This window comes from Quercus lobata, chromosome 2 (genome assembly GCF_001633185.2).
Source record: "Quercus lobata isolate SW786 chromosome 2, ValleyOak3.0 Primary Assembly, whole genome shotgun sequence".
Lineage (NCBI taxonomy): Eukaryota > Viridiplantae > Streptophyta > Magnoliopsida > Fagales > Fagaceae > Quercus > Quercus lobata.
In genome coordinates this window covers 100180477-100290373 of record NC_044905.1, presented here as the reverse complement: position 1 = coordinate 100290373, position 109897 = coordinate 100180477, and the positions used below count along the sequence as shown (strand labels likewise).

Genomic DNA, 109897 nt, shown 5'->3' with positions numbered 1-109897 from the left:
TTAGATGCACATTATGCCTAAAATTCATTATCCTTATATTTGGCTTTTTGTTTAGGTTTGACACCTATAACAATGAAGAAAGTACTGCTATGGATCGATGGATGATACTTTTTGCAGGCTACAAAGGAACTTAGTGATCAATGGAATCTCACACGAATTGGAGAGGACGCTGTAGATGTTTGGATGGCAAATGTGAGTCACTATATTTTTAAAATGTTCAGTAAAGGTAAAGGTTATGAACAATGTAAATTTTCCGGAGAAAGATTTATTATTCTATATTTACGCAAGTTTTGTCGCCTTCTTGGAGTGGATCACTCCACCTTGTCTTTCTACTGGAATTTTTTATTCAGATTGTTACAATTTAATTCGAAATTTTATTTGAATTTTCCTATTGTTGTTACTATCATATATTATCATTCCAATTGTTCAATTAGAATCTGAAATTAGAGTCCAATTTTACTATACACGTGTACAATCTAATTATTTTTAATTTTGTTGTCATGTGCAGAAGCCAATGAGATGAAATTAATAACACATTAAACACTCATACTTTGGGAATTGGTAGTACCAATCTAAATCCATTGGACCTGCTTCGTGATAATACAACTATGAAGGATGTATAAAAACACGCACAAACCCCTCTCTCTATAAAAAGAGATTGGAGAGAATTTCTTTTATCAGCCATAGAACTTCAGAGGTTTTTTCTTCACACAAATGCCCATCATGTTACAAAATGACCCATCGTAAAACTACAAAATGAGTACAACTCTGAGGGTTTTTTTTTTTTTTTTAATTTAAATTTTTTTAAGCTGCGAAAATTTCAATCACCAATAGAGATTGAAGATTCAAAAGCTTGAATGGATCTTTTAGATAAACATTGTCACCAAGGTTCATATTTCTGTGTAAAATATATATACTGTTAAGTTTTGTTAATGAAATTTTCTGATTAATAATATGAATTTAGACTTAACTGAGCCTTTTAAACATGAATAAACTTATGATTAATAATATATCCATTCCCGTGCGGTAGCACGGGACTACATACTAGTAGCAATAATGGGAACATAATTTTTGCGCTGCCTTTTTTTCACAATTTCTTAAAGTAAAAAGTGATTAAATCAACATTATTTATACATAAATTCATCACTAATATCATTTTTATAAACCAATCAAAATATGTTAGGTCAATAATTATAAAAAAAAGGGGTGAAAATTTTAGTGTCATTTGTCTTATTGATAGTTTTGCGTGCCATAAATTTATTGACATTTGGCACACATTAAAGTTTATCATTGTCTACAATAAAATGACTTCTATTGCACTTATCCTTATAATTCTTCTTCACAAGTATTACTCATGAGCATTTTTTTAATACAATTTGGTGTTATTTTTGTATGCTATTATAGTATTTGATTATCATTTTATTGTAGACATTATGTGGTTGATTTATGTAATTATTATTTTATACGATAATAACCTTTTGATAGTTAATTTTTGGCAAATAAATCGATTTTTTCACATTATTAAATTTCTAAGCAATTTATTTTTCCAAAAAAAAAAGAAAATGGTAGAACAAACATAGGACTTATAGGTGTAACTAAAAAAAGGGAACAATAAGATTTATAGGTATAGTAAAACAATTATCTTAAACAATTGTGCTAATCGTGTGGTATAATTTTTTTTTTTTTAATTATAATGTGGTTGGCTTGTCATAAAATTAAATGTAAGCTAGAATTTAATTCAGACACATAGTTACATTAGATTTAATTGTACTTGAAAAAGATAATAATGTTTGTAATTTATTTTATTTTATGATACAAGATAAAAATTATACTCTAATCTAATTTAAGTGTATATGCGTGTGAAGTTCTCTCTTGGAGACTTAAACTCTTGCCTTATCGGGACTCCACCTCACAAGAACTTTATACTTGTGCAGTGACCATCACGCTAAGAGTACGTGATGATATGTTTGTACTTTATTGATAAATGCAACAAAGTGTTTGAATTTAATTGAAAATTTTCAATAAATTGCACATAAGATGTTTTACCTAGGTTTTGTACTAAGACTTAGGTGATCTAGTTATGATTTTTTTATATAAATAAATAAATAAATTATAGTTTGTCCTAAAAAAATTTATAGCAAAAATTTTTCACCAATTTTGATAGTGCTTCACGGCTTCACCCTTTTAATGCGCATGAATATAAGTCAAACAATAAAAGATGTTCTCATATAATTAGTAAAGCCTCTTATATATTTTATAAATTAATTAATTAAATAAATATCCAATGAGCCAAAAAAAAAAAAAAAAAACCTAAAAATCTTTTCCATGCACAAAGCAAATGTCATCAAGACATCACTTAAATAGTTTGGATTCATTAGTGTACTGTAGAGCGTGGAGCTTTTTTTTTTCTTTTTTCTTTTTTTTTTATTTAAATTTATTTATAAAATATATATTTTAGAGAAGGGGAAAACAAAACAATCCAAACAGATCTCTAGCTTCATAGATGAGAGTGGATATTCTACAAAGCACGTTATTCTATCACATGTGATTGTATATTAATGTTACACCATGTCTGTTAGCACCATATAGTGCTATGTACACGGCACTTCCACTAGCCTATCACTACATCGATCATTACGCACTAAATGATGACGTAAAAGTAAGAGTCATAGGGGCTGTTTGGTTTTAAAAAAATCATCACTCATCACTCATCACTTAAAATACCTCAATTTCCTAAACCCTACATGCCTGGTACAATGTTTTCAACTTCTGATAACTCAAAAATCCAAACTTTTTGTGGGACCCACTCATCACTTTTTGTGGTGTGAAGTGATCATGTAAGTTCAACACATGAAGGAGCCGTTGGTGTGAAGTGATGGTGTGAAGTCAAAAGTTGGGGCTGGATATGAGAAGTGCTCAGACTGTGGGTCCTTCAATGTGTATTTACAAGAATGTCATCATAACTCAGTTTCCATAACTCAAAAACACTCAGAATTTGTTTTCCGTTTTGCTAACTCATTACTAAAAAATTAGAGAATTGAGTAATGAAAACAAGAGTTGAAAACAAATCCAAACAACACTCTTTGCATTCATCCCACCATTTTTGAGTAATGAATTATAAAAACAGAGTAATGGGTGATGGAAACACCAAAATCCAAACAACCCTTTATAACTTAATTAATCAATATTTTTAATATTATTGTTTCCAATAAAGATATAACGTTCGAATCTCTCCTCCGGTTAAAACTATCGAATTATCAAAAAAAGTATTGATGACTTAGAAAGTCTAATAAATCAAGCATTTTTATTTGAAACATTAAGCACAACACCAATATATTTATTATTAATAGACTTAAGATTTTTTTTATTTTTTATTAATAATGATTGAATTACATTATTTGAAACACAAAATAAGCATTAATAGCATGACATAATCCCAACTTTCTCACGACTTTATATATGGTATTTTCTAAGGTTAACAACTTCTAACTTTATAGGTAGGTTAGAATTTTAACCACTTCACGCATGATAATTGCTCCTATTACTTGGCTAGAAAACTAATCAATTTTTTTATATAGACAAGGTTCGAACCCAAATATTTTATTTGATGAGAAAAAACTTTACTAGTTAAGCTAACTGTAACCCACGAATAATTCATCTCTAACAACTTAAAGTTCATGATAAAGTTATTATCCGACTATTATAGAAAATCCATAATAAACTCAAAATTACGTAACTATAATTATTATTCGTAGAATTGATGGCTTAATTGACTTTAAGACATCTTGTCCAAAAAAACAGGTAGATCATGCAAGAAAGCAGCAAACTATTGTCAGGTTAGAAAGTTTGAAACCCCAAATCCCCGACTTTTCATAATGTTCCAAAAAACCTAGTCACTAGTAGATATCTTAATATATCTAAACAAAGATGATTATATTACCTCTTTGTTATATTACCATTTGTGTGGTTTCTTCAAGTGATTTACAGCTAGATAGTATTTAATCAAACTTAGAAGAACCGAACTTGGGTAACACCGTCAGAGATGAAGTGAATCGTGTTTATTTCAATAACCATGTTCTTAAGAAATCGATTAACAAAACCACCTAAAATTGTCGCTATAAAAAATTTCAGTTCTTTTTGACATATCCTATGGTTTTAAAGATATCTGGGACCAGAAAAAGCTGCACTCGTTGAATGACTGACAATTACATGTATAATTATTAACTCCCTTACTTTCTATAGAAAAATTTTCAGTTGTCCCCACTTCCCATTCGAATGACCAAAAATTGCATGCAGATTAATAGAATTATATGCAGGTAACATATACGTGTACCAGATTTAATGTAAAATTAATGCTAATTTCTTAAAAACTAATGGTATGGTTGGTTAGAAGGGATTTGAATATCTTATTCATTGCATCATTGAAGTCAACTCTTTGACGAAAATGTTAACATTTAGGTAATTATAAGTCTACAATTAAACCCCTCTTGTTTGAAAGGATCAAAACATGCCGAACTTATTTAATTTTTTGTTGAAAGTATGTTAAAATATATTTGTATCTCGAAAAAAATGAAAAAAGTGAGGAAAAAATGAGATTTTAAAAAGTTGTATATAAAAGACAAAAACTAAAATTTAAAACTGATACTAAATAGACTCTTAATAATAAAAAGTTTTGACAAATATATATATAAAATTGTACCTTCTAAAAAGATTTTTCCAAAAATAAATGGATAATAGTTAACGCAAAACTTAGGAGTTCTTTTGTCTTTATAAAGATTATGGACAAACTTGTGAGCAAGGAATGTATTCACTGATGTTCCTCTGCCTTTAATGAGAGCCAACACGGTTTTTGTCCATAAAATTTGGTTTATGGACAAAAACTTTATCTCTCAAAGTTAAAAATTTAATTACAAATATTTGTCTCTGAAAAAAAATTAAATTCATATCAATTTTATCCTTTAGTATATGACTATATGTAATAGGCGTCTGCTAATATTTCAATGTATTAAAATAATTAAATGATATATAAAAAGAAAGACCAAATTTAAAATTTTCAATTATTGCAAGAATATTTTTTGTGAAGAGTAATTAATATAAAAAAGATTACTTCTATAAAAAAAAATTCAAAAATTGTCTATACTTGCAATTTTTTATTTATTTATTCTTACATCTTTTATCAAAACACGTTTGAAAGACCTTATTTCACGTCAACTTTGACAAACTTTCCATATAAATGGGTCGTTTGGTAATATGAGTTAAAAAATATATGAAAATACGTACGATGTTATTTAAAAATTAAAAAAAATATGTTTAAACACTTGCATTAAACAAGTCCAAAATTTTTAAAAATGAAAAGTTTAAACTATAAAAACTAAAAATGGAAAGAGTAAAGTTTCTCTCCAAATTAGTTTGAAGATAAACTTTTTAAACTTCTTATGTATCTTTTTTTTGTGTGAATTTTAAAAATCTAACCGTTGAATTTCATGTTCCTTATATTCTTAACATATATATCAAATTTTGTTCAAAATGGATATTATTTATTTTTTTTTATAAGGGATATTATTTATTATTCGATCAATAAACTTATTTTATATACATAATTTTAGATCATAAAAATTTGAAATTTTAACATTTATTTGATGAGATAGCAATTAATTTTTGATCATCTTAAAATTTTACATGCATGAATAAAAACATACAATCTAACGATTAGATTTTCAAAATTTATATTCAAAGATTTATAAGAAATTTGTAGAGTTCCTTTTCAAACTAATTTGGGAAGAAAGTTCAAACGGAAATGCAATCACCGAACTGTAGAGTCCACCAGACAAATCCCAAATCATCACTGCCATTCACGTCATCATGAATTGACCTCTGCGGCCCACATTCATGCTAAACCTAAAAGCATGAACAATCTTCCCAACTTTCCATGCATGATAATAATAATAAAATATTAGGAAACTCAACTCCGTCCCAGTAAAATTCCTTCCTTCATGTGAAGGATACTTAAAATATTAATGGGATAAGATTCTTCTCACCTAAATTCTTTCAAATTTTGTAGTCCAATATATGACATGTGACATTTATTTGGTTATGTGTAGTAGTTTACATGGGATTTTACAAATTGTTGAATTGTTTTAATTCATTCCCGAATTTTATGATATAAATCTTAAAATTGAGGTGTAACCAATTATAAAATATATTTATTTATTTTGTATTATTGAGTTTACACTAATCAAAATTATTATTCAATCGCTACGTAATATTTTATTATAATATTGATAATAATTTGTATTATACTAATTGATTTAGTACTAGTTTAGCGGATTCTAGTTTGTTAAACTGATGGTTAATTAAAAGAAATAAAGTTTAATTTTTGTCTGTACAAAAAATCGATTAATATTTTGATTTGATAATAAGAACAGAATTATTAAAAATAGATGTCATAAGTTAAAACTTTATTATAAAAAAAAAATTACTTATTTTATTAAGATAAATAAATATTAAGAGAAATATAAATAGGTTTTCAATCACAAATATCAGACACCATAAAAAGATTTAATTACCCCTCGCTTTAACTAAGTTCAAACTTACATAAATGATGGTATAATAATGCATTATGAATCATTCAAACATTATCCAAATTCCCGGTGTGAACTAGGTGAAAAGTTAACTCAAATATATGTGCATTCTAGAACATAAAATCTTGAATAAAAAGTTTCTATTTAAATATATATATATATATATATATATAATAAATAAACTTTCTTTCAGACAAAAAAAAAAAAAAATCACTCTGCTCTGTCTCTCTCTCTAGAGAATCTTAACACACACCTCCAAGTGAACCTGCTCCAGTATAATAAAAAGACACACAGCAGGCAACCCACTCTTCTACTGCAACTCTCGTCTCTTCTACTTTTCTAGATCTCTCTCAATCACCAAAATCATTATCTCCTCTTCTTCACAATGTCTAAATCAAACGACGAAGAAGAAGAAGACTCACTCCCTCCAAACCAAAACACAAAACCTTCATCTTCATTACAAAGACCACCACTTCTCACCAAATCCAAAGCCTTAACCGAACTACGCGCCACCACCACCACCACTGGCCCCGGTGGTGCCGAAACCAATCCACTCTTCTCCACCGTACGACGTATCAACACTCTCACCACCTCCGCCTCCGCTTCTTCTCGGCCGTCAGATCATCCTCTTCGTGTCTCCGTCTCTTCATCCATCGGCCTCGATCAATCCTCCTCCGCCTCTTACTTCTCCTATCCAAATAGAACTCGCGTCCACGTCGAGCCTCGCAGTACGAATCCTAATCCTGACCGTCCGATTGTTGTTGTGGGTGATGTGAAATCTGCAGCGTCGCCTGAGAATCACCAGATTGCGGCTCGGAATGATATAAATAGTAGGGATTCAGATTCTGAAACTGACAAGCTTATGGTGAGTCAGTCGAGTTCGGCGAGTCAGGCGAGTTCGGTGAGTCAACTAGCTGCGAGGAGGACTCGGGAATTTAATCAGTCGTTCATTCTATATTTGGTTAGTTTCTTCTTATTCTTTGTTTTTTTTAATCGGCTTTAGCTTTGTTTGGTTGCTGAGAAAGTGAGGGAAAAAATTTTGTTGCTTTGAAGGTTAGGGAAAAGAAAAGAAAAAAACTGTACTTAGTTTGTCAGTTAGTTAGGTGGTTGGAAATTGGCTTAATGGTGAGAAAGTGAACGAAAAGAGAGGAAAAGAAAAAGTAGGCTTTAAATGTTTTGGAAAAAAATAATCAGTTTTTACAGCGTGTAAATAAAATTTCTATAAATGGAAAAAAAAAAGTCTATTTAGTGAGTCATTAGATATTTAGAATTGGCTTTGTGTGTTTGGTTGCTGAGAAATTGAATGAAAAGAGAGGGGAAGAAAAAGCTGAGCTTTCAATGTTAAGTAAAAAATAAACACTCTTTACAGCGTGTTAATAAAATTTTAGTCTGTCTTATATATATATTAAAAAAAAAGTCTGGTTAGTTAGAATTTGGCTTTGTGTCTGGTTAGTTGCTGTGAAAGTGAAGGAAAAGTCAAGGGAGAGAGAAAATTGAGTTTTGAATGTTACTGAAAAAAAAGAAAATAAAAAAAAGCCCTATATTTAGTTAAAAATTGGCTTTATCTATGTTTGGGCTATTGAGAAAGTGAATGAAAAGAGGGGGGAAAAAGCTCTATTTAGTCATTTAGTTAGTTAATTTGGTTTGTATGTTGAGGTAACTAGCTCAGTTTTTATATAAGTAGAATTTGAACTGGTTTTATTTATGGTCATTCTATGGTACATACATTCTTTTATTAGTTTCTTTTATTTTTCGCTAAAATGCAAAACCCGCCTTCTATATTTTACGAGAATTCATTTCTGTCATTTTAATTTTCAAGTTTATTCAATTAAGGCCTCTCCTTTATTAAATGTTGTGGTTAGTTGTCCAAATTTTTAATTAAAAAATATCCAATTAATGATTGAAAATATTTTCCATAATTTTTTTTTTTAAATTTTAACGGAAGTTGATGGAGAGCCTTAATTGAAAAAACTTGAAACTTAAAGGATTGGAATGAACGGAAGAAAAGTTAGAGGAATGAAATGATTTATGGTGAAATTTAGAGAGAGAGTTTTGCATTTTAACCTTTTTTTTTCCCTAATGGCTTTATGTCGGTTTTGTTGTTGAGAAAGTGAATGAAAAGAGAGAAAATTTTGAGTTTTTTCTTTTTTTTTGGGACAAAAATAAACCTCTATTAGTCAGTCAATCAGGTTGGTTTTTATGTTTAGTTTTGATATAAGCCAAATTTTGAAGTAGTTTTATTTTCTGTCTAGTTTGTGGCTCAAGTTAAAACCAAATATGTGTGTGTGTGTGAAAATAGCAAATTTTATAACCTTATTTTTGGAGGGAATGTGCATTTGAAAAGACCAAATTTCTAAATAGGTTTTATGGGAATATATGTGGTCCAATTTTGGACAAGTTTTACGGGCAGAAATTTTTGCCATACTGAAAACTATTAAAACTAATTTGGTTTTTGGAGAGGTAGAGGAAATGAGAAGTAAAAATACAGATTGAATGTCAAGGTATTTGTCAATTTGGTTAACCAAGAAAATCACCTTAATCATGGTTTTAAAAGAAAAAAATTCTTGCTCACTTTTTTTTTTTTTCCCTGTTTTGCTTTTGGAAAATTATATTGACATACCCTGAGTTTTGGGTAAATAACATTGGCTTCACCCTATTGTTTTGCATTAGAAAAAAATGAATAACCTCCTTTAAAATAAAAAAATATACTACACCAGTCTCTTTTCTGGTGTAATTCAATAAAGGATTGAGGAGCCCCTCCCAATTACTACATAAGGTCAAGAAGTAACTCAATGAACCATAAGCAAGTTTGATTTCTTCCCTTGTTCATATTTCCATTTATATCAGTTACTTATTGGCGTTCTCTAGAGCTGGTGGGAGAAGTTTGGGTTGCCGTTATTGGAGAATTAGATCATTAATGCACCGCCAAAGGGGTTTCCATCATGGTTCTATGGGAAATCTAGCTAACATGGTGTCCGCTTATATCAGTACATATTGTTAAGTCTGAAATTTGCCATTTCTATTTTCAAAAGATAGCCAATGATGTAGATGTGTCAAATTATTTTTTGTATTCTTTGTTTGAGCTTCTCAGAGACAGCAGTTGATGACTTGCTTCTCAAATTTTATTTTTGGGGTTTTTATAATTTTGTTTCTAATTTCTTTTGCAGCTCAGTTTCACTTGTATATTATCTGTACCTTATGCAGCTTATCTACAAAACAGAGTTGCAAAACTTCAGGTTTATATTTTTGACAATTTTTGGACATTCCTTTTACTTTTGTTGGTTAATTTTTATGCACAATTTTAATTTGGTTTTGTTTGCTTGCAGGAAGAGAAAAGTAACCTTTGTTGTCTTTGTGGTGATAAACATATTTGTAATGGTTCAATTCCTCATTTTGGTAATGCTAATAGTAGAACCGTTGCCTTGTATACAGTGGTGTTCACAATCTTTATGCCATTTATGTTTTACAAATATCTGGACCGTCTTCCCCCAATTAAAAGACTTTCGAAGAGTACAAAGATTAGCAAAGAGGAGGTTCCCTTGAAGAAGAGAGTTGCATACATGGTGGATGTGTGTTTCTCTATATATCCTTATGCAAAGCTGCTTGCACTTCTCTTTGCAACTATATTCCTTATAGGATTTGGTGGATTGGCATTGTATGCAGTAAGTGAGAGTAGCCTTACTGAAGCTCTTTGGCTTGCCTGGACTTTCGTAGCTGATGCAGGAAATCATGCAGACAGGGTTGGCACTGGGCCAAGGATTGTTTCTGTCTCCATAAGTGCAGGAGGCATGCTTATATTTGCAATGATTCTTGGGCTTGTTTCTGATGCTATCTCAGAGAAGGTGGATTCACTGCGGAAAGGAAAGAGTGAAGTCATTGAAAGGGACCACATACTTATTCTTGGATGGGGTGAAAAATTGGTAATCTTCTTGAGTGCATTTGAGCTTGATTCACCTCCAGTGTCTAATTTTCATTGGCAATCTTCGAGTGATATCTATATGTTCCTTTAACTTTTGGATATTGTTAAGATTGTAGTGTTGGGGTGATTGGTAAATACTGGTTTAGCTTTGGGAAGTTGTTATGGAACTTTTGAGATGCCATTAATTTTTAGTTATATATTACCAAAAGTTTCATCTTTCAGCAAATAAGTTGTAGAAAGCATGAACTTAACTGTTACTGGAATTTCATATCTAATTATGGTGCTTGAGATCCATTAGAAAAGGAAAATGAGTTGATATGAATAACTGAGTGTTTCCTTTTAAGTGCAAGGTTTCTGTCCAAAATTTGGTTTCAGCATATACAGGGTGCATGTGAAGTTAGATTTGTTGCTAGCACCCCTTTATAACATTTTTAGCATTTCTGGTTCTTAAGTTATTGAATGGTATATCTCTATGCCTGTTGAAAGTGCAAAGTGAACCTCATATGCGGTTGACCCTTTCTGTTGCTGGCTTCTCTAAGCCTGAACATATTTGGTTTTTATGAAATGGGTCAACTGCACAAATCTTGAGGTCAAAGTGTCAAATTTATTGAGAGAAAACAATTCAAAGTTAATTTATGATATGTTGGCTATAGGGTTCACTCTTGAAGCAGCTTGCAATTGCAAACAAGAGTATTGGTGGTGGAGTTGTTGTTGTACTTGCAGAACGAGACAAGGAGGAAATGGAGATAGACATAGGAAAGCTAGAATTTGACTTCATGGGGACATCTGTTATATGCCGAAGTGGCAGTCCTCTTATACTGGCTGACTTAAAGAAGGTATTTTTTGGTATCTAAGATTCCTTCTCCCCCCCTCTTCTTTTTTCCTGATCACAGTAGTTGCTTGCTCTTTTACTGTCTCTCATTGTCTTTTAAAACTATACATCTTTTATTCAGATTTTTTCCCCCTCCATACTCACAGGTCTCAGTTTCAAAGGCACGTGCTATCATTGTATTAGCGTCACATGAAAATGCTGATCAGGTTACTCCCAATTCTCAATGGCCTTAGGCTTTTCGATGATTTATATTGTTTCTTTGAAACAAAATAGCTTATATGTTCATATATTTGTTAGCAGAGTGATGCACGTGCTTTGAGGGTTGTGCTCAGTCTCACTGGAGTGAAAGAAGGTTTAAGGGGTCATGTTGTTGTGGAGATGAGTGACATTGATAATGAGCCCCTGGTGAAGCTTGTTGGAGGGGATCTTATTGAAACAGTAGTTGCACATGATGTAATTGGGCGCTTGATGATACAATGTGCTCTGCAACCTGGCCTTGCACAGGTTACTTACTATGCTACAGTTACATTTCTATCACAAATTTAAAGTTTATTTGAAGTCGGTGACTTTGCCCACCCCGGCTTTCTAACTTCTCTTTGTCGTGTGTGTGTGTGTGTGTGTGTGTGTGTGTTGGGTGCGTAGTTGCACTCCTAGGTCCTTTTAAATGTCACTGTTGTTTGCATCAAACTACTTTCTTGCTTGTGTGACAAATTTTCTTTAGTAAGCTCCACTCTCAGTTTCAAGTTCTTATAAATTTGATGTTGATAGTTCAATTCTTAATTAGAGCCAGACTCAAATGGGGAAAAAAAACCTTAATTAGGGTTAGTGTTAATGATTCCAAAATGAGGGCCTCTGCCTTTCCTTAGTTACCTATAATCCAGCATTCTGCTTTGTGTACTTCAGAATGTTTTCTCAGTTCTCTCTGTTAAATTTCCCTTGAATGCGGTGGTAATTCAAAATCAATTTTAAGTAATTTTTTTCATGTCATTCTTTGGTCAATGATTCTGGTTTGTTATTTTGTGCAGAATGTGTGCACTTTGTGGGCCTCTTGTAGTTGTAGGGGTTGAACATGTAAATCCTTGTCTGCTATTCTGTCAGTGTAGCATCATACTGTATTCTAAACGAGCTTGTAGACCTGTTTGACACATGTTTTTTATTTAAATCAATTTTATTATTCATGTATTTAATTTAAAGTTGAATTGCAGTGTATCTTATTTATGACCAACAATAATAAATAGTTAGTGGTGAAGTTTATGCAAGGTAATAACATTAAGTCTTCAAACAAATTGTTTGTAAATAAAGATGACAAGCAAATGAGAAAAGATCGGTATCAAATTGGTGGATTTTTAGAAAAATCTCAGTTAAATTACTGTCTTAAGTTGAGATGGTCAGGTTATTTTAATTTTCTGTTCTCAGTTAATTAAATTAAAATGTTAAATGACTTTTAAAAATGAAAAAAAAAAAAAATTCTTAGTATGAATTGCAAATTAAATAGGAATGTAGTGGTTGTAATAAAAATTGTAAATAACTGAGCTGTAGTGCTTGTACACTTTATCGATAAATACAATAGAAGGTAAATATGTCCTTAATGAGAGAAAGGAGACGATTCATTGGAAAAGTCAATTAGAGCCAGTTATCATGAGATGCCTAATAGGGCAGTGGTTATCCTAATTAATGAGACTCAGTTAACAATACTAATTATTAGATTGATGAGTACATCAAGCGATTTTGGTTTAAAATTCTTCAGAAAGAAAAGCACACAGAAAACATGGCTATCTTGTGGACATAAGTACTAATGTTTTCCTATTCTGTTTCTAATTATATAAATATTACATTTGTCTTATTGTATGTCATAAAGCCTATGAATTATACAGTCTCTCTTCTACAATTTTAGGTTCCCTTATTTTAATTCTAAATTTAAACTACATTTTTTAATCTATTCAATTCCCCTTCTTTTGGCAGATATGGGAGGATATATTGGGGTTTGAGAATGCTGAATTTTATATCAAAAGGTGGCCTGAGTTGGATGGTCTGCATTTTAAAGATGTTCTTATTTCATTTCCTGATGCAGTTCCCTGTGGAATTAAGGTGGCAGCTGAAGGCGGAAAGATAGACATAAATCCAGATGATGATTATGTTTTGAAAGAAGGGGATGAAGTCCTTGTTATAGCTGAAGATGATGACACTTATGCTCCAGATCACCTTCCAGAGGTTATCTTTCCTTCTTGTTTTCTTTTCTAAATCCATGTAGCATCAAACTGCGTGCATGTGTATTTTTTTTCAAATTGATAGTCACAGCTTAGGAAGTTACAAAACTTTATGTCTGATTAAATTCTTACATTTGGCTTTGTAATTTCATGATGTTTGTTTGGGAAATTGAAAAGATCCAGCAATCATTAGCCTTTCTGTCCAAGTGTTACCACTCTGTTTTAAAGTGGGCAGGTCTGGGATATGAATTGGGGTTGCAGGTTTTTGGGCATCAAGAGGGCCACCCCTTTTGTTTGAGCTGCTATTGGATTTGATATAAAGCTCAGAAGCACAGATGTCCAATGTTTACATGTCATGTAGTATAATCTATTTGTAGTAGATAAATTTTATGTTTGAGTTTCTATTGGTGATGTGTCACTATAATATAAGGATAGAAATTATTGTCAACAAGTTGATCTTTCCATGTTGTGTTTACCTGTAGACATGTTTATTTATAGATTGACAGAAAGTGGGCCATTGATAACCAGATTCAAATGGAATATATGTCATCAGTGATTGTCCAGCATAACCACTGGATGTGATCTCTCTTATATTTTCACCTATAGCTATATGAAAAATAATGATTATGTTTTTATGCTCATCGTGTTCGATGGTTTGTTGTAGAAATTTTTTTTTTCAGTTGTCTTTCCTTATCTCATTTATGCTGTCCTTTTTGCAGGTATGTAGGGGTTTTTTTCCAAAAATACCCGACCCTCCAAAATATCCCGAGAAGATATTGTTTTGCGGCTGGCGCCGTGACATTGATGATATGATTATGGTAACTTTTTTACAAATGCAAAATAAAGTATTGTTTATAATTTAATTCTTAATGTCACCTTAAAAGTGCCGCTTTGTCACATGATTCAATTCATTTTTACTATTACCTCCCTGCTTTTTTAGATAAGTTGTGCATGGTGAACATGGTATAAGAAATCTGAGGTTTTCATACTAATATACAAAAACAGAGACAAGATACCAGTTAAATATTAAAGAAAGAAAAAAATTAAGCAAATTAAAATAGTCATCAAGAAATATGGAAACTGGCTCTGCAATTTTTTAAATTGGAGCTCCAAATTTATCTGTGGTTTGCCATTTTTCAGGTTCTAGAGACATTTTTGGCTTCAGGTTCACAACTGTGGATGTTTAATGAGGTTCCAGAAAAAGAAAGAGAGAAGAAGCTGACTGATGGTGGACTTGATGTATCTAGATTAGAGAACATAAAACTTGTCCATCGTGAGGGGAATGCTGTCATTAGACGGCATTTAGAGAATCTTCCTTTAGAGACATTTGATTCTGTAAGTCTTCTATTCTTTGGTATTCCCTGTGTGTGTGTGTTTTAGCATAACAACCTTGAAAAAAAAAAATTAGAAGACTTAGTGTCTGTTTGGGAATAGCTTATGTAGCTGAAGCTGAAAACATTTTGCCGAAAGTACTATAAAAGGTAGTTGAAATAGTATAATAGGACCCATGAATAGTACCAAAAATAAGCTGAATAGTAAAAAAAGCTGGCTTTTTAAGCCATGCCAAACGCACACTTAAGGTAGAGAAAGATTAAAAATAATATTAGTAGTAGTTATAAGGATATGTCAATTAAGGAAGTAACAAAGGTTACGACTTTGGATAGAATAGAATGGAGGAAAATAATATATGTGGCTGATCTTGACTAATCTTAAGGATCCATAGTCAACCTTAAAAATTTGGGACTAACCGACTAAGGCTTTGTTGCTGTTAAGTCTGGATTGGAAGTGTATGTGTAACATTGGGCTTTGAAGGCGCAAGATCATGATTTGCAGGTTAGGCTTATGGTGAGAGTTCTTGGACTACCATGAGATTGATGGATATCAATGCAATTTGAAAAAAACACTAGGATTCTAATATATGTGTGCTTTTTGGAGATGGCTTCTACTATATTTAATGCAAATTGGTGAATCTTGATGACGTTTGAAAGTTGAAAGAATATAGGGCTTTACTAGACCTAACAGGTAACTGACTTAATTAATGGTTGACAAATTTAGGTGGACAGAATTGCTCTGCAGTTAGGTTGAAAAACATGGAAACAGTAGAAAGTATATATCTCTAGAAACAGAACTAGACACCTCACTTTGCAGGACATTATCATAAGCTGCAAAATGCATGAACTTGGAATTTCAGTGTATGTAGAATCTTTCCCAAAACTTCATCATAGAACCAATCTTCTTTCTAACATGTTGATCTGCTACAAAACGCTTCTGCTAAAATTAAAACCGGTGGCTTCTATTCCGCATCCATACATGCTAACTTATGTAAGCTATTCACAACATCTAAATTAGCATGGTAGTTAATTTACAAAGCAGATTTTTTCCCCTTTTTTGAGTATGAACAAGAAATTCTGGAAATTTCTTTGGTTAATTCTTTAATTGCTTACTAACTCTAAATGGACAGATTTTAATTCTTGCAGATGAATCGCTGGAGGACTCTGTTGTGCAAGCTGATTCACGATCTCTTGCCACTCTTCTTCTTATACGAGATATACAGGTAGCTACAATTGCAGTATTTTGTTTGAGTGTTCATGTGTTTTAAGTTTGTTATTGTCCTTTTTGTTTATAGTTCAACCAAAACTTTTATAACTGCCATACATTGTCATTGTACATTCAGATTTCTCACTTCTGACCAGTGATAAAATCTGCATGTTATCTAATGGATTGCAGTCAAAGCGTCTTCCACACAAAGATACAAAGTCAAATTCTTTACGGTTCTCTGGGTTCTCTCACAGCTCTTGGATCCGTCAAATGCAACAAGCTTCAGACAAATCAATAATTATTAGCGAAATCCTGGATTCTAGGACTAGAAACCTGGTGTCAGTGTCCAGAATCAGTGACTATGTGTTATCAAATGAACTGGTCAGTATGGCACTAGCAATGGTGGCTGAAGACAAGCAAATAAATCGTGTTCTTGAGGAGCTGTTCGCAGAAAAGGTACCTTTCATGCTCCATCCTTCATTTATTTTTTTACTTTTTTCCAGTTTGATGAACACAATAATGTTATTGATAATGGAAAGGAATTCGTCAGCTCACAAATGCCTTCTTTTCTGATAAATTATTTTACCTTTCTAGAGACAGGATAGAAGTGCTAATGAGAACTAATTAGGAAGAGAGAAATATGACCCAGTCCAAATTCATTTGTTGGATTCTATTACAGTGGAAAGAAGAGACTAAGAAATAAGAACATTAGCAGTCTTGCTGTTGACTAAGCCTGTATTCAGTATGTTTAAGCAGGGCAGAGAGTTTGGTTAATCATAATATTAGATGTATACTTCTTTTATAGCTATATTTTGAGTATCAACCTGGAGAGTAATTTGAGAGTAGAACACATTATTAGCTGAGATGGTAATTTGTCTCTCAATCAATGAAATGGATTTTCAGATATAGGCACTGTCAAGTTTGCTAATACTTTCCAAAACTAATGGTGGTCAAACATCCTCCCTTGACACTTGCAATGCAATATCATATGAAGCGCATGAAAAATGTTTCTCATGCTACCTTATGCTAAGGATTTGGAATGTTACCAATGATTTAAAATGTGAAAGTGTTGCGGAGCAGTCACTGCATTCCACATTGTGTATGTGGTACAAGTGATTACAAGAAGTTCCAATTAAGACTAGTCCTTTTAGGGTATTACACAGGTGAAAAGCTAGTTTGTCTTTGGGTTGTGACAAATAGTACAAACTACAAAGTAACATGGTAGCCCCTTTTAGCTCAGGAGAACTGCAATGTGGACTGATCAGAAATTTGAGTGCAGGAGATTTGTAGCACCCCATGACAAAGGATTTGAAATGTGAGTTGCCAATGATTTGAAAATTGGAAGCATTTTGTGGGTGTATGTCAACTGTAAGTCCCACATCAAGTGGGTAATATATCAGTCTGAATAATTTGGAATGATCCTTTTAAGCTATCACGTTGATGTGGCCAGTTGCTACTGCATCCCCAAGTTATGACATCTCCTATTAAGAAATTAGGCTTGCCTAGGAAGAATAGAATATACCATCTACTACAAATTTTAGAAATATGGTAGTGTCTCTAAATTTGTAAATTGATATTATATTGATGTTTATTCAACTCAGCTCTCTCTCTTTAGTTGCTCAACTGGGGAACTTATCCATAATTATTTGTCCCACAAGAATAATCAGATCTTAGGTGGATATATTAATTTTCTCAGTGGGGGATACTGATGCTTAACTTGTCAATCTTTTAATAGCTACAGATCATGCTATCCCTAATGTAAACTATACAAATCTAGAAAATTAGAAATTTGTGCGAATTTGACATGTTTCTATGCAGGGAAGCGAGATGTGTATCACGCCTGCAGAATTCTATTTATTCGACCAGGAAGAACTCTGCTTTTATGATATAATGATTAGAGGTCGTCAAAGGCAGGAAATTGTGATTGGCTACCGCACTGCAAATGCAGAGTGTGCCATAATCAACCCTCCACAGAAGTCAGAACCAAGAAAATGGGCCATTGATGATGTTTTTGTTGTCATCTCATCAGGTGAATGAAATGCATAATAGTTATTTTACACTAACCTATGCTGGCCCAACTGATCCTTGCCCTCTCAGCCATAATATTAGTCAGTAACATTAAGCATTTAGCTGTGAATTCATCTCTGCAAGAAACCTATTTAGTTAATGTTGCAAAAGAATCTGAAGGCTCCTATTGAAGGTGGTGAGGTCTCCATTCACTACAAAGATACATTGATGATGATTTCTTGTTCCCCAAACGTAATTTTTGCAAACACAGGCTTATTGACTTAACTGGATTGGACGATACACACCGGTTAGTTGACAGCAAGGGTGAAGGGTTTACAGTGATTCACAAATATGTTGTAGAGTTATGTTTAAATTTATGTTAGAAAGTTGGTAGATCGAATGAATGGAACAACATTCTGTGGGAAAATTCCCTTGTAAGGCCATTTTTTGTGTAATATTTTTTTTTTTGAGAAACGTGTAATATTATTAGTTATTCCTTATTTATCTGGAATTCCTGAAACTGAATTCTGAGGGCATTTTCTAGTTAACCCCTCAGCTACTAGCACATATTTTTTTTGTACCCCCTTTCGAAGGATTTGTAACATAGCAAGAAATAGGTAGTTATATGATCAATTCATGTAGACATCAAAAAAGCAATATTAGATTCTAACTATTCAATTTGTTTATTTATTTATGCTAATGAAAGATTGTAAGTATATAGTTGAATCCAAATGATGACTTTGCAAGTTCAATCATATCCATTTCAAATGCAATTTATTCCAATAGGATATAAATTGTAAGGAAGGCCAATGTGATGATTTGGAATTGTTTATTTACTGAAACTACAGTAGAAACGGAAGGGAAAAAGATGATTGCCAAAATGCACTGATCTAACATGGTTTCATATTTTACTTCCCCATTTCTTTTTCTTTTTTCTTTATTTTTTTGGTTATATCATGACCATATCCAACCAGTTCTACCAAAGAAATCAGTGACATAAATATTGATGAAATCAACCAGTTTACACTAGAACTGTAACCTTATTACACAACAAAAGCTTGATAAACTCAAACTCAACAAACAAAAGCAAGATTGTTCATTTTTCTCACACTAAAAGCTTTGACATCTTCTCTACACGATATGCACAACAATTTAATAAAATAACTTTCCGAAAATTTGCATCAATCCCTCTTGAGGAATCTCTCACATGGAAATGTTCATCATGTCAACCACTAGGTTCTCCATCATCAGCGCCTCAGCTTCTCCAGAGCACTGCATCTCTAAACTTTTCCCTGCATTTACTTTTAGACGTTAACACAACTCTATAGAAAGCACATGCCTTTAAGACGTGTAATTGTTCTTTACTCCAGGTGTAATTATCTCTGGTATATAATAACGAGTCTCATTAATAAATTTATGGCGTTCAAAAGGTTTTGCTTGGTAAATATCTCAATGATCCTCTATAAATGACTATACGGTACTCACATGTTGTGAGAGAGATGATACATATGTCATATGTATAAGATATGTTATGGTAGAACATGAAATTTGTCACTAGAATTTTTTACTCAGATAAGTAATAGTTGCAAGAAATGGCAGAGAACACCTACCATAAAATGATGATGGGGGAGTACGGTTCCTAGTGGTTTTAGGTAGCTTGAGAGGGCATGATGAAAGTGGAAGAACAGGGAGATTTTGACAATTGCAGATCTCAACCATGTACCCATCAGGGTCGTGGAAGAAAAGCTGATCAACTGTAATTCCACCTTCTTCCACCACTGCTGTAACATACTCAATATTCAGCTCCTCTAGTTTCTGTATAACCAGATTCATGTCTGTGCATTGGAATGAAATGTGGTTGTCTTTTGGATTTATTGCGCTTTTCTTTGTTGGGACATCATGGTCTAACTCCAGCAAATGTATGCCAATTCCATAGTTGAACAACCTAAAGAAAGGCCCATTTTAGTTAAGGAAATGAAATGATTAAAAGAAAAGCAAATTGCTCAACCAAGCACATGAAAAATCTTTGAATTTGGAAATGGAATCAACAATTGATGGACTCACAGTTACGCATGCACCAAAACAAATAGTATTTTTGGATTGATTGTGGGTGCGTCAATTGCAAGTTGGGAAATATATACTAAAAATTACTAATAACTAAATTATAATTGAAATCATATTATTTGAGTTAATTAAATAAAATAAAATTTTAAGTTATAAAAATTAGATTCACGAACTTTGTGTGTGGTTAAAAAATATATAATCTTTTACTAGGAACTTGTCCTAAAAAAAAAAACATAAAGATTAGTAGAGAGTGGAGGAGAGGAAGCTGGGAATTGAACCAGCTTCATGAGATGACAGAAATTATTACAACTGATTATCACTTGAACTTCGACTATTTATTTTATTAATAAATTATAAATAATAATTTGATACTTTTATATCGTAATGGTAAGTTTATATGGTATATTTTTTTGTATACATACATAATATAAACATAATCATATAGTATTACATATACGTAAATTTACTAAAATGCAGTCTCATTTTTAGCTGGCATGTTGGCTATCACATTATTATATTTGAATTTAACTTGTTGAATAATTGAGTCTTAAATTTATATTTAAGTTTGACCTGATTGTTAAATAATTGATCATATAAAACTGTTCCTTGTCCAAACTCAACAATTTGATCCATTTTCAGCCCTATTAGCCAGATGAACAGGGCGGAGCTAGAAATTTTTGTTTGGAGGGCGATTTGTGTTGCTAATTTATTAATCTATACAAACTTTTATACACATACACAAACACATGTATCTATTCACACACAAAAAATTAGTATCTTTCATAATGAATTCTTAATGTTTCATAGAATTAAATTAATCTTTTACCATTTTTTATAGTGAAATCTTTACAATTTTCATTTTCAATATAAGTTACCAAATTGTCTACTGTTATGAGTAAAAAAATTTCAATTAAATTAATGAAATGATCAAAGACATAAATGATCCAAAACTTAAAAAAAATACGAGAACACATTTTATCATAAAAAATGAATTTGAGAAACAATATATTCTCTAGACAAATTGGACAATTTTTTTTTAGAACATTGTTGGACCAACTCAAATAGATGAGAGGGTCCCATTTTTGAGGGCTAATTATTAAAATATTAAATATTTCTATATAGTAAAAAAGAATTCCAAAATTTTTGGGGGGCCATGCTTAACATGTAGCTCCGCCCTTGAATAGGTTGTGAGCCATACACAACACATGGGACCATGCATCACAACTCAGCTAGCTGGCTAGCAAGTGCATCTGGCCATCTGGTTGCATGCATAAACACCAAAAAAGCTTTTCCAAAAGAAAACCATTAAACAACAAAAAGAAATATGGCTGAGTGAAAAGAAGGGCTTACCAAGCTCCTTCAAAGTTGAAGGAGGAAGGGCGTTTGATGAGCACAAATCCCAAGACTTCCTCATAGAACCTTATGGACCTTCTCAGAGACTTGCATACAAATGAGACATGATTCAAAGACAGTAAAGGCATTGTTGATGAAGATGAAGATGAGGATGAAGATGACCATGGCTGTATTTCCCCCATTTCTATAGCTAGATCTCACTGTGTCTCAAATTTTCTCTCACTTGATTATTTTGTAGCTGTGTACTAAAGCCACACAATCATGTCCTATATATAAAGGCATGGACCATGTGTTTGTATGTGTGAAGTGTTGTAAGAGAGAAAGTGAAGTCCAGCCCACCAAACAAAACAAAACAATTCAATAAAATCAGTAAGTAAAGACAATTACTTCTACGGGTCTATTTAGATATTACTTATTATTAAAAATTAAAAATATTGTAGTAAAATAATTTTTAAATGTGTGAATTGTGCTGTAGGATCTATTTTTAATGAAAGTTTTGTTAAAAAAAATGCTTGTGGGTCTCATGAATAGTACATGAGACCCACTACCAGATGCTAGATGCAGTTGAAAATTTTTTTTAGCTATATCCAAACGTTCACTAAATAAGCGTTTGGATAGAGCTTTTTTGCGTCCTGCATCTGTGTAATTTTTTTTTTTTGGAGAAGCATGTTTTTGTCTTTTCCGGTGGATTCGTGCACTGTTCACAGAACCCACAAACCTCTTTTTTTACCAAAACTTTCATTAAAAATGGGTTTCACAGTACTATTAACATATTTAAAAATTATTTTGCTATAGTATTTTCAATGTTCAGCAAAATAAGCGGTATTCAAACACACTTTAAGTGTCCATTTGGGAACAGCTTATTTAGCTTAAATTGAAATTTTTTTGCTAAAAATACTATAAATAAAAAGAAAAGTTAGCTGAAATAGTACAATAGGACCCATAAATAGTATTAAAAAGTGCAGTGAAACCTATAAATAGTAGTAAAAATAGACTAAATAGTAAAATAAGTTAGCAAAAATAATCCATACCTAACTCACCATTTGGAAATAGCTTATTTAGTTAAAACTAAATTTTTTTTACTGTAAGCAATGTAGATAAATGTAAAAGTTAACTGAAATAGTATAGTGAGACCTATAAATAGTACCAAAAAGTGCAGTAGAACTCATAAATAGTAGAAAAATAAGCTAAATAGTGAAATAAGTTAGCAAAAATAATGAATGTCAAATGCACAACTAATAAGTATTATAGTAACAGTTATAGATCTTAAACTAATAATGCCACATTTTCTTTTTTATTCAATGTTTATGTTTAATACTTTTAGTGTTATTATTTTATAAGTCTTCCTCTTTTCTTTTTTCCTTTTTATTCTCTCAAAACCTCGCACATCCATCGAATCAAATTCACATAATCCAAAGTATTGCAATTTTATTGGAGCTTTTACTAATTATAATCACTTATGTAATTTAGTTCAATCTAGCCAAGGGACTTATAACTGAATTGACATCCCTCATATATAAAGTACTTAAGTACTTAATTTAAGGAGGAAAATGTTCGAGTTACAAGATTAAGAGCATATTGTAATGATCTTTAAAAAAATATAACTTAGTTCAATCTAATAAATGACTCAATACATATCTCTCCCATCAAATTCATATAATCTGGAATATCAGGAAAGTTGTGATGTAAACAAATTGTAAAAATATTTCGTTAAAATGTTATTGTTTAAATTAACTCATTCTTTCTCGCTATTATTATGCATGGCGAAGAAGACGAAGAATGGTAGATAGAAAATACCCAAAAAATAAATAAATAACAAATATATGATTGTAGGACCATTAAAATGTGATTATAATATATGATTATAATTCCCACACAAATCACTGTCATCTTTTTATCTATAAAATACGTCGTCTGCACAAATACGTGGCAAGCATATCCACACCGACCAGTTATTTTAAACATGTGATCCACATTGTTTGAGTGTACTCATTCTTAATTAAAACAGTTCTAACATTCACATTAATTTTTCACGTTAGAAGTGAGACATAATTATGAGTATGGACAATGGTGTGATAATTATTTTAGACCTTTTGTTAAGTTTGAACATATCTGATTTCCAAAAAAAAAAAAAAAAACATATATGATTGGTTTTTTATAGTCCAATGTTTTAGACAGAGATGATGTTAATGTTGGATATATAGTAAAAAAAGCGAGGAAATGCAAGGGAAAAAAACACTAGAAAGTTGCATGGTTATTTGGAATTTGAGAGTAATAGTGGGGGTGGGTGGAGGCCTCAATATATTTGAAATTAACAATGATTCACAACACTCTACATCGTGTCGTGGACTAGTAGATTGTCTCCTCCTTTCAAAATGATTCCGTAGTTCAAACTCCTGAGGCTGAATTATCCTAATGTTGGAGGGACTCTTACCTCCAATTCACTGGAGTTGATACGATGTGAATACGATATGAATACACGATTGATTAATTAACAGTGTTGGAGTAATTAACAGCGAGCAAAGCTTAGCTCCAAGACTTCAATGAGTTGGACATGTAGTGATGATAATACATGGTTAAAAGTGTATATATATTACAATCATGATCGATTCAGTGCGCTAGAATATTGAATTCAAGCTAAGTCCATTAAAAGTGTGGCTAACATCTAATGTCTTGTCACGGATCATTAACCCATGTCAATTTTATATTCCATCCAATGCATTGAAGGACTTAACCAAAAAAAAAAACCTTACTATATAAGATATAACACCTATAAAATTTACCTAAATTTTGCTTATAATCATAACAATTAAAATGACATATATATTCTTAACTCGATAGAATTAATAAAAACTTTAAAAACTTGAAAGAATGGTGGAGGGGAAGAATATTTTTTATTTCCTTGAGTTACATAAATGAAAGATGTTACACCCTTTTATAATCCACTGCAATATAATCTATGTTATGTGTGAATTAATCATATTAAATGAGCCAACCAAGGGTCATGTTCACTAGTGGGCGACCCAATTGTCCAAATTCTAATAGTTGGAATATCTGAACCTCTCATCAAAAAATCAGAAAGAAAAATCTAATGGTAGCTTCAAGGAAAATAAATTACAAAAAAATGTGGGTTAATTGCAATACACCGAAAATTTTGAGAATTAATTTACAATCAACATTGAATTCAAGAGTCAGACAATGGAACTCTTATGCCTTGTTTGGATTGAGGGGGGAAGAGGGAAAGTGAAAATGAGTAAAATAGAGTTAGCTAAAAATAGGTTAATTTTGGGTCAAACTACTTTATTTCCCTCATTTTCCCTGATTCCAAATGGACCATTTGGTAAATTTTGACTTAGTGCACTCCACTTAACTAAGTCACTAATTCGTTTATTTTAACTCTGATTTGGATGGCATGTTGAACATTGCAAATCAATTTTGAATTAGAATATGAAATTGTTAATTTCAGAATTTAATAATTTTAGACAATACAAACGACCCATAATTTAGAGTGAATATATTGCTACAATTAACCCATATTTACATCGCATTGCATTATGACAGTATCAAAATAACTAAACTTGAAAAATTTTATCGTAGGAAAAAGTATCAAATGTATATATAGGTTTTTCCTTCTCTATTTTTTTTTTTTTTTTGATAAAAGGTTTTTCCTTCTCTTGAAACATATCTTGGACTGTATTTTGTACAGACTCCAGTATTATTTTAAATCATTTATTATGCATTACCTTCTTCTTGTTCGTATAATTGAATAATTTGTGGTCGGTGGTCCCCTTGGTAGCTAGCTAGGGGGTTTGAGTTCTTTCTAGAATCGATGATATTAATTTCAGATATAAAATATAAAGTAATTTAAAAAATAAAAAACAAAAGATTCCAACTTTTTCTTTCTTTACTATATATTTTTATTATTTTTTAAAACACAATAGAGTTTCACCTTATAGCGTCTATTTTATTTATAAATATGATAATATTATAATTTATGACGTTTGCTTCATAATAATTGTTCATTATTGTTGGATTAAGATATTAATTGATTTTTGGTGGAGGCGGTATTTGAATCTCAAATATCTTATTTAACGATAATAAACTTTACTAATTGAGCTAATCATAAAAAACTTTTTTTTTTTCCCTTACTTGACCTGACAATGTTTTGGTTTTATCTCAATTTTATTTCTTAAAGAAAATAACAAGCTTTAATTTATACGTTTTGAAGTTTGAACACTTCTACTAGTCCACCCCACGTGATTAACTAGTAACTACTGCTTCAACGAATATATAACCCGAAAATACAAAACACTCTTTCCTTGGATAGAGACTTTATGAAAATCAAATGACAATAAGTCGATATATATATATATATATTGTCAACATCTACGCAAAGAAAAAAGAAAAAATTCAACATCTCCACACTGAGATCCACCCACTTCAATGAATACATCCAGCATTTCATTGCAATGATCATACTCAATGGAAATGTTCTAAATATTTAGTGTCTTATATTAATATTAAGCAATTTAAAATTATTATTTAGTGTGATCATATTATATTTCAATATTTAAAACACATATTTAAGAAAAATTCAAAGACAACACACTCTATTCATGTTTGTTTCGTTATTTCTTTATACCTTTCTATAGCAACAATGCTTCTTCTTCTTCTTTTTCTTTTGAAAAAGAAATAAAAGAAAAGAGAACATTTTTGAAGGGTTATGGTTTGAGACTAATTTGTTTCAAACACTAATAATGTGCTATGACTACGTTGCCCTATAATTTTCACACGCAAAACTTACATGTCAAGAACATATAATATCCCACACGTCTTAGCAAACAAGCATTAAAAATTATATACATCACTTCGTAACATTGTTTTTTCTTCATGAGCTCCGCAGAAGCTTATAACATAAGCCGGACTTTTACTTTTAATATTATATAATAAAATGCAAGAATTTGAGATAGTCTTAGTTTTAATCTCTATCACTATTTTAGTGTTTTCCTTCCCTTCAATTCTATTATTTGTGGCAGTTAAATACTAACTTACCTGTGTGATTTTTATATTATAACTAATCCGCATTTGGGATTGATATATATATACACACTTCAAAATTAGAGTTGGTGCATTTAAAAACTACATTAGCCGTCTTTGTTTTTTTTTTTTTTTTTATAATTTTTTTTTATATATATATTTAATATAATGAAATCTCTACAACTTTGTAGATGTAGGTACATTGCCGAATTATGTATATATCTTGTGTGATATGATTATTTTTTTTGTGTGTAATTTTTCTTTATTTTCACATCTCACAAATTTTAAGAATTAAGTTAAATTCCTAACACATATATGTCTCTAACATTATCCAAAATTTAGTAATTAAAGCAAATAAAACCCAAATGAGAGCTTCTCTCATCTCTCTCCTATCACCTCTCTGGTTGACACAATGGTTGTAATTAAGCCATTTCTCTTGATGGGCGCATTTCAAATGACACATGCATGGCTTGTAACTTGTAAGCCATTTCCATTTCAATTATTGCTGGTATATTCTACCTGGTCTCGAGTTTGATTTCGATCATAGCATCGAGTTCATTTCTGATTCGAGAGTATGCCAAATGAAGAAATTCATGACATTCTTTGACACAATATATATATATATATATATATATGTCCACCTATATATAGCCATGCATGATCTATTTACACACCACGTAGATAAAGGTTATTAGGCTTTTTTTTTTTTTTTTTGGTATTTTGAAAACAAGATTATAAGATCACAACAACACACGTGGAGTTGATATTTGAAATTGTGTCACTGCATTTACTCTAAAATTGACATGTAGAAATATCATCAAACACCATGCCAGGTCCACCACGTGATTATAATCAATCTTTCGACCATGACTTATATATAGAGAGAGAGATATCGAAGTCTATCATACATATTATTATTATACATATATATTTGTTTTTTTAGTATAAAACACCGATTACGTTTAGTACATAATAAAATTGAGTATATAAATAGTAGATTTTTGTAAACTTATTACCTAATAAATTGTGAAAAAGATTTTAAAAATATTTTGTATGTTCAATTTGTAGGCAAAGTACTTAAAAAAAATTGTCCGCAAATTTTTTTTTGTAGTTTTCTTTTCTCAATGTTGGTTCTTGATAAGAGTTCCACATCCTACCGTTGTATGGCTGCATGGAACTTGGTTTCATGAGTCCGGTGTTTTTAGTGCATTGGATCTATTGTGATGACGATATATAATAAAAATTAGACACATGTTATCATCATAACAAGTCCAATACCCTAGAGCATTGGATCTTATGCCCTGCATGATGAAAGGAAAGCAAATGAAAATTTTGGCAGTCAGCTTGGACCACTTCTAGCTTAATAGGCCAACTTGAGATTACTTGTGATCATTCTGTAACTTGGGCATGTGTTTGTCAACTATTCTGATGAAATGAAAAGGAAAAATGTATGAAGCACAGTTTCTTGATAAAGTAGTTAGCAAAATAATTGGTGTGTCACCCTATCAGGAGGTGCTATAATTATTAGAAATTTAGAATTCTTAAAACACTTGACTAGTTCTCGGGTAATTATAGTTCTGTGTCTCAAACACAACAGATAAGAGGTACGATAGGTACAATTGTTTGCATCTGTACGTAGTGATCGTAAATAAATTCATATATGACCCGCCTGAAAATAACCCAAAGCTAAGCTTATAGTGACTATTATGAGGATGACTCAAAACCCGTTTGGTAATGTTGTTCAAGTAACATTATTTAAATGTTGTGAAAATATGTGTGTGAATAAAAAAGTATTATAAAAATACGTGTTGTTTAAACGACAAAAATTATTATTTAAACAACCAGGGATGGAACTTCCTTAGGGCTAAGGGGGGTCATGGCACCCCCAGCCTTTGAAAAAAAATCTTATAGCATATATATTTATACAAAAAAATTACATTAAGGTCTAAAATTTATATGCTTGGCCTCCCTCCCCCAAAAAATTGACAAGATGACCCATAAATCTCAAAAATAGATAACAAGAAAAATCTTTTTTTTAAAAAAACACATATCCGGATAAAAAGAAAAATCTTTGGACAAATCAAAAATCTGATCTAAGAAAAAACAATAACAACAAATCAATTACAAATCCTAGCAAAACAAATCACAAAAACCCGATAACTTTTACCTAATTTCTCCCTCTCATTTGAGAGCTCTATGCCTCTCTCAAATGACTCCACCTCATAGACACAGAGATAACTCTTATATTGTTGATCGCTCCATCCACACACCAATTAATCACCAACAACTTGGATCAATTGGTGTCTACTCAACCAGTGGAAAAAATTTATCTATTTTTTTAATGGTAGATTTTTTTTTTTTTTTAAATGTTTTATTAACTTTGGGATACACTTAGCATGCATGCATAAATGGTAATACATGTGTGAAACAATAACAATCTATTGTTTTGTGCCTTACATAAACTACCACCAAAGCATGTGTGAGATTAGTCTATTGGTAATAAATTTTGTGACTTAACTAAATTAATGTAATGACGGGAAAAGTTTTATTATTTACTTAGTTAAAGACTTAAAGTTACCGTCTATTATCATGTAATTGTTTAATAGATCTCTTTTAATTTTTTGTTTTACTATTTTTTCAAACTTGCAATTTTTGAAAGGAAAAATTCTCAACCTTACCAAGACACCAATAATTGTCTTACCCTTTTTTACGCTGAATATTAATGCATGATATTATTAACCATTATTTTAGCTGTTTTATTAATATAATGCTTGACATAGATTTGAACTTTTAACTATAGTTTATTGTTTTTTTCTTTTTTTTAAGAATCTTTTAACTCTATATATATATAGCATTATGAAGTTATTAGTTATAGAATTATGTGAAAGGAGTACATAAATTTTTTTTTTTTTTTTAAATTTATAATGTCAATAGAATAAAGAATCAAACTAATCTTAGTCAAACCTTGAAAATATTAGGACGTGCCAATTGACTTACAAAACTCTTAATTATAAATTGTCATTTGTGATTTTTTTTTTCAAAATAAAAAATACAAATAATTAAAAAAATTAATGCTAATAATGCGTTGTTGTCAACCTCTAGTATTAATATTTCAATTTTTAAAAATCTTTGAACAAAGAGCTTCAACCCCCCTAAGTTTGAATCTTGGTTCTGCCCCTGATAAAATGCTTTTAATATTTGGTAGAAAAATGGTTCTTTTATCACACATGAGCCTCCCGCTCAGTCATAACTCCATGTCATTTGATTGTGAATAGCAAATTGCGACCAAATATTTTGTGGCTGGCTAGCCTCCCAAGTTTCCTAGCAAAAGACTTTTTCTTTGTTATTGACTTACTGCTATGTTGGGTTAAGACTCATAAGCCTTATTGCTCATGGTACGGTACAATTCTATTGATTTGCTTTTTCTATTCTTGCTATTTACTTCTTGATTAAACATTGTAGCGTGTCATTCATGAAAATCAAAATCACGTAGTTTAATATCAAAATCATGTAATTCAATATTCAAATATTGTAATTTCATTTCTTTATCAATGAAAATGATGGGGATGTTACTTTGATCAAGAAAGAAGAAAATAGCAATTAGATCTAATTGCTTTTTCTATTCTTGCTCGTGGTACGGTACAATTCTGTTGACTTGCTTTTCTATTCTTGCTATTTACTTCTTGATCAAACATTGTAGTGTACCATTCATGAAAATCAAAATCACAAAGTTCAATCTCAAAATCACGTAGTTCAATATTCAAATATTGTAATTTCATTTCTTTATCAATGAAAATGATGGGGATGTTACTTTGATCAAGAAAGAAGAAAATAGCAATTAGATCTAATTGCTATTTTCTTCTTTTTTGATCAAAGCTATTTGCTATTTTCTTCTTTCTTGATCAAAGTAACATCCCCATCATTTTCATTGATAAAGAAATGAAATTACAATATTTGAATATTGAACTATGTGATTTTGATATTGAACTACGTGATTTTGATTTTCATGAATGGTACGCTACAATGTTTGAATATTTCACTCATGACTTGGTTTGAGTTACGAATGACTCGTGAAATCCAGCATGTCAGACTCTTCAAATTCCAGCATGTGCTTCTCACGTGACCTGTTTCGCGAGTTGGCATTCACGAGCTAGTCGTGAAATCCTCATTTTCACATAATTTTCACCAAACTCTCACACACAACCCTTACATTAAGGGCCCGTTTAGATACTGCTTATTTTGTTAAAAACTGAAAACACTGTAACAAAATAATTTTTAAATGTGTGAATAATGCCGTGAGACCAATTTTTAATGAAAAAATTGCTAAATAAAGAGGTTTGTGGGTCCTGTGAACAGTACACAAGACCCACTGAACAATGCCATTCCAATGAAAATTTGGATTGTCAAAGAGGTGGTGGTTCCTGTGCAAAGTGCACGGGACCCACTGACAGACACTCCCACGTGAAATGCGCACGTCAATAAAAAATAAAAATAAAAAAAGAAGAAGAGGAAAACGCAAACACAGCACCGTGGACGCCAATCCAAACGTATACTAAGGTTGCGTTTGTTTCGCTTGAAATACATTTCAGGAAATCATTTTACACCCTGCTGTGTGTTTGGTTGCGCATGGAAAATTTAGTCAAACGGAAAATCATTTTCGTTGACTGTAAAATATACCCACTTCAGCCGTAAAATGAATTACACTCTCATTTTACCTTCAAATAAATTCCAGGACTCATAGACAGAGAGGGAGAGGGAGAGGGAGAGAAGAAAGAGCACAGGGGTCCGAAACTCATCTCCCCTTAGCTCCACCCCACGCACCAACGAGAGAGAGGCGCAGCTCCACCCCACACGCAAACGCCGGTCCGAGGTCCCCCACACTTCGACGAGCAGCGCTGCCGTACTCGATCTACTCAACCTCACCTCCGCCCACTTTGAGCTCTACATGTACCCAATCCACCAAGGCAAAACTCTCCCTCACGCCGATGAAGCCCATCTCACCTCCAACATCTCCGATCCGTTGCTCCCTCACGCGGGCGAAACACTTCTGTCAAACCCACCCTCTACAATACCCGATCCACCCAAGACCGATCTCGTTGTCACTGCTGAAGATCGTCGCTGCCACTGAAGACTGATCTCGTTGTTTTTGATTTTGTGAATAAAAGATGTTTTTATTTTGATTTTTGGTTGTGTTAAGTGTATATTTTGAATTTCTCTGTTATAAAATTTGTTTGGGAGTTGAGAAAATGGCTGAGAAAATGTGAAAAATTTGTAGGAAAATAACATTTTTAGAATGTTACCAAACACTGGAAATTGTTTTCTAGACTATTTTCCATTACAGAACCAAACACTCGAATTTCATTTTCCTTACGGGAATTCACTTTCCCTTGCATTCATTTTACACTCGAAATTCAATTTACATTGAAAACGCAACCTAAATCCCACAAAAATACAAGAAAATGATTGAACATAATTACAATCAAATTTGACACGGAATTAAAGCCAACAAAAAATATAGTTGTAAATCACAATTTACAAAACTCTTGATTATAAATTGTCATTTGTGATTTTTTTTTTTTTCAAAATAAAAAATACAAATAATTAAAAAATTAATGCTAATAATGCATTGTTGTCAACCTCTAGTATTGATATTTCAATTTTAAAAATTTTTGAACAAAGAACTTCGACCCTCCTAAGTTTGAATCTTGGTTCATCCCTGTAAACAATACAACCAAACAAGCCCTCAATATCAGTACACTGTATTACATGTACTGAGAAGGCAATTAATTCCTATACTGATATCTTGGCTAACCTTAAAGAACACTGAAAGAGGTTGTTTTTGTTGGGTATACTCTGTACTATAGGACTACAGATCTACCTAGAAACAGAGAAACTATCTTTGGGCATGTACTACTTTAACAGTTGAACTTCTCGTCCTCAATTTAATGCAATCCTTATTTACCAAAGGATTTGTCACATTGAGTATTATGGCTTTGCGTTTACTCTTTTTTGGGTTTTGATAAGAATTGCACTCCAACTATTATACTTGAATATATAAATAACAATGATTTAATTCACACTCTACCACCCTGTCCAAAAATATAACTAAATAAATAAATATGAATTTCACACGCTACCCTAAAAAGGATAGCATGTGAAGAATTTAGGCAATTAGTTTTGACTGTCTTTTTGCCTTTGTTTAGATACAAGCTTATTAGGGCAACTTGAGATTATATTACTAATTATCATCATTTGGCAACATATATTACTTAGCATGCGAATCACATCCATCTAGGATTCTAGACGAAGTGAGTCACATCTATCTGTCAGCTATAGTCTAATGAAAAGAAGGACAAATGTATGAAGCACATGCAATTTGTATGCAAAGTATTGTGTTAATTAAGAGATGATGATCTGGATCAAATGTGTGGATGAATTATTAGGTTTGCTGCTATTAATAATAAGGCAAAATCTTAGGTGTTATATGGATTACCCAATAAATTTAAATATATGATATTGAATCAATTTAATCATGTGTTACTATGATCTATAAGTGGAATTTGTAGTGCCTTGATATTAGAATTCTTTTTCAATTTCCCTTGTGTGTGTACCTCTGTTTGTTTCTCCACAAAAAAAAAAAAAAATAATAATAATAATATGTTTGAACTTAATTAATTAGAGAATTTCAAATACTAAATACAAGTAATTGTTTTTATATAAATAGGATAGAATTTCAATAGCATCACTAGCTTTATAATGATTTCTATTTTTTATTTGCTAGCTTTCGGATCTTTAATTAGATTACAAAAAAATCTTTACTGATTGAATTAATTGAAACCTTTCACTGGGTGAGTAACTTTACCTAAGTTTTAGGTAATAATATGGTTTTACAATTTTTTTTTTTTTCTTTTCCGGGACTTCACGAGAATTTCACAAGCTACAATAAAAAGTAAAAACAAAGAGTACGTAGCATATGAAAATTTTGGGATGTGGCTTGGACTACGTATTTTGTCTTGTTCTAATATGAACTTATTGGTAGCCCTACGTATCACCAATTCACAATATTAGAGGTTTGTTAACTAGCCTGATAAGGAGTAAAAAAAAAACACATATGAACTATGAAGCCCAGAAGATTCGATTGTATTAGTTTCCCACATGGAATTTATTGGCTTTGTACATATTACTATTTTTATTTTTGCTGAATTGTACTAAGTAGGTAACTATTCTTTGGGTCATGGTAATCAATAATTACAGGCACATGCCACACTACTTCAGAGCTAGCTAGCATGTGATGATGGGAAGAACTGTGGGGCAATTTGCTTGGACCAGTGTCTTGTCTTGTTATGATCAGATCTGATTCTAGCGAGGCCAACTTTAGAGGTCTTATCATCTTTTTTATTTTGCTTTGCTGATTACTTATCATCACTTCCACAATGGAAGGGTTGGTCAGTTGGTCTAGCTATCACCAGCAAGTTTTTTGCTTTATAAGGTTTTTTTTTTTCCTTCAAATTTATATAAATAATATAAAAGAAATCAAATTAATGGACAAAAAATCTCTACATTTTATTTTTATTAAGGATCTCTAAACTTAAATATAGAGATCTTGGTATTTTCTAAATCTAAAAACTTCACTTAATGTAGTATCATGTATGTCTATTCTTGTAGTTTACAAAAAACATATGAATTTTTGTGTAATATTCACATGGTCTATTGGCATTTCTCCCCCATTTGTCTGTTAAGAATATTCAGAGATCGAATTCTCATTTTCACTATAAAACAACAACAACATAATAACAATAATAAATTGCTCTTAATTTCTTTGGATTTGAATAAAGTTGTATGTGACAAAGAATTTCATCTCTATTTGATACACATTGTCTGTTAAATTTTGTGTATATTTCCTTATTAAAAATTAGAGGGTAAAACTTTTGAATAACCTAATGCCAAGATCTCTTTTGTTTTTTTCTTTCTTCTTTTTTTAATGAATTTTGTGGTCAAGGCTTATGCCAACTTTATCTGTAAGTTTGTAACCACTTGCATCAAATTTTTGAATGTAAGAAAGTTGGTTACAATTTTCAATTTGTACACTGATTTTTTTTTTCTTTTCTTAATTATTGTTGCTATGCTTCAAATTAATTATTTTTTCCCCACTATAGTGAGTTTATACTTTACCTAAAATTCTCCCCACCATCCTCCTTTGCCCTCTTCATCATATCTGCCCTAATTATTGTATGCCATCCACATCTTCAAATATTTTGAGGTTTATCATCTGAATTCGGCTTTGCTGAATTGCCAATTTCATAATTTAGTTTTAACATCCTTCCAAATTGACTTGGTCAATTTTTATTTTTTGGAAAACTCACCATTGTTTATGTAATTATTATTTTAATATATTTCTAAATTTGGTTTATTGAGAGAGAGACTTTTATAAACACGTCACTATCTTATACATTTGGTACATACATCATTTCTTTCATTATATATATGTAAAATTTTCTCAAATATAGGTAAAAAATTCGACAACAAAAAAATCAAAAGATATGGTTGTAGGTTTGTTCAACAACGTTCATCATAATAATAAAAATAAAATAAAAAGAGCTTTGTTCAACCGTGCTGAGTTGTGCACACATGGGTCCGTTTGGATTGAACTTATTGTTGTTGGAATTAAAAACTAAAAATACTGTAGCAAAATAATTTTTAAATGTGTGAATAGTACCGTGGGACCTATTTTTAATATTTTTAATGCATAAACAGTGATGAACAGTGATTTTTGTCCCTTATACAGTGAATCCATGTAAGATTACTGTTCACACATAGGAAAAAAAAATAAAAAATGCAAACTGATAAAATGTAGACGCGTAGACGCTCACCCCAAACACATACATAGGATAGGATACGAGTAGGACTGATTCAGACAAGGCAAGTGAAAACAATAAAGTCACGTAGGGCCTTTGCTTTTATTTTTAATTTTTTTTGCTGAATTAGGGCCTTTGCTTTTTTTTTTTTCTTTTTTGATGGGTAGGGCCTTTGCTTTTAAGTTGAAGAAATGATGACTTTTGCATTGTTTGGTTGGTAGCAGCTCGTACATTTTACAGTACACAATAGGACTGTTAGAACATTAATAAAGGTGGAAAATTCTAGGACAACGTAATAGTACACAATTTTAACCACTACTCACTAAGTGATGAGTTGTGAATAATAAAAATGTGGACTTATGTAAACTTATTACTACATTTTTATCACTCACAATTTACTACATAGTAAGTTGTGGTCAAAATTGTGTAAAATTATGTGATCCTAACATTCTTCAATCATCACATAAGAATATATGAGATTTTATAATTTTATTTTATTCTAATTTAGGGTTTTTGTAGTTAAATTTAGTTTTCAGGGATGCTTTAGATTAGGGTTTAAATTTTAGGATTAATTGAAGAGTGTCATTACTTGTCCCATACAATAAATAAATAAACATAGTTATTCATACTAGTACAATAAATTTAAGATTTTTTTTTTTTTAAGATTTTAGATTCTTTTATTTAGAGATTTCAGATTTTGTTTTCTAGTTTTTTTTTTTTTTTTTAAATTTCCATTCAGTGGTAAATTGATGCTGTAATGTGTTTATGATTCAAGAGATGATAAGATCGACCTATATGCTATATGTTATGTTTGATTGTTCCATAAGAAATGCAACAACAACAAAAATATGATATCTAGGTAAGAATATTAAATTACAAACTAAATCCTACCAAACTAGAATAATAAACCTATCTAACCCTTATAAAAGACTTTTCTACATTTGACTCCTTTCTTTGTTTATGTTCACATAATAATGTTGGAGGTTAAGGATAATCACATGTTTTGATTGTGATTATTTCTTTTTCTGAGTAAATCTAATTTTGTTATAACCAAAAGAGATACAACAAAAGGGTTTTCGGATCTGTGAACACAAGTAAAAAAGAATTCAAGGATTGCAAATAAGGAGTACGAGGAGCCTTTTTTTTTTATTTTTTATTTTTTTATACAAGATAGAATTTTTACTCTATAGCATTTTTAAAAAGTGTCATTTTGACTATTATGTCGAATTTCATTCATTACTAAAAGATCATTAATTCATATGGAAAATGTGATTTTTTTTTTCAAGAATAATTTCAAATAGAGGGATTGGATTGAGAAGTTAAAAGATGAATAGCAAGCATAGAATCAGTTTCCAAGTAAATAAATATGAAACTCAACTCCCAAGCCATGAGGAGACCATGTCTAACAGGCTAAAACATTCAAAGTATCAACTACTCGTACCAAATTTTAAATATAAAAATTGTATTTCAACCTTAACTATGTTAAAGTACTGCATTTTATTTGTAAAATCCCTCAAAATTAAAATAATGAATTTCATTGGCCTTAAATTCAATACTATTTAATCCCAAAAACATTTAAAGTATCAACTACTCATACCAAATTTTAAAGATAAAAATTGTATTTCAACCTCATATTAAAGTACTATATTGTATTTATAAAATCACTCAAAATTAAAATGGTGAATTTCATTGGCTTTAAATTCAATGCTATTTTTTTTATTCGGATTTTTTTAATTATTATAAATGATATTACTTTCGTTCTATATTATTGGTCCTACTTTTTAAAAAATCAACTTTTTTAAGGGACAATATTTAATGCATTGTCGTTTGATTTTTTTTTTTATTAAAAAAAGTGATATCTTGCGGAGAAGATATGATATGAGGAATCCTTTTTATGAGATGTAACGTGATCCACACAAATATAAATAAATAAAATAAAATAATAAGACGTGGTACATAAATGTTATAGTGGTTAATTCATAAGAAATTTTTGGGATTAGTATCAGGTGCAATTGCATTGAATCCGGTGCAATTGCATTCATACTCATAGCGTCAAGTGCAATACCCAAGGTGCAAGGGCATTGAACCTGATCTCAACCCATATTTTTGTTCACGTGAAGATGAGAATTGAGAATAGACAAGACAAGGCCCTGTCATATTTCATAACAGCCTGGATTCCTCCCAACCGTACTGATCATCAAGTCAAAAGTAGCTCACTAGCTGTAACTCATTCAATCATAGTCCACGCTGCAATAGGATTCTTTACCAAAGTTGGCCCATACACACATGATAAATGTTATTCGGCAGTATTAATTTTACCGATTTATTTTTATTATTGTTATTATTTATAGATTTTATTATACTTTTTAATATTATTCATAAGTTTTATTATACTATTTTAACTATTTTTTTATTTATTTATAGTACTTTCAACAAAAAAATTTTAATTTCAAAAAAAAAAATAGATTCCAAACATACCCTAAACTAACAAAAATTAAGAAATGTGGGAATTCCATTTCTTTTCTTTTTCACTACAAACTAGAAACTAGAAAGTTCTTTCTCCTTTTCTCCCCCACATTGATTTACATGCATAAAAATATTTAATGGGTGCCACCTAAGAGCAACCGCGTGCAAAATTTTTGTCTATTTTGCAAGAAAAAACATATTTTTTATATTTTATAGATCCACTTTTACAAAACACTCATATCAGTTTATCTATTCTATCATCTATTTTATATAAATAATAATATTTCTTTAATTTTTTATTATATCAAACAAACCACTACCCACATGACTCCACTCACCTTTTTTTTTCTTTGTTGTGAGAAGAAGATAGATGAGCAACCTAATGAGGAGAGAGAAATAAAAAATAAAAAAATCATTTGCATATGAACAATAACCATACATATATGCATGGTTATTGTTTATTTGCAAAACAGTTTTGTATATTTATACATTTTTACAAGACTTTGATGTTTTTTGAGTTAAAATAAGATTTTTTTTTTTTTTTTGGTATTTTACAAATTTTAACAACCACTGATGTGATTGTTCTAAGATCACACCCTTATAATTGCTCAACACACAAGTACACCTACCACGTTGGGCCCTGCCCATCTACCACCTTAGCCTATACCCTTTCGCTTGTCTTGTCTAGAAACTTCGAATTAGCAATTATACAATCTCACAAGTCACAAGTCGCAACATTACCACAGCTGATTGATTCATATATAGGGGTTAACAACATGCATTGAAACTATGAACGGCAAAAATCTGTCACCCCACTTTATCCGCCTGTCCCATACATAGTGTTTTAGCTCAGCTCCAAAAAGATGAGTGTGTGATCAGCTTATTTGCAGTAACTTGTTTCTATAGTATTCAAAATTCATAGTTTTTGGTAAGTTTTATGTTAATGCGTAACAAAAAGTTAAAAATTAACTTATTTTCAAAAAGCTAAAAGTTAGATTATTTGGAGAAAGAAATAGAGACAAAAAAAAAACAAATAGGTAAATGCCAATCGTTATGTTTTGCTCACCTTGTGTGTGTCTCTCTTTCATTTTACATATTCTATTTGTACTTTTTCTAATACAAATTCTACTATCACCCCCCAAAACACTTATTTCTCTCTTTCTTAGCACTCTCACAAATGCTCTCCTCTCTTTCATCTCTATCTCATTAGTGCTGAGACTACCTCGTTAAGGATAATAACATACCTTTAACCCACCTCACCCCGACTCATTGCCATCTTTAATTGAAATATTATCACATTGCTTACTCACAAGCGCCAAAACCGTGCCACAATTTTCACAATTGAGCTTTGGGCAACAAGAACATGATTGACACTAACATGGGACAGGACTTGGGAGAGACATAATCCTTGACGTGGATTCTCTGTCTATTAGTAATTACACAATGAGCTAACGATCCCACCTTGAACATCCATACTTGTTTCTGATTACAGAAACCTGCTCACTAAAGAATGATAGGTAGAGGTCAGACACATGCCAGGAAGTCAACTTTTAAGGTGATCAGCTAGCATCAAAGGAGGCAGATAACAAGAGCAATATGTTGAGCCTCCGCCTTTTGTTGTACCTCATATTTTCAGGAATGTCATGCATGAATGCTTGAATTGGTAGACATGTCAGATTTAAGACAATCAGCCAATCATAAAGTGTCACAATTGCCATATTCTAACAAGCCTGAACAAGATCAAAATCAGGGCCAAAATACATAGAATGACCACTAGCAAAGGACGAGCACTAGAAGTCTAGAACCCAATCACAATTAGTTTTAGCACACTTTTTTCCTGGTCATGTTACAACATTCATCAAGTAAAATAGGCATTCAAAATTCCTAATCTGTTGGTGTGTGCATCCTTACAGCTGAAGACACAACAAAATTTTTCTTTTATGAAATTTAACAAACACAGGTTCTGGAATGGTCTCCTACACGGCTGTTTCAGTCACTGAAGTTCTGATACCTCCCACCAGCATTTGATCTCGAGTGAATTTTCTAAAGTAAAGAAAGGAAAATGAAAGAAGGACAGTGTTAAGAGAGTTGGAAAGAGAACAAATCTCTTGCACAATCTTCCTTTCAACATTGTTGTCATGAATATTGTAGGTGTAGCTGACTAGCTGTGTTAGAACTATCTATTACTTCGGTTTTCTACTCACATATTGACTAAATCATCCAAAATTACATGAAGTGCTAACACTGGCAGTGTGGCATTATACTTCTTCATAGAAAGGGAATCAAATATCTAACTAGAATTTAAGAGAAAATGGAAGAATAAGGGGAATAAGGCTCGTGGAGTGGTCTTCCAAAGAGAGAAGAAAGCATCATGTATTGTCTTAAAGGCATAATTCAAAAGGCTCATGCCAGAAAGTTTGAAACACAAATGATGGTATTCATTTAGATAGTTTTTTCACTTACATGTCAACTTAGTGTGGACCTAAAGCCAAAACCAGAACCTACAATACTGAGGATAACTCAGCAATAGCAGTCAGCGCTGGAATTGCCTGAGATTCTTTTAGCCCTTTCCTATCCAGTTCAACCCTATGGCCCTTGCATTAAAATGCACCTTGCCTGCAATATGATCAGAAAATCAATACTAAGAGCACCACTTTTGATCACAAACTTCTCTTTGGCACAACTTGAAGTATGAAAAACAAAATATTACCAAGTAGAATATAAAGTATCAACAACATTCATTGTAAGACCTTAGAAGAAAAAAAAAAAAGGAAAGCATCTTAGCAAACACAAACAATTGGACAGCTGCAAACCTGGAATAAAGCACAAATGAAGTTCAAAGGCACTCATTAATTGTATAGATTCAATCATTTGTTTCAAGAAATAACTGCATTTTCCACTTATATAGATGTTAACGTGACTATGTTCAAAACGAAGAACATATACTTGCAATTAACGGCTAATCTTGACCATTTTGAGGCACATCTGACATGGATATAAGACTGCATCAAGAATCAACATTTAACAAGACACACACAAACCATGAATTGTTTATGGAAGAAATGCCCCATTTCATGACATAAGACTTATTACAGTTCTAAAAATTCAATGGAGCAAATTACCAAGTAAAAATAAATTATTAATGTCTTATTTTCACTGATATCCACAAAAATCTAGTGAGTGCATTCACTTCGTAATAGAATAACGCATATCAGAAAGTGAATGTGAATTGAGCGTCAAGTCAAGAAAGGAACATACATTATTTTAAAATTCCCATGCCAAAGCAACCCGGCAAGACATCCACCCTGCCTCTACCTGCTCACTTTCTGTATCCTTTGTAACACTCCCCTTACAGCAGGTAATTAACACCAACTTTCACCTTCTCACTCTTCTTCTTCTTCTTTTCAATTTGAACATCATACTACCCTGCAGTACCAAGAACTTACTTGTCAGTTAATATAACCTTTACATTACCACCATCCACTTAACATTTCTCTTCGAATTTTCCAAGAATTCACCCAGGATTCAGGAACACACATCCAATTACCCTTGATTCGAAATTGCTCTTTGGTCTTTCTCAGCTATCAGCTAAATGCCTAGAACAAATGCATCCGCTTTTGCACTACAAGTGGACAACAAAAGCCAACAATTCCCTTATTCTTTTTTAATTGGCACTTAGCTTCCTACCTATCATCCTCTATCAATCACATCAGTATCCCTATCTGGGCCTATCAACTCACTCACATTTCTTCCTTTCCTTCCACCCTTTCACCACTAGATCTTGAAGCAACGTCTCTCTTAGCACTAGAAGCTAAACCAACAGCCTGCTTTCGCCGTTTCGTCTTCGGCACCTTATTCATAAGATGAATATACCGAAACCGCATACCCATCAACGGATGCTTCTCCACCAAGAAATCCTTCCTATAAGCATCCCTAAGCACCACAGTCTGCGTCCTAATTTTATTTGACAGATAAAATATCCCCGGATGATGAACCAATGCCTTCTTAAACCTCCCTTCAAACCCCAAATACTCCCCTAAGCAAAACACATTGTCCCTCTCCGTCTTCTTCGACACCAACAACCATAACAACTCGTGTAACACTGCCACAGCCCACTTCTCGGCCTGATCACTATTCGGCGACAAATGGAACGCATTCTCATAAGGAGACACATAAGGCAATGCTTGCCATTCCTCAACCCAATCCCTCACCTTCTTCTCCAATTCAAAACCTTTCGTCAAACACATGGGGAACATAATTCTCACACCTGTCTTGCCCCCCAAGTAACAATCTTTCCCTACCCTTCTCTCCAATTCAGACACTGCCAACTCCTTCCTCCACTTCACAAGCTCCAAACCAAGTACTTCCTCGCCACTTCTCTCATCTCTCACCTCACAAACATTAAAATACTCAGGATAATCACACAGAAGTGTCAAAATGTAATTTTGAGGAAGACCCAGATCCCATTTGAACCTCTCTATCACGTATAAAGGCAATTTGGACGCTTTGGTGAGCATTAACAACTTGGTGAGTCTTCTAACAGTGTCATTTCTATGAGTAGGTGAGTTGTGAATAGAGGACTCGTCTTTGTGAATGGAAAGGAATTGAGGGGTGAGTTTGAGGTAAGGAGGGGATTGGGAATGAAGGAAAAGAGAAGGGTATTTGAGGGAAAAGTTTGAAGTGGTAGTGGGGAGGTTTAGGTGGGGTTTAAGGAGAGAAGCTGCGGAGAGAGAGAGAGTTTTTGAAGGAGTTGAGAGGACTTGGTTTTTGAGAGAGATGGCTTCTTTGAGGTCCTTTTCACGTTGGACTGCAAAGTCGAGGTAAGGGTCTCGGACCCATTTGATTCTGGCGTTGATGAAGGTGCGTAGTTGGTGGTAACAGTGTGGGAGCTTGGTGGTGGTGGTGGTGGTGGTGTTGGTGCGTGGTGGCATGGTTTGGTCGAACTGTTGACTGTATTTGTGAATGTGTGCGTCTTATGTTTTTCTGGTTTCTGTTGGTGGGGTAATGAGGAAGGTGAAATGGGCTTGGCCCTTCAATATATTTCATAGTTATTGAACCTTAAGAGACACCAATTGAACTACACCATTTGACTCTATTTTAGGAACAATTTTTTTTAAGATAAGGTTTTTTTTTTTTTTTTTTTCAATAAGTGTATACTTAACAAATTTTACAAATTTTCTTTTTCACAATTGTTGAGAGACATGATTATTATTATTATAATGAATATTCACTATAAAGACTTCATATGAAAGTGATGTTACTTTAATTACAATGTCACCTTAAATGTTATGAAAAAAATTATTAAATTTGTTGTATATATAGGTAATTTCATCAATTTCACGTGTCAATCTACCAACATTTTCCCCCTGTTGTGATAACCTAGTTACCATACCAAACCATCCATTGTGATGATACTTGTTGAAAATAACCTTTAGATCTTTTTTTTTTTTTTTTTTTTTTCCTTGGGAAGATTTGATATAACATGTTTGGATATCATCTGATAGCAAATTTGGTAGTCTTTTTGTTGTTAAATAAAGGGTTAGGGATCAAATCCCACCAAACCTAAAGCCACCCCCTAAAAAGAAAAAGAAAAAGAAAAGAAACTCATTAGTATCTTGACTAAATGCTAAACAATAAACAACAATCATTATGGAATGGCCAATATATGTTCCAAATCCTATGGCCGATTTATGTTCAAATTCATTTACTTTGATAAGAGCTATAACGATGAGCTGTGCAGACAGATAATTCACTTTTTTACTTCCATAGTGATGAAGTTTATCAAATAGAAATATTTTCATTACAAATTGCACAAGCACAAAATCCAAGGATCCTATCACATTTCCATTTAAAAGTCTAGTTTCTCAAATGGCATTGTTGCCACTGTCCAGAAGCAAGTTCAGATAGGCATGTCCGATCAATGTTGCCATTGTCCCGAAATGATATATAAATATAATAGGTGAGATACAGAAACGTCAATAATGCCACAACCTATTTAAGAAGATAACTAACCAGAGGTATAAATGTCAGCCAATAGCTTGAAAATAGTTTCTGCAGCGCTGAATTTGGGTACACATTCAAAATCCACAAATTTGTGGAATTGTTTAAGACTAGCTAATATAAAAGCAAAGAACCAAGTACATGGCGATAAGGGTACAGTTAAAAAATTTAGGAGGGCAAACCCGAGTAAAATAAGTTAAATAACAGAAAATTAAGGGAGATTATGGAAACTCGTCTAGTGAAATCTGGGATTAGTGAGCACGGGTCATCTTTACTTTTGGCGCTGCCTTCTTCATTTGACGAGCACGCTCTTTTGCTTCTTTCTTGCGAATAGCCTCTGCAGTAAGCTTTGCCTCGGCCTCCTCCAGCATCTTTTTCCTCTCTGCCTTCTTTTTCTGCAAAGCTTCTTGCCTAACATTTTGCAATTCTTTAAATGCCTCTTGAGCAGCCTTTGATCTGGTTGCTTCTGTTTTAGATCGAGCCTGCACTAGCATATTTCAGAGTTAAAAAATCGTGACTTAGCTAGCAAATTTTGTTTAATCAAATAGAAGAACTTTATTATAAGCTTGACCCACCTGAGAACTGAGCTTGTACCGCCCAATCAAGTCGATATAATAAGGTATAAGTGCCACCAATCGAGTCATATCATCCATGTTATTGGCGTCAGGGAGGGCAAACTTGAACAATAGCACCTTCTTATGTGTGCCGGGGTTTTGATCAGAGAAATGCATTGACATGAAACCCTTTCCGAATTTCTCAAAAGCTTTTTCTCCAAAAACCTGCCCAATACCAGGTATGGGTATATTTAAAGAACATAATGCAGATGTTTCTATCTAAATGGATTAACTGGAGGGAGAGAAATAATCGCATATTTGAAGATTTAGTGCTTTCCATAGCTTTCTTTGTGGTAACTTTGTTTGATTGGTCACGTGCATGGGGATTTACTTTTAGGAAATCCATTCCGCTGTTTTTAGATTCCCTTTCTTCTTGTACGTAGTTTTTTTTTTTTTTTTTTTTTCCCTCTGTTGCTTGTACTTATCTTCTTGCCTACTTCATTTCTTTGATGGAGTAGTTTTTTAATACAACTTTTCTTACCTATCAAAAAAAATATAGATATCTATCTAATTAGAATTGTGTGGCTATGATGCTAGATTGCCTGAGATTTACTTCATTGCATAATTTAGTTCATAAATAGTAGGAAAATCAAGAAAGAGGATGCACAGTGAGACCTATATGCAACACTAAATACTGGAGAAAGACTATGCAGCGAGGAGAGGATAACATTGATATAATTTGTATGCTCTAGTTAATTGATTTATTAAAGGTTCCATTATTTTTCCAATTAATCCAGTGCATGAGACAACATTACAGAGGGATTCAGTATACACACAAGTTACACAAATCTTTTTAATGGGACAGAACATGCAGAACACCTTTTAGCTCATTTCAGATATAGAAAATGTAAGGTAAACATCATTACTACGATTTAAATTTTCCAAAACTAGCAGTAAACATCTATTGATCTATTAAATTACCAATTGTCCCAAGAGCTCAAGCTATTGGGATATAATAAATTTAATCATTTAACCACATACTTCTAATACTTCCCCTCACGTGTGGGCCGAAACTACCTTTAATTGGTGAGGCCCAACACATGAGAATTTAAATGGGAGGTAGAGTGGAGGAGATAAGGATCGAATTCAGGATTTCATGCTCTGATACCATGTTAAATTACTAATTGTTCCAAAATTTTAAGCTATTAGAATATGGTAAATTTAATCATTTAACCACATACTTCTAACATGATTTAAGGCCAATTCTTTGCTAATTAACTATTGAATCAAAATCTCTATAGCACTCATCCAATGATACATTCAATACAAACCACATACAGTCATGTCAAGTGCCTCTAGTGTCTAGCTTCCAGAACATGCAACTCACATGCATGCACAAGCACCCACACACATGCAGACACATTCTCCAACCCCCCCCCCCCCCCCGACGGGCGGAAAAAAAAAAAGCCCTACCCTTTCACATGCATGCATACACATATACACTGCAGTTTGAATATCAAATTAGTTTAATTAACAATTAAATTTCAGATTACACTAATATTATGTTTCTTATTTTTTCTTCATTAAGGCTTAAATTAAGATCCCTAAAGCTCATGGAATTCAGGCCAATCTTATTGGAAATTACAGAAAATCAGATCTGAAAATTTTTAGTCGTAAATTTAAGAACCGACACTAGTACTATTGGATTGGACCTCCCACCTGGGTAACTTCATGAAGAATTCAATATCACACATAAAAAATGATCCAAAGGTGGGTCCTTTAGCTACGACCAATTTCAAGGAAAAAAACCAACACATGAAGCAAAGTGATTAAGGAACTATGGAAGCTAACCCATGCACAAACAAAATGATTATATAAATCTAGTGTCAGCTTTCATAGTTACTTATACTCTTGCTTCAAGAAGTGGACCTTTTATTCTTGGTATGGCCATTCTCTAATGGTAGAAAACAAATAAAATAAAATACTTAACAGTTTCTGGGTAACCATTAATGCTGCTACTGTTTTTTATAGGTGATGCTCAAGTCATTAAACTAAAACTCATAATTAAAAGGCCAAACCCTCCACAAATAACATGAAACTTCTGTAAAACATTTAGTCACAAAACTACCTAATTAAAGACATTTCAAATAATTAAAAAAATATGGACATTTAAACCTACTCATCTCAAGGAAGCAGAAACTCACCACATCAAATTAAATATTCAGCGCACACACACACCAAAACCCTGAAAGTATAAATCAAAGAGGAACAAGAAAATAGAGAACAAATAAATCAAGTGCAAGAGAGTTGGTATACAAATAGGGAGAGAATTAAAAATAGAGCAAGTAAATAAGAGAGCTCCTTTCTTTTTTTTTGATAAGTAAATAAGAGAGGTCCTTAACCTTGCTCTGTCCCTTGCATTGAGTTTTGGCCAAAAAAGGAAGAAGAAGAAGTAGTTTTTGCTGTAACACTTGCACAGACTCCCTTTCAACTCTTACTTTCTCACTCTCGTATCCCTTTTTTTTTTATAAGTAAGAAGAGAATATTATTAATAAAAGAATAGCAAGAGAAACACAAAGAGTTCACAGTAGCGAACAAAGGAAAAGAAGAAACAAAAAGACAAAAGCATCCCCTAATCTATTCTTTTTTTTTTTATAAGTAATAAGAATATATTAAAAAGAAGAGGGGGGTCACCTGAGTATACAGGAAGTATACATCAAGGACAAAAACAAATCAAGTGCATAAAGTACAAAAGTCCATGAAACCATGGACTGAAGAAAAAGAATGAAAGCCAAACACTGAAACCCAATCCAGCAGAGTCTTAAGGAAGAAGAGTTTAAGATCTACAACTGATCTCTCTAAATCCTCAAAATGCCAGTTATTTCTCTCCCTCCAAATGCACCACATCAAACAATGGGGCACAGCCATCCAAATAGCCGAATTCCGATGCCTCCCCAACTTTCCTTGCCAACAAATCCACCACTGTTTTCGGCATAACCCAATGAATGTCAAACAGAGTAAACACCTTAGACCATAAATCAAAAGCAATAGAACAATGGATAAGGAAGTGGTCAACAGATGAAGAAAGGCTTGGGAGACAATTGTGCACTCTACAAGTAACGAACTATACTCCGCTCAACTAAGCCTTAATCTCAATTAAATTGGGTCAGCTATGGATCCTAATTATTCATCAACTAATTGGAATTTGTCATATGTATTCCACTCTGTCATTCTATCTTATCTAAACCCATTTTCTCTATCTCCACCCCCTCACTAATTATATAACTTTTTTTTTTTTTTTTTTTGGATAAATAACGAAATTTCATTAAACAAAAGCCCCAAGTACACCGGGAGTGTACATGGAAAGGGTTACATCAAGATCGAAAATTACAATGATCAAGCATAACAAAAATATTAGAGCAAGAAAAAGAAGAGAACACAGAACACCAAGCAAAAAAAGAGTGGAGGAGGAGAGATTTAATCTCAAGAATCGACCATCTCACTAATTACATAACCTTATTCATTACTTCTATCCATATAATTTTAGGCCTTCCTAACTAAAAAATCCTTCACTACTTGTACTCATGTTATTTTAGGCCTCTCTATTCCTCTTTTTTTAGCCCCTTAACTAGAATTAAATCATCTTTTTAGTCTCTGCTGTGCATTACCAAACCTTCTAACGCGAATTTCCCACATCTTTCTTTTAATACCAGCCTTACATTTGAATGGATGACTTCATTCCTTATCCTGTCTTTCCAAGTATTCCCACTCATCCATCTATAAATTCTCACTTCAACTATAATCATTTTAAGAGCATATTGCTTCTTAAAACCCCAATAATCATTCTCATATAGCAATCCCATATAAAGTTAAGCTTTCATACTTTCTCCTCCTATTTTTAAATAGTTTTGGAAGTACATTAGTTTATCATTCAAGTGACGAATTACAAGTTGTTGGAAAAATTGTATCTCCTAAAACATATTACTAATCAAGCAGAGTTCCATCCATCAACAAAATTTATAAAGTTCATACATAATAATTACAAGAAGGAAGAAGAAACTGCCATGCAGCCATATAACAACTAAATTCCCACTATGCACAACAATAATCAATACCTACATAGCAAAACATCAAAATTCAAATTTAACCTCATAGTTTCCCATACAAAAACAAACTAACTAATCAAATACAGTTCAAACAATCAATAAAGTCAAACATTTCAAGCAAGAAATTGCTCCTCACATTCACCTATCTTAATTCAGACCATACAAAAACTTAAATCCAACTACTCACTGCACTACACAATAACTACACAAAAGCTCAAAGCAAACAATAACCAATTTGCAAGAGTCAAATACCTGTAAACACACAAACAAAATAGTTTCAACCAAGCACAAACTTCTCACATCATCAACAACAACAATCAAGCCTTAGTCTCAAAATTTCAGATCAACTCTAAATTCTCATCAGAGGAGACCGTTCTATTCTATCCAAAGTCAAACTTTTGGTTACTTCCTCAAATTGACATATTTCTTATCACATCAAATTATCCATATTCAAATTCAACAACTATACTAAACAACACACAAAGCAAAATCGAAGAAAAACCCACCAAAATTGAAATGTCTTTCCCACCGTTCTAATCACATACTCATTGTTACTTCCTCAACTGAAATGCATTTTTTTAAACTACTTCTCACATCAAATTATCAATATCCAAATTTCAAACCACACAACAACTACGCTAAACAAGAATTCAGCATATAAATCAATCAAAAACAAAACCAATCCAACCTGTTCGAGCACGGCCTCCGTGATCAAATCCCCAGCAACCTCCTTCGACTCCGAAATCACCGCCAACTCCTCACTCACCCACTTCTTCCCACTCGGCACCGGCACCATTCCCGCAAACTTCTGCAAATCCCTAACCTCCTTCTGCATAGTCTTCGCCGCCTTCTTCTTCGCCACCGCGAAAACCACATGATCCATCGCCTCCTCATTCATATACACCTCGAAACTAATCTCGTCCTTACACGGCACCACCATATTATACAACCTCGAAATCAAATCGTGGCGGCTCTTCAAATCCATGGTCGCCAACAAACCCTGGCAATACCTCCGCCCACTGGCGTAAAACTTGAACACGGTCTGACCTTCCTTCAACAACAATGGCGAATCGTCGCCTTCTCCGACGCCTAAGAGGCTGAAATTCCGATCGAAGATAGAATCCTTGATCGCGAACTTCGCCGCCCAAGCGAGAGCGAGTTTCTCATTCTCGCGCCTCCCGGTGAAGTAGTTGATGGCGAAGATGATGAGGAAAGTAACGCTCACGATCTCGATCGTGTACTTTTTAAGCGAAAACGGTTCCGGCGGCTGAACCGGTTTCGATTTCGGATCGGAGGGAGTGGCGTTTTCGGTAATTGTTGGGGTTTCCAAGGGCGGTTGTTGGATTTCCTCGATAGGTAAGCCTTCGAATTCGTCTTCGTCCCAGTACTCGAAGCTGGTTGGCTTCGGAGAATCCGAAAGGATTGGGTCTGGATTCGGGTTCGGGTCTGGATGGGTGGGTTCGAGTTCGGGTTCGGGATCGGGATCGGAGACAGTGAGAGGAGGGGAATGGAGGAAAGTAGTAGTAGTAGTGTAGAGGAAATCGGAGTCGGATTCGGCGTCGGAGTCGGGTTCGGATTCGGGGTCTTCGGAGTCGAAGCCTTCGAAGTGGGAATCGGAGAAGACGAGGGAAAGGAAGAGGAAGAGGAGGGAAAGGAAAGCGAGGAAGTGGAATTGTTTCATTGTGTATGTAAGGGAAATTGAATGAGTTTATTTTTATTAGAGAGAGTGAGGCTATTATGGATTATGATGGTATCATGCTATGAGTGATATGAGTTTTTGTGTGAGAGACGGACGGTGGGAGAGGAAATGGAAGTGAACAAGGGTCCGCCGGGGTTGGAGGGGTAACTTGGTAAGTCTGACTACTGATACGATTTTTTTTTAATAATTAGAAATATATATACTACTCTGACTCTCCTGGCCACTGTTACTTGGAGGAGAATTTTATTACCTAGGTTTCTCAAAAAAAAAAAGGTATGGATCTGATACATTACATAGCATGATTTAGTTTAAATATTGAAAATTAATTAATTATTTTTTTAAATGATAATTAGTTAGAATATGAGAGAGGTTGGAAATATCATGAGGTGTCATCTATTAGCATATCCTTGTTGCAAAAGAAAGCCATATATAGTTTTTTTGACTGTTGGGTAGCTAATATTTTATAGTATGACTTAAGATTTGTTTGGATATCGTTTATTTTGCTAAAAATTGAAAACTGAAAACACTGTAACAAATAATTTTAAATACCAGTTGATTCTTTGGAGCTAAAACTATTGTAGCTTTAGCTGAAAGTTTTTTTTTTTTTTTTTTTTTTTTTTTTTTTTTTTTTTTTTTTTTTTTCACTCCTCTTCCACCCTAACACCTATCTTTGAGAAGAGAAATCCACAAGGAAGAGCTTAGAAGAGAAATCCATGAGGAAGAGCTCCTAGTTCGACACCGACGAAGATCGGGTTCCTTGAGAAAGTACTCTTCCTTCCATAAACCAATTTCACCCCTCTTCCAATTTCACTCCTCTCCCACCCTAACACCTCTCTTCACATAAACCCATTTCACGGCTCTTCCAATTTCACTTGTTGGCCCATCTGTCTAATTCAAGTTAGCTTTATTATTTTGTGGCTTTCTTTTTTGGCTAATTTAAAATTTGTCTTTGATTAACCCTGATTCATGCATATAATTGAAGTGAATTTTTAACAATATGGGAAGCTTTTACGATTGCCTCAATTTTACATGGGTTTATTTTTTGTCTGTTTCTTGTTCTGCATAAATGGCACTAGCTTATAAGAGGAATTAGATTGTGAGGCAAATACGTGGAGATGTGGCTCAACTAATCAAAACTGGGCATGAACAAATTGCCTTCACCTGGTTATTCTAATGAATTCTCCACTATGAGTCTATTCAAGCACTCCTCTGTTGTTTCCTCTGTTTTCTTTGTTGATTATAGAATTTCTTTGTTTTTAAGTTTTATTGCTTGCCTCAAAGTTTTTATAGGATTTGTATAAAGTACTATAAACCAAGTTTCCACAATAACTTGATTTGCAATCTTTGGTCATGTTTTGTCGTTACAAAGTTAACCAATCATTCATGATAAAGCCTTGAGTTAGGTAATGATCATTTCTTGACACATAAAGTGCTGAATCACACAAAGATTGAGATAGAGAGAAACTTAGAAACAGGAAAGAAAAAGTTATAGAGTACACAAAATTAATTGTGTTCTTAGCTAGATTAGCAATTATGATTGAGGATGTGGTCCCATTCATGCATACAACAATAATAGGACTTAAATAATATTAACTCCAACTTCAATCTGATTGATAATTGAAATTTATGCCTGGTTTGGTTTTGAAGAGTCATAAATGTAGAAGTTATACCTAAGAAAATGGTGGTAAATTGCACAGTTACTTAGCAAAAGTGCTTGCAATCTCTTGTGAAAGATAATCAAAATATGTTGTAAAGGTAATAACATAGAGCTTCAAATGATTTCTTTATTTTTCTTAAGTGATTGGTAAAACTTGAGAGCTAACAATTGTGAAATTCTAGGGTTTGAGGTAACGTGGGTATGAAATAATGACTTTTTCAGCTGATATGCAATCTTTTGCTTTGTTTTATTTTCTGTATTTAATTGAAGGAATTCAATTGTGAAATATCTAAATAGCATCCTGCACTTACCAAAGCTAGGATTGTATTTGCTTTCTTGTTTGTAGAATTGGTTTCTATTATAGTTACCAAATTTTTATTGCAAATTTTACTTATAGCTTCAGGAATTTGTTTCAACAGGCCTACTTATGTGATCATTTTTTAGCTTTTTCAGGTTGAGTAGCTCATTAAAGATGAAAGCATAATGGCATTGTATGAATTGTTGGACCATTTTTGTGAATCAATCCTCGTAAATCTTTCTTATATCTGAAAGCACAAGTATGGGACTACAACATCCTCTTTCTAAAGTCACCCCTCCCCACCCTCTTCTTGTTTTTTTTTTCCCTATTTTCTAAGTTCCTGTGATCTAAAACAATGATCTTTTATTGTAATTTTCCAACCTCAGGGACCATCCGAATGATATTAATGAAGTAGTTTCAAGTCTTATATATGCCTCTTGCACTATAGTTTAAAGAAGATTTTTGTTTTCAAATCTTTAGAGATCAAGAAATATATTGGTGTTTCATAGGTCATTATTGTGTAAACATGCTCAACTTATGATAATTCTAAAGTGTAATTCTTGGGGGTCATGTAGACTTGTTTATACGATAGTGTAAAGTGAGTTTGTTGTACTATTCACTAGTCCAAGCCAACGTAATATCTATTGCCAGTTCCTATCAATGTCGAAAACGAGTAACTATCTCTCCAGTTTTAATGGCTATTTTTGTGACGTTGACAACTGCGTCATTAGGACGTCCCTGAAACTTCATACTTTTGGTTTGAGGTTTTATAGTTATTGCTATTGGTTGCTAGTAAGTACCATGTCTAAGTATTGGCAAAATATTTGTGTTGTGCATTAAAGAACCAATTCATTGTATTCCTATTTATGTGCTATATTTTATTGTACAGGATGATGACCGTGCATGCAAGTTCTTCAAGTGGTTAGACACCAGCATTTGTTGTACGCGTGGTGCAGCCACAACACCTATAGTTATAGCCAAATTCAAGTGATTAGAGCATGCGGTGAAAGTTGCTAATGAAGAGTTGAAGCAAGCACACGCCTTGACAGACGCAGCATTGAAAAGAGAGCGAGTTGCAAAACAAAAGGTTGAAAGAGCCAAGACTACACGCATGATTTCTGAAGAGAAAGCAAAGAAGTTTAAGATAGTTCTAGTAGTCTTATGGGTCATGTTTGTAGTATTGCTTATCTTGTCTACTGGGTTTGGGGAAGTCGAAATCAGACAAAGATGTTTGCCATAATGGGATGTGTATGTATGTAATAATACAGACTTGTATTATTACATTTGTTTTGTATATTAATCGTACAACTTATTTTGTATTGCAAGTAACAATTTATGATATGTATGAAGTTGTACTTCTGTTATATGTGGAGACATTTGATGGAGATAATGTTAATGGCCAAGTTGATGGAGATTGTAAGTTTTGTTGTTATATATATATGTGTGTATGTATATATATTATATTTATTTATCTATTTACACTTTGCCAGCAATTGATAGTTAGGGTTCTTGGTGCCTTTTATAAAAAATTGAGGGTAGATTTTTTTTTTCTTAAATTCCTAGTAGATTACTGTTACAATCTTGAAATCTTTTGAGTTTATCTCTTGTTCATATAAGATTGGAGTCTATTCAGAAGACCCCTGTAAGTTTGAAATCTAATGTTGCAATACTGATGAGTTTCACATATAAGGATATATACAAATTCATAAATTAAAGGTATTACAATCATGTCAGATACATGGGGATAAAATGACAACAGAATTTATAAGATTACCATGGGCACGGGTGTATGGCATCACTTACTCATATCCCTTTTCCCCTTGGCTTAAAAAAGCTCAAAAAAGAAATCCATAAAGGAAGTTTTGGAGATAACAGTTCAAGTCCCTCAACTCTAATTGTCAGGGCAGTGAATTCAATCAAAGCCTTAAAGGTTTCACAAGGTCAAAGCAACTGGCTTTAGGACTAAATAGGCTGGAAATGTCAACCCCAACATCATATTGGTTTACAGATCATCCGTTGAGGATGCAACAAAAAGGGTCATCAAACTAAAAGAACAGGTGCTTAAAGCAAACCTTCACATCAGATTTTAATTTTCACCCCATGTCTGCACCTAAGTGGAAGGATCTTCAACCATGGGGCAAGTTCTTTGGCAGTGACCATATCTAAATTAGACAGTGCATATCACACATAATTGAAGGTTAACTAAATTAATTCATGACATGCCTCTTTCCTTACAGGAACTTTATTAAAGACTTCTACTCTCTATAATGAATTACCTTTTCCCTCAATTCCTTACAAGAACTTTTTTTTTTTAATTAGGAAGTTGCAAATGCACCCAATGGGTCTTGAACCCATAACCTCACTCTCTACCTAGTACTTATAAGGGAGGAGGTGCCAGTTGAGTGAGAGCTCAGTGGCATTTTTTTATGTAAATTATTCATTATAATATTAGCAAATAAACACCACAACAAGCTAGAAGGTGTGCTACCCTCAAGTTTAAGCCAATTGACTAAGCTCCGAGTCCTCGACTTGTCTATAAACAAGAATATCACAGGAAGAATTCCTGAAGAGCTTTGCAACTTGACAAAGCTAGAAGTGTTGAAGTTGGCAAGAAACTATCATTATGGATCACTTCCACCAGCTATAGGTAACCTTTCCTCACTCACTAATTTAAACTTGGGCACCAACACTCTTGGTGGTGCAATACCTAGTGAATTAGGCCACCTTCAAAATTTGAAGGAACTTGATCTTACTATTAACAATTTTTCTGGCACAATTCCTCCATCAATATACAACACTTCATCTCTAGTTTCTTAGGCCTTAGCTTTAAACAACCTATGGGGTGAAATTCCTGGGGATATTGGGATTAGATTGCCAAATCTTTTACTTTTCAACTTCTGCATTAATAAGTTCACAGACAAAATTCCATGGTATCTGCACAATCTAACCAACATAAAGGTCATATGCATGGCAGACAACTTTCTGGAAGAGACAATACCACTAGGCCTACGAAATCTCCCATTCCTTGAAATGTACAATATTGGTTTTACTAAGATTGTCAGTAATGACGATCTTAGTTTCATTACTTCTTTGAAAAATAGCACTCATCTCAGCTTCCTTGCAATTGATGGCAACCATTTTGAGGGTGTGATTCCATAATCAATAGGCAATCTTTCTAATAGAAGACCATTACAAAGGAACTTTAAAATAACACAATCTAGGGAAAATTAGATGTTACATTACTTAACACTATTTTTAATTACTACTAGAATAAAAATAGTATCTAACAGCTACATACACACCCATGATAAGCATAGTTTTTGCCAATATTTTTATTTTTATTTTTTTTAAAAAGAGCAATAGGTACATATGGAAAATCCAATTACTACAACACCATTAAAAGCAACCCCTATCAAAACAATCCTCTTTCCTTCACCAAAGCTCGGGGTGCAATTTGTACTATTTCTGTAGTCACTGCAGCTAGAACTCCTTACAATGACTATGTGCTACAAACATGTGCCTAGCATCTTGGTTTCCTATGAAGAAGAAGGAGCTAAACATATGAAGGGGATCATCCGGTTGCATTCCAGGAAGACTCAACACCATGTCCATAACTGCTTGAATCTCAATAGTTGCTGCGGAAGCAAATGGTGTACGAGTACTTAAACTTCTACTTTCAACAATAACATCTGAGATGTTCTTCAAAGAGTTGGACATTGCTTACACAATTGAATGCTTTTTTCTTGGTTTCTTATGAATTCCCCTGAAAAGGTAGACATTGCTTGTCAAGCTTTTTCCCTTATTCATTCCCGGTCCTGTCCTCGACAATGATTGGCCTTCAACCTCCATTGGGTCAACATCCGCAAAGGGTTAATATTGGGGGTTAACAAATTCTTTGCTACTAGTGAAGTCTCCAGACCCTTCGGTGCTTTCCTTTGGTATTTGACCACTTGGGGTCCATGCATTTTTCCCCGTTGCAACCATGCCTTTAAACATGATTTCCATGGAAGCAATATTCGACAAACCTTTCCTGTGAATGGTTGTTGCTTGGGGACATGCCTACATGTGTACAACCAATAGTTACGGCACAATATAGTTGTAGACAATTGAGGTTATCACAATTATGTAAAGTCAACTAACCTTAAGATTTCGGTCCCACCACTCATCAGTGCCTTAATCCTCCCAGTGGTGGGCCCGAAAGCTTAAGGTATCAGTGCCTCAATCCTCTCAGTGTCAGGATCATAACCCAACCCAGTCTCACACTCAACAAGCTGCTTCCATACCTTGCAAGATTTTCTCAGATGATCCCATTTGTTTTTAAACTGCAGGTGAGACACCACTTTGCCCATTTCACTCAACTACTTAATCACTGCATCAGCCCCTTCCTTTCTAAAAGATCCTCCACTCCTCTTGCCTTTTATGACTTGAGCAGCACACAAATCACAAAAAGTTTTTAGTTCCATTGGATCTTTCCACTCAGTTCTCACATCATTACCAAAGTCCTTCGATTTCCCCTTTACCATTTTTTTCTACAACGGAATTCTATACTCATTGAGGCATTTCAACAAACAGTTCGTATGCATATCATAATCGGTTATATGGTCACATGAAAAATGCAAATTAAACTCACATTGTCCAAATACAAACAAAAGCAATAAGAGAAACACACAAACTTACACGAAGGAGAGAGAAACCCACAGATTAATTTCACTAAAAACACAAAAACCACACACAAAAGTTGAACACAATTGATCCTTAAATGGAGAACACAACTTACAGATAAATGTAGAACACCAACACATCAAAGAGTATGTGAAGTTAGACACAACTTACAGATAAATGCAGCATCTCTTGCCACAGTGGCGGCAACAACGTCTCAAGCGGAGAGAAGGTGAGCTCAAGCGAAGGAAGAACAGAGGGGATCGGGTTCGTCTGTTTCACTTAATGGTATTACTGTGTTTCCTTTATTTTGATGGTTTATTAGTTGGTGGGTAGGTGCAATTCATTGAAAATGAAGAGGACGGAGCATTCATGCACAGTGAAGACATCTCTGGCATAGCAGTTGAGAGAAAGAAGAACACCGTTCTAAGAAATTAGTCGTTGGAGATGAGAATCCAACGCACTGTTTTGTGAGAAATCATCTGCATTTGTTGTTTCGTGGGTCATGATGAGTGTAATAACAAAGCGCACCGTTCAAAACCATTGTAGCAACGCATTTCTCCAAGAGTTGTGAGTCATGTACAATACACGCATGCCTAGTTTTATTTAAACGGTGCGTTCAGCCAAAAATTTTTGCATTTTTTCTGAAGTCGTGGGCGTTTATCTTGGAGAGCATTGGAGCCATGGGTCCCTCAGTTTAAAACACCAAATGTAGACGTGGGTAATTTTCAGTGCAATCCAAACTCATACTCAAGGATCATTATTAGAAAGTTTGTAAACGAGTCAAACTCTATTGAATATTGAATGTTTGATTTTGGTTAAATAACAAAAGTAAAATGTTTAAGTCAACTTGAGCTCGAACCAGGTTTACAAATAATGTTCAAACTCAAGCTCAATTAAAAAAAATAAAAAAAAAAATCTATAATAGCTTGAGCTCGGTTTTGGCCCAGCTTGATTCATTAATTAAATTGCTCAATATCAAGTTCAAATTTGAACTCAATATCAAATACATGAGGTTGAGCTCAAAAACATGTAATCAAAGTTTTAATCTTAATAATAATAAAAAAGCTTAATAAAAAAGGATAATACACTAATTAAAAAATGAAATTTTCTTCCATGTGTGAAAAATGAGAAATTTCAAAGAGAGAGGATCTAGATTATTTACTTGCGTACACACATAGCCATGAGGTGAGATGAAAGGGTTAACAATAGGTGAGGATTGTGATGATGGTTGTGCAAAGAAAGAGAGAGCTTAGTGATGTTTGAAGTTTGAACAATTGAAAAGAGAGAGAAGTGGTAGTGTGAGAATATTTGAAGAACCAAGCTTCTTGAGGAAGCCTTGTTGAAGTTCTTGAGGTAGAGAGATGCTTGTTATTTGTGTAAAATGATATTTGAATTAAAATGCAGTGTAGAAAGCCAAAAATTGAAAGAGGAAAGGGGAAAATGACATATCATTTGGTTTGTTTTATATCGAATCTTAATGTTCACGAGCATTTTTTTTCCCTTGAACTTGGCTCGTTTATTAAACAAGTTTGAAAATAAAGGTTCAAGCTATGTTTGTTTAAAAATAAATAATCTTTGTATTTACCCAAGCCCTAATTGTTCATGAATTGCTCAATTGAGTCAGTTCATTTATAGCCCTTGCTTGTTTATAGCTTTAGGAATCGAGTGTTTGGATTGTATAGTAGTGCATGAATTAGAGCATATACTACCAATTCAATTAAAAAGTTTAATTTTAGTCCCTCAAATATTTAGTAAAAGATGGCAATTTAGTCATTTCATTAATTTTCATAATTAATGATAGAATTTCAACTTATGGCATGATATTTGCTCTTTATCATTGGTTTTTGGTGTAGATGAATTCAAACAACAAATCTCTTAATCAAAAACAAAAGATTTTACTAATTGAGCTAAAGTTTGATAATAATTTTGTCTCCCATTCAATTGTCCTTCCTTCCATTCTCATTCATGTCATACATGACAATCTCGCATTTTTATAATTTTCTTTTTGGCATTTTTTGCCAAAAAGCATAATTTTAGGAAAAATGCATCCTGCCAAACTTCTTTAGTTATGTATCACTTTTTTTGGAACTCAAGTTTGTCAAACTCGAGTTCCAAGTGAAACTAGTTCCAAACATTATGGGCTCACGTGACAATCTAATCAAATATAAAACTTGAAACTCGAGTTCCAAAAAAAGTGATACATACCTAAATAAGTTTGGTAAATTGCGTCTCTCTTAAAATTTTTCCTTAAATTATGCTATTTGGCAAAATTAGCCTCTTTTTTTTTTCTCCTCTTTTCTTCCTTTCTTCTCTAGCCTCTCAGGCCGCCACCTCTCTCATAAGCATCCCATACCATACTCACTTGCTTCATAGTGGTGAGGCTCATTGGCTAAGGGCAAATGGGATGGTCCATTGCGATCTCCCTATGGATCTGGTCTTTAATGACCTATGGGCCATATATTCTCACTCAGGCCTTGACACCCAATAACCCGTTGCACACCTCAATTACCCAGGTCTCTTGCCGTTTCATTGAAGTTTGAAATATTATAAAACTCGTTGAGGGTAAAGGGGACTTAAACATGATGTTTACATGAGAAATAACCAGTTACAAAACCGGTTGACAATAAATCAAGCAAGAAAATCAACACTTTTTTGAGACCTATTGTAGATTTGTTTAGAAATTGAACTTGATTCAGTGACTATTACTGAACTCATTAAATCAAGCAAGAGCATGAACACCTTTTACTTTTAGAGACCTATGGATGAGTGTAGGTACCTAATATGGAGGCTTGTGTAATCCAAGCCTCACCACATTTACAAAGAGGCCAATGGTTGCGGGGATGTTCTTACCAAGAGAAGATTAAAAATTTGATACATGACTGCAATCTCATTGCATTAGCAAAGTTATAGCAATATAACTTTTTAACACTACTAAATATAGGATCTCATTTCCCTTTGAAATCGAGAGGGTTCAGTACACGGTGAGGATTTTTTTTTAAATGATCAACGCTCAAAAACGTGCCACGTCATTTAAAATGTTAACACAAACTTAACTGGGGTTAGACACTTAAAACTAAAGGCTTGTTTAACTCAACTGGACAAACTCTTTCTCAAATCTAAATATTTCAAACTCTCTTTCTCAAATCAACAGAAAATGTTTGCTTCCCATGCAAATGGGTATCGCATCTACAAACCTTCTCCCTCGCTCTCAGATCGGCAGTGTTGTGGATTCAATGGTTTGCTCTCTTTCTCTCTCTCTATCAGATCGGTGGCTTGGTTTTGTTCCATGGAGATCGGCGATGCTATGGTGGTGGGTTTGGTATGGGTATTTTGCGTGGTGGGTCTATGGTGGTCTGTGGTGGTGCTGGTTTACTGGGTCTATGATTTTTTTTTTTTGGCGGTGGGTTTACCAGTGGTGGTGGTGTGTAGTGCAGCGGTGGTGGACTGGGGTTGCTGGGGTTTTCCTTTTTTTCTTTGATTTTTTGTTGTGGGTATTGTGGCTGATTTGTGGGTAGCCTATGGTGGTTGCTTTTGATTTGTGGCTGATTTTTTGTTGTGGGATGTGTGGATTTAATGGTGGTGGTGGTGGGGATGGGTTCGCTGTGGTGGAGATGGCTATGGTTTTTGGTCAAATTTGGGTTCCATAGGTCGGATTTGGGTGGTTTGGATCAGATTCTCACTCTCATGAGGTATACACTAGATTTGAGAACATGAGAAAAAGAATTTGAAATATTTTTGTCCAGTTGAGTTAAACAAGCCTTTAGTTAACATTTTAAATGACGTGGCACGTTTTTGAGCGTTGATCATTAAAAAAAATTCCTCACCATGTACTGGACCCTCTCCATTTCACTTTTGAAATGGAGAGGATCCGGATCCCTAAATATATTGGTAGAGCCAAAGCCAAAGCCAAATAATTTGGCCCCACTACTTTTATTAGCTGTGCATGGTTGCTTAAAGGTAAAATATATATATATATATATATATATATTGTAGGGTTCACACTAGTTTAAATATTTTATTAATTTCCTTTCTTTTCCTTTTTTTCCCTTATTTTTTTCTCTTCCTTTTCAGTTCATCCCGTGCTCTCTCTCTCTCTCTCTCTCTCTCTCTCTCTCACCGACCTAGCTCGCCCATCACCAATCTCGCCTAGCCCAGCCACCACAGACCCACATCGCCGATCGCCCATCTTCCTCCATTCGCCGTTCTCTTCCAAGCCGCAAGCCGCAAGCCGCCGCCGCCGCCGCTGCCGCCCATCTCTCTTTGCTGTGATTGGGTTTTTTTGTATGTTTTTATATGAGGTTGGAGGCTGTGGTGGTTGATTTTAGCTATGGTAGTGGTGGTGGTGGATGATTTTGGCTTTTACCTGGTTTTGTGGATTTTAGCTATGGGTTTTGCGGTTTATGGTTGTGGCAGTGGGTTGTGGTTGTGATGGTTGGTTGTCATGGCTAGTGGTTGTGGTGACTGGTGGTGATGGGGTTGTGGTTTTGTTTTTGTTTTTTTTGTTTTGAAGATCTCATGCACAGTATTTTGATTTGAAGATAAAGAGAGTGACCAGAAAAAAATCAAGCTCAGTTTATCAATCCACATTCTGATTACACCAAAAAAAGGAAGAAAAGATAACAATCTGTTTAACTTTATTGAGGAATTGATCCCCAAACTCAAATTTTTAGTTTATTTTATTTTCCATGTTATTTATTGTTAATTTTAGCAGTAGTGATATTGTAGTAGGACAAAAAATTACCAGGTTGGATGGTAATCACACTCACACACACGTGAACAACAGACAGAAAAACCCAACACCATCTATCTAACCTTAAAAAACATTATGCACTGTCGAATCTAATCTCCAAAAAAAAAAAAAAAAAAAAAAAAAAAAAAACAGACGCACGCACGCACTTTACACAAAACAGTCAAAACACGAAGTAAAAAAGACAAGCACATAGATTCACCTCTCAGAAAAAGAGAGAAATCCCATCTTCTCCAAGATCGAGTACATATATATATATATATATATATATATGTAAGGATCCAGTACATCTCGTTATACAGAGAAACACGGTTGAGAGTTTGAGAGACTAATAATATTGTTGCAAGTTTGTTTGTTCTCAACCGTGATTACTCTGTATAAAAATATGTATTGGACCCGATTGAGTGAGACACACCTTAGCTTTCTTTTCTTTCATGGTCATATGCCAAAAGAAGAGGTATGCTGCAGCGCCGTACAGAAGAAAAGAAGGGTTTAGATAGATAGTGTGTGCCTTTAGGCAAAAGATAAGTATTTATAAGCCCTGGGTTTTCTTGCGTAGTTGCCTAGGTTTCTACTAGGAACACCTTATTTGTTTACCATTGGATATTCTCATCTAACGGTGATCACGATAATGGGCCTTGATTTGGGAATTTTGTTTTTAGGTGGGTTCTTTCAATCAATCATGGCCGTTCAAAATTTTATAAGATAGAGGAAAAATAAAATAATAATAATAATAAGAGAAAATTTGTGTACGCAACCTTTGTGTTAACAGTAGTGAGGTGAGTTGCGAATGTGATCGATCGTGAATGGTAAAGAAGCACAAACTTGTGACGGAAGAAAAACTCAAAAAGGGGATTGTTTTTTTTGTCTATACCATCAATTTGTTGATAATTTTTTTTTCTTTTTTGGATTCGCGTAAGTAATTAGCTTTGATTTTTTTACTATTATTTCTCTCTCTAACCAAGCTCTCTTTCTCTCTCTTATAGAGATAAATGCTTAATTGATTCATGAAAAATAGTAAGTAATATTTTAATATAAAAAAATTCATAAATAATAGCTTATTTATTAGTATATTTTTGTTCATCTAGATGACGAATACATCTTAAGATAATGAAAGACAACAGATAACTACCACTAACAATCCAAAAATAAGGATAGCAATAATCAGCCAATCTCATGCTTCAAATTGATCTCATCCTAAATAATAGGAATTCTTTTTGATCAAATAGATCTAACAGATAGCAGATGGAATTCTCAGCAACTTGAAAATTTCAGTTCCTGCGTGTCTTCAAATGCATCATCCACGGCTTTGAAACATAATATATTTTTTTTTTTTGGGTAAATTACAATATACTGAATTTAGTGTTTAGATTTTATAAGATGAGAACAAAACCCAATACCCAAGTCAAATCAAGTGCAAATCCTTGATTATATCCATATGGAGTACATTGTTTAAGCCAAATGTTGCATCAATGACCTTATAAGTGTTCTCTTTCAGTGGAACTTCCTTATGAGTAAAGGAACTAGTCCTCCGGTATATGAACTGCCAAGCCTGTTGGTCATTTGCACTATAGACGCGGATGGGCGGATGGGCAACATGCTTACATTGTAAGCATTTATCTCCAAAACATTGGTTGAGTTCATGTTCAGTTTTTTTAAGGCAGCAGCTAGTAACAACGTAATGCTAAGGGGCACACATGGAGCAAAAGTGTGTGCCTCCTCATGAACTGCAAGACTACCTGTATGGTATCCTTTCTTTGGGCCAGCCATAATTTGGAGAAAAGACATGCTCTAATTTTCCTTAATTACTTCAGCGGGGGTTTTTCTTCCTCTACCAAGAAGTGTATTATAGACTTGACCACCTCATTATCGACAATAGTGGCATCCTGAGAAATAAAGAAAACATTATGCATCCTTCCAGGGTTGAATGCAGTCGCATGAAATGATAAAACAAGTACGAGAAACAATGAGATTGTATTACATGGCCAAGTATCAGCTCGAAAAAGAAAATTTAATTGATCAAGAATAAGAATTCACATAATCAAAGTCTAAGAAATGTAAGAATTCCCTGTCTGTTGGCTAGGCTTAAAATGATGCACACTTGCAAAGATGTATTAATAAATTGTAAATTCAAAAGTTTTTGTTAAGATATTGAAGCCCAGAGATCAGAGGCAGATAAATTTTAGGGCATTCAGGGAAAAACTTAATTTTTCTTTTTTCTTTTTTGATAAGTGAGGGAAAAACTTAATTTGACTTGGGGGATAGACAACCTATGCTTCATGGGTAGCATTAGGCTTAAGTCAGCCTACAAGCCTTCCCAAGTAAATTGTATTAGAGATGAGTGAAAAGTTAGCAAGCTTGAGTGGCCTCAGTTTTAGGGCCTAGCATGTACTATGAATTGGGCATGTATAGATACTGCTAACAGAGCAGCTGAGAGGTCTTGTATCCATGAATTAAGGAATGGCAAAAAGAGCATTCTGTCTCACCTAAGGAATTACAAATAAAGTGATTGTAAATTGTATTGTTGACATTGACTGAGCCCATTGGGAAAGATTTAATGATGAGGTCAAGGACAAGCATGATGGAGCAGTAACTAGTTTGAGAACATCATTTTTAAGGAGAGATGAATTTTCTAATAGATGAAGCTTTCAGATCTTATATATATATAATGCATTAATTGTGGATGAATTTGCTTCACATATAAGAATGCTTTCTTATAGTTTATCTTGTTAGAGTTGAGCAATCATGTTTATGCTTGGCCTGCTGATGCTATAGCAGGCTGCAGTCATAAATGTTGGTCACTGGCTTGCAGCCCCATAACAGGTACCTGCACAAGCTAGAATTAATTTCCACTCCTTAGTATTCATGTCTTGAGGTTCAGTACTTTGACCCTAGCAAAGTCAAAACCTTAGTATTTTCTAGTCATTCTGTGGAACCCTGCCTATGTTTAAGAACGTTACCATCCACACCATTTATGGTGCAAGATTCCAATGTTGTAAGAGAAAATCATCCAGATGGTTAGACTCAGCATAGGACTGACTTTGAGGAGATCCAGAAAGAGACAATGATGTTTATTAATGGTGGACTAAATGCATGCTGATTACCCTGACATAATGAATATTTTCTTTGCTGAATATAGGACAGATGGCAATTGTTCTAAGGATAGATTGTACCAGTCAGAAATAAGCATGTTCTCACAGGTTGAAAATAACATCAAAGTATACAAATTTGAAGCAAAATGAATAGTACATCTCGCTTTCTAATTAGCTCCTTCAAAATCGAATGTTAATAAATTGGAGCAAAATAAATGGTACCTCTGGCTTTCGAATTAGCTTCTTCAAAATTGAATGAAGAGTTAATCGTAGTTCCTTGAACAGAACTGCAATTTGGGCTGCTGCAGTCAGTTTTAACCATCCATCTATGATGACCAGTCCAGTCTGCATTAGAAAATCAAAATACTGTTGCAAAAGGAAGATGGCTAATGAAAAACAAAGGAGCACCAGATAATATTTAGCATTCGAAATTTCAAATGCCATCTGTCTTCCAGTCTGGTTTGTTTGTTTGTTTTTTTTTTTTTTGAAGAGCAGTCAGTTAACATAATAAGAATGAACATAATTTATTGGAAAGCCAATGCAAGATTTAAGAGGTACAGCCAGGATTTCCAAATTATGAAAACCAAAATGGGGTTTGAATGCAGTATCTTCTTTGTTGGTCCCTTTTTTTGGTTCCGGGGGGGGGGACTAACGCATTACAACCAGAACAATTGAACAGTAAATTAAAAGATCAGGAAAACAAAGGAATATGACCTAGGGGTCAGCACCTAGGGTTGGCTGGAGTCAACACCAAGCCAAAGAAACCAAAAAGCTTTTTTTATTCATCAAATCATCATCTCCCTTGCAAAGAGTACAATAGTTTGCTTCTAAAAGATTACTAAACCCTACTTCTAGTTGGCATAGGAAACCCTGAAAAACAAAATATTGTACTCTTTTCAAGGGAGATGATGATTTAATGAATTAAAAAATAGCCTTTTGGTTCCAAATATTAAATAGTAATAGCCTAATAAATTTCTGAGTTAAAACATTAAAATACAATTGACTTGCAAACATAAATAATACTAAACTAAAATAAGTTTTTTTTTTTTTTCTCCGCAGCAGGGACCATGGCAGCTCTGCCTCTGAAAATAAACACCTACTTGGTAGTCGAAACTGATGCAGCCATATTGGCTAATGCTTTCAAGAGAATCCAGTCCAAGTAATTCTAAGAAGGGGGTTTCTGTGATTTTTCATCCAGTCCAAGTAATTCTAAGAAGGGGGTTTCTGTGATTTTTCAACTGCTGGATCCTTGGAGAAAGAATGGCCACTTCAATGATTAGTGGGCAGATTAGTTATGCAACATAAACTAAATATCAGTCATTAAATTCCAATTCTGATCTCCCAGCTTCTTTTTCAAGGATTCAATATTAGCTGCCCCTGAATATTCTGGTCTTGGATTGGTAAAAAGGTTTTTTTTATTTTATTTTATTTTTTATTATTAATAAATTCTTTTGGAATAATGGAATCTTACTTTAAATTAGTGGGGGGGGGGGAATACCATGACCTCACCCTCCAACCTTGTTTTTGGAAGGAGGAGATGCCCTTTTTTTCCTTTTTATTTTTTAGACAAAGAAATTCATTAAAGAAAACTGCAAAAGGGTTGCAAACCACAAATCGACCAGTGATGAAAGCCATGACACTATTACTGTGCATGGTCAACGGTCGACTACCTAGACATCCCATTCGACTGACTGCTGACCATAAACAACCAACATGAACTGCCCATAAGCCAAAAAAGACCACCATTGACAATCATCGATCACCACTGATCAACATTAGACCCAAGATAAACCCCGTGATCAAACCCACTGGTGGCATCACGATCAACTTCCTGTCTTGTGATTGAATTTGTTGGTGTATTGTGTGCTTAATACACATTGTTATCCACTTTTTGATAAGCTACATTTTTGAATTAGATGCCTTAACCTCCAACAGCAAAAGTGATGCCAGGCCAAGTCAGATCAAGTAAATCAATTTCACCACAACTCTCCTTTACCATCCAGGATTCTCAAATGCCTCATTCTCATCTTTACTAAGCTTAGTGTTTAAATCCATTCAGTGTCCACTGGTTTAGCTCCCAACATACTTGTCTCCACAGGAATGTCACAGGCTTCATATATGGAAAAGAAACACCCTGCTTTGATCTTCTGCCTCAATGAACTCTAGCTCAAATGGCACTTCCTCTTTTCTCAATAATGGGATTGATGGTAAGGTTGTGGGTTCAGGACTCCTGGGTTGCATGTGTAACTTACTGATAAAAAGAAACTATGGCATTACACAAAAATAAATTTTCAAATCTTTTTAACAAGAAGGGCATTGATTTACATCATGCTCCAGCCTGAAGGGAGTGTACAGAGAGTTCTGCATTAGTGAGGGTAATATTGTAAATTTACCATTTAAGTAAAAAAATATATAGACGAGCCAAACACAATTTGTGGTAGTCTCCACAAATCTTCCTTTCCCTTACTACAGTTCATAACAAAGACTAAATGAAATTAACATACACTATGACCATCTTGTTAGACAAGGAGCACTTATTTTGAAATAATTAGCAGTAACTTCACTTTCAGATGCACACGCATTTATTGCAGGGTGAAATAAAAAAGATACCTGATGCTGAATGTGAATGGAGCCACCGAACAGCAAAATAGAGTAAGGAGAGATGACAGAAGTATCTCGAAGAAAAACTTTGTTGGTTTCAACCTGATAAAAGAAAAATCAGAATGAAATTCCAAACCTAATGAAAAAATAGAGTGAATACTTAGGAAAAAATTAAAAGAACTAGTGGAGCAAACAGTGGTTAAACAAATATTATCCCCAAGGCATAATTGGAAGTCACCACTCAATATGATGAGTGTTGAGTTATATTGTAATTGCATCATCTTATGATGACTTCAATAGCAAAAAGAATCTTATGGAATTTTAATTTACTCTTGTACACAGACAAGACAATTCTGATATAAATTTATTTTGCTACTACATAGCGCAAATGAACATCTATTTCCTGTTCTGAGTATATCATTTCCCATCAGTCTTTCTTTTGTTGGAAACCATCCATCCTAAAAGCTTAAGCTATTAGGAAGAGGCTGAATGTAAATCAAGCACACACTATCAGAACACCCCCCCCCCCTCCCTCCCTCCCTCCCTCCCTCTTCCCCTCTCTTTCCCTTCTTCTCTCTGTTCTCTGTGCAAGCTAGCCCAATAATCAAGGATCAAATGTGGACCTTGCACATGCAAAACAAAAACAGAGACAAATATCAAGACGGAAATTGAAACAAGTGCTTTCAGGATTCAAACGATACCTGTTATGACATCTTAAGATTGAAAACAAAAAATTAGAATTATAGGGAACTTGTATTTTCACAATCCTAGAGCTAAAGATAAACTATTGTTTTCTCTTGCTAAGCAATCAATTCCAACAAAACAAGTGATTTGCATAAGCATACAATACAGAAAGCTCATCCAAAAAAGGATAACTTAAAACTTGGTTAGGCACCCAGACTACTGTGTTTGTTCTTTCCAGCACATAACTTTATTTTAGATTAGTTTATTCTTAAATCAAGAATGACAGGAATATACACAACTTTATTTTCATTGCAGAGTGAAAAAAAATGATGTTATTAGTTATCCAGGACTAACACAACTATTTTTTCACCTTTTGTTATTAAAATAAATAAAATCCAAGTTTTTGGAAGAACATTGTTCTTAGTTGAAGGTACCAATTCCTGCTTGTTTGATGCATCTAATGAAGAAATTCTGAACCAATTTGAATCATAGAAGGCTAACTCAACAATTAAAGGGAATTTCAATTTTGGGGACAGCGTAGATACATAAAATCTAAACGTCATTTTAAAATATTATTGTTGGATATTAATTGGATTATGTTTAACAGCCATAATTTGATCAAAACTAATTAAGAGACATAAAAATGTATGTTAATAGCAGTATTAAAGCAACACATCATTGAACCAATATTAGGACAAGGACATGACAGGTAGAAACAAGAATGGATCCATGGGATAAAAGTGCAAACCTTTTCAAGGTAAACAAGGAAGGGATACTGAAATGCTTTCAAGTTACTGTTGATAGAAGAAGGGTGTATGCTAACTTCTCTCCTTCCATCGTACCAAACAGAACGACCCTGTTTTACAGGACCAACAGACTGTTTAAGGCTGCCAAGAGCAACTCCAGCAATGCCTTGTTCAGTGGCTGCCACATTGGGATATAAGCCTGCACATAGTATAGCCTGCAAGGGTACTTCAAAAATCTTTGTTTAGAATAAAAGGAAAATGCTATACAGGTCAGTTCAAATTTAGACATGAGACTTATAAAAAAAAGAAAAAAAATTAGACATGAGATACAACCACTTGATTTTCATGATTATAGAGAATAGTCGACTACAAGCAAATTCCAAATACATGATCCATCAAAGAGGCAAGCTGACACGCACGTAATTAACCATAAACAGTTGTTTCCTCAGATTCCATGATAATAAATGCAAAACATTATTAATTTAAGATGGAAATGGAAAGCAAAGCCAAGACACAAAATGTTGACAGCAATAAGTTTATAGAAACTTGGTCCATGAGCATTGGCCCTGGTGATAAAGGGGATGTGTGAAGTTTTGTCATGCATTCAGTTTGATTCTTGCCTTGCATAATAATGTCCATAGAAATTTAAATGAATTCAATGGGAGTTCAGCCATTTGAAGCCTTCATCTCAACTACTGAAATCCATTTAAAATGAAAGATAATTATATCATTCTGCTGTCTAGCGATGAAATTGTTTTGACTGCATTCCCATTGGTTGCATATGGACAAAAGCAAGGATTTAGCATACCTTGAAATGACAAACTGATTACAAAATACATGCATATCTTTTACAACCATGCATCCCTTGGTACAACATACAAAAAATTGTGGAGTTTCAAGAAAAAAAGAGCACATTTAAATAGGGTATAGTCCTAAAGAAAGCATCAAAGCTTAGTCAAGGCAACAGAAGGTGGATACCAAGTTACCAACAACAAATACAATCCCAACACAAAGTGCAAATGAATGGTATTGAAAATGTCTTCTGGTATTGCCGAAAAAGTTGCAAAGTAGCATACACAATCTACCCTATATAATGATCTAGCATATAGTCCTAGATGTGAAGAATATATATATTTTGCTACTGGGCATGGGCATAAACTGCTTAGCCCGTTAGGGTGAATGCCCCTAAATTACCCAACAACTAGTTCTAGTGGGTGGGGTCAGTGCACTTAAATTTTAGTAGCTAGAGGCAAGTCCAAAGAGCTCTTCTTTAGAAAGGTTCCCTACATTATCGAAAAAAAAGAAGAAGCTATATATATATATATATATTTTCAGTTGCCCCTATGCTATTAGATTTTTTTTTTTTTTGGAAAAGCAAGGAGGCAACACAAGTACATACTCACAGGCACAGCCCAAAGGAATCCAACCAAGGGATACAAGCAAAGGATAAAAACGATCACCACTATAAGGAATCCACCAAAACGACAGCACCTATTGGATTCCACCAAAATCCAAAGGATAAAACTTACACAAAAAGAAATCCTTCTTGTCAAAGCCAATTTTCATTCAAAACAACACTTTTCATGCCAAACCATACATGACCTAGGACTTAAATAGGACCAACTTCGAACAACCCTCCAAGTATAGGTAATCTGACTTTCATTTTCAAGACAAAAACATTTGATAAATTAAAGGATTGATCAAATATTCAAACGCAAGACCCGTTAACAGAAGTAAAAGCAAGAGAATTCAAGATTCACTATTTTAGGAGTGCATTCTGAAAGTGTAGACACTAGTGTAAAATGGTCATAAATTCCTCTAGGAAACTCCAAACAGTAACAGTTTGATGTATTATAAACTAGAGAGTAGAGACAGAGCCTTGCAATGGTATATATGGCTTGTTGGCTAATATCATTCCAAAACTAATTTTGAAACAACCCTAAAAATCCCCTTCAACTTCTTTGAACTTAGTGTGGTTGAATTATCAAGGACCAGTGTGATTGGTCTTACCATTTACCTAGCTTCTAGAGAGTTGTCTTTTAATGTGTCCTAGACTTTTTCCTTAAGCTCTGTTGTCACCCTACCTATTAGTTAAAAACTACCAAAAACGATGTACAGTCTTTTTTTTTTTTTGATAAGTAAGAAGAGAAATAAAAGAAAAGCAAGAGAAATACAAAGAGATCACGGTAGTGAACAAAGGAAAAAAAGGAACAAAAAGACAGAGGCAGCCCCTAATCTATTCTAATAGATGAAAGAAAATCCAAAAGGGTAGAACAATCTGAGAAACCCCAACATCGAGACCAGTCAAAGAGGGTCTGCTGGCACAACTCTAATAACTGAACCACAGGGTCCGATGTACAGTCTAAATGAGGCTACTGGGAAATATATACTCTTGGGCAGTCAAGCTCTTCTATTTTTGTTCATGTTTTCTCTTGCCAATCTGTCTCATCCAGTGGAGAGAACAACCTTGAAAAATTAGTGTGTGTTCTTTATTCATAGACAAATGTATCACTTTTTTTTAATATATGTAAAAGACAAATGTATAGCTCCACTTTATACAAGATAAGTCATTGCATGAAGCAAAAATAACTGAATGCTTTCAGTATCCAAAAGGAGAAATTTCATCTAAATACAACTGACCTTTACAACAGATGAATGATGTGAATACTTATTGAATGGTTGCGATGCATCAGAAAACCAACTGCCAAGATTCTCTTTCTTTCTTCTATCAATCTGAACCATAAAAGCATAGAAATTTTCAATTTCATACACAAAGCATTGAAGATTGAAATTTAACGTAGAAATTTCCATTGGGGCAACACTTCAGAAAGGAAATTCAAAAAGATTATTTTAATATGTAATTCAATTAAATCATAACAATCCAAACTAAATAGAAAGAAAAACAACTTTGCATTTTCCAAAAACTCAGGTGACAGCATGCAATCTTCTATGCATCTTTATCACTCATAAGTAATATTTGAAAATAAAATAGGATTGCAGAAGATAGATAAATACTTTTTCGAAAATGAGAGACCATAAGATAGTTGTGCGGCTTGTGCTTGTGCCCTGGCATCAATTGGTAGTGAATGCCCCATTATCAAGTTGATTTTACTCCTATATATGTAATTAACTTTGGAAAGGTGAATGCCATATTAGTCCTTTTCAAAGCATCAGCCACAGTTGCACATAATTACAGACTTCATATGACCAATACTGATTGAACAATTATTAGTTTATTAGGGAAAAAAGAAAAAAAGCCCAGGATAATACAGATCTGAAAGTAATATTAAAGTGCAAATGAACTCTATCAAAAAAGTGGCATAAATATCAATTATGCATTTTTTGATAGGTAATAATAATTTTATTGAAAAGAGACTACTTAGAGGAAGAATACATGAAGTAGCCTAAAGAATTACAATTGGAAATAATGACATAAAATATCAATTATCCATTACTGAAAAAAAAGGCAATGTACCTGATATTTTTTTGGAGAGTTGATTAGGCCAATGTCTGCTAGCAATGATCCAAATTGTATTCTCGTGTCTCTAAACAAATATTTCAACAACAAAAAAAAAAAAATGAGAAGAGTTGTGGTATAAAAAACAAGACAAAATAGTACCGTGCCAGCATGCTCTAAACACAGGTATGATATAGACTTAGTTGTTCTTTGGAATGATTCTGTCAACAGAAATTGTCAGGCTTTTACTTCTGATGATATGAAGAAAGGAAATGGCTTATGCAACTGCCTTTCAGGAAAAATATTGGATATATATATATATATATATAAATTTTTGATAGGTAACGTAAGATATTATTATTAATACAGCCAACCCGAGTACATTGGGGATGTACTATGGGGGCACAAATCAGGAACCAAAATTACAATGATCAAGTAAAACAAGAAGGGGAAAAAAAAAAGGATATTGTAATCAAATCTTAAATAGGTTTGATTTGTTACACTGAACAGTAAAGGCAACCTAAGTGAAACCCACCATCAGAAATATGTATTTGTATGACAGGTGTTTTTTTCTTCACTAGGTGGTGTGCCAAGTAGGTTTGCAGGTTGTAAGTTGAGAACCGAATATTCTATCACGGCACATGCAAATTTGCAACGATATCATCATGCAGAAGCCAATGAGTCATGTTCATATTGACATAAGCAATATTGTAGTGAAGAAACCAATGTGACCAAATGCACATGCATCTGCATATTCTAGGTCTTACCCAGGAAGAAGCATATTATTCTTTTTAAACAAGTTATTCTTTTGTAGAAACCACAAACTATCACTTGGACCTCAGCAAATACAAGATACAATTAGCTTGGTCACTAGAAGTATATGATTCTTTACTGGACAAGGCAATATAAATAATTTTTTCAAAATAGGTTGCTCAGATTATGTGACAAGAAATATAGAAACACAGTAACATAACAATTAATTCATACAAAAATTACAAAAAATCTAGAAAAAAGCAGCTATACCTTATCATGTACATAACCGAACCGCTTAAAAAATATGAACTGCAAAAATGTTGAGCAGCTTTAACTCCTTTCTGCAAGAACCATGTTTATCATATCAGCAAACATTGTGATTCAAGACTACAAAACGTCATAATATTTAATCATGCCAATTATATATGTTACAACACTGAGAAAAACAACAGGGGGTCTTCAATACTAAAATCATGGCTTATTTGATAGGCAAAAATGCATGTCAAGAAGGAGGGAGTATCTACCATTCTCATGGAAAGCATAAAGTAGTCTACAATTTGAATTTAAGGCAAACTGGAAAAAGCAAATTGGAACTTCAAACTGGTATTACACCGGTGCTGATTGAGTAACATGTATGACTGCAACAGAGTGGTTTTTGGCCACCAAACAAAGCAAATAGAGGTAAGGCAAACACCCACTAACCTCAAGCAGAATCTTCTCCCATTTCCTATAAGCGGTCATCATTAAAAGGTGGTCAGATTGCCTATCAACATCAATTAGATCACTAGGACCATCAACCTTATCAGTCAAAAGTGCCAATTTTGCTCTTTCAACATTTTGCCCCTGGAAATCAAAACAGTCATACATACTTCAAATTCTTGTTTCAGAAAAGTTAAGCAGCAATTAAAATTCTTGCAACATTAATAGACAGACCTCATCTTTTGGATACACAAATGGAGATTTGTAGCTCAAAAATGCTGAAATTGAGAGAATGGGCGATAAGCAACCAAATATTGCTCCATATAGCATCATCTGCAGTTTCAAAGGAGAACAGTATCAAAATTCTACCAGGGTACACAACAGTCTTTCATGAAGAAAAGTGAAAATATCTGTTTTTGTGTTTTTCTGTGCGTGAGAGAGAGAGAGATAGAATCATTAAAAAAGGGAATGCTGAAGAGTAAAACCAAAATAAATAGGTGAGGCTCAACATGTGAGATTTTAAATGGGAAATAGAGCGGAGGAGATAGAGATCAAACTCAGGACCTCTTACTCTAATATCATGTTAAATTACCGATTCTCCCAAAAGATTAAGCTATTGGAAAATGATAAATTTAATCATTTAACCACATAATTTTGAGAAAACTTATTTTGAAAATGGGAAGAACATTTCTTGAATAAATTATAGTTTCGGGTAAGAACATAAACATTTAGGAGAAAAATACATCAATAATGTAATAGGAAAATTTCACATAGCTTCAAAATCAAGAAAAGCATAGAGTCCCAAAGAATTATGTTAACAAAAAATTTCCTAATACCTCAGTAAATTAATTTTCTATAGAGTAAAGAATAAATTATTATTTGATGCACACCTTCCCAATTAAAACATCAACAGGGAGTTTTGCCAAATGATGCCCAAGAGGTGTCAACTCTTCATCACCTTCAAGTGCCCCAACCTAAAAAGAGTCCAGTTGTATGGTATAATGTTACGCAGCAAAAAATAAATTCTTATTGGTATAAAAATAAATAAGAATTTAATGACTAGTTAAGTAATAACAACCATAACACTATAGAGTATTTTCACAATATGCATTATTATTATTATTTTTTCAAGAGAAATAACATATGTAGAAACTAGTAAAGCTTCTTTTTTGCACTTTTTATTGCAAATATTTTTAGTAATAAAAAATTTATAAAGACAAAGGAGATGGTTCATGTACATCATAAGTGTACACATAACACTCCTAGAAAATACACACCCTAATCATTTATGTGTGAAAAGAAGGGAAATAAATCCACAACCAAATTCATATAATCATATCACTTGTGCCTATGGTTCAAGACCACTCAAATGTTGATCTCAATAATCCAGAATTCAGTTCCACCGCAGTTTGTTCTACATCACTGAATGTTTGATTGCCCTTTAACCCCATACAGTCCACATTAACAGAAGAACTTCCACGCTTGGCATATCAGCTTCACCAGCAAGCAAGTGCATCAGTGACCCTCCTAGACATCACCCATTGTACCCCAAACATAGCAAAAATAAAGGTCCATAACTCCTGAGCAACCGCACAATGGATTAGCAAATGGTCCACTCTTTTATTATTACATCTACACATGCAGCACCAATTTACCAGGTTGAAACCTCTTTTGATTAAATTGTGTTTGACGTTGCCCAAAGTCGTTGCCCATACCAAAAAAGTGACTTTCTTAGGTACTTTGGTGCACCATACATTATTCCATGGGAATCTTGCATAATAGTAACCACAAAGAGCCTCATTATAAGATTTAACATGAAATTTTCAACTACCCTTCCATCTCCACCCCATTAGATCACTTTCAATTTGAATTTTGTACAATGGATGGGGGATTTCTTGTAATTCTTTAGTTAATTTTATAGATCACTGAAGTCTTCAGTTGTAACCTTTAGGATTCTCTTCCTTTAGAGAATTCCGTTTATTTTATTAATAAAATTCTTTAAAACTTTTTTTTTTTTTAATTTTAAAAAAGTAATGATAATTATGGTCTTTAATTCAACAATCCCAATAAGTTCTATTAACATGAATCAGGCTCGCTGATTGTTTCCGATATTATCCATACATTTAAAAGTAAATCATAACCATCACTTTCAGAAGCAAAACTACCTCATATAACAACGAAATTGCTGAGGTAATAGCCTCCTCCCTAGGAGGTTCTAAAGCCTGAAACAGAAGTTAAAAATAAAAACAGTTAGACAGTTCCATCAAATTAAACATCTGAAGTTAAAAAATTGTGTTACTTACCTCAGATAAAAGAGGCTTTACATAACCCAGAGCAAGTAACTTAATCTGTAAACACAACTCTACTAGTGGCATCCGAAGCATCTCAGGAACCTTGGGAAAAAAAGATGGTAAAGGAGTCCTTTAATTAACAGAATTGGAGTGAAAAGCACAAGATATGCACCTTTAAAGCCTTTTTTTTTTCCTAGCAGAAAGTACCTGAAAAGGGCGCATGAGTTTCTCAAATCTATTACGAGTATACAAGCAAAAGCAAATTCCAGGTTTTACACGTCCAGCTCTTCCTCGCCTTTGCCTTGCATTTGCTTGAGATATCCAATCTTCAACCATGCTAGACAATTTCTATAAGAGACCAATTAAAACAATTAGATTCCAGGATCAATTACAGCATACAGGGAGTACAGAAATAAAGAAAGTGACCAGTTTCAATAATTACCAAAGAAGGATGCAGCTATAGGGAGAAAGGCAGGGAGAAAGGCCTCTATTATTGTCTAAGTAACACAAGTTAATCAGAGCAACTCAGCCCTCTTATGGTATCCTTTCTATTCTAATTGCAATGTTTACTACCATTATCTTTTGTACAATCCTAATTTAACTCAGCGGCAAGAACATATTAACTCATTGGATTGATAGGTTCAGCAAATGTTGGGTTCCACAGAAATGGAACATCCTCCCCTTTGTAAGAGTAAGGTGAAGGATGAGATCATGTGTTCAAGACCCACCAAGTGCATATGTAAATAGCAATAAAAAAACATATTCAAATCTTTTCCGACAATACAACTTTTTCTTTTTTCTTTTCTTTTGGTTAGGTAATAAAAGAAGTCTAATTACCAATCTTTTCCAACCATAAAATTTCTATAATTTAAAGAAACCTAATTTCCAAACCAGCATTGCATATTAGATCATAAGAACAACAAGCAAAACTGTCTCAGTTCTCTTCCATGAAACAGTTGTAACAAAATTCCTAAAACTAATACAATGTCACTATCCTTTAGCAAAAAATAAACAATGTAATTTGACAAAAACAAGTAATTTGACACACACACAACACTTAAACTTTATTAAACATATAGTATCTTCTTGTTACATTATTTCTCTTTCTTGAATAGATCTTGACAAAAAGGAGGAAAAATGCCAGAACAAGGTCTTATCTTTGGCAATAAGATGGAAATTACCATACTATAGAAATATAATTGAATGTGTATGAGTGGCTCCAATACAAAAGATGTAACTGTATACTACTGCCCTTCTAATCAACTAAACATTTCATTAGAAAATGAAAAGGCACAACCTTTTGAGGGTTATAACGATTCTCCTTATGCTTTCCACAGTCAATGACATATACCACATCGTCTATGGTTATACTCGTCTCTGCTATGTTTGTAGCTATAATGACCTGAGACACAAGATATTGAAGATAATAATAATAAATAAGTTTGGCACAAGGAGTCAAAGGGCAACAGAAGCTGGGAAACATCACAAAAGTATATGTCAAACAAACAACTAAAAGTACTGCAAAGGCATTTCTTCATCAAAGTGAGTACAAAAGGACTACAAAGACACGTCAAGAGAGAACAATCTTTGTTGTTTTAGATCTTCCTTTAATGAGAATGGTCCAGTTTAATTAAGAATCCAGCATCATGAACTTCAGACATAATATGTTTTGTGAATTTCCACCATTAACTTCGGGTATATACGGCATTGAATTTTCTACACCAATTACACAAGATCTCATCACCAATTTGTGCATGAATTTATATTGGTGCATGAATTTTTAATAGATCACAACCAGAACAAAATGAAACAGCAGGAAAATAAAGGAATATGACCAAATTTTTAATTCCAAGTTATAAATAAACAAGAACTTTCATGCACCAATATAAAGCAATGAAACATACAACTTATTTAAATGATGACTTCAAGAGTGTACAAGATTTATCATAAATGGTGATCTGCAAATTTTAAATGCAAGAACCAACCAGCATAGGTGGCCTTAAATGCAAGAACTTGCCTTGCGTATGCTTTCAGGAGGACGTAAAAACACTTTTTTTTGATCAGTTGATGCAACGGATGAATGTAAAGGAAGAATCCAATCAGAAGATGGCCCACCAAATCGGTAAGAAGCAACTAGCTTATCATGTAATGTGTAAATTTCAGACACCCCCTGTTATGCAGTACAGCAGTATAAACATATAATAATATTTTCCAGGAGAAAACAATAACGCATACATAAATGACCTAAGAAAGGATGATGGAAAGGACATACAGGTAAGAATACAAGTATGGAACCTTCGTCACAAGTTTCATCAACATGACAGATTAGGTCCTCAAGAAGATCATAATCAATAACATCTTCATTCACTATTTTCTGCACCCCAAGAAGGAAGAAGAAGAAAATGTGAATTTGTCAAATTATGAAGTCACCTTGAAAGTAGTCTCAGGATTAAAATCTTGAAGACATTTACCAAATTCTGTCGAGTTTGTTCACTGTATGATTGATAACTGCTTGGCGAATAATAGGGGTTAATACAGTCTTCTGAGAGCAGAGAATCATCTCCCCATGCAGATAAGACAAGATTCTTCTTGCCCCTACGGTTATTTATGGGACCACTCTGGAACTTTGGCAAAGCAAGAGCTCACAACTTAGAGGATGACTATCAAAATAGTACTCCATAATCCAACCAATAATCATTAAAATAAGCAAAGGTGAAGGAAACAATATATGCCATTGTTAAAATTGTACTCATTAATCCACTCTTCAGAAAACAGTATACCATAACAAATATGGAATAACCTGCCTGGTTGAACTGACATTATGACAAGCACCATAAAAACAGAGAGAACAATATTCAATCATCATTGTACATTCGATAGTGGGCTAAAAAATAGCTGAAAAGCATTTAGTCATGGTGAACTACCATTGTATTAGCTCATAAATCAAGAAATTTGGGTTAATATCTAAGGTAAATGTATGGATTTGAATTTCATAATCAATTCACAAAGCAATTTCATAATTTGGGAACTGAATGCTAGATGATTTGAGGATTGTGAATGGTCTATCCTTGATATAAAGTCTTTTTTTTTTCTTTTTTTTTACAATACTCTCCTAGAATGGAGCTTAGTTTTGCCTTCATGTTCTTGTTTGTTCCTCCCTGTTCTAGTTAATCATTGTAATCTGGGTTCTTAATTTCTTCCATTGTAGTACATTTCTAGTGTACTTGGGTTTTTTAATAAAAGTTCTTAAAATTATTTATAATTTGGGAACCGAATGCTAGATGCTTTGAAGATTGTGAATGGTCTATCCTTGATATAAAGTCTTTTTTTTTCTTTTTTTTACAGTACTCTCCTAGTATGGAGCTTAGCTTTTCCTTCATGTTCTTGTTTGTTCCTCCCTGTTCTAGTTGATCATTGTAATCTAGGTTCTTAATTTCTTCCACTGTAGTACATTTCCAGTGTACTTGGGTTTTTTAATAAAAGTTCTTACATTATTTATAATAAAATAAAAAATAAATAAAAAACTAGATCTGAGATAGTGTTTTCTTAATTCTATAAAAAAAAAAGTGCACAGTATAATTTTTTAAACCTCTCAGTGTGCACAAAGAAAAGAAAATACGACAAAGTTTAGCTACAAAATTGGTTAGAACTTAAAACTGCAACTTTACTTAATAAAATAAATGTTACTACATATTTTGAAAATCTAACTATTGAATTGTATGTTCTTTATACTCTTAATACACATGTCAAATTTTATATCAATCCGATATTATTTACTATATCATCTATAAGCTTATATCTTATGCATAATTTTAAACTACAAAAATTTGTAATTTAAACAATTTATTGATGACATAGCTATTAATCATTAATTTTTTTAAAATTTTGCAAACATGAAGGATATAAGAAGAAGATGTAATCCAATGATGGATTTGTCAAAATTCACCTCCAATAAAAAGATATTGAGTAAGGTTGTAACTTTCAACTACAACCAATTTTGTAACTAAATTTTGTCCAAGAAAATATTAGGAAAAACAGATAGATGGAACTATGAAAAACTTGTCTAGTACAACAGAGAAAAAGCTAGCAAGAGATGTTTAATAATTCCATATCAAATTGAGAATAATCTAGTACTCCATAATAAGATACCCTTTGATTGGTGGATGTTTCGTTCCTTATAGAAGCTGGAGAATCTGAAGCAACACGATAACTAATGCTTTCATATATATCCTCAAGAAAGTAAGTGGTCACAGGATGAGTTCTGCCTTCTGCAGTAATTACAGGGCAGTTACTAAAGTATCTGGAAAACAAATTGGAATCTACAGTTGCAGACCTGAACATTTAGAACATAAATAAGTCAAGAAAATCAAGACAAGATCACTAAAGATGAAAACAAACAAGATAAGCATAATTATACAAAACAACAAAGTACAAAATTGCATACATAAGGATGATTTTCAGTTTTGGTGCGCCATGAGCAGATTGCTTCTCTATCAGATTCTTTAAAACAATGAGTAGGAAATCACCCTGTTGCAAAGAAAAAAAAAACTAGCCAATTATTAACTCCTTTTTCAAGTCGGTCTTTATTTCTTCCTGTTACAACTTCCATATTGTTAATCAAATTCTCTCTTTACAGGAGATCACACATAATAACAGGCTTTTAAACAAAATAAATAAATGAAATGCAAACCCAATAAACTTAACCATATGAGAAGAGGAATGTTAAATACTTATTCCACTTATTGACAAACAAATAAGATCACCAACCTCTAGGTGGCACAGATTTTACAGTCACTTATGCATATAAGTCAAACAAGTGTTACAAGTCACACAAAATTAACTCAAGTAAAACCAAAAGTAGATATGTTGTCCGTCAAGCAAGGCAGAGGAGTGACAGGAACTATGTTACAATGGCCAACATTTATGCTACTAAAATTATTGAAAATGTGATATTGTGATTACATTTTTATTGAGCCAATTGTATGCACCATTTCCGTGAAGGCGATTCATCAAAATTACTAAAAATAAAAAGAATTTATAGAGTACGCAAAATTTTACACATTAATCCAAAAACAAAAAATTCTCAGAATCAGATCATTTGTTTTCCTTTTTGCTCTTAATTAGCCTGAAAGTTTTTTGATATCAGCCTTGCAACAAGTGGGACTGGCCTTAGACTGAAACAGTGCCATGTTCTGCATATTCAAAGAGGTTGCCCCCCCAGTTAGCAGCCAAATTTAATGTCAACTCTGATTTTGGACACCCAAATGCAAGTAGAAATTGGTGACCTTACATATTTAATTCTCCTGATCTTGGCCAGTAGGATATGGAACTGTTAATCCAAATCTCTTTACAATCGGATAGCAAAGAAGATTAGTTTCAGAGATAAAAATCTTCTAATCTAATAAGATGGACCAAACACAATGTTCTAGGACCATGGATTATTATTAGCTCATTTAAGAGACTTTGACATAATTAAGTGGAGAACCACTTCCATTTCAAAGGTTGTCAAATTAGCTAGCTTTAGAGCAGATTGGTGAACTAAACAGGAGTTTCTATCTCAAGAGCTTTTGATGCAGCCAAGGAGCATGGGCTTATTGCTTTTAAGTGTGTACTACGCTAATCAGCTCTAACTCAAATAGCAACTTACACATATAACAAAAGGGTAAGGGCAAATTCATGAATTGACACACTGCATGTGTGTGTGTGTGTGTAATTTACTATTAAAGAAAAAAGGTGGCTTTGGGTGACCAACAACTTCATCTCAATGTTGCTTGTGTCACTTTGGCAGATTCATATCAGATCTTTTTTTTGATATGCAACGAAAACTTTTATTAATAAAGAAGCCAACCCAAGTACATTGGGGATGTACTGTGGGGCAAAAATCATGAACCAAAATTACAACAATTCATATCAGATCTACACAAGACCTAAGTTCTCCATATCGAATCAAAACCATTCATGCATTTGATCAACTATGAAATGGGTAATGCAAATCAACTAATTATTTAAATACCCAATACCATATTTTTTAAAACTACCTAAAGTTAAACTAACTCACCAATAGAGACCGTTCATGCACTTCATCAACTATGACATGCGTGATGTCAGTCAAGTTCTTGTCCCCCTGAAATTGAAAAACATAACAATTAAGGTTACTGTGCTTCTAAGGGGAAGAATAACATAATAATACAATACTTCCCCTAAAATATAACTAGTCATATCATCATGAAACAATAACTTTGGTAAGTTAAAAATATTTAAGTCACACGTACAAATGTCAAACCAAGCATAGAATATTCCTTCTCAAAAAAAAAATGTATAGAATATTAAAAAAATGGACACCAGGCAGTCACTTCTAAAGACTGCTTTAAACTATACTAATAATGGCTGTAATCACAAGAAATTGATTGATCTGAAACAATTTGGCGAAATAATTATTATGTATCATTAAAGGTAATGTATGAAACACAACCAACTTAACTCAACTAAGTCTTATACCAATTAATTAATTTCGGATAAGCCTTTAATTAAAATGAAAGAAAAGAGTATATTCCAAATGACATTTAATCATTAAAAAAAAAAGTGGAGTGGCATTTCAAGTATATGCTTTTCTTTTTATTTTAATCAAAGAAATATCTTAAATAAATGTTATGTTCACTCCACTTTAAATGATATTTAATACCCCTTAAGCATACTAGATTTTTAAGGCTGCAGCAAGAAAAGGGAAGGACAAAGAGAAAGATTAGTGACTTGTGATTTATCCACTAAAATTGGGAGAGAGAGAGAGAGAGAGAGAGAGAGAGAGAGAGAGAGAGAGAGAGAGAGAGAGAGAAATATGTCAGACAGCAGAATAATAATTTAAAATAGCTAGGTTGCCATTAATAGATTGGTAAGGGTTCGTGAAGTAAAGCATTTCAAGCATCTACACAATTTATAGACATGAAAAATTATAGTACTAGAACCAAAACAACAACCACCACCACAAAAACATAACAATAATTTTTTTTTTTTTGGATAGGTAACAACATGACAATCAAAATTTAGATCTGATATGAAATCAAAAATCAGCATGAGTACCATAGAGATTACAATAGATTCAGTAACATCACCCAATCAAACAGAAGGGCATACCGCAAATTTTCTCAGAAGAATGCCCGTAGTACAAAAAAGAAGCTTTGTTTTTTCACTCCTGAGATCACAAAATTAAAGCACATATAAGTGATACAGTTGACATATATATATAAAGTGAAAGGTACATTTCAATTGGCACTGCTAACATGATTACTACTTCATTTTAGTCTTAAGTATCCTGATGGTGATCAGTAACTCTCTCTGCTAGTTTATATACCCACACCAAACAAAACAGCAAACACTTGATTCTATATACTATAAAGAACATCTCATCCATCAGATTACTAACGAAAGAGAAACCCAAAAAGAAAGAAACATAAGGCAGAATCTGAAATCACAACTGAACTTCAAAACTGTATGTCTTTGAAAAAGATTTAAGATAAATGAAATGGATTATGTCAAACTATAGAATACTGAAAAAATAACAACAAAATGCAGTCAAAGCAATATAAGATGATGCCTCTGATATTATAAGCACCATTAAAAACCAATTAGTGGAGCAGGCATATAAACACCTTGCACTATCAAGACGGACTTGATAACCAACCAAAGAACCATCCGAACCTGGTGAAGGTTCACAGCGCTCATCAGCAACTCTTTCAGCCACAGAAATAGCCTACAATACAACACAGCAAGGATAAACTACAGTCGCCAAGTAAGAAATAAAAGCCTGCCTTGTGTTTCAGTATAAAGCAATCTCAAAATTAAAATCATTTGCAGAAAATTATGCAACAATCTATCTACTAATGATTAACATGACAGTATTATTACATAGTATCAACCAGTCCAGATTAAATATGTTTTTCGAGGATTAATAACAATAATCACAAAGGATGATTAACAAACAATGAGGATAATAAGTTAAATAGAAATAATATGTTTCCAACAGTGCATTGCAGCTGTCATACTGCCTCATAATTCCCCTAAACAAGCCTCAAATAGATTTGCACTAGAATAGAAAAGGTAGAGCCAAGCAACCCAAGCCACCATCAAGACAATATTTGCAAGGGAAAATGACTACCAACTACATGATTTCAAGCAACAGGGTAATGATTTTAAGCGTAATAATCAGATAGATGAAATATTTTAATTTGTGCCAATTTCCCTATATCAGAGAATCGAAATTATAAAAAAATGTACAGAGGCAGATTAACCATTTCTGATGTAAACCTTATGAGAATCAGGGGCATTTACCTTGTTGGGGATCATAAAATAGCTTCATTGTCACTGCTTTTCTTGTCAATATAAAGCTTGAAATAGAACTTGAAGTGAAATTCAAAAACTAAAGTGTAGTAGCACTCTAGGTGCTTTTTTTTTTCTAGGTAAGGGGGGGGGGGGGGGGTTGGTGGGGTCCGAATCCTAGTGCCCAAGCAACACAAGAGGTGCTAGAACCACCAGAGTATCCCTCAAACCCCATAACTCTAGGTGCATATACTAACATATGTTACATATCAATATTTTTTCTTATGACGGTAACCTCACCAAGGCAGGGCTCTTTGGACCCACCCCTGGGGAGTAAATAAGTTTCAATTTAAATCTCCAACCAAAGGGTGATAGGAAGGGTTTTCTTGTCCAAATCTGTGATATGTAAGAGCATTTTTATCTATTACATCATTCCGTTGCATGCAATGTAACACATTATTTTGTACAAGAAATACCACATAGTATTTTTTTTTTTTTTTTTAATTATTGGTAAGGTCATTGAGCTCAACTGGCACCTTTTCCCCTTGCAAGTGCTAGGTGGATAGTAAGGTTAAGGGTTCAAGGCCCACAAGGTTTGTGCTTAATTTACCAATCAAAAACAAAATTATTAGTAAGATTGGTATTAGGACCTTCCTGCACCCCACGCCACTTTACCACCTAAGCCCCAGACCAGCTCGAATGAGTAAACACCCAATGTGGGACGTGGCACATGCTAGTGGAAAACTTTCACTCAAACAATCCAATCAATCTAATCCACACAATCCAAGGTATTACAATCTCCCTCGCTTGAATCTTTAATGTCCTTATTGGGTCCCGCATTATGCTACAACTCCTACCCCACACAGCATTATCTGGTTATTTTTAATTTTGTCATGGCCCAAGGTAGTTCCAACCACATTTACACTACATCTCAAAGAGACTAGTCAAGTTACAATTAGTGCTCATTATAATCGCTTATATAGCCAAGCTCAACCTAGAAAATATCCAATGTGGAACTCAACACACAACCATTCAACACTTACACTCATACAATCCAATCCTATCTTATTCATACAATCCAAGGTATCATAGAGAACCTTGTATAACAAGAAGCAACATGCATGAACAACAGAGTTAACAAATTAACCAAGAAACTAAAGATGCTTTACATTTGAGTTGAACAAGTAATGTTGATTGCAATGATAATAACCTAATTAATCTAACAAAAGATAAAGGCAATACACAACTGAATTGAGATACTGACCGCTATTCTTCTTGGTTGCGTGCATATAATGTTACATTGTCCACCACATCCTGATTCAATCATTTCATCCAAAATAAATTGTGGAACCTACATAAAATGCCAATCAGATAACACGTTGTTGTGAAGTAATTGAAATTTATAGAAAATGAAAAGGCTACTCTATGTTCACAATGATGAACATAAAGCACCTTGGAAATATACAAGTAAATCAATAGGAATATCTAAGAGAAATTTGGAAATCAAAAATTGAAGTACAATTAGTAAAACTCCATGTCCGAGACCAATCAAACAAGGTAAGGAGCATCAAAGACTTCAATTGATCAATAGGTCTTGATCTACTCAAATGTGCGACTATTTCGTTCTTTCCACACTAACCACATCACACAAACTGGCACCAAATTCCATACATTCAAGGAATGTTTCCCAAACCAACTGCACCAACCAAAGCGAAGGATGCCACCTTGTCCAGCAACACCCATTGAATCCCAAAAATCCTAAATACTTCACTCCATAAAGCACGAGCAATCTCATAGTGGATTAAAAGATGATCCACCATTTCTCCACTACAACGACACATACAACACCAATTGACGAGCAATAAACCTCTCTTGTTGAGATTATCAATTGTGAGAATCTTACCCCACCCAGCTGACCACAAAAAGAACGACACCCTCTCGGGGACCATCACATGGCAAAAACTCTTCCACGGAAATATATAAGCATTATTTCCACAGATAGCACTATAAAAAGAATGAACATCGAAATTGCCACTCCCAATAAAATTCTGAAGAAATTTATCATCCACCACCCATCTAGGCAATTTTATAGAAATATGATCTAAAAATGAGAATTGGAGAAGAGTAACAATGGCAACACCAAAGCTCTAAAAATAAATACACCCATAAGTAGTATGCATCACTGCAAACTAAAAATGAATCTTTACCTGAGTTGTCTTCCCAGAGCCCGTTTCACCACAAACAACAAGAACATTATTCTCCTTCAACAGTTGCAGAATATCACCCTTCAAAGCAGCAATAGGAAGTGCAGCTCTAGTTTTCAACATATCCTAAAGGGAATAACAAGTATTATATAACATAGAGAAAAAACATAATGTATGTACTAATAATGCACAAGGAGATATTAAAAGAACTATAATGGAAAAAATTGGAGTAAAACCACGGCCATGCAAAGTACTAACAGCATGGAATATAATGATTATCCAGCATATTTATGTGACTTTCCCAAACACATACTGCTGACCCCAAACAATAAGATCTTGTAACATAATGATACTCACAATGGTTAAGAAGCAAATAAAGAAAATATACATACAACAAATTGATTCAGTTTGCTTGTATGGGGGGAGTGGTGTTGAGGGGGGGAGGGGAACACATATAGAACAGGCCATGTTTCAAAAGAAAGGTGAAATTGGACTCAAGGTCCTCAAGATTGAATAAAATGCCTAAGACCCAGCAAATGTTACACCTCCTGAGGTACTAGATAAATGTCAACAAAATACAAGGCTTTCAGAATAATACAAGTAAAAGTTTAAAAGTTGAAGCCTACTTGAAGGGAGGTCCTGATAAAGGGAGAATAGAAAAAAGAATATAACAACCTTGTATCTCTGCATTTTCATTTTATTCTCATGTTTCTGTCTCAAATATGCACTCTCTGCTTCTTTCCTTTGATTTACTCCTGCAACATGACCTTGACAAAATTAAGAGAGATAAATCAAAATTACATTTGTTTTTATGTTTCAATAATACAAATGGACTCGGCCCCCACTAAAACTTTTTTACAAATTTTGGACCTATGTTTATTGAAAGTAAATCAATGACCAGTTAGTTTAGCATCCACCTAATGTCTGAAATATAACACGTATCAAGCTAAGAGCTTTATTGTACTAGCTGATAAAATATTTGAAATTGTTCTCTCACATTTGAGCCCGAGCTTATTGGCACAAAAGAAAAAGATATGAAAGGGATAAATGAATGAACATACTATCAACTAATGAATCAGAGCCAGCAAGAGTCGAATTTTCATTTTCTTCAACACGGAGCTTCTGAAATTCTTCTGGAGGCGAACTAACTGTAACATCATCAGAAGCAGCTGAACTAGAGTGATCAGCATTCAATAATGAATCCACAAAATTAGCCCTCCGATCTTCCACAGTGTCTTCCACGTCGGCCAATGATTCCCCTGTAAGGTCTCAAATGTTATAGCAATAGCCAACTACACTTACATGACATTTTAACTACCCCAATAAACAATATAATCTCAAACTACAAAAGAAATTTATTAATTAATCTTGAAAAAGGCAATTAATATACAAAGAATTCAAACACTTTTAAGAGTTTCAACGATAGATCTTAGAGAAGGGAAAAAGAGAAGTCACCTTCCTTCCACTGCATGACAAGAGAAGCATAGGGCTCCGTAACTAGTAGGTGAACTGGGAGATCTGGAAACAATTGACAAAGAGCAAATGCTGCCACTCTATTCTGTGCATCCTGTCATTAAATTAATTCATATAAGTTATATTCACAAAAAGCCAGCCGATTATCCAACATGTGAGTTGACTATATATATTAAATGGGATACAAGGAGGGAAGACAAACCAACCATTCTACAAGTGGAAGGAGAAAACCCCTTATAAAAGATAAAATCACTAGTGATGAAAACAAAGTTTTAGAAAAAGGAAAAGAGAGATGAAAGGATGATCCTACCAAAGTGTAATGAGAATATAAAAAATAAATAAATAAATAAATAAACCTGTACTAAAGACACAAACAAGCAGTAAAAATCCGAAGGTCCTCATTTTACATCAACATAAAAATTCAAACCCCAATTTTTTCAATTAAAAGATCATTTCCATCTCATTGCCAACCATGATTAGCCAAAATAATAACATGAATGTTTACAAACACACCATCATCATCCCTTATTTCATATCAGGCATAAAAGTTTCAAATCCAAAGACTATGCATGTTTCAAAAGTCCCACCTCCTTTCTAACCATAAAAATGTAACCCAATAATACCCTGTAGAATCAAATCCTCAGCTGATAAATATTTGGGCAGCTAGAGACCATCGGAGCTTATCAACAAACTTTAAGAATTTTCAGTGAGATAGACAAAGACCCGTTGTGCATTCTACATAAGTATGTAAAATGTCGGAAGAAACAAAACTATAATTTTTTTTATAAGTAGAAGCAAAACTATAATTTAAAAAAATAAATAAATAAATAAAACCCTGAAATCCAGGTATAAATCGAAACTCTTAATTATTTGAGGAATAATATCACCATTTTTTTTGTTTAATAAGATACCAAAATGGTGGATGATTGAAGTGAACTAACATTAAATTAACAACCAAAAACAAAACCAAGTGAACAAACATTAAAAGATTAACAATATATTAACACAAGTTAAATGCATCTTTTTTGTGTGTGTGTGGATAAATGATACAAGCTAAATGCATCTATAATGTCAAAATCTACATCAATGACCAGAAGTCCAGAGTCCAGACCACTACAAGATGTTAAAAATAAAAATCAAACAATTAGGACATCAACATACATATACATATGCAGTATGAATACATATGAGCATTGTTCACAGTTACTTCTTGATATTTTTTTACATTAGCATGATATTTTATATTTATATATTCTTGTAATCATGCCATAAACCTTTATATAAATATGTGCTAGGGTGAGGGACTGACTAATGCAAGCCTAGACCTTTTCTCAAATTTCTCTCCATTCTTCTTTTATCTCCCTTGACCCTAATACCTCATATTCTACTATTCAACTAGCATGAACAGCACAGGGAATAGTGAGAGTACCTCAGCAAATTCAAAAGTTTCATCCTGATTTGGAAGCTGAAGGGTAATCAGTCCCCCAGCTTTTCTGCTCTTACCCCTCCCACTAGCTGTACGCAAAACACTGACAGCATAAGAGAAACTATTTCCTTTGCTATGTACTTTATTAAATTTTGGAGCTTCCCACCCTGATCTTTGACATAATTGATGAAGAACAGCCTTGGGAATTTTTTGTGGGTCCCCCTATCATTGCATATCGCAGAATACAGTGAAAATCAGATAAAAATTGCAACAAATAGAAAATAAATAAAAGCATAGGAGCCACACGAAAGCAAAAGAGGACAAACAATAAGCATTTTGAAGTTCTAATATGAGTCCACCAATTAGAAAAGATAAAGGTTTTTTATATGGTAAATAGAAATGTGGACAAGCCACTTTATTACAATTAGGGGTGTGCATGGGTCTGGTTGGAAGGATTTTTCAACCAAACCCAACCCATCAACCAACCCAACCCAACCCACATTTGGATCGGTAGGTTGTGCTTACATTTTTTTTTTTTTGGATAGGGTAATTATGTGTTTCATGCCTCGTAAAAACTTAGATTCTCATTAGTTATTTAATTTTTTTTATAATAAATTATTACAATTCACATAATATGCTTAAATTATATTGCGAATTTCCAAATTCATCAAAACCAATTCTTAAAATACTAAATAAATAAAACTAAAAAATTAAAATAAGTGTAATAAAATAAAATTATATATATAGTGGGAAACCAACCCAAGGCATCGGTTTGAGTTGGATTGGGTTGGGTTGGTTTCGTTTCATCAGGTTGGTGGGTTTGATGCACACCCCCAATTACAATGGTGCATCATTTTTTTTTTATAAAGTTGCAATCACGCATCAAATATTGTACTTTTAGAGTCTTCTAACACAAAATTACAGCACCAAAAACCTTTTGAATTGTATCTATTTCCAGCTAAATATGAGAAGTAAAAGCTACACATCACTTAAATTTGATTACAAGTCAAATATTTCATATTTTAATCAATGGTATTATTTCCAAATGCCATCTAATAAATTACCTTCTTCCAGATGCCATCCAACTTTTCTAAATTCTTTTCATTATATAATTTTCTCATCTTTTCTTGCTTCTGAAGTTTCAAAACTTCAGGAGGCAAAACATCATTAGATGTCACATCTTCTGAAAAGAAACCACCAAGCTCTACATCATCTGACTCTTCTTCTGCAGCAGGTTTTTCCTGAATAGGTGAACTAGGAGAAGATTTAATTGAATTCTCCTTCGAGCCACAGAAATCCACATCATTTCCATCAAATGTTGATTCATCTGCACCCACAACAAAGGGCAAACAATCTTCAACATTGCACAATGCTGTTATCTCAGAGTAACTGTAAGGCATGGAACTCGTAATTGAGTCCCCAGATGTAAAAACAGCAGCTCGTTCATGTTCTACTTCTAATGCCATGATGTTATCTGATAATCCTGCTCAGAAAAATTAAACAGCCGATTAAAAAATGTGCCCAAAAAAAAAATAATGCTTAATATAAATCAGAAAAAAAAATTATAATTTTTAACCTAGAGCAGACAATTCTTGTTTAAGTTTGCGGATGATATTGCCTGCCTGCTCCTGGCTTTTCTTATCCCTTTTTTCCTTGGCTTTTGTTGCTTCCAACCGTGCAGCATGGTACTCTTTTGCTATAACATCATAAGACCTAGGCCCAGAGACCTATTGCAATTAAAATAAAAGTTGAAAAGAGATAGTCAGTATCTTAAGGAAGAGGGTATATATATATATATGATAGAAAGATAGTAATACCATTTTACATCAGAAACCATAGAAACCTTGGTAAAGACAATCACAGAACATCAAGAAACTACACTTTCTCTATAAAGAGCTAGTCTACATTGCTTTTGCAGTCTCACAAATACGCGAAAGGAAAGGCCCATTGACACTAGTGTAAAACTTCATTGGTTTTTATACTGTTCCATTAGTTTTTTTTTTATAAGATCTATACGTTAGTAAACCCAAAAATGGATTCATTCCCTCCCTTTATGCATCATGCTCAAATATCAACTCAGTTAGGAACCGAGAATTGTCCCATCCATATACTATTGAAATTTAAACTTAAAAAAAAAAAAAAAAAAAAAAAAAAAAAGAGCTTGTGGAATGTGGATCTGATAGAAAATGAATGGATCGATGTGAGGTTTAGCATGCATGTTGGGTATGTAGAGAACTCCACATTTGTTTTTGCTTAGTGTCATATATATACATATATATTTATAAGTAATAAAGATTCATTGATATTAAAAAGAGAGAGACACCCAAGTACACAGGGAGTATACAGTGGTGAACAAATCACAAACGAACATTACAAAAATCAAGTAAATCCAAAATAGATGAAAAAGGATGGTTTCTCCACACAGAGAACCAGTCCAATAAAGTTCTAAAAAATAGAAACTTGAGGTCAGGCATGGAACGCTCACTGTCTTCAAAACACCTACTATTTCTCTCCTTCCAAATACACCACATCAAACAATGAGGAACAACCATCCATATATCTCCATTACGATGGCGACCAAATTGACCTTGCCAGCAAGCAAATAGCCCAACAACAGACATTGGCATAACCCAATAAACTCCAAATAAACCAAACACCATATCCCACAACTCCAAAGCAACCGGGCAATGAAGGAATAGATGGTTAACAGTTTCACAATTACACTTGCAAATGTAACACCAATCCAAAATGCAAACAATTTGTTAGACATTTCCCCAAGGCAGCAGTCCATACAAAGAAAGCCACTCTAGAGGGAATCTTCTGCTTCCAAATGCTTTTCCAAGGGAAAAACTGCTCACTATGGCCAACTAGAAGATGGTAGTATGCACTAACCGTGAACCCCTTACTCTTACAAGGCAACCAACATCTCTTATCCTTCTCGATCCCCCTTACAGGAGTGCTATAAATGGTATTGATGAAGCTCCTGAAAGCTTCCAATTCCCTATTATGCACATCTCTACAAAAATGTATCTCCCAATGGAGGACTCCACTGGTGTACCTCATAAGATCCGCCGTTCACAACCAGTCCCAAGTCCAAAAAAGAAGAAGAGGGTTGTGATAAATTGATGGCCAGCTTAAAATTTAGCCATTTTATTATGAATGGATCCACTACAAATACATGTTAAGATATCCCCTACTAGTGACATGCTGCATCCAACCCCAGATGCAATGAAAGTGAGCAAGGGTTAGCTTGGGCATTCCCTGTAAACAAAACGCTACATCGGCACTTGGATGTAATGAAAACTAGGTAAAAATTCTCACTGTTAGTCCAAGAGAATAGGATTTTTATAGGCACTTGGAATACAAGGTTTTTAACTGGGAAACTAATGAAAATAGTGGAAATCTAGAGAAATTGAACTTACAAAATATAATTTATGGTATACAAGAAAAAATAAAGATCATAATGGGGTAGGGATAACATAGATAGAAGTCTTCAAAAAGAAGTTGCTTAGATTAGGAAAATAGTATAGATAATGGTGGCAAACAATTGAAAGTACCTCTTGAAGAGAATCAACTGCATCATCTTCCCAAGTTGCGGATTCATCCTGCAAATAATATAGAACAATTATTAATTCCTTTACTGCATTAACTATTTCCCATAACAGTATTCTTTTAAATACATATAAAGATACATCCACACACTAGACAAAAATGTTCAAAAGATTTTGAAATGCACACTGCAAGGCAAACCTGATATGGGTCATCAAAATGAAAGAAAATGGAAATGCACTTGATAAACAACAAAACGCATTCCATGAGATGGTAGTTGAAAAACCATAATGAATTAAGAAGGCAATGGCCATCTTAAGTACAAAAGCTTGCTAAATAGATAGCACCAACAGCAAAATAATTTTGAGCTTCAAACTTCTAAAGCAGTAGCTGAAGTCAAAATCAGAATTTATTTTACTTATAAAAATAAAAAGTCAAAATTAGAACTCCTTTTTCAGTAGATTTTTTCATTAGATGATTCCTTCTTTAAAATAAAAGAGAAACCAACAGAAATAATTGGGAAGGAGGGGGGGGGGGGTGGAATACAAGAGAGAGAAGATAAGCAAAACTACATTCATCAATGCTCAATGAATTAGGGAATTAACAGTGAATCTCTTTCAAATATAGACTGTAATCCAGGTTTTTTTATTTTTTTTGTGTGTGTAAATGCCAGACTATCTCCTAAATTATCACTTTTTGGTAAGCAACATAACAATTAAAAATTTGTCAAGGGAATAACCTAAAAACTTCACTTACCCAAAAAAAATCCCAAATTTCTCAATTAACATAAGCCTCCATTGATGTCAAATATTATTCAATGTCTTGTCATCAAGGGATCTACCCAAGGGAGAAATTATGCTGCCATATCAACAGATTAAACATAAAAAGAGAGATGAAGTATATAGAGATTAATTGAATTTTCTACCCAAGGAAGAAATTATGCTGCCATATCAACAGATTAAACATAAAAAGAGAGATAAAGTATATAGAGCTTAATGGAATTCAGCAACTTTGGGATGTTCCATGGTGTTACATAGGGGATTTCAATATCATTCGCTTCCCAAGTGAACGGTTGGAGAGATCGCGCCTTACTCCGGCTATGGAGAATTTTTCTGAGTTCATTGAGAAGCTTCATTTGATAGATTTGCCGTTAGAAGGAGGGAGTTATACTTGGTCTAGTGGTTCGGATCAACCTTCGATGTCCAAGATAGACAGGGCTTTGGTTTCTCATGATTAGGAGAACCATTATCCGGATGTGATCCAACGGGTTTTACCTCGTCCTATTTCAGACTACTTCCCCATATTAGCGGAGGCCGGGAGGATCTTGAGGGGGAAGAGTCCTTTTAGGTTTGAGAACATGTAGTTAAAGACAGATGGGTTCACAAAGAGGGTTCATTCTTGGTGGAATCAATACTCCTTCACAGGTACTCCCAGTTTTGTGCTTGCCAAGAAGCTGAAGGCTCTGAAAGGAGACATTATTCAGTGGAACCGTAGTGTGTTTAAAAATGTAGGTCGTCAAAAGAAAGAAATGGGAAGCCTTGAAATTATTGGATGCTAAGGAAGGAGAGTATGGCCTTTTTGAAGTGGAGATAGGTGAGAGGGCTACGATGAGATCTCAAATACAGAACCTTCTTTCTTTGGAAGAAGTTTCCTGGAGATAGAAATCGAGGATGCTTTGCATTAAGGAAGGAGACAACAATACCAAATTCTTCCATAAGGTGGCTAATTCCCGGAGAAGGTATAATCATATTAGTATGCTAGAGGTGGATGGGGTTCTTTATGAGGACGAATCAGAGATGGCGGACCAAGTAGAACAATTTTATAAAAACTTGTACAAGGGGACAGAGGAGTGGAGGCCTTTTGTGGAAGGTTTGGAGTTTGATCAGATTGAGGGACTGGAGAGGGACTGGCTTGAACAGAGGTTTGAAAAAGAGGAGATTCTTCGAGTTGTCAAACAGTTGGAAGGAGATAAAGCTCCAAGTCCTGATGGTTTTCTATGGCCTTCTATCACCATTGTTACGGAGTTGTGGAAAGGGATGTTTTAGCTATGTTTGAAGAGTTTTATCAACATAGTAAGTTTGAAAAATCTCTTAATACAACTTTTATAGCCCTAATCCCCAAGAAGAATGGTGCCTCCAATATTCGAGATTTCAAACCTATTAGCTTGGTGGGGAGTGTATGCAAGATCTTAGCTAAAGCTCTGGCAAACCGCTTGAAAGAGGTTTTAGATCAACTGATATCTGAGACTCAGAACAGTTTTGTGGGTGGTAGACAGATATTTGATTCAATTCTTATTGCTAATGAGTGTATTGATAGTAGGATGAAGAGTAAGATTCTGGGGGTTATTTGTAAGCTGGACATTGAGAAAGCCTATGATCATGTGAATTGGGAGGCTCTTCTAAATTTGTTGAAGAGAATGGGATTTGGGAGAGGTGGTGTAGGTGGATTCGTACATGTATATCTACAGTCCAGTTCTCTGTCTTGGTTAATGGGTCTCCAGCTGATTTTTTTGGGAGTTCGAGGGGATTAAGACAAGGGGACCTGCTATCTCCTATGTTGTTTCTGATTATGATGGAGGTTTTCAGTAAGATGATGAAAAGAGTTGAAGGTGCTAGTTTACTTCGAGGTTTCAGGGCTGATGGTAGACAGGGTGGAGGGGTATGTATCTCACATCTTTTGTTTGCGGATGATACGATTCTATTTTGTGATGCAGATGAGGAGCAGATTCTACATGTTCGGATGCTCCTTTGTTTCTAGGTTGTGACAGGATTAAAGGTTAATGCCTTGAAGAGTGAGATGGTTCCCATTAGAGAGGTTCCTAATATCCATGTCTTGGCAGAGATTTTGGGTTGTCGAATTGGGTCTTTGCCTATGACCTATCTTGGTATGCCACTGGGGACGTCTCACAAATCCCCTACTATTTGGAATCCTATCTTGAAGAAAATTGAGCGTAAGTTGGCTAAGTGGAAAAAGATGTATTTGTCAAAAGGTGGAAGATTGACATTGCTTAAAAGCACATTATCTAGTCTTCCAACTTACTTTTTATCTTGTTTTACTATCCCTACGCACGTGGCCAATAAAATTGAGAGGTTGCAAAGGGATTTCTTATGAGGAGATTCCAAGACACATTTGGTGGGATGGGATAAGGTGTGTGCTCCTCTAGAAAATGGTGGGTTAGGAGTAAGGAAATTAACTACTTTTAATAAAGACTTACTAGGGAAATGGCTATGGCAGTTTGGGGTTGAGAAGACAAGGCTTTGGAGAAGGGTTGTAACTCTAAAGTTTAGGGAAGAATGGGGGGGATGAACCTCCAAGATAGATAGAGAAGTACATGGATGTGGTTTGTGGAGAAGCATCCGAATGGGTTGGGAGGTTTTTAGTAAAAATATTCGGTTTGAGGTAGGGGTGGGGGATAGAGTGAAGCTTTGGACAGATCAATGGTGTGGGGATTCTACTTCAATTGACCTTTCTGGTTGTGTATGGGATTGCCTCCAATAAAAAGGCATCAGTGGCCTCTTCTCTTGAACGGTTGGGGATAGGAGAATGGAGAAGCTGGGATGTCCGTTTCATTCGGAGACCAAATGATTGGGAAATGGGTGTTGTGGATGAATTTCTCCGTACTTTGGGTTCTAATTTACCTCCAACTGAGAATGGAGACCGTACGCAATAGAAGTTGACGAAGAATGGGGATTTTGATATCCGATCGTTTTATAATAAGTTAAGAGATCCATTGCCCATTATCTTTCCTTGGAAAGGTGTTTGGAAAGTTAAGGCCCCTCGGCGTGTTTCTTTTTTTGTGTGGATTGCTGTATGGGATAAGATACTTATAAGTGACAATTTGAGGGGTAGAGGGATGGACTTCGTTGACTGGTGCATTATGTGCCGTTGTAATGGGGAGATAATGGATCATTTGCTACTGCATTGTGGTAAGGCTTATTGGTTGTAGAGTTTGGTGTTTAGATCATTTCGGATTGCATGGGTCTTGCCAAGATCAGTTGCGGATACTCTCTTTGGTTGGTGGAATTAGCTTGGAAAGCATTCATCTAGCATTTGGAATTTAGCTCCGTTGTGCTTAATATAGTGTCTTTGTAGGGAACGAAATTGGAGGACGTTTGAGGACATGGAAAGTTCCGATGATCAGCTATTGGCTTCTTTCAGTGGCTCCCTTTTTGACTAGTCTAGGGCTTGGGGACTCACCTCTAGTGATTCTCTACCTATGTTCCTTAACTCACTCCCTTGTAATTAGTATCTTTTCTTTTTGTTTTTTTATCTTCTTTCTTTGTTTTTTTTAAACTCTGCCTTATGAATTTCTGCATGAGGTAGTGTTCTTGAATATACATCTTTATTACTTATCAAAAAAAAAAAAAAAAAATCGCTAGAACATCTTCTTTCTTTTTTTTTTATAAGTAAAAAAGATGTATATTCAAAAAGCTGCCTTTATGCAAACAGGGCACAAAGCAAATCAAAGATTACAAAAAAGAGAAAAGCAAAGAACAAAGAAGGAAATTAATTACAAAGGAGAGAACTAAGGAACAAAGAGAGAGAATCACTAGATGTGAGTCCCCAAGCCCTAGACCAGTCAAAAAGAAAACCACTAAAAGAAGCAAGCAAATGGTCATGTTCAAGTCCTCAAAAGTCCACCGATTACACTCCCTCCAAATACACCACATCAAATGCAATGGAACTAAATTCCAAACGTTAGACGAGTGCTTCCCCAACAATGACCAGAACGAAGCATATTCAACAACCAACAACTGCACTACCAACAGACAAGACAACGGACAACCTGAGAAACAACACCATAAATATACAAGCAGCTGTCACTCAATATTATACAAGCCACAAAAAACTTGACCGAAGTACTATTTCTTCATGGCATTATTTTCATTATGCAGCCTTATGCCTTCCTCAGCCAGCCCTACTATTGACCAGTCAGATTGGAGGAAAAACAAAAAGAATGCACCAGCATCAGTCAGTAGTAAGGAAGAGAATATGCAATTTGCAACTCAACACAATAACCCATTGACTCAGGTAACCAGTCCCCTATCATTTACAAATCAGCAACTCAACACAATAACCCTATATCACATCACCAGTCCCTTAGCTCCTTTCATTTTAGATTTCAACCGCATGTTACAGTGGTCAGCAAATTTCCCATTCCTTTCCTATACACTAAAAAATTTAAGCCATATATAACCACAATCTTCAGTGAAACAACTTTTCTGGATGCAAAAGACTTTTTTTTTTTTGATAAGTAATAATGATATATATTCAAGAGCACTACCTTATGCAAAAAAAAACATAGGGTAGAGGGAAAATTACAAAGGGAAAAGAAAGAGAAGAAGGAAAAAAAGAAAAGAAAAGAAAAGATACCAATTATACAGGAGCGAGCTAAGGAACATAGGGAGAGAATGACTAGAGGTGAGTCCCCAAGCCCTAGACCAATCAAACGGAAAGCCACTAAAAGAAGCCAATAGCTGGTCATCCGAGCTATCCATGTCCTCAAAAGTCCTCCTGTTTCGCTCCCTCCAAAGGCACCACCTTAAGCACAATGGAGCTAAATTCTAGATACTAGACAAATGCTTTCCAGGCCAATTCCACCACCCAAGAAGAGTATCCGCAACTGATCTTGGCAAGACCCAAGAGATCCCAAAAGATCTGAACACCAAACTCCACAACTTATAAGACTTTTTCAATCATTCCCAAAAGATCCCAAAAGACTTTTTCAATCATTTTCTACTCCTTTCTTTATGAATGTGGCAGATGCCTACAGCAAAGTTAGCATTTCTCAGCTCTTTATGAACATAAGAGTGTTTGTGGTGCTTAGTCATCCATTCTACCTCCAATCTAAGGCAAAACTCCACTTGTAATTTTATAAAAAATAGCAGCCCATGTGACATCCTGAGTTTTAAGATTTTCCTTTAAAGACCAGAAATATGGAGAAATGTCTTCCAATACTGTTGTTGGCCAAAGCCACATCCTCAAGATTTCTCACCATTTTCAAAGTACTGCAGGCAGAAAATACCCCATAAGCATCAACTTCCAAATTCTTTGTGACTGTTTTGCCCATTCTAGAACACTACCCTTCCACAGTCCAAACCTCAAGTGAAGAAAGGTTTGTTGAAAGTGATAAATACTTTTGACCTCCTCTGAAAGTGACGTAGGAGAATTTAAGCCCAAAGATAAAAGGGGAACAAAAACAAAAATCTTTTGACCATTGTCTTTCATTTTTCTATGTATATTGAATGTATTATTACGTCTTGAATAATTCAAAAGGTCATGTGACTAGTGCATGACTATTAATGAAGTTGGATGATTACAATTTAACAGTTGTGTAAGATGAAAGGCTAGGATTCAAGGGTTTCTAAATATAAATGGGCTCTTTTGAATCATTGAAGGCTGCATTTTCTTATCTAATCTACAAAATTTCATATTTGAATATTTCTTGAGTTCTTTGAGCCTAGAAATCAATGTTTTAGAAACAATATAATAAGTTAGTACACTAAGCTTGAAGCTACTAACCATTAAAAAAAAACTAGTCTGTTCCAGAAAATCTATAAACTACAGAAATATCATTGAAAAGAAACACAAACAAATGAAACAGCAACATAAAATAAATAAAAATAAAAGAAGCATGTGACTCAACTAAACCTGAAATTGATTATGTAAGGCCCCAAAAGACTAGTTAAATATTGTACTTGAGATTACATTATATATAGGCAAAACTAAAAGAGTAGTCAAAGAAATGGGCACTGAACATTTTAGTAGTTTTAAAAAGAAACAATTTGAAGGTTGGCCTATAAAACCTATACCCAAATCAAGCTTAAAGAGATCCTCAAACCATGCAACCACGTGTAGAAATAGAAAAGCAACCAGTTGATAGAAATAGCTCAAACTTTCAACTATTGTCCGCCTCCTCAGTTCATTATAAAATAGATTAAAAATGTATTAATGGTATGAAATTTCTGATATATAAAATTTCAGTTGTTCCTTAAGGATCTAGTGAAACGTAATACTACCAAGCATTTTTAACCTATATGTATTCAGCAATAAATCAAACTGAAAAGGAGAGAGTTTGAGCATCTGAGAAGAATTAAAAGGCATATATTTCAATATTTCAATCCTAAAACTAGGGTTTGAAAAAGGGGAAGCAGTGAGTAAAAATGCCAAGGCAGCCTCTCTCTGTACCTCTTGCTGTTGTTCCATGTATTGCCTGATCCAGTCTGCCTGAGAAGGTTGGCGTAAATCTAGAGTATCATCATCCCGCCGCCCCTTGATCTTAACAGAAAATTCTGGAGCTTCCTCCTCAATCTTAGTCAATGGGTCCACCGAAGGTGCCCAATCTTCCCGTGAATTCAATATGACACCAACTGAACCTCCTGAACATGTCATTAAAAGGCAGTAACATGATTATCCAAAAACCCAATGCAATTTCACTCAATTACTCTAAACTAAAAAAATATACCCAGCTTCACTTGTAAAACAAAATCAATAATACAATCATAGCAAATTGAACTCTACCTTCATTCATACGCAGATAATTCTCGCTAGCAAACTTCAATGGGAGCTCATTACCCGGCAAATTCAAGCATAACCAATCAAGACCAGCCTCAAATGTAGCACCCTCCTATTCAAAGTAACATACAAGAGCAATCTTAGGAAGGCATAAGATACTTGAAAGAGCAATAGTATTGCAGCAATACTTTCAACATTTAGTGCCATATCACATTAAAATCTCATTCAAAATCAAAAAACAAAACAGCCATTAAGTCATAAATATCATCCACTCCATCAACAACCAAGCCTTTAGTCCCAAAATTTTGGGATTGGCTATGGGTGATCATTAGTGCATCTCATTGTATTCTATTAAATCAAACTCTTTGTTACTTCCTTAATTGAAATTCATAATAAAGTGACTAAATTTTCACAGACTAAGGTGGAGTGTCAGTATTAATGAAAAAAAAAGCCCCTATAGCAATGCCATCAAATTTTCTTTTCCTTTCAATTTTCTCGGAAAATCAAGTGTCTTTGCTTTGATTTTCTTAGCAATCATACACTCCCATTCTTCAGAACGCAAACAATTACACACGAACTTCAAATCCTTTTCCTTTGTAGCATCAAATTTTCTTTTCCTTTCAAATTTTTCGGAAAATCAAAGTGTCTTTTCTTTGATTTTCCTAGCAACCAAACACTCCCATTCTTCAGAACGCAAACGATTACACTCGAACTTCAAATCCTTTCCTTTGTAGTATTGCTTTATTTTATTTCGATTATTTGATTTTCTCGGAAACCAAACAGAGTGAGAGAGAAATGAAAGCAACCTTAAGAGCGGAGAGAGCAAGTTCAATCTGATCATTGGTGAAGCCTTCACAAGAAAGCTTCTCGTAAACGGTCTTCAGCTTCTTTGCCTTCTGAGCCTTCGACAGTGTATCGTCGACCGGAGCCGAGTCGGACCGGGCCGAGTTGTTGTTGTTAAGCAAAAGCCGGCGGAGGCGGTTCTCATTCTCGGCCGAAATTTGGAGTCTCGGACCGGACGATGACGAAGACGATGAATTTTGTGATTTCGAATTCGGCTTGGAATTATTACTGTTCTGCTTCTGCTTCTGTTGCTGATGCTGTTTCTTTTTCGGAGCCATTTTTGCTTTGGATTTGCAGAGGATTTCGGAGTTTTTAATCAAAAGCGTAAGAATTTCAAGAGAAACTCCAAGTCCTGAGGCGTGAAGGAACGACACCGTCTTTGTATTTTTTTTTTTTTTTTTGATAGCGTATTTATTTTTTATTTTAGTCCATATCTTATACACTATATTTCAATTTGATCCCTAACTTTTCAATTGTGTCAATTTGGTCCTTAATATTTTAGTATCATGTCAATTTAGTCCCTACCATTATCTTTTAGATGAAAATTTATGATGTGTTTAATGGTCGAAACAAAAAATTAGCTTACGTTGATGAGACAGTAAACTTAAATTTTATTTTGACCGTTTGTCATGTCAGCAATTTTCATCTAAGATATAACATCAATAACTAAATTGACACAACATTGAAAGGTTAGAGATCAAATTGACACAATTGAAAGTTTAGGGATTAAATTAAAATATGGTGTAAAGATTAGGGACCAAATATGTAATTTATCTAGAAGAATCTATATATATCTTAGATTTTCTAATCAAGTCCAAATATTTTGTATTTAAATTTAATTGGAGAATTAAACTACAACACTTAACTTTATTTAAGGGAATATTTAAATATCACTTATTTTATTGAAACTGAATTTTTTTTGCTGAAAGTACTGTATATAAAGGTAAAAGTTAGTTGAAATGATACAATGAAGTCCATAAATAGTACTAAAAAGTGCAGTGGGGCCCATAAAAAGTAACAAAAATAAGTTGAATAGTAAAATAATTTTAATTTTTCATTTTAATCCGAATGCAGCTAAGTTTTAACTTTGAAATTAAATTCTATAAAGACGTGGTGTAAAATTCAAGTTTTACCATTTCAATCTTAACATATCACATCATCTTATTGCTTATTAAAGAATAGGCAAAATCACGCTCAATTAATTTTAATATCCATTTGAAAATCCAACTTAATTGTGAATTTATTGAAATGTTATTATATGTGGTAAGATTTATTAAGTTTTAAGTAAAGATCAATGTAACAATCTCTTATGAATAATGTAAAACATAAATTTTACACTCAATCCTTACTGAATTCGGACTTATAAATTAACGTAAGATCTCTTTTTATTAACTCAAGTAATAAAATAGCAACAAACTATTGGGAAAGGTTTTTCATGTTTATTTTTGTGTAAGAAAGGGGTTAGACACTTTACAATATCAATTTTGTAATTATAATTATAATTATAATTATATATATATATATATATATAGACACACACGTGAACTTCATTACAAGTATTTTGCACATATGATGAGACTTTTATTCTTTAATTTTTTTAAAAAAAAAATTGTGTTTTTATTTTGGGACAAGACTTAAGTACATGGTATTCCTTACATTCCCCTTTTAAAGTTTTGTCATATGGATTTTTTCTCATAAGAAGAAAGTGTATTTTTTAATTAAGTAATCACATGACTAAATCTTAAAATGGGAACATAAAAGACAAAGTATAAGATATTGTACCTAAATTTTGTTATTTATTTTATATATATAATTTTTATTTTGAGAATCTAATTTATAAGTGGATAAAGTAATTTGAAAATCAACAGAAAAGTGACCCTATTTTTTAAGCAATATTTTAGTAAGAGTTAGAGTTGTATTTTTTATAGATTGTCCTTTAATTTTGTCTAAACTTTAACATAGGAGTGTATCTGCATTTTTGAACAAAAAAAAAAATGAATATCCCAAAAAGGAAAAACCCCTTAAATAGTACTAATAGAGAGAGAGAGAGAGAGAGAGAGAGAGAGAGAGAGAGCTGCTACTGTATTTTAAGAATCTCTTTAACTTTTCTTATAAAAAAAAGAATCTCTTTAACTTTAAAAAATACATAAATCAAATAATAAGAAATAAGTATGCTAGAGTGCGATGAGATCAAAAGCCCAGCAACATCATTTATTTAATATTTTAAGGAATGTAGAGCTATTTTGATCATTTGGGTATCATGGGACTATGGGAGCATTTGCGTGATTTGAGAAAAGTCAAAGGTTTGTTGGAAAGTAGGGGAAAAGGTGTGATTTGAGCAAGCTGAGTGGTAGTGTGGTAATATGGGAAAGCTTGAAGTGGGTTGGACCGATGGGCTTAGGCTTGATCTTGGTTAGGCTTTAAGGGCAAATGGGGCACGTATGGATTTTAGTTTATTGTGTTCAAATGAGGTGGGTGGGCTTGGGTTTATTTGTTACAGGTTGGGCTTGTAATCGAGTTATTTTTTTATTAAAAGATAGTTACATTGGATGACCCGACCAAGTATTATCCAATTGAAATCTCACTAGCCGAAAGGATTTCAAGAAAACAGAAAATCATATACAAAATTTTAACAGCGAATAAGGAAAAATCTTACAAAGTTATAAATCCATGCAAAAGGATCACTCTTATATGATTTTGCACTTCCAAGAGTCTTTGACTGGGAACCAATATTAATATATTATACCCATTGCAGCAATCTATTATGGAATTACAAGCATCATTCACATGTTTTGGTATGTGGTAGTCTCTCATGTAAGTTGCTAAGGAAATTCTCCTAGATAATTTGGTTACTTGGATTGAAGAGAGAACCGTGTTTTCTTATATGTGAAAGCTCAAAGATACAAGAGGTAATTATTTCTCTATATTGAAGATATGAGATACAACCAGAATATATATACTACAATGCATATACAAGGAATATACATATATTAAGGAATGTATTAGCACAGGAAAGGCAGTGACAGATTAGTGGAGTTTGTCTTCACGTGGGTCACGCTCCTTTGATTGATTTCCTCTGTTTTAGCTTTCCATAACAGAGGTGCTTGTTGACTTAGTTTCTGCAGTAGCTGTTGGGATTATAATAGGAAATGAGCTAGCTGTCTTGCCCACAAGATCAGCACTGTCATGAATGGAAATACTTTCCTTAACATCCCCCCGCAAGCTGATGGGACAAGGCGTAACCAGAAGCTTGGACCGTAACAATGAGAAGCGTGGAGTAGATAGACCCTTTGTAAAAATATCAGCAACTTGATCACCAGGCGAAATAAAACGAAGCACCATATCTTTATTAACAACTTTTTCACGAATGAAGTGGTAATCAACCTCGATATGTTTGGTTCTAGCATGAAAAACTGGGTTTGAAGCAAGAGCCAACGCACCAACATTGTCGCACCACAAAGTGGGAGGTGAGACCAAAGGGACATGGAGATCCTTGAGGAGCATTCGTATCCAATATAAGTCAGCAGTGGTAATAGCCATGGCCCGATATTCAGCTTCTGTACTTGAACGAGCCACAACGGGTTGCTTCTTGGCACTCCAGGAAACAAGACAAGGGCCAAGAAAGATGCCAAATCCAGTGGTTGATCGTCGGTCATCAGGATTGCCAGCCCAATCAGAGTCACAAAAGGCATGAAGCTTAAGTGAGCTTTTGGGGAAAGACAAGCCATGATCTATGGTCCCTTTTAAGTAGCGCAACACCCGTTTAGCAGCAGTCCAGTGATCAGATGTAGGTGAGTGCATAAATTGACATAACTGATTTATTGAGAATGCAATGTCAGGACGGGTAAGAGTGCAATACTGGAGAGCACCAACAATTTGCCTGTACTCAGTGCCATTGGGTAAAGGTGCACCATCAAAACGCGAGAGTTTAGAACCAGAGGCAGTAGGGGTGGAGGATGGTTTAGCACCAACCATGCGAGCACGATGGAGGAGCTCTGAAATGTACTTGGATTGCGACAAGTGGAGACCATGGGAATCTTGGACTGCATGAACACCTGAAAAATAAGATAGCTGACCCAAGTCTTTCAATGGAAAGTCAGATTGAAGATGCTTAATCAAGTGCAACATATGTGATGTATGAGTGCCAGTGACCAATATATCATCAACATAAATAAGGACATAAATGTGAATAGTAGAATGATGAAAGGTAAATAATGAGGCATCAACCAATGATTCAAGGAACCCCAAATGGATAAGAGATTGTCGAAGACGAGTGAACCATGCACGAGGGGCTTGCTTAAGCCCATATAAAGCCTTGTGCAACCGACAGACATGATGAGGAAGCTTAGGATCAACAAATCCCCTTGGCTGTTCCATATATACTTCTTCAAGAAGAGAGCCATGCAAAAAAGCATTTGAGACATCCAATTGGCGAATGGACCAATTAAAATGCATAGCTAGTGCAAGGATAACACGAATTGTGGTGGGTTTGATAACAGGGCTAAATGTCTCAGTGTAATCAACTCCATCCTCTTGATCAAACCCTTTAGCAACAAGTCTTGCCTTATAACGATCAATTGAACCATCAGCCTTTTGTTTAAGACGGAAAACCCATTTATTTCGAATAATTTTTCTGTTGGGTGGTCGAGGACAAAGGGACCAGGTTCCATTAGCTAACAAGGCACCAAATTCTACCTCCATGGCTGCTCGCCATTCAGGGAGTTTGAAAGCTTGGGTAAAGGTGGTGGGTTCGGTAGGAAGTGAGTTGGCATGAAAGGCCTTAAGAGGGTGGCATGTGGAGTAATAGAGCTTATGGTCAGGGAAGTTTTTAGGGCGAGAAGCACCAGTCATGGAACGAGTTACCATTCGGGTGGAGGGAAAAGGTGGTTGAGAAGTCTCAGGCGGGTTAGGTTGGGAAGGGTTGTCAGATGTGGAAGGTAAGGAATTTGGAGAAGGTGATTGAGGTGGAGACAATTGTTGGTGAGGAGAGGGAGATGAAGAAGATAGTAATGGGGAGTAGGTTAAGGTGTCCATAGGAGATGAGGAGGAATGAGGGTCCAAGGGAAAAAGAGAAATACCTGGATGTGGAGGCATAGGTAGAGGAAGTGATTCATCAAGGCGAGAGTTCTCTGCATGAGGACGAAGAGATGGCGCATTCTTGGCAGGAAAATCTTGTTCATTAAACACCACATCACGAGAGATATAGACTCTATTTGTTGAGGGGTCTAGACATCGATAGCCATGGTGATTTGAACTATAACCCAAAAAAATACATTTTTTGCTCCTAAAGGTGAGTTTGTGAGGATTGTATGGTCTCATCAAAGGGAAGCATGCACATCCAAAGGTGCGCAAGAAGTTGTAGTCAGGGGCATGGTTAAACAATTTAAAATAGGGTGTTTGATTAGACAAAGTGGGAGTGGGTAGGCGATTGATAAGATATATGGCAGTGAGAAAGGCATCAACCCAATATTTTGTTTGGAGTCCCGAATGTGCAAGTAAGGCCAAACCTGTGTCCATTACATGTCTATGTTTTCTTTCGGCAACACCGTTTTGTTGAGAGGTGTGTGGGCAGGAAATCCGATGTAAAATGCCACTTTGAGCCAAAAAAATTTTAAAGTGAGTGGAGGAATACTCTCCACCACCATCAGATTGTAGGCTCTTAATTTTTGTAGAAAATAAGTTTTCCACCATACATTTAAACTTAATGAAGCAAGTGTAAACATCAGATTTGGATTTTAAAGGAAATAACCAAGAAAATCTTGAATAATCATCAATGAAAATTACATAATAGCGACAACCACTAAGAGAGACAACTGGTGACTGCCATACATCTGAATGCACTAATTGAAGGGGAAGATTAGACACTCTAGCTGAATTGAAAAAAGGTAAACGTTTGCATTTGGCTAGTTGACATGAGTCACAAAAAGATTGTTTATTATTTGAGTCACTTATTGGAAGCTTATTTTTATGAATGACTTGATGAACTGTAGACATGGTGGGATGGCCTAACCGTTGGTGCCATACCAAGGTAGAGGTTTGAACTCCAAGGAAGGCAGTGAGACCACGAAATTTATGGAAGGAGAGGCGGTGCAAGGGAATGGGATAGAGTCCATCTCTACTGTGCCCGTGCAAGAGAACTCGACCTGTCCGAATTTCCTTCACCAAAAAATAAGTTGCTGTTAGTATAAAGAAGCAATCATTTTCTGCACAAAACTTTTGTATAGATAGCAAGTTAACAGGTACATCAGGACAATGAAGTACAGTTTTTAATTGAAAGGTAGAATTTTGAGCAGTGAGAGTGGTAGAACCAGTATTAGCTATTGGAAGACCAGAACCATTGCCCACAGCCACGTCGGCACTGCCTTGATATGGTTCTCGTGATAGATTGAGGTTCTCCAAATCAGCAGTGATGTGTTGATTGGCTCCACTATCTGCATACCACGGTTGTTCTTCTTCTTCTGCAAATAGAGAGTTGCTTTGAGCAACCATAGCAGCCAATTGGGTTGGAGGATGGCGACCTTGGTAAGAGTAGTCCATTCGATGATAACAGTCAAGTGCTTGGTGATTTGATTTACCACATATTTGGCAAGGTGACCGAGAGGAGTTGAAGGGTGAGGATGAAGGTTGATTTGGCCTCTGCTTTGGAAGATTGGTGTGGTGCGATTTCTGGTTTTGAAATGGCAATTGGGACTTAGATGGGCCACTGGTTTTCTGTGCTCCGTTGAACTTTGGTTTGCGATCTCTGTTGTGTTGTTTATTGGAATACAAGGCAAAGCTACTTGAGTCTGTCGAAGTCATGACGCCTTGATTTATGAGAAGAGTTTCATGATTCAACAACTCAGCTTCAAAGTCAACATATGTCCAGGAGGCTTCTCGGGTTGCAAGGCGAAATGTTGTGATGAAGGCATTGAATGATGGATTTAGACCACTGACTATGTATGAAATCAGATCATCGTCATCCACTGGCTTATTTGCGGCAGCAAGTTGATCTGCCCATGACTTAGCCAATTGGAGATACTCCGAGCAAGATCGAGATTCTTGTCGCAGGGTCTGCAATTGGCGTTTTAAGTGAGCAATGCGAGATTTTGATTGGGAAGCATATCTAGTTGCCAAAGAACTCCAGACTTGGCAAGATGTGTTCAGTCCATAAACAGTGGAAAGAACATTAGGAGTGAGAGTTGCAATTATCCAACTCAAGACAAGTTGGTCCTTTTTGTACCAAAGCACATATTCTGGGTTCTTAACTTGTTTTTCCCCAGCAATTGTGTGCTTGTCAGGACACACCTCTGAGCCATCAACAATGCTCAGCAGGTCATAGCTTCGCAAGATGGGCAAGAATTGAGAAACCCATTGCAGGTAATTTGTTCCATCTAATTTTATGGAAATCAAGGGAGTTATATTGGGTGTTTGGAAAAGATTGGCAGAGGAGTTTGAGTCGGCCATTGGAGAAGTTTGGTGTGAACCAGAGAGCTCTGATACCATGTGAAAGCTCAAAGATACAAGAGGTAATTATTTCTCTATATTGAAGATATGAGATACAACCAGAATATATATACTACAATGCATATACAAGGAATATACATATATTAAGGAATGTATTAGCACAGGAAAGGCAGTGACAGATTAGTGGAGTTTGTCTTCACGTGGGTCACGCTCCTTTGATTGATTTCCTCTGTTTTAGCTTTCCATAACAGAGGTGCTTGTTGACTTAGTTTCTGCAGTAGCTGTTGGGATTATAATAGGAAATGAGCTAGCTGTCTTGCCCACAAGATCAGCACTGTCATGAATGGAAATACTTTCCTTAACATTATACACGCATTATCTTATGATGTAATTTATGCTTCAGTTAATGAAAGAAAAATGAAGTACTTCACTTCCCAAAAAGAAAAAGAAAAAAACAAAAAAAGAATAATTGAAGATGTTGTAAAATAGAGGAAATATATAGACAAGAAAATAAATATGAGAATGATATTATATTTGAACTATTTCCTGTCTAGTGGTCATTCACCACAATATATTATTTCAAAAACTGATATATACATATATCTCTTTTTCTCTTTGTGTTTCTCTAATATTTCAATGCATCTTACAATGAGAGCAGAAGCTCATATAAATAAATAGGTTAAGGAGGAAAGGTTGAAACAATTAAAAGCGGACAAGATCTCCTAAAGTATATAGCTGCTTCTGTTTAATGTGATGGACATATATTCATCACTCGTGAAAAGGGAATAGTATATAACAGACGAAGATTATACCAATGCATTCAAGAAAAGGATGTAGTGAACAACCTGTCTATAATTATAATAAGTGAGGCTTGAACAGGGGCGGAGGTACATATAGTCTTGGGGGGGGCCATGGCCTCCCCCAAAACTTTTGAAATCCTCTTATAGTGCTGTATAAAAATAAATTGGGCCCCTACAAATTATAATGATTGGTCCCTCCAAAGAATTTCATAGAACCTTCTTGTTGTCAATGGAAGAAAATTGGTCTAGCATAGTTGGATAGGCCACCTAATACATGAGTCTAGACTACTCTTAACTCAATTTAAATCATAATAAAAGAGAAAGCAACCAAGTGGCTCACCTACTTGCACAACATGTCAAGAACCTGGAGTTTCCAAACTATTAAATAGAAGATAGTCTCTGGTTTTAGAGTTTCAATTAGTTATG

General features: G+C 34.1%; 6 protein-coding genes across 16 annotated transcripts; 2 read left to right on the top strand and 4 right to left on the bottom strand.

The window, feature by feature from the left end:
* Positions 1–6789: 6789 nt before the first annotated feature.
* Positions 6790–18754, top strand: LOC115977546 (ion channel DMI1-like). Of its 5 annotated transcripts, XM_031099451.1 has the most exons (13): positions 6790–7542; positions 9749–9817; positions 9908–9917; positions 10014–10501; positions 11154–11336; positions 11479–11538; positions 11633–11854; positions 13295–13543; positions 14259–14357; positions 14680–14874; positions 16001–16093; positions 16267–16533; positions 17896–18754. In XM_031099451.1, the coding sequence occupies exons 1-13, from the start codon at positions 6967–6969 to the stop codon at positions 18112–18114; spliced, it is 2730 nt and encodes a 909-aa protein (XP_030955311.1). In that variant the 5' UTR covers positions 6790–6966; the 3' UTR covers positions 18115–18754. The 5 variants fall into 5 exon arrangements, with proteins under 5 accessions (XP_030955311.1, XP_030955310.1, XP_030955309.1 ...); XM_031099450.1 differs by having other exon boundaries at positions 9908–10501; positions 11633–11836; XM_031099449.1 differs by having other exon boundaries at positions 9908–10501.
* Positions 18755–19058: 304 nt separating this feature from the next.
* Positions 19059–21759, bottom strand: LOC115977547 (metallothiol transferase FosB-like). Its single transcript, XM_031099454.1, has 3 exons — positions 21499–21759; positions 19695–20029; positions 19059–19376 (listed from the first exon to the last, which is right to left on the bottom strand). The coding sequence occupies exons 1-3, from the start codon at positions 21681–21683 to the stop codon at positions 19288–19290; spliced, it is 609 nt and encodes a 202-aa protein (XP_030955314.1). The 5' UTR covers positions 21684–21759; the 3' UTR covers positions 19059–19287.
* Positions 21760–39578: 17819 nt separating this feature from the next.
* Positions 39579–42854, bottom strand: LOC115977544 (protein WHAT'S THIS FACTOR 9, mitochondrial). 3 transcript variants are annotated; one of them, XM_031099447.1, is made up of 3 exons: positions 41118–42854; positions 40323–40475; positions 39579–39902 (listed from the first exon to the last, which is right to left on the bottom strand). In XM_031099447.1, the coding sequence occupies exon 1, from the start codon at positions 42788–42790 to the stop codon at positions 41600–41602; it is 1191 nt and encodes a 396-aa protein (XP_030955307.1). In that variant the 5' UTR covers positions 42791–42854; the 3' UTR covers positions 39579–39902; positions 40323–40475; positions 41118–41599. The 3 variants fall into 3 exon arrangements, with proteins under 3 accessions (XP_030955307.1, XP_030955308.1, XP_030955306.1); XM_031099448.1 differs by lacking the exon at positions 39579–39902 and having other exon boundaries at positions 40273–40475; positions 41118–41285; positions 41407–42854; XM_031099446.1 differs by lacking the exon at positions 39579–39902 and having other exon boundaries at positions 40273–40475.
* Positions 42855–43771: 917 nt separating this feature from the next.
* LOC115977543 (uncharacterized protein At5g49945-like) lies at positions 43772–50404 on the bottom strand. The gene is made up of 3 exons (XM_031099444.1): positions 49208–50404; positions 44435–44638; positions 43772–44341 (listed from the first exon to the last, which is right to left on the bottom strand). The coding sequence occupies exons 1-3, from the start codon at positions 50198–50200 to the stop codon at positions 44111–44113; spliced, it is 1428 nt and encodes a 475-aa protein (XP_030955304.1). The 5' UTR covers positions 50201–50404; the 3' UTR covers positions 43772–44110.
* A 3109-nt stretch (positions 50405–53513) lies between these two features.
* LOC115974038 (receptor-like protein 19) lies at positions 53514–54990 on the top strand. The gene is made up of 2 exons (XM_031094263.1): positions 53514–53589; positions 54626–54990. The coding sequence occupies exons 1-2, from the start codon at positions 53514–53516 to the stop codon at positions 54988–54990; spliced, it is 441 nt and encodes a 146-aa protein (XP_030950123.1).
* A 7760-nt stretch (positions 54991–62750) lies between these two features.
* Positions 62751–101605, bottom strand: LOC115977541 (DExH-box ATP-dependent RNA helicase DExH7, chloroplastic-like). 5 transcript variants are annotated; one of them, XM_031099439.1, is made up of 34 exons: positions 101192–101605; positions 100392–100497; positions 100059–100249; positions 92879–92926; positions 90898–91048; positions 90386–90804; positions 89325–89543; positions 87878–87989; positions 87484–87681; positions 87098–87189; positions 86426–86548; positions 85483–85569; positions 83552–83652; positions 83037–83094; positions 81964–82029; positions 80350–80432; positions 80055–80238; positions 78377–78529; positions 78178–78279; positions 77923–78075; positions 77203–77307; positions 76113–76253; positions 75918–76007; positions 75780–75836; positions 74505–74588; positions 73849–73947; positions 73618–73758; positions 73186–73256; positions 72181–72250; positions 71346–71438; positions 68708–68920; positions 67285–67377; positions 64897–65019; positions 62751–63468 (listed from the first exon to the last, which is right to left on the bottom strand). In XM_031099439.1, the coding sequence occupies exons 1-34, from the start codon at positions 101504–101506 to the stop codon at positions 63388–63390; spliced, it is 4422 nt and encodes a 1473-aa protein (XP_030955299.1). In that variant the 5' UTR covers positions 101507–101605; the 3' UTR covers positions 62751–63387. The 5 variants fall into 5 exon arrangements, with proteins under 5 accessions (XP_030955299.1, XP_030955300.1, XP_030955301.1 ...); XM_031099440.1 differs by having other exon boundaries at positions 78377–78523; XM_031099441.1 differs by having other exon boundaries at positions 87098–87177.
* Positions 101606–109897: the final 8292 nt, after the last annotated feature.

Bases quoted from the DNA above. Each gene is read 5' to 3' on its own strand.
- LOC115977546 (XM_031099449.1), top strand. From the start codon at position 6,967: ATGTCTAAATCAAACGACGAAGAAGAAGAAGACTCACTCCCTCCAAAC. The intron at 11,337-11,478 runs GTATTTTTTGGT...CCATACTCACAG, and splicing joins TACTGGCTGACTTAAAGAAG to GTCTCAGTTTCAAAGGCACG. The intron at 14,358-14,679 runs GTAACTTTTTTA...GCCATTTTTCAG, and splicing joins ACATTGATGATATGATTATG to GTTCTAGAGACATTTTTGGC.
- LOC115977547 (XM_031099454.1), bottom strand. From the start codon at position 21,683: ATGGGGGAAATACAGCCATGGTCATCTTCATCCTCATCTTCATCTTCA. The intron at 20,030-21,498 runs GTAAGCCCTTCT...GCCTTTCTTTAG, and splicing joins TTCAACTTTGAAGGAGCTTG to GTTGTTCAACTATGGAATTG. The intron at 19,377-19,694 runs GTAGGTGTTCTC...AAGTAAATGCAG, and splicing joins TCCCCCATCATCATTTTATG to GGAAAAGTTTAGAGATGCAG.
- LOC115977544 (XM_031099447.1), bottom strand. From the start codon at position 42,790: ATGCCACCACGCACCAACACCACCACCACCACCACCACCAAGCTCCCA.
- LOC115977543 (XM_031099444.1), bottom strand. From the start codon at position 50,200: ATGAAACAATTCCACTTCCTCGCTTTCCTTTCCCTCCTCTTCCTCTTC. The intron at 44,639-49,207 runs GTTGGATTGGTT...GGTATTGGGCAG, and splicing joins CGGAGGCCGTGCTCGAACAG to GTTTTTGGAGAAAAAGCTTT. The intron at 44,342-44,434 runs GTGGGTCAAGCT...ATGCTAGTGCAG, and splicing joins GGTACAAGCTCAGTTCTCAG to GCTCGATCTAAAACAGAAGC.
- LOC115974038 (XM_031094263.1), top strand. From the start codon at position 53,514: ATGTATGAAGTTGTACTTCTGTTATATGTGGAGACATTTGATGGAGAT. The intron at 53,590-54,625 runs GTAAGTTTTGTT...TTATAATATTAG, and splicing joins TGGCCAAGTTGATGGAGATT to CAAATAAACACCACAACAAG.
- LOC115977541 (XM_031099439.1), bottom strand. From the start codon at position 101,506: ATGGCTCCGAAAAAGAAACAGCATCAGCAACAGAAGCAGAAGCAGAAC. The intron at 78,530-80,054 runs GTATCTTATTAT...GCTTTGCCAAAG, and splicing joins AAACATCCACCAATCAAAGG to TTCCAGAGTGGTCCCATAAA. The intron at 78,076-78,177 runs GTATGTCCTTTC...ACTGCATAACAG, and splicing joins CCATACTTGTATTCTTACCT to GGGGTGTCTGAAATTTACAC.